General features: G+C 45.7%; 1 protein-coding gene across 5 annotated transcripts; it reads left to right on the top strand.

The window, feature by feature from the left end:
• The first annotated feature begins 62,167 nt into the window (after window positions 1-62,167).
• Window positions 62,168-129,760, top strand: LOC142578017 (uncharacterized). 5 transcript variants are annotated; one of them, XM_075687445.1, is made up of 7 exons: window positions 62,168-62,286; window positions 64,586-64,646; window positions 88,109-88,185; window positions 92,560-92,637; window positions 99,154-99,270; window positions 125,747-125,836; window positions 129,578-129,760. In XM_075687445.1, the coding sequence occupies exons 2-7, from the start codon at window positions 64,598-64,600 to the stop codon at window positions 129,671-129,673; spliced, it is 507 nt and encodes a 168-aa protein (XP_075543560.1). In that variant the 5' UTR covers window positions 62,168-62,286; window positions 64,586-64,597; the 3' UTR covers window positions 129,674-129,760. The 5 variants fall into 5 exon arrangements, 4 of the variants coding, with proteins under 4 accessions (XP_075543560.1, XP_075543559.1, XP_075543561.1 ...); XM_075687444.1 differs by having other exon boundaries at window positions 88,106-88,185; XR_012827130.1 differs by lacking the exon at window positions 92,560-92,637.
• Window positions 129,761-144,179: the final 14,419 nt, after the last annotated feature.

Raw genomic sequence — 144,179 nt, 5'->3', positions numbered from 1 at the left:
CGCGTCGAAACTCAGTAAGGGCTCTGGCGGAGTGGTCGAGCACACTCCTCGGTGATTATGCGATACTTTGCGACTGGTGTCTGTCGAATCCTCGATGACGTCGGGAAGCATCCTTTGTATCGTTAGAGCAGACTTCTGATCTGTTCTTGCTTAAACATGGGGAGACTCAGATTAATGTTGTTGTCTGGTTCGGGAACCATGATCGTCGGCGTAAATGCGGCGGAATCCGAGAGGACAAGCGCATTACTGGTTTCTAGAATTTCCTCGATATGCGCGATCGTCTTGCCCTTGTTGACGTGCTTGAACTCCTCGCTGAAGTTTGTCAGGAACACTTCAGTTTCCCGCCGTGCAGTCAAGCAACCTCTCTTGCGACGCAAATTTCACGATCGCGCATTAGACGATGGTCACCCTCGTTGACGCCTTCTACTTCGGCAGGTGTTTTGGTGCTGACGGAAACGACAATGCTGGAGCGAGGCGGGATGCTGTCTTGACTTTCGAGCATGCTTAAGGCATGGTGACTACGAGACCTCTCCGGTGGTATCACTCCATCTCCCACCAGCGTTATCGACTTCGATTTCAGGTCGATGATTGCGCCGTATTGGATCAGGAAGTCCATGCCGAGAATGACGTCTCGTGAGCACTGCTGGAGGATAACTAAGATGGCAGGGTAAGTCCGGTCATCAACGGAAATTCTTGCCGTGCAGATTCCAGTTGGCGTGATGAGGTGTCCTCCAGCGGTACGAATTTGAGGGCCTTCCCATGCAGTTTTTACTTCCTTCAACTGGGCGGCGATGTGTACACTTATGACGGAGTAATGAGCCCCTGTGTCGACTAAGGCCGTGACTGCGTGGCCGTCAAGAAGCGCATCGAGGTCGGTGGTTCTTTGTCTTGCATTACAGTACGGTCTTGGCGTGGGATCACGGCTGCGTCGCGCTGACCTGTGGCTGGTATGTGACGTCATCAGGTCGCCTTTCATCGTCGTATTCTTTGCTTCTACACTTCGTCGTGACGGCGACGTGTCGTTATGTCGTCGAGGTAGTTTCTTCGGCGTCTTCGCCGGTGGCGGAGGATCTTCGTCAGTTCGACGAACAGCAACCGCACCTCGATCGGTTGCTGCTTTTAGCTTCCCGGATACGGGCTCGCTGACGGGCCCCGGGCTGGGCCAGTGTATAGTCAGCGCTGCAGCGAAAAGTAGCGGCCTGGTGACGCCGAACGGGAAGGTTGTCTAGGGCTCCACTGAGTGGCGGTGAGGTAGTCGGCGATATCACGAGGTCGTTCGCCAAGTTGTGGTCGCGGCGCGGCGACGGCGAACCCTCGCAGTCCCATTTCCCGGTATGGGCATAGGCAGTACACATGGCTGGCTACTCCGTAGTGGTAGCAAAGCGGGCGGTGGTCAGGAGCGCCCCAAATGTCCGCTTCGTCGCGTAGTGGCTCTGGGTGACGGGCGGGCGTGCTGACGGCGGTGGTGGTGGACGACGTAATTGTGGCGTTAAAGGGCCCTGGCGCGGTCGTGCAGGTGGGCCTTGACGGCGGGCGACGGCCGCATAGGTCATCGCTTCCGGCTGGGCCTGTGGTGATTCTGGTTGCACCTCAGGAACTCCAAGCGATCGGTGCACTTTCCTTTCACGATGTCGGCGATCGAGGCCACTTGAGGCTGCGACGAAGGCAAGACCTTGCGCAATTCTTCGCGCACAATGGCCCTGATGGTCTCGCGCAGATCGTCCGTGGCCTGTGATTGACAACCAAATTTGATTGACGGTTTCATTACGCATTGCTCGTTTATGTGCTCAATGAAATGTTTGTTTCAGGAAATTTTAGAAAAAAAAAGGTTGCTTGTGGTAGCAAAGGTTGCAGCTTCCTGGCTGTAGTCACCTGTCACAATATGGGTAAGCGCAAACCCATGCAATAACAGCTGCTGGCGTGCGCTTCAAGAGAAGAAGTACGTCAACATAAGATATAATGAAGCATACTCGTAGGGAATCATGAGCGTCCCAGCTAGCATTGCAGGAGATGTGTTTAAAAGTACTTGAAGACATTCAGCAGTCGCGACAGCCGACGCAGCCTTTAGAAGGAGCGAGATTCCGCAAGTGCCTGTCGTCTGCGTAAAATGTCTCACGTTCTCAGCTAGCAGGCGTCGTAGCAGACAACACGCGCAGCATACATCTCAAAGGCACAACACTTAGCAACACAAAATTTTTATTGCCATATATACTGAACGAGTATTTTTATATAAGTACATGCCAGGACGTTGTTGCAAAATTGAATAAATAATTACTTACTGGCGCTAAATCGGGAACAGGATTGCAGAACTATCCGTAACCTGGTGTGGCCTGAGTGTAAACCGTGCTGTAATTTCAAGGTCTTGCAGCGTTTATGTGATGTATTGTGCATTATTTACGGCACAATAGATTACATTTCTGCAGTATGTATTATTACATACGGCAGAAATCCAGTTACATTGCATGTTAGAATATGTTAGTACAGGTGCGTTTACTGCGTTGCACACAAACGCCACTATTCTTAAAATTGAAGCCAATACGAAGCCTGTACTTCCCATAATTCCTTTATGTTGCATTCCGACCCCATCGAAATGCGCCCTCTGTGGCCAGGATTTTCTTTCTGTGACCCCGTACTTAGCAGCCCAACACCACAGCCACTAAGCAAGCACTGTGCGGGTATAGAGTTTACTTGAACCCTTATTAATGCCCGCTGAGACAAGAACTAATGACACTGGCTTTAGCGCTTTCTAAAAACGAAACCAACGCAAAAGGAAAATGTAGGAGTCATGTCACTCTGCGAATGCGGATGACCAGCTAAGGTGCAGAACATCCCACAGGATTAGGCAAGGGGACATGTATTTATTTCCTCGTTTGGCAATGGTAGTGACGATAGCTTTGAGATTGGTCTGGTCACAACCTTAGTTAGAATCTTGGAAAAAGTTGAATCTACAAGAAACCTTTGTTCCTTAGTTCAGTGACTTGGATTGGTGTGGTACTTCAAACCAAAATATTCTTGCACGAACTCAGTACACGATTTTTTTTTCTGGTTTCGAAATGCCCACATTGAAGTCTCCAATGGTGATCATAAGCGAAGTGTCATCACCGCTAGCCCATGCAAAGTGCCTGATGAACTTCTCGATATCACAATCGGATGTGACAGGATACATTTATAGACAATGTATATTATAATTCTGTCTTTCGTTTGTGTGGCACCGACATCCCCATAGTCGGTTGGCCTATCTTGGCTTCAAGGCTGTACGGTTGTACATACATTTCTTCCTCTGCATGCATGGCAATGCCTTCTCCACGTGAGTCCACGTGCTGTTCACGAACGATTCCAGCATAGCCATCGACTTGAAACGATGCATCTTGATTTATTTTATTTATCATTAATAAATTAATTAATAATACTTTAATATTATTAGGGGCGGAGCACTTGAAGCCTGCATCCGCCGCTTGACGGCCCTATATCGCACAACCTCTGGGATCGGCCCACATTTTTGCCCACGGACACGACAAATGCAGTGCGGGGCGGAAGCATATAGCTTGTGCGCCTGTGCGGTCAACACTGCCGCCCTATTTTTTGTCTCGATGGCACCATTACCTTCGGCACGGTCCCGCGATGAGCTGCTAAGCGGTTCGCCTTCGTCATCTGCCTTGCGTCGGTAACAGCTCACTCTTTTGAAGGTGTTGACAAACTAAATGTGCGCCATCATTGCGTCTTGCATCCCTTCAGCGACCAAGCAAGCTTTCAGCGGCAAACGTTTGTCTCTGTATTCACACTAAAACTGCAAACTGCTTGCCTCTGAAAAAACTACGTATATTTATATCCAAAGCAGACTAGGCGCAAGGAACAAGCTCACGGAGCGATGCCATTGATGACAATATCACAAAAAGCTAGGCGCGCTCAAGTCGCCCTTACAGACGTTGTTTTTCTGTGTCAGTTACGCTTTCAAAACGTTTATGTGCAAAACATTTGTTCGCGTGGCGCTTAGAGAAGCTTGTTTAGTGAAAATGTATACGCTCAGCTAAGTAATCTCCATAACTGCATCCACACTACTCATTTCCGTTATCTGGCTAAGACAAATTACTCAAAAGTTGATTATCGTAGCCTCGTTTCTTACGCAAACAACTGCTCAACTTCCTCCGCCTCTGGTGGTTACCATTTTGAACACTTGCGTGATAAAAATTTTGTAAAGAATATTTTCATTGGTGTATTTCTTAAAGGTTGCCGCCGTTAAAAGATAAATGCGGGCATATTCATGCTGCAGCACGCTTCTATTAAGGCAGGTACGAATGCTTGGAAGGGTTTTTTCGGCGCACTTTCAGTTCACAAACTTCAAGACATGCGTCCAATCGTACACTTCTGTCTTTACGATGCGCGCTCCTGCGTTATATATGAATATCCACAATGCTACGATACATCACACAAGGTGCGCGAGAATGTTGTAGTCGCTCCCGTTTAGATATCTGAGCATTGGTGGCATCAGGCTCGGTTGCATAGCATATTTAGGAATAAAGACAGCTGCCTAGCGGGAAGCAATGGCGAAATTTTCAGTGCATTGCATTAAATGAAGTGGTTTGGATGTGTGCATTACAATAAAAGTACTGAAGTATTGGGATGAGGGCTTCGTAGCATATATTTTGGATTTTAACTATCTATTCTTAACACATAAAGAAGAAAATACCGCGATTTTATTACAATAAATGCTGATATACGTATACAGTCAAGTGAAATAGCAGCTCAGGCCTAGTGCCCGTGATGGAAGGAGCCCCAACCGCACGGCTACATTGGCACACGAAATATTGGTTTATTAAGGCGAAAGCCTGAAGTGGATCGTTGCAATGGCTCATACCAGAAAAAAAAAATCCGCGTCTAGTCCAGTGATAGAAACAAAGTAGAAGAGTGGTAAAAAAGTAGACGAGTGGTACAAATGATATCAGCAGCAATCGCTCATACCGAAAAGAAAAGGTATCGGCTTCCTTACGGAGGCCCATACCTCCGTAAGGAAGCAAAAGCGCAATGGCTGAATATCAGTTAAAAACAAAAGAAAGAGCGAAGGAAAGAAAGACGGAACAAATCTGTTAATAAAGAAAGAACATAAATGAAATGAAGAGCGAAAGAAAGGACGAATGTGAGAAAACAAAAAAGAATGAAAGTATAAAATTGACAGAAAGAACAAAAAGAACATATAGATAGTGCATTAGGTGCTCGCATTTGTCGTTGAGGAAGTCAACGAACAGTGCAAAATGTTCACTTCACACTGTGGCTTGTTATGTCTTGCAAGAAGTCCGGCCCCTCTGATCGAATAACTGAACCCATTACAACGTGTACAGCAGGCTTTAGCCTTCACATGTTACAGGAGTGTATCACGCTGCCGATATTTTCCATTTACCAGCAATCGGAACGGCGTTCACCTCTCCAATTTTTGGTATGTTGGTGAATGTACTACATATCTTTAAATTTTTTCTGGTGACCTTTCTTGAGCGTCTGGCCTCTGTTAGAATGTTCTTGCTTTGTGCAAGACGTGCCTGCATGTATACGAAATTTCCATATTTATGACTCATATTTTCATGCGAAAAAGGGTTATCTACTAATAATGCGCGGCTGAAGCGAATAATTGCATACGTTCCCAATCAAACACGAGTCCCAGTGATTGCGCTGGAATTTACAGTGATTTATGTATGATTAAGCAATGCCTTGACCTGCAGAACAGATTATTGCGATGGGTGACAGTGCGCGCCACTATTTTTCTGCTTTCAGCATTACTTCCTTTCTAGGGTACGAGTGCGCGAAATATGGAGTTAGATTTGCGATTCACAATTGTGGAATTGCCTTCGTTCTTCATTTCCACTTCTGCGTGATACTAAAGACATGTTACATTTTCATTGATGGTAATACGGGTAAACGGACTGAGGACTATTACTCCGCTTGCGTTTACGCTTCTAACATAATATTTCATAGATGACAACCAAAATTTTCCTCTAACAGATTGCAAAATAGACAAACTTGGAAATTGGCAGGATGTCTTAAGAGAAAAGAAAATTTTATTGTTTAATATTCATGTTTTGCGGACGGCAGAAAATGGAAATTCAACAAAAGTATTGTTAACACATTTAAAAGTCTGTCCACTTCAAAACAACATAATTTGTTTTCTTTTTTTTTCGCACTTATACCCAGCTAGAGGAAAAAAAGGGAAAGTGAAAAAACAGGCAAGAAGAATAGCGAAGGGATAGCGAGAACGTGCACACTCCACGAGCAATGACCCCTAACAGCCGCAAGCGTTCGTACACCATCTGTTGTCACTTTCGAGAAGCCGAGGAGATCTTTCTGGCCTTGATAACCTGTTAGTAATTAGGACAAGTTCCCAAGACATTTTCCTCAGAGCGCAGTTTGGCATCAAAGTGGCTAATATTATGCTCCTGGAGCAGAGTGCGGTGCGTCAGGCGTACAGTTTCCGGCCTCCATAGATCTAACGAGACACGTCGGCCTAGAAACTACAGGATGGTTGCTAATGCATTGTGTCAGATTGGATATGTTTTTCACGAGACTCAAGACAGCACCCTGTCTTCTAATGTCTAACATTGCTGGCTTTCCCGTACAGTAAACTCACTCCTGAAGGGACGCGCACCTTAACATGCGGTGGAGTTGCTTGCGTTTAACGTATGTAAGGCGAGAAACGTTATTCCAAACTGCCTGTTTAGAATAGAGTATTGGAAAGCACATATTCTTATGCTACTTCGCATAGGTTGTGGGCAGCAATTACGTAATCAGAAGAGGTTAGCTTTCAGTTTGACATCACAACATTTTTCTGAACTTCTTCAGTGACCTTACAGATGTTGACTTGTTCGCAAATGTAAATCTACAACAAAATAAGTTTTTTCGTAGCGATGTGGTGAGCGCTAGTGTCACTACTGTCTGAAAATAGCCGCAGAAGTATGTGCCTGCAGAAAATGCCGCGTGCTGTTCATCAAGCAGGGGAAATGTGTTCGATAAGAAGTGCACGCTGTAAGCGTAAGCTTTTCGTCAGTAAAAATAAAACAAAACCTTGCAGTGATTGTGAAAGAGAGCACCAGCTGTTTGGCTTTACAGACTATTGCTCAGTACTGTTTGAACTTCGAGTGCTTTCTGGGAACAGAAATATTAAATTGTGTTTTTAGCAGAGCTATGCTCTTTTTGTCCAATAATTAAAAAAAGTCACGGGCTAGGATGCGCACAGCTTTACTTGTGATAATTTGGTGCAAATTTTATTTGTTTTAGCTATGAAGTTTATGTTCACAATTTTCTGTGAACTGCGATTAACGAGCTAGTGAATATATATATATATATATATATATATATATATATATATATATATATATATATATATATATATATATATATATATATATATATACGAAATTGCAGACGTACGAAAATTGGATTTTTAAGGTTTAGTGTTTCGGCCGTGGCACGGCCTTCGTAAGAATAAACGCCGATGCAAGTGCGCACCCGCTTTTATGGGCATGCGCACGTGGGCATAATCAGCAGTGCATGCACGTGTACGCTTGCAAATAATAAAATAAAAATTGCAGCAGTATGCATAACTGAAGCACGATAAATGATATATATGAAATGATATGTATGATAAATGATATGTATGGTATCGCAATGATTATGCATGAAGTTACAGAATGATATCAAATGCGACATGGCAAAACTAGCAACAAATTGATTTGGCATGATTTGTCAATGCTGTACAAGAACAAACATATCAAGATATGGCAGAAAGGCGCGACATTTTTCTTATGCTCTCGTTGGTACAAGATGAAACAGTGTTAAATTTATGAATGATAAAGTATTCTCGTACTTCTCGATCATTGTGTGATTTGAAACTTGATTGTATTACTGTTACTTTGATGTTGTCACACGTATGGCCTGGCAGACGAACATGTTTAGATAATGGAAGGTGCGGCAGGCTGATAATGTGTGCTTTCGGGTTGTTGAATCTGATAGGAAAAGATGTTTCGGTCTGACCGATATACTGCATCTGACATGCTGAACATTCAAGAAGCATCTATTCCTAACATGTTGCGCATTATTACGAAGCACTATAACTTACTGACACAGAGCGACCGTCTTAAAAACATTTTCACGGAATCACCAAGACTGAAGCGATTGCTCCTGCTGGTTTTCATCCCTGCAATAAGCCCCGTTGTAAACTTTGTACACATATGACCACGTCAAAGACTGCTAGAAACACAGCATCCAGTTTTTCTGTTAAAATCAACGGCGACTTCACTTGCCACAGTACTAACATCATCTACCTTCTTGAATGTTCAGTATGTCAGATGCATTATATCGTTCAGACCGAAACATCTCTCCGTATCAAAGTCAAGAACCACAAAGCACACGTTGACATCTTGCGGCACCTTTCATTATCTAAACATGTTCGACTGCCAGGCCATACGTTTGACAACATCAAAGTAAAAGTAATACAATCAAGTTTCAAATCACACAATGATCGAGAAGTACGATAATCCTTTCTCATTCATAAATTTCATAAAATCATGATAAATTCCATAAATTCATTAACTCATTGCATAAATCATCATAAAACAGTGATCAACCTCAGCCATGGGCACCTGCCAGCATGCAGCGCGAAGATCTAAGGAACAAAAAATACGGCTGCTTGTAAAATGTCAAGTGCGCCACCTATGTGCGGTAAACGGTAGAAGTCATTTCGTGTAACCTTATTCAAAGGACAATCATCCGCAAAGAATTCGATGGAATCATCGTTTTTCTTTCACTAAAACGATTGTGGTTGCCTCTCAACTACTTGATGCCTGTAAAACGCTGTGAGCGAGCATGCCAGTAACCTGCTCTTCGTTAACACGCCTCTCTGTGGCCGAAACCTCATAAGGACGCTGCCGCAGAGGAGCATGAGAGCCAGTGTCGGTGGTGTTGGAGAAAGCTGTCGCTCGACCAAAAGAAGTACTGTGGCAATCAAATAAAGAGCTGAATTGATAAAGACGGGGATGGTTGTTCCGCAGCGTCGGAGTAAGGTTACTATCGATGGTTGCGGCAATGGGGGTGCAGTGAAGGACTCGATGGTAGAATGTCTATAGCAGCGATGTAAGTGGGTCTTCGTGCGTGTTGAAAAGTAAGTTCACCGACTAAGCATGGCGGAAACACTTGTGGCGTAACACATGAAGCGAGAGTGACGTTGAGTTACAAACACTCATGGAAGTGACCATTCGGCGACGGGCGAACGGGTCAGACAGCCCAAAAAGCTCACTGCCGTTACACAGGGAGTCGCCGGACAAAGAGGCAGTCACAGACGACCATGAAGGTATGTCGATGTTTTCTCTGAGCAGAACTTACGCAGGAGGCTGCTCTTCAAGTGGCGTGTCACAAAGAGGAACGAACGCAACCTCGGCACGGGCGAAATCAGTAGCGGCATGATGGCTGGAAAGAAAATCCCATTCCGAGATGACGTCGTGAAAACGAAAAGGTCGCGGAAATTCCACCGTGTGGATGTGCGCTACCAGCGGAGCTGTAAAGAAGGAGAAGCACGTCATTGAGTACAATGGTTTACTTATTTTGGGGCTTTCCTCGGCGACGTCTGTAGAATCAAACTCCATTTCACAAGCTGGTTTGAGAACAGTTAATGCTACACGAATTCTTAGCCAATATGAAGGCCGAATACCCTTCGAGATGGGCGCATCCGCCCCGAGCTGTGCGCTCAGCATTTGCTTGCAATCATGTTATATGTTCCGTGATTGTCGCAAAAAATGTTTGGCGCCGTAACCATAGGCTCCGTTTACGTGCATGCAAGATCTCCATGCATGCAAGTACGTACAATATATTATAGTAAAAGCCAGTTTAACTTCCCAGCCTGAGTCCTCTCGGTGGTGTAACCTACCTTCGTGTAATTGTCGCATACTTGACTGTTACTAATACTGCTTCGCCTTTCCGGCGAAACTGTATTCTGTCTCTCTCGCGCTCTTTTCCTGTGAGTCCGAGTATAAGCGCTGCTGCGTATAACTGCTGTTGATTCTGATTTCGAGTGAATCAGGCTTGGCATCATTTTGTTTACAGAGAAAATTACAATATTCCCCCGCTCTCATGAACCAAAACATAAAAAAAGAGCATTTGCGTTACTCGAATAAAACCTAGTTCATATTCTTTCCACTGCAGTGGAGTAGCCGCCAGTACTTATTTTGTAAAAGATTTAATTCAGTAATTGCAATTAATTATGTAACTCTAGAAGCGCTGTGCCAATTTTCAAAGATTCAATGGGGCATAATTAGAAACCCCAAAATAACATCTAACTGCGGTGTTTTCAGCCACGTACTAATTGCGTTCAATTGTTTCCGGCTGGCAAAAAAAAAACTTCTCTAAGTATGAAAAATACTACGTGAGTGCGCTCCCACCCGCATCCACAAAGCAATGCCTTCAAATAAGCTGCTTGACAACAGCTTATTTTCCTGTCGCCAACCCGAAGAGACAGGGCATCACTTTGATAATTGTAGGGAAGGAGCGCGAACAGCAGGTTTCACAGTTTCGGAGTTATTCCTTCCTCTCATATCTACGTCACACCTATGGTCCGTCTCTCACGGCCCACTGATCACATTGATAACAAAAGCCCTTTGATAACGAAGGCGAAGCGCCGCTCTGACCACACCCGAAATGCCAAACGCAATGTAGTAAGCAGAGAATGTTTCAAAATCCCGGCTTTGCTTGTACCGCATCGAAAGAGTTCGCACGAAGCTATATTTCATGCCAAAAACATGCTTTGTACCAAAGCCAAATTAAAGTTACCGCTTTATTTTTCCTTAAAGTGTATACCGGCTTCAAAACGGTTTCGTGTCAAAAAATAAAAGCGAAATAAACAGATCGGCAAATTGACCAACGTGTAGGGGAAAGGCAAAACCGATCCGTTCAAGAAAGTAAATATACCCCTTATAAATGAGCCGAATCGCAATCCAGGATGTCTGCACAAAAACAAAAGCATGAGAAAGGCCCATAAGACTTTATTGTGTGCTTATTATCCATGAATTCGTAAGCTCCCTTGAACACCAGCCTAGAGGGCGTATTCGAATAGGTCTCCTTCTGCAGCTACGCAGTACTGCGTGTGTTTTATCACATCTTGAGGGGCTTTCTTCTTGACCGTGGTCGGAATTCTACGGCAGACATCCGCCATCCTTGCCTTGAACTAATCTGACGTCCGTCTCGATCATGCAAGCAGAATCTTTCACATAGTCCCAAAGAAAGAAATCCCGTGGAAAGAAGTCAGGTGGCCTAGCCGGCCAATTGTCAGACCCGTGCCTTCCAATCTATTTCGCATGAAATGTTGCATCCAGCCAGTTTCAGGCTCGGCTGCTGCTGTATGCGGGTGCCCCATCTTGCTTATAGCATAGAAGTGGAAGACGTAACAGTGGGACTTTGCTGAAAAACTCATTCACCATTCCTTCAAAGATTTCGTTCTCGCAACGCTGTCTAGTCAGCGTGTGATCGAGTTAGATCGGACCAACTATAGAATCGGCATAATTTCCCAAGCGCACATAGAGGGACCACTGGTACTGGTGCCTATTGCGCTTTAGCTAGTGTGGATTGAAGTCCCTGCAGTTTTGTGCCTTATACAAATTTACCTAGGCGTTCTTGCGAAAATTAGCTTCATCTATGAACATGATGTTGCTCAAAACTGCACTGACTCAGCGGCTTTTGTAAGGTCCTAGTTGGAGAAATCTAGACGATTCTACAGGTCTCTATTAATATTCCAAGCATTGGTGCTGGTTAAGATGGCACAGGTGAAATGCCGCCATTTAGAATCCTCCAAACTGGTGACTTAGAAATTGGTACCTGGGCGGACACGTCCGCACGCTAGAATGATGGTTTGAGGCCATAATTGCTACAACATCGGTGAGTAGGCTAGGACTCAAAGATGAAGTCCTCAGACGCTGTTTCTTGAAGCTGCCGGTTTGTCTCAGGTTTTCATAATTTTTAGGATAGTCGATGTGTTTGCTCGACCACCACACTTCCATGACTGATATATATATATTAGCGACCTTCTTCTAGTGTCACTTCCCGGCAGGGGCGTCTGCGTCAGCAGGCGTTTGGTGTGTTGCGACACCACGTACCCGTGCACACGAGGGTTGGACCCTCCCGCATTTAACCGTGCGCGGCTTAGCCGTGTCCGGGGAAAGGGGGATCCTGGGCGTTGAGCCGATGCCGGATGTTCGGATCTTTAAGGCCCCCCGGCGGAGGCAACACACCTCTTCGGCCTCTGTTTCACGTAGACGGCACCCCCGGACTGACCTACCCGGGGGAAATCGGTAGTTGCCTTTTCCTGTCTCTCGCTCTCCCTCCAACCTGCGTCTTTCTCGCACTTTCCATCTTTCCTGTCCTCTCCTCGCTTCTCTTTACTTCCAATTTGTCCAGGCAGCAAGGGTTAACCCTGTGTGAATAACCAACCTAGGTTATTTCATATTTGGTTATAGTGTTAATGTACAGCTGGCGTTTGCAGGCCGTGTTTCACAGGCCCTGCAGCGCCCCCTTGCAGGACTCCACGGTGGATAGCTGGCGTTACTGTCGAAATTACAATCTCCTATGGCTACTTTCTTTCCCCCACTACCAGATCGCTCCCTGAAGAAGGGGCGCACCGATGATGTCTTAGAATTTTTTGCCCGTCAAACAGAAACTTTTCCTCGCTTCCATGTAGACCGCTTCGAAACACCGAACAAACCCGTGCGAACAATCTCACCATTCCTCGTGTCGAAGTCTCTGACCCAAGTTTTTGGTACAGGTTACAAAGCATCCAGAATAGCAAGCGGTGATCTGCTCTTCCAGCTCCGCAACCTGAAGCAATATGAAAAGCTACCCAATGTAGTATCATTTGGCGACGCCAAAGTAACAGTAACTCCGCATCGCACTATGAATACAACCCGTGGCGTAGCCTCCGATGATGATCTCTTGGAGCTGACTGAGGCTGAGCTTTTGGAGGGCTTCATTGAGCAGAATGTAATCAACGTTAAGCGAATTAAGATGAGGCGTCATAATAAGGAAATACAGACCAAACACCTGATACCTAATTTTGGCACAAGTGTTCTGGCCGAGTCCATCGAGGCCGGGTATATCAAGCTCCGTGTTCGCCCATATGTTCCAAATCCCCTGCGTTGCTTCAAATGCCAGCGTTTCGGTCACAGTTCACAGAGCTGTCGAGGCCGCCAAACCTGCGCGATATGCAGTGCTCATGAGCACACCTCTGAATCTTGTGAAAACTCTCTGCATTGTGTAAACTGTGATGGGGAGCACGCTGCATACTAGCGGTCGTGCCCATCGTGGAAGAAAGAAAAGTAAATAGTTGCAATTAAAGTAAAAGAAAACATAAGTTTCAAAGAGGCACGCAGGCGGGTATCCTTCCTGCCAAAGAACACCTTTGCCGAAGTGGCGCGTCAGGGGGCAGCGCCACAACGGTCTCCGGTGGCTGTCCGACCCACACCCAGTGAGGCGGCAGTGACGCCTTCCGCCCCCCCCCCCCTCCTTTGGAGGATGCAGCTAGTGCTGCTACGCCAACCCAGCAGACGGGGCCGTCTATCTCCTGGCAGGTGGCCTCAAAGGCCTCTTCCAACGTGCTGCGGCCTTCACGCCAAACAAAGCGCTCGGAAGAGCGCGGTTACAGCGCCTCGCAAGAGGCGATGGACACAACCACCAGCAAGACGGCGCCATCAGCGCCTAAGGAGCGGCGAGGCACTCTCGATCGCTCCAAAAGAGACAGAACTCCCGTCACGGCGCCAGAAAAAGGCCCGTGAGCTAACCTCAGTCTCTTAAACACACAGCACCCAACACATATAGCATAATGGATACACAAATACTACAGTGGAATGTTAGAGAACTTCCCCATAACCTTGACGACATTAAAGAACTACTACACAAAGACAATCCCAAGTTGCTGTGTGTTCAAGAGACACATCTAAAACGCACACAAACAAACTTTCTTCGCCAATACACCATCTTCCGCAAGGACCGCGATGAGGCTAACACCTCGTCCAGCGGTGTAGCAATCCTTGCAGACAAGTCCGTAGCTTGCCGCCAGGTAGCATTACAGACACCCCTCTAGGCAGTGTCAATTAGAGGGATTATTTTCAAGAAGTTGGTAACCATCTTGTCCATTTATATACCTCCAAGCGATCATCTCCAAAAAACCGATTTCTATAACCTGATAAATCAGCTGCCGGAACCGTATACATACTTGTAGGTGATTTTAACGCCCACAACACGTTGTGGGGAGACGCGGGTTGCGACGCAAGAGGCCGACTTATTGAAAATTTTATTCTAACCTCTAATGCCTGCCTATTTAATAAGAAGGAACCAATGTATGACAACCTTCAACACTATTTATATTCATCCATAGACCTTGCAATAGGCTCTGCTTCTCTTCTGCCTCATCTTGAATGGAATGTGATCAAGAATCCTTTTGGAAGGGACCACTTTCCTATAACTTTAAGATCAATAACGCGACATGACAACCCTCCCCGGTTTCTCATGTGGACATCAGCATCGGCTGACTGGGAGCATTTTAAAGAATCTACTCATTTACCACTCGACTTTATAAACAATGTTAGTATAGATGAAGCTCTGGCATATTTTACCGCCTATATTATTGATGCCGCTGAAATGTTTATCCCGCAACAAATGGTGGTTCACCTAAAAGACTTGTTCCCTGGTGCAATGATGACTGTAGAGATGCCCGAAAGCGACAGAATAAGGCATGGGGAATATTGCGTAGGTCGCCGAATTCAGAAAATCTTATTGAATTTAAACACATAAAGTCACAGGGAAGGCGCATACGGCGTCAGGCGAAGAGAGAGAGCTGGGTGAGGTTCCTTTCAGGTATCAGTTCTTACACACAGGAGGCGAAAGTTTGGACTGGTGTAAAGAAGTTAAAAGGGCAGCAACTAAATCCATTGCCTTTGGTGAACGATCAAGTAAATAGCTTAGAAGAACAGGCAGACACTCTAGGGGAGCACTTTGAGCGTGTGTCGAGCTCAATCGACTATTCCCAATCCTTTCTAAAACATAGTGAAATAGAGGAACGAAAGCCAATCAAACGAAAATGCAGACAGAATGACCTGTAAAACCGTCCTTTTAGTATTGCCGAGCTGAGAGCCGCCTAGAAGACGTGCAAAAGCTCTGCACCGGGACCTGACAGGGTCATGTGTGACATGATAAGAAACTTACACACTGACACACAAGTCACACTACTCGCACTTTTTAACATTATTTGGGCTGCGGGATACCTGCCATCCACATGGAAGGAAGCGGTCGTAGTACCTGTTCTGAAGCTGGGAATAGACCCTTCCTTGGCGGCAAGTTATCGTCCGATAGCTCTAACAAATTGTCTGTGTAAGCTTTTTGAAAAAATGATAAATCGCAGACTCGTACATTTCCTTCAACTCGACAATATACTCGATCCCTATCAGTGTGGCTTCAGACAAGGGCGGTCAACGACCGATCATCTTGTGCGCATTGAAGGATATATTCGGGATGCCTTTATACACAAACAGTGTTTCCTCTCGATATTCCTCGACATGGAGAAAGCGTATGACACGGCATGGCGTTACGGGATCTTGCGAGACCTGTCGGAAATGGGCATACGTGAAAATATGCTGAAAATTATTGAAAGCTTTTTGTCAAATCGTATGTTCCGCGTGAAAATCGGCAACGTACGATCGCAACCTTTTATACAAGAAACAGGAGTACCCCAGGGAGGAGTACTCAGTTGCACTCTCTTTACCGTTAAGATGAACACACTTCGTTCTTCACTACCAGCAGCCAATTTTTATTATGACTACGTAGAGCATATACAGATAGGTTTCAAATCCTGCAACCTCACAGTGTGTGAAAGAAAGGTGCAGCAGGGCTTAAACAAGGTGTCCAAGTGGGCAGACCAAAACTGATTTAATATCAGCCCCTCAAAAAGTTCTTGTGTTCTCTTTACAAGAAAGAAAGGTCTCGCCCCAGATCCTTGCGTAGAACTGGGCGGACAACAAGTACCTGTGAGCAATGAACACAAATTCCTGCGTGTAGTACTTGACTCGAGGCTTACTTTCATCTCACATATAAGATGTCTTAAAGCAAAGTGTCTAAAAGCAATGAATTTACTTAAAATCCTATCCCACACAACATGGGGTAGCGACAGGAAGTGTTTACTGAATCTTTACAGGAGCCTAGTTCGATTAAGATTAGATTATGGTGCCGTTGTATATCACTCTGCTGCCCCGAGCCATTTCGTTATCCGCCTGGCCACTGACGCATTTAGAACAAGCCCTGTAGAAAGTCTATATGTCGAGTCAGATGAGTGGTCCCTCCATATTTACAGAACATACATCAACTTAACGTATTTTCTCAAGGTTCGCTCTAATAAGGAACATCCGTGTTTCACAACCGTTAACGACTTGACGTGTCAAGCACTTTTTCGGAATAGACACTCCATGAGACTTCCTTTATCACTGCGTGCAAGAGAACTTAGCACGGAAATGGATGTCCCAGCTCTCGAACATCGCCTAATGCCTCCAGCTAAGCTACTACCACCCTGGGAGTGGCAGGTGATAGACTGTGACATATCCTTTGTAGAGGTCACAAAGCATGCTCCTGACCTCGAAATCGCTATGCACATCCATGAACTCCAATCAAAGTACTCCTTTTGCGAATTCTACACAGACCCGTCAAAATCAAATGGTGGCGTATCTTACGCTGCTCTTGGTCCCTCTTTTTCTGAACGTGACATGTTAAACCCCCAAACAAGTATCTTCACTGCAGAAGCGTATGCAGTAAGCTTCTGCAGTAAAACACATAACACATGTCTGCGGTAAAACACATAAACTAAAACTTGACAGAGCAATCATATTCACAGACTCGTTAACTCTTGTAAAAGCACTCATTTCTTTACAAGAACATACATACCCTGTCTTCAATGAACTCTACACACTTATGTATCACGTACTTATCACATGGACATATAGTATTATGTTGGGTTCCTGGCCATAGCGGAATCGAGGGAAATGTGCTTGCTGACGAGATGGCCAAATCAATGGCATCGCAGGGTATTCGTTCTGCTGCAGTACCTGCCACAGGCATGAAGCCCTTCCTCAGAGAGAAACCGCGAAGCCACTGGCAACGCTTGTGGAACGCAGAAACGAGTAATAAGCTTCACGTAATTAAGCTTAAGTTAGGTTTCTGGCACCCAACAACGAAAACACGAAGAACAGATGCCCTGTTCACTAGACTAAGAATAGGACACACATTCGGCACTCATAACTTTCTCCTGACCGGTAACGAGCCACCAACCTGTGGTGGATACGGCGACAGGCTTTCCATCCTCCACGTCTTCCTGGGGTGCTGGGAAGCCGAAAGAGACAGTAGGAAACATTTTCCTTTTGCATACAGCCATCACGTCCCTCTGCATCCGGTCATGTTTCTTGGTGTAGAACCGCTTTTTAAGACCAAAGCAGTCCTCGCTTTCCTAAAAGATGTTGTGCTACATGTTACAAGCCCATTCATTTCGTAGCGCATCCTCTATCCAGAGGATATCGCTAGGATAGATTCACCGTATAGCACATGCCTCTAGGCCCTTGAGTTTCAAGGGCCCCAGTGAGGCAGTAGTGCTCTAGGCAGTTTTATACATCTAGACAATGACATTTTTTATATATTGCATCATTCTTTCTCAATGCATTTTAATGTTCATAGTACACGCCAATAGTCATTCCCATAATTTTAATACTCCAACATTTTATGGAATTTACATCAACTCTTTTAGGTTCCTTTACAGCCACGGCACATTAAGATCATAGAACCCATCAGGCACTGCGAACTCATCAACATTAGCATGGCGCTCTTTGGCCACATCTGGCCCTTGCGCCATTAAACATCAAATATTCATTCATTCGTTGTCATTTGCAGATCCCAAGGCAGGGATCACGTTTACCTTCTGCTCATTAGATAAAGTCATGGCGAATGGGACAAAACAAAACGCACCATTAAACCTTTGCACTGACGCTCTCGATTCGCTTCGGTGGGGATAGGTTTTGTGGCAAAAAAAAAACATCCGTGCACTTTATCTATGGTAAGACAACAGCAATCACAGCGCGTTTCCAACTAACACGAAGCGCGACGTGTTACTTCGGCCGGGGCGCGGCACATAAGGCACTAGCTCAATCATTATGCTTTTCTTTGTTTGTCTTATTTCGTTCTGAATAATTCTTCCAGTGCTTTATGATCCGGATGGGAGCTAAGTCACCTGGTATACTGCATGTATTCTGCACGTGGTATTCTGCATATTACGCGGGATTTATCAGTCGGGAAAAAATTGTATGCAATTAGGATGTCGCTGAAGATAACGCAGTTAGATGTCCTTTGGCTGCGCCTTCAAATGCTTCACTGACACTTTGATAATTAAGATAGTACTTCTCGAGTAGATAATTACCTACACTTAGCGAATTAAGTCTTAGTAAGCAAAAAATTACTGGTAGCTATTCCACTGCACTGGAAACCATAAGCAATAGGTTGTCTTCTAGTAACTCATTGCTCTTCATCTAAATGTTGCTGCATGGTAGTTAATTGGGACACCCATATATATTTATGACTTTTGCATGCAACTAGCGATATTTCCGTCTCTAATAAATGCTGTAAATTATTAGAAATATTTTTTTCATGAGCCGCTAGCATTGATTATTGGAAAGAGAAGCAATACTGAGACACACAACATTCATGTGCATTTCACACGGCATTAATAAAAGAGTCTGCTGAAGGGGTCACTGAAGTATATTGGTTTTTCTTGTGGTCAAAAAAGGTGCAGAGCCATTTGAAGCGTGGTGAACGTACAGCAACATGTTCATACTCTAAGAATGGGCTATCCATACCTTTAAAAATAATTTTTAACTGGCTACCCCTATCTCTTGAAGAATATAGTAAACTTCGTCCTGTGTGTATGTTTAAATATATTGTGTATGTGATGTGCATCGTGTTTACTGTGGAAATTTAAAACAATGTTGAAATGAGGAAATTCGGATGAGGCAGCCGCCGCTGGTGCTTCCAATGCGCGTGTCCTTCTATTGTCAGGATTTGCAGAAATAAAGCGAAAGTATGAATTAGAAGCCCTGCACACTCGCTCGAGGAATGATGCAGTAAGCTAATAGCCCCAGTAAAATTCCTAGGGTAAAGGTCGGGGAAAGTAAAAAGAAACCTCTAATGATGTGTCAGACAAAGCTCCGGTAATGGCGATTTAGGCGTGTGTGAGGGGGGGGGGGGCGGCTACGTGGCCCGAGACCCCCCCCCGCCCCCTCCTTCGGGCGATGCCGAAGTCGGCGCCTTTGGATGCTGTGACCAACTAGGCTTTTATAGTGTACCGCATCGTCAACCCATTACCAATGCTAATGCTGTGACGCCATCTGATAACTTAAACCAACTTTCCGGCCCGGTGACGTGTCTGTATTCCTGGCAGAGGAAAGAAAAACCAGCCATCTCAAGAATTAGGACAAAACCTACGTAAAATTTCACCTAAACTTGAGGTGAGACTTACGGATGACAGATTTTGCCGCTTGTTTTTTGCTGGCACGGTGGAGAGCCAGTAACAAGCGCGAATTCGGATCAAAGTGGGTGGTCGGCACCGTATCGGCCCGCAGGCACTAGCGCCCGAGTTCCCTCTAGTAATTATTGCATGAAACTATGTATTGGGTTGATTCATAGCTTTCCTCTTGCTACGACAGTTGTCATTACATGCCTTACTGATTTGATTTGCATCCTCATAGAGGGCGAGGGTGCTTTCAGACACGGGCATTGAAGAATGTACGGGAGCGTGGACACAGACAGTCCTGCTGTAGAATGTATGGGAGGCGTTAGATAGGGATCCTTAATAAGCATTGGTTAAGCTGTCCGAACGCAATCGCTCGTCGTAGTATTTCAATTACGGTGTGCAGGCGCACTTCGACCATGCACCGGACCCGCCAGACAAGTTGGCTATCCCGCCCTCAGGTGCCGCGTGTGGTGCGTTTTTTTCCGCAGTGTGGTGCTTTTTTCTCGCCAGTGTGCGACGCTTCTAGAAAGTGCAACTGCAGGCAAGCAAGGTTCGAGGTAGTTGGCCCTAGTCCCTAGAAAAGCTGCGACGTAGCACTGGGACGTCGTTCAAGGACGACCAGTTCCCTCCTGCTGAGCGCCCACTGTGGGAGGAGGCAATGCCCCGTGGCGGCAGCCATCGCAGAATGGAGCCAATTGAGTGTCACCGTTGGCCGAACATGACGCCACTTGCACGGACCCTACGATTCGACGAAAATGACGACATATGTACGGGCTTGCCGACTGGATGACAATGACGTGACTCCGACGGACTGAAGTGGTTACAAGCCCGGAAACCATACGAGCTAAAGAGACGTTCTTCTTGCCATGTGCCAAAGCGGCAGACCTTCATTTCCTTCATTTCCTAAGTCCTTAACATCGGTGAGACCGCGCACGCAACGGAACGATCAAATAGATGGTAGATATATGGAGCTCCGCCGTAAAATGCAACAACCTAAGATCCTGCTCAATAAAGACTCCGGCTGACGACACGATTACCATTGACAAACAGGCGAAAGGAGCCGTAAAATAGATTATTGGTGCCTATCGCATTAATAAGGGTGGGAATGGCCGTGTGACCCAGCCGTCTATTCGGCTTTCAAACTCCAGGTTGTTCGTTTTGACAGAAAATGAGAGGGGCCTTATTTCTTAGATTTAAGGTGCTTGTAGACGTGCCTTGGTTGTGATGGCAGACACTCATGCTTGTTCTTCATATCTCGTGTTGAATTCTAGTTTTCAATGATAGTGGCTTCGTGATGACGTACTATTGTGAGCAATATCAGCGGGAACACAGAAGCGCTCTCAGAGAGCCTCGAACCTTGGTATGGGCGATACGTGGCAGCCGCGTGTAAAACGAAGTCATAAAAAGGACGCTTCTATAATAACTGTTGGCACTCTCACCAAGCGTATCTTTGCACAAAGCGCGCAACTTCTAATTGCCAGGGCGCACTGATAAAGCTGCTGGTACTGTGGTTACTGATAACTTCGTGCCCCGAAGCGTGCCCAATAGCAGCACTCTTTTGAAGGGTAAACATTCGAGAGCAATTTCTCTGCAAAATCTGTCCGCCTGTCTGGAACGCGTGACACGATACGCTCCATAAAACATGGATAAGATGGTATGGCGGTATTTATGAACAAACCTTACGCTAAATGCAGGAACGGACGCCTAAGAGTGTCGCTCTCAAAAAACTGCAAAAATAAATAAAAAAGAAATGGCTCGTTTTAAGTTACTGTGCACGTAACCATCTTAACAGCTATCGGCGGCCAATGAAATGCTGTAAGCTACCGTTTTCAACAAATGCAGGCACGGTGGGAGTGTCAATGGTTAGCGGAAGAGCGTCCCCCTTTCCCCTCCGTTTTCGACAGCGCCATCCGCGTTTCGCTCTAACTTAGTTTCTAGGCTATTTCCCATGAGTTCGCAGAATAAATTTGTTCAGTCGCTAGTAGCACTTTGCCCTGCGTTCTTGCTGATTCTCTCTTTTAGTAGCGCCTTCTCCATCATGAGGTTCGTATACATGGTTCCCAATGCGCCATTGTATAGTAACCTTGAATATTGTGGCGATTCATGGCGCACTATTACTGAGTCCTGACTAGGAAGTTCTTGCACCATGTAATGACAAGGCAAGCCTACCTTTAAGGCACTTAGCCTGCCAACACCCCCAACACATGCACAACTATGGTACGGGTAGAATAGTCAATAGGTATGTAATTATATCACCGTTAATTTACAAGTCTCCGCGCATTATCCTTTTCTTAACCCTGAATCTCTAATTATATGACTGAGTCAATTTCAGTTCATGACGAGTGTTGCTGAGTACGCATGGCTCGGATTCGTATAAATATCAAGGCCAGTCTGGGTCCTGTTTTCGTATGAGCCAAAGTGGAGGACAGACGAGTCTGGTCAAGGTGAGCCTGAATCGACGAGCCGCTCGCTAGATCTGATGTTTGATGAACCTGAAATAGAGTGAGATGGGTTCGGAGTGGCCTAAGTGCATCTGACGACTGCTTAGCTGAAACATATAATACTATTACGACGCAAAAAAAACAGGACGAAGGACCAGGAGGCGAGAAACAAAAACCGGCTCTGTATTCAAAGATCACAAGAGCCGACGCGCCAACTTCGTCTTCTTTCAAAGGGAGCCTGGTCGCTGTTCGTGCCGAACAATTTGTTTTCTTCTCTTCTCGGGCTATCTTTTAGTCGTGGCATTAGCCTCTCTTCCTAGGGGGAAGAAGAAGAAGGCGCCGACTAGTGCGGACGTGGAAAGATCGGCTTTCGCTTACGTAAATATTTTTGGTCTGCTATTTGTGTCACCTACCGCTCAAATGCACGCCATTCGACACGGTTTCCTCTGAGGACTTCCTTCAGTGAGTGGCCCTCGCGCGGAAATTGTGGAACTTTTTGTGTCGACCACGCCGCGGCGACGCTAGGCGCGGGTAGGCTTAGGCCTAACCCGACGAAGAGGAGCATTATGCCCGAAGTAGAAATGGTGGTAGGAGAGGAAATCTCCTCCGAAGAAGCCAACAGCCCAGGCTGGACGACAGCGTTGGGCAAGAACAAGAAAGCTCGGCAAGAAACACCAGTTTCAACGAGCAAGAAAACCCATGTGGGCGCGAAGGGTGGCTGCCGCACAGCGGCCCCGCAAGGCGTGCTGCAACGCCTCGCCGCCTCGTCGAGGATCCCCAGACTACCTAGGGAGCACATACGAATTATTGTCCGCCCAAGGGGCGGGCTGAACGTCAAGAAGATAAGCCAAATCAAGCTGGCTCAAGCCTTGGCCATGGAGGCTGCACTAGCCCACACAGAAACAGAGGGCGACGTAATCTGCCTTAATTTCACTCAGAACGTTCTCGTCGTCTCCACCCTGGAGAATAAGAACGCACCGCTTATGCAGGGATCTAGCAAATCCGCATAAGCGATGGACTATACAAAGTGGCGGCATACATCGCGGCCCCAGACAACACCTGCAAAGGGGTCATACGAGGTGTCGACGCGGACATCAGCGAGGCCCAACTCCAGCGCATGATCGTCAACCATCGTAACCCGAAGACTCTGGAAGTCAAAAGAATTAAGAACACCCCCGCAGTGGTAGTCCTTTTCGACGGCATGAAAGTGCCTATTTCATGTGCAGCGTAGCCTTGTGCACTGCATGCTCTACAAACGCCAAACTGAGGTGTGCTACGCGTGTGGCGGCTTGGGACATCGTGCGGACGTCTGCCCCAACCCCAACAATGAGAATTGCCGGGACTGCGGACTAACCTCCCCGCCCCATGGCCACCAGTGTTCGCCGAAGTGCGCCCTTTGCGGAGGCCCGCATCTTACGGCAGACAAAACGTATAAGCAGCGCTTTCAAGTTCCATACGTCGTACGCAGACGCCGACGGCGCCGTAAGCGCGCCAAGAACAAGCACCAGCAGCAACAGCTGGCCAAGGAGAACCCACCACGTGGCTCCTGCGCGGCGAGAGCACCCAGCTGGGAACGCTCCGTCACGCCCTCTGGTCGACAACGCAGCCTCTCCAGAGGGCGCTCTCGTTCCCGAGGGCGCTCTACCTCCCGGGTTCGGATCCAGAAAACGCCAACCTAGGCCGATATTGTCAAGCTGAAGCAGACGACGCCGGCTTAAAAGGTAACACAGGCAGCATTGCCGGAGCATAAAGTTGATCCCATAGTCGCTCAACTCATGCAAGAGAACGCTCGACTCAAAGCAGGAATGCAGCAGATGAGGGCCGACTTTGAGTCGATCCGTAAGTCGTACCCCTCGCAAGTCGTGAAGCAACAGGTGCCCCCCTCAGGGGAGCCACAGGCGCGCTCAGGTAAACGTAGGGCCGCGCCGCCAGAGGGGGACGCTGACTCTATGGAGACCGAGTCCAATAACAAATACTTAGAAAGCATGCAACGGGCAGTTCAGCAGCTCGCTGAAAGCGTGACTGTCCTCCTCAAAAGGATGGCGTCTCTGGAAAGTGCACAGGCCGCGTTAGCTACAGCTAGACAGCCTTCGAGGGAGCCCCGTCGGGCACCTTTACCCTCAAGCGCCGTACCCGTCAACGAGACGGTGGAATGGCCAATCCAACGCAATCACAATGGCGATTGGTTGTGTGGCAGCGGAACTGTGTCAGTTTCCAACGGCGCCAAGCTCCGCTGCAGGAATTCATTTCGGCACAGGCTGTTAAACCGCACGTAATTCTATTACAAGAAACTCTCGATGACGCGCCCACCTTCCCGGGATACCGGGTTGTATCGATACGGGAGGAAAGAAAGCGGGTTTTAGCAACCTTGGTCGCACGGAAGTGCTCCTTTCAAGTACACAAATTACCAATTGGCAAAACTAGGGCGCAGATCGTTATGGGCGAAATGATCCCTAACAATTGGCTTAAGAGCAGTTTCTTCGTTTTGAACATATACAGCTCGCCGTCTGATCAACGGCAGGCATTCGCCGCAATCATGACAAAGGCGGTGGCCCTGAGCAAGGGAGCCCCCATAATGATAGCGGGTGACTTCAATGCACCCCACAATGCCTGGGGATACCCCCGCCAATCCACCAAGGGCAATCTCCTTGTCCAGGCAGTTGCTGACTGCTCATGGAATTGATTTCGGATCCTCAATACCCGACGCGAACCGGCACGTCGGTAGTCCGAGTCACCACTCCGGTTCTGGCGTTCCTCAAGAACGCACCCGGGGCAGGATGCCAAAATTTGCAAGAGAACCTGTGTAGCGACCACTTCATTGCGGAGATTACCCTAACAGTTAGCACAGCCCCTACCAGGGAATTTAAAGTGACGGACTGATATGCCTTCCGGAAAAGGCGGAAGGCGGACCAGACCGACCACGATAATCTCGATAGTCTGTTCACAAGACTACCGAAGGACGTACAAGCTGCGACCAAGGTGGTTAAGACCGACCTAAAAGTAGATCGGATGCACGCGCGCCTTGCGCACCTCCTAGAAGCCAAGAACTCCATCCTGCGACGCTGGAGAACGCACAGAATGCACCGCCGACTTCGCGAGAAAATTGCGGAGCTCAATCGTACAATAGAAACTCATTCCATCGAACTGTCCAAACAACAATGGAATAAAGTGTGTTCCTCGGTTGATGGGCAGATGAGAACGGGGGGCAAATGGAACCTGCTCAAACACTTACTCGACGATTCGCAAAGCAAAAACAACCAGAAACTAGCCATCGATCGCATAGTATAGAATCGAAAGGCGGCGGCTGTATCTGAGCACGTCCTCCTTCAAGAGTCAGCCGAAAAGTATCTCCCGCTAGGCCCCTCTAATGACGGGGATGATCATCGTTACCGGGGTGGAGCGGTGGGGGACCTCGACGCCCCCTTCACGGAATCCGAAATCTGGGAGGTGCTCCAAACGCTCGACGGTCGCTCTGCACCGGGCCCGGATGGCATCGCCAATAAGCTCCTCCGCAACTTGGACGAACAATCAATTCCGCTTCTCACCGGGGAGGACAATAAAACTTGGGAAACGGGCCTCGTCCCCGACTCCTGGAAGACCGCCTAGTGGTGCTCATCCCGAATCCAGGCAAACCTCTTGCGCCGAAGAACATGCGACCCATCTCGCTTACGTCCTGCATGGGTAAGGAGGCCGAACATGCCATTCACGACCGTATATCTAGGCACTAATGAGTTATTCCCTCACAACATGGTTGGCTTTCGGCCGGCACTCTCCACACAGGACGTCATGTTACTTATAAAGAGGCAAATCATTGATTGCGATACTAGAGACACTCTGGGCATTTTCGCTCTAGACTTGTCCAAGGCTTTTGATAACATCTCGCACCGGTTCGTGCTATACGCGATCTCGGACGTGGGCCTGGGGCCACGATTCCATGCGTACGTTAGCTCCTTTCTGAGGAATCGAAAGGCCACTGTCAAAATCATCATCATCATCATCATCATCATCATCATCATCAGCCTGGTTACGCCTACTGCAGGGAAAAGGCCTCCCCTATACTTCTCCAACTGCCCCGGTCATCTACTGATTGTCGCCATGTTGTCCCTGCAAACTTCTTATTCTCATCCGCCCACCTAACTTTCTGCCGCCCTCTGCTAAGCTTCCCTTCCCTTGGAATCCATTCCGTAACTCGTAATGGCCATCGGTTATCTTCCCTCCTCATTACGTGTCCAGCCCATGCCCCATTTATTTTTCTTGATTTCAACTAAGATATTATTAACTCGCGTTTGTTCCCTCATCCAATGAGCTCTTTTCTTATCCCTTAACGTTACACCAATCATTCTTCTTTCCATATCTCGTTGCGTAGTCCCCAATTTAAGTAGAACCGTTCTCGCAAGCCTCCAGCTTTCTGCCCCGTACGTGAGTACTGGTAAGACACAGCTGTTACAAACTTTTCTCTTAAGGGATAATGGCAACGTGCCGTTCATGATCTGAGAATGCCTGCCAAACGCACGCCAGCCCATTCTAATTCTTCTGATTATTTCAGTCTCATGATCCGGATCCGCAGTCACTACCTGTCCTAAGTAGATGTATTCCCTTACCACTTCCAGTGCCTCACCACCTATCGCAAATTGCTGTTCTCTTCCGAGACAGTTGAAGATTACTTTAGTTTTCTGCAAATTAATTTTTAGACCCACCCTTCGGCTTTGCCTCTCCAGGTCCGTGAGCATGCATTCAGCTAGCCCCCTGAGTTACTAAGCTAGGCAATATCATCAGCGAATCGCAAGTTACTAAGGTATTCTCCGTAACTCTTATCTCCAATTCTTCCCAATGCAGGTCTCCGAATACCTCCTGTAAACACGCTATGAATAGCATTGGAGAGATCGTATCTCCCTGCCGGACGCCTTTCTATATTGGAATTTTGTTGCTTTCATTATAGAGGACTACGGTGGCTGTGGAACCGCTATAGATATCTTTCAGTATTTTTACATACGGCTCGTCTACACCCGGACTCCGCAATGCCTCCATGACTGCTGAGGTTTCGACTGAATCAAACGCTTTCTTGTAATCAATAGGGCAAAAAATAGGGCAAATTAAGTCCAATGAATTTACATTGGGAGCGAGAGGCACCCCGCAAGGGGCGGTCATCTCTCCCCTACTGTTTAACATCGCCATGAAGGGCCTCTCGGACAGATTGGCCACAGTAAGAGGAACGGGTCACGCCCGCTACGCGGATGATATTACCGGGTGGTGCATGGGAGGGTCTGAGGCTGCAGTTGAGAGTGCGCTCCAAGAGGCGCTCGACATCACAGAACACTTCCTACTAGACACGGGCCTGAGTCAGTCACCAACCAAGTCCGAACTTCTATTGTATAGGCCCATACGACGGGGGGTTAGGTGCTCCACACCCTTAGATCAAGTTCCCATAGCCCTTTATACGAGGGACGGACAACAAATCCACAGAGTGGATACCATCAGGGTCCTCGGACTCTTGCTGGAATCTCGTGGGGGCAACTCACAGACTATAGCCCGCATTACCTCGAAGACGGAGAATATGCTTTGGCTTATCCTCGGGATCTCGAACCGCAGAGGGGGTTTAAGCTAGAGCAAGCTCCTCAGGCTCTACCACGCGTTTCTGATGAGCCACGTTAACTATGTAGCCTCCGCGTTACGCTGGTATAAACGGGATGAGGCCAAAATCGACGCCCTCATGCGCAAAAGCATCAAGCGCATGCTGGGTTTACTACTCTCTACCAGCGCCGCGCGTCTCATGCAACTGGACATGCACAACACCCTATCAGTGCTGATCGAGGCTAAACGAGTGGCCCAAATAATATGGCTCTCATCATCGCGAGCGGGGAGGCGCATCCTCGAATCCGTTGGATGCGGTCACCAGGAAATCACGGAGCGCAACGTGACCCTATCACCCGTGGTCAGAGATTCGTTCATGGTAGATCCCATGCCACGTAACGTCCACCCTCAATACAATGTAGGACGCCGGGTAGCCAGGGCTCGTTCCCTGTTAAAAGCGGCTGCGGCCACTCCGAATCTGGCATGTTTTGTTGACGCCGCCCAGTACGAGTGCTCTGATCACTATGCCGTAAATTCGGTTGACTCCAACGGCACTCTCATTAACTCAGCATCTGTGTGGAAGGTTTCTGCAACAGTAGCCGAGCAGGTTGCTATAGCTACAGCAATGAAAGACCCTCTAAGTCTCAATATCTTTACAGACTCCAGGTCTGCAGCCAGAGTTTTCGCCTCCGGCTCAATCTCAAAGGAGGCGGCGGCCATCCACGGCAGCGAGGGGGCTAATGGTTTTCATAGCATCAAATGGTTCCCGGCCCATATGGGAATCAATGTGCACTCTGAAGTTGTTAACGCCAATGAGTTGCCCCATGACTGTGCCCGAGGTCTTACACACCGCAGTGGTTCAGGTGGACTCACGGGCGGCGACTTAGGACTGTACAGGGATTCACTGCTCACCTTCCATGAAATCTTGGCACATTATCAACTCGCTCGATGGGCCTTTCCGCTACCACACCCTAACTTAATAGACCACAATCTTCGGTATTTCGCATGCTACAAACGGGGTCGTTCCCCTCCAGGGCAGGGGCTGATTCAGTCACTTCATGCCTAATGTAGAACCCCACTGTCCAGACTGTGGGGAGGCGTACTGCTTCTTATCCCATATGCTCTGGCAATGCCCTGCGTTACGCAGGTGATCCCTAACCACTCCAACCGACTGGGAGGCAGCCCTTAAAAGTGGCGACCTCTCTCAGCAACTACGGGCTGTCCAGAGGGCCTGCGACAGGGTGGAGGACCACGATCTTCCTACCCCGACGTGGGTGCGGCCCGCGACGGCTACGGGGACTCCCTGAAAAGCGAAGTACACTAACGCTGTTCCTCAGGACCATTAGTAAAGTTCTTTGTCTCTCTGTCTGTCTGTCTGTCTGTCTGTCTGTCTCTTCCTAGAAAGCATCTTCCCGATGGATTAAAGTCATGCCAGCAGGACCAGGACAATGCTGCGGTGCAGTGAATGCCCTCGGGCAAACATGGCTCTATCCGGGCCACTTGCACAACATCCGGTAGGTGCCGTCGATGTGTTGAGTATTGCGGACACGCTGGATCAACATCATTATTTACAAGAGCGAACCGCCTAAGAGCTTTATGCGGCCGCGACGGCGAATGGAAGTCCAAACCCAAACTGTCTTTGGGGGCTCGTAGGAGACCGGTCGGTTACCGCGAGCAAGTTGGGCTTCTTCACCACGCTGAGTGAAGTCTTCAGTATCCGTTTCGATGCCATCGTATTCGTGTGGCAGCATTGCATCTAGCATACCAGTGACTTCACGACCGCGTCGGAGACGGAACGTCATTCGTGTTGTCTATTGCTGAGCCGTGTTGTATGCAAAGGTAACGTACTGCAAACTTTCATCAGAGTCCTTGTTCTCCACATCCACGTACATATCCGCGGGCATCTTATTCAGGCATTCTGTCAGTCCTTTCGTTTGCGAATGCTGCGCCGTTGTTCGTTGGTGAGCTGTTCCACTAAGTTTTAATACTGTGTCCAATAGCACGGCTGTAAAGACAGTTCCTCTATCAGTTAATACTACTGCTCGAGCGCCGCGCCTGAGCACGACATTCCCTATAAAAATTGGGCCTGCTTCACTTGCCGTGTTGCGCTCCAGAGTTTTGGTATCGGCGTAGGTAGTGAGGTAGTCGGTGGCTACGATAATCCATCTGTGACCAGCAGCGGAAGTTGGGAATGGGCCTAGAAGATCTATTCCGACTTGAGCAAATGGAGATTCGGGAACTTCAACAGGATGGATGATGCGTGCTTGTTTGACTGCTGGCACTTTTCGCCACTGGTATTCCAGGCATATCCAGACATAATGTTGAACAGTCGCCATGAGTCTTGACCAATAGTATTTTTCCTCACTCTGCATAGCGTTCGTGTGCAGCCCAAATGACCTGATGTTGCTTCATCATGGCTTTCCTATAGTACTTCACTCTTGAGAGGTGTTGGGGCGACGAATAAGCAGGTGTTTCTGTTCGGAGAGAAGTTCGCCTGATACAGGACATCGTTACACAATTAAAAGAAAATTACGGTTCGTCGCGTTACTGCTGTGGGATTGTAGCTGTGTTGACAGCTCCGACAAAGGCTGCATTGTCGTCATCTTCTCTATTCGCAGGTTCGAATGGAGCGCAAGAAGGGCAATCGACATCTATATGCAGCTTGCTCGATTTATAGACAATAACCATGTCAAATTCTTCAAGCTGAAGGCTGCAGCGCGCAAACCGTCCTGCTGCATCTTTTCTTCATCAGCCAAAACAGGGAGTGGTGGTTACTGACAGTACTAAAGGACGCACACTAAAGGACCCACATTAAAGGGCCCACACTACCGCAAGGCACTCTTTTTTCCTGGTCGAATAATTCGCTTGCGTACGGGAAAAAGTTCTGCTTGCATAAGCTATTACGTGTTCAGCGCCATCTTGCCACTGCACGAGTGTCGCTCCTAAGCCGAAATTGCTGGCGTCGGTGTAAACCGCTGTCATGTCATGGCGTCTTCGTCGAAGTGTCCGAGGACTGCGGGCTTTTGGAGGCGTTGCCGCAGCTCGTTGAACGCTTGTTGCTGTTCTTCACCCCATACGAATGCGACGTCTTCCCTGGTGAGGCATGCGAATGGTCACACAATTCGTGAAAAGTTCTGAATAAAGCGTCGGTAATAGGCGCACCATCCTAAAAATTGTCTAACAGCTTTTTTGCCTGATGGAGCTGGAAAATTTGCAACGGCAGCTATTTTGTCACATCAGGTCGTACACCTTTATTGCTGACCCCATGACAGAGGAAGAGAAGCTCTTCCAAGCCAAAGTGACAATATTTGGGCTTCGTCATGGGACGGGCCGATTGGATGTCTTGAAAAACCGTATGTAGTCGCCTCAGCTGCTCGTCAAAAGTTGCTGAAAATATAATTACATCGTCTAAGCATACCAAATACTATTGCCATTTGAGGCCTGATAGTGCTGTGTTCATTAGCCGCTGAAATGTGTCCGCGCGGAGCACGAGCCGCAGGGAAGTATCTTAAGTTAATATAGGCAAGAGTATTTAGTAGTCACTCAATAATCGCAATCACATTGTAAGGTGTCACGAATGCAGTTTTCTCTCTCTCTCTCTCTCTCTATTTCTCTGTCATCATTTTCTATTTGCCAGTTCCCGCTCCTAATTCCATCGACGAGAAATAACTTGCGTGTCGCATTCTTTCGAGGAAATCGCCTATACGAGATAGGGGGTAAACGTCTTGTTCAGCTGATTGAGCTTTCGGTAATCGACGCAGAGACGTAAGCTGCCATCCTTTTTTTTTTACTAAAGACACTGCGACGACCAAGGACTCTGTCGTCTGAATAACGTCATCTTCAAGCATTCTTTTTAGCTGGCTTTCTATGGCATCGCGTTTCCGTGGGACTACTCGATAAGGGTACTGACAAATTGGCCTGCCTTTATCATAAGTGAAAATTCTATGTTTGGTCAACGCCGTTTGACCAACTCTCGATGTCGACGAGAAGCAGGCCTGAAATTGATGTGCAAGCTCCAGGAGGATTTGTTTCCGCGCTGGCAGCAAGCTTGGGCCACCATCATTGGGTAGATTTCGAGGCACGGGAGGAAGGCTGGTAAAACCACCTTGCTCTACAGTGAAGAAGTCTATGACCTGAGTGAACTATTCGACGTGCGCGACTGTCATACCTCTGATAAGATGCCAGCGTTCATGGCTTAAGTTTGTTACGAGAACTTCTGCGTGTCCACAGTTATTGTTGACGACGCCTCTTGCAATGAATAGGCCATGACTGAATAGCAGCGTCTGAATTTGCTCGGCGACAGCGGCGGAGTTGCTCAATAGTCACAAGTCACCGACAACAGGGAGCAAGAACGCGGTGGGATGGTCGCGTCATCATCGGCGGCGCGTAAAGGTCAACATCGCTGCTCTGTACTGAGTACAACTGAAATTTGGCCCATGTTAAACGTAATCGACCTGTCCGGAATGTTTATAAGGGCACCATATTCATGCAGAAAATCCATTCTCAAGATCAGGTCTTCACAGCATTCCGGCAAAACGAGAAAAGTAGCAATGAAGGCCGAGGCACCGATATTAATTCTAGCTGTAAGTTTGCCTGTGGACGTTGTCAACTAGCATCCTGCAGTTCCTAAAGGGGGGTCCGTCCATGAAGTCTCGAACTGAATGCGATCTGCGAGTTTTGGCTTATTATAGAGAAGTCCGGGCCAGTATCTCCTAGCGCTGTCACTGGGCGTTCGTCTATGTAAATGGCGAGGTCAGCGCTAAGAATCTGCATTGGAGTCAGCGTTGTTGTATCGTCCGGTCGTACTGTTGGCGTTGGGGGTGTTGCAGAATCTCGACGGGCGGCAACGTTCCCCCTAGGAGACGCCGCTTTTAGTTTCCCCGACGAGGACTAGGAGACCTGCGCCGGACTACATCGGCGTAAGTGCGATGGTGCGTTTAAGTGCTCGATGCAGGGGACAGAGAGCGGGGTCGACGATACGGTGGAGCCAATGGTTGGGGTGGCGTGGATACGCTGGTGTCGCATCGGTTGTCACAACGAATGCGAGGGAAGGTGGTTGCAAAGGTCTGGTATCCATGGTCTTGATACGGGCAAAAACGGTAAATATGGCTGGCTTCTCCGCAATGGAAGCAAAGTGGACGTCGGTCGGTGGAGAGCCATAAGTCCGTCTTGCGAACAAGTGGTCTAATGATGGACGGCCTTTGCGACCAAGTTTGAGTAGTCGGTGGTGGTGGTAGGACGGTGTTTCAACGAGCACAATAAGCGGCGTGGTCGGCGACGGCGGCGCTTGGTACGCAGGGATTTAAAACTCATTGTAAAGATGATTACATGGATGACGGCCTATGTAACTCTGTGGCTGGAGGACGAAAGGCCGATGCGTAGTTCATACAGCGCTGGTCTGGTAGCAATTCGGGCAAATAAAACGCTTGCCAGATTTCTTGCCGTACAACCTCTGCAAGAGAAGTCACGACAGGCTCTTGCGGAGTCACCACAATGTTGTGAAGCTCTTCCCGAACGACCCCGTGGATGAGCTCACGCAGGGAACACTTACTGCCCGCAGTCAGTGCAGAGGCGCTGATCGAGGCGCTGCTCGGCCGTTCATACTAGCGGCACCATTGTTGAATCACCCGCTCCATCGTAGTAGCCTCCTCGATGAACTCTGCAACAGTTGTCGGAGGGTTGCGAAGCAGACCAGCGAACAGTTGCTCCTTGAAGCCTGGTATCAAATGTCGCATTTTTTTTGTAACAGTAATCGCGTGTCAGGTCGCTAAAAGAGGCGCGTCACATCCTCCGCAAGCATGGGGACGCTCGCATTCGGTTATAAAGCGCAGCTTTTTTTAACTCTTCCTTTCACTTACCCACTGCTGCTCTGCTGCTACCGCTGCAGTGACTGCTGCTATCAGGCACACCGCGCCGGAGTGTGGCTGAGAGCGTGTGTAAAGATGAGGGGACCAGAGACGAAAGGCGACACGAAAAATTCATTTGGAGTGCACCATGTCGAATGTGCATAATATCCTCTAAAGTTACCTGGGCATCGCCAGATCAGCCTCTTGGCAGCTGTAATTACACGTAACCACTCGCAAAAGTATTGCGGAGAATGGGTAGAACCGACACAGCTACGAACCGAGGGAATGACAGCCTTGGCACTGTTAGCTCGCAACTCTCATACATGGGTGGTGGTGCTGGAAATATGCAACGTCAACAACGTTTTGGTACAGTGGGGCCACGCTGCCCTCTGACGCGCCCTCAGGGACGCCACAACGCATTCTCAGGCTACTTGGGGAACGCTACAATACCCTCTGAACGCTGCATTTAGGCGTGGTCCTCCACAAAAGCATTGAAGGGGCTACCGCGCTTGTCTCCTTGCTCACGTGCAGCAGCAGCGATATTCCAGGGTTGGGAGAATGCACCAATCAGTCAGCTGTCTGAGTAGGCCGCACAGTCTGTACTGCAAGCCAGGTTCGCCAGCAAAGGCCAGTGCCGAGTCGCACACGATACGCTTATTGAGCCCGTCCGCTGGACGGATCCAAGCCTACTACTACAGGTCGATACAACTAAGGATGAACTGAGGAAGTGTAAATGTAAGCACGCGGTAATACCGTGAGCAACAACGCTTCAAACCAGAATGGCGCCAAAGCGTTTGCTCAATGCCGAGGAGACAGTGGCTCGCAAGAAGCGTCGATTGGAGCACGAACGATTTGGATGCGCAGCGAACGATGGGTTGGAACGCAAGCGCATGCTGGCTCGTAAGCGTCAAGCGGAGCAGCGTCGAGTGTCGGCGATGAGGACCGAGGACCGCTGTGAAAACTTTGCCGAGAATCGCCAAGCAGAGCAGCATTGAGAGACGGCAATGAGTAGCGAGGATCACGATGAGCACTTTGCCGAGAAACGCCAAGCCCAGAAGCATCGAATGGCGGCGATGAGCAACGAGGACCGTGATGCACACTTTGCCAAGAAACGCCAAGTGGTGCAGAATCGAGTGGCAGCGATGAGCAGCGAGGACCGCGATGAACACTTCGCCGAGAAACGCCAAGCGGACCACAATTGAGTCACTCACTGACTCACAATCACTAACTGAGAACAGCGCTCTATCATACTCGAACTGATCCATCGTTCAATGAGGCCCGAAGCCGAACCGCGGCGAGTGTTCCTCACCGGTCCTGCTCGAAGTGGCAAAACATTTACAATGACCCTACTAAAGGATACTTACAACCATGGAGGCAGGATTTAATAGGCGGGAGCGTGCCGCAACGAGATTGAATCCATTGTCGCGGCCCAACATGTGACAGAAACGTCAGAGCACACGGTAGGCCTTAGTACTCCCGGTTGTTGTTTTTTATGGACATTCGAAACCATTCGAAGCTCTTAAATAAACAAAATAATTGGCAGTGGCTTAGCTCTGCTATACTAGGGTATACGTAGCAAAAGCTAAAGCATAGCATGGTTAGCTTTGGTTAATCTTGATTGCATGTTCAGATTAGTGTGGTTGTCTAGCTATCTTGCGGCGTTTAGCCAGTCGTTCAGCGCGCGATTCGTCTGTTTCCAGGCCGATTCGTTTCCGCTTCATCTTGTTACGATATTGATTCCAGGCCTCCTGCTGCTTATCAGAAATGTCGCCGTCCATACTGCCGCCTCAACGGTGGTTGCGGCGCACGCGAGCTCTCCTTTTCAATCCTCCGACATGTTATCAGACATGTGACGCAGCTGGCGAAGCGAGCGCAAGCGAGCGTAACGACGAGGAACATGGTGTGACGTAACACCAAACGGCGGAAGCGGTAAAGCGCGGCGCTGCGCAGCGGCGGAACACCTGTGCCTCGGTGTTACTAGTGGCGCATGCGCAGTAGTGACTAGGGAGCGATATAGAGAGAGCAATATCCACGCTGAGGCGCGCGTTGTAACGTCATGTGCCTCCTCGGAGCACCGCCGCGGTGAAATCGCAAGTTCGCGGCCAGTAAAGCTTTCGCTTTAAAACATGGCTACCACCTCGGCAGTTTAGTTTTATGCCGCGCTCAAATTTCTGCATTGTGGCGTCGAACCGCAGTGTTGCGCTATGCGACTCCGTTCGGCGAGCCGCATCAGAGAGAATGCCTCTCAAGCGTGTAGGAAGTTGACGAAAGCAAATGCAGCAAGCCTCTCCGAAAGGTGCGAGGTGTTGATGCACTGCTGACTGCTTTTGCGGTAAGTGTGCGCTGCGGTTCGTGTCGCAGCAAATTGCATAGTGATGTCTGTTGTCAGCTGAGGAGCTAAGCACGCATATCCTTCAATTGTAAAGGGAGGCTGGAAATTGTATTGTAAACTGGTCAGTTCTCGTGTGAGGGATAAAGCAAAGCTTAGTTTACGAGTTGATGTGCATCCACCTTTTTCTTTCGCAGATACACGTTATGTTTTACCCACCATTGTCGCTTAGTGGCTATGGTGCTGGGCTGCTAAGCACTACATCGCGAGATCAAGCCCCGAGCGCGGAGGCACATTTCAAGTGACGAAATGCGAAAACACCTGCTTACTTAGAATTAGATGCACGTTAAAGAACTCCGTGTGGGCCCAATTATTCCGGAGTCCTCCACTACGTCGTGCGCCAAATTGAGATCGTGGTTCTGGCACGTAAAACCTCATAATTTTTTGTAATAAGATGCTATGCATCCAATGACCTACTACTTGTTCGTGTTCGTGGTGTTTGAAGCAGGGCCAGTGCTTGGGAACATCGTGCAAACCGCATGACTCGGCCATAAATATGGGTTTCAAACTCCAAAAGGTGGAACAAGCGCTGTTTGTGGTTGCTGCTGCTTTTCTCGGTAGCAGAGAAATTGACAACGCACCGCGTTCCACGAGAACACAGTATCACTTGCATTACACTTCAGAACTAAAGCAGGTTCAGAACTAAAGCAAGACGTCAGCGAGAATCTTTCAGCAGCTTAATTTGAGCATCGCTTACACTAAGGGTCGTGCGTAAACAAAGAAAACAAAGTTTCGTGTACGTCACTAACTTCTAAGGCGCCTGCCTAAACACTTTCGAGTATAATCCGTTGTTTGAAGCCTGCGTGTAATTAAACACACATGCATGTATAAAAAATTGATAGTCGACTCCCTGGGGAGAAACGAGTTGCCGCGAGTTAAGCGCTTCGCACAAACCGCTATTGTGTCACTCACTTTTTCCCCATGCGCAAAGTTCTATTCCATGTCACTCTCCGAAGCGCGCCGTTTGTTTATTTCGCGAAACGATGAAATGATCCGTTGCTGTCGTTCCAGCGCGATGACACGCATTGCGGTACACAACGAAAGTCATTCGACATAATATTATTTTCTTTTCGGGTTTTCGCGCAACGGCATAGCAAAAATTTTATAAGTATACGGAACTATGTTCATTTCAAGACAGAACAGTAGGCGCGTCCGCTAGATGGCGAGCGCTATGCGGAAGAGCGAATTTTAACTAACGAAATTAACAGGCGAAACGGGCGCAGCAGCAACGTACGTGTGGCTTATGTGGATGTAAGCAAAGCTCTGATAAAGTGGCTCTGCACTGGCTACATCATGAAAGGCTGCGTTTCGGAATGCAGGATTCATAGTGACATGGTTGGTTAGTCTGTTTCATTTCATCGGTCAGTAGGTTATGGCTTAATGTTATGGCTTATGGCTTTAGTCAGCGGCAAATTCGTTCCCGGAGCTAATCATTTCATGCCTTTCGGCAGGTGCTGCATGCGGTCGTCGGACGCTTCACTGAGACACGGGCAGTGCAGCCGCTGGCAACAGTGAGCCTGGATCTGCGCAGAGTCTGCGCAGACAGTGTGTTTCCGTCTGCAATTTTCGTCCGCAAGCTGTAATCTTCTCGTCTGGACATCACCTATCCTGCACCCCAGACGCTTGGGAATGCCTACTTAAGGAACAGCATCGCTCGGCTTCTTTGCAGTCAGCGGCGAATACGTTTACGGAGCTAATCATTTCATGCCTTTCGGCAGGTGAGCCTTTTGCTCTTACTTATTTTATCATTGTAATTTTTTTGCCGCTGACTGCACAGAAATGCCTTCTGATTGTGCTGCTTGCTCTAAGCCGTTACCTTTGGATGCGAAATTTTTAACATGCTCGGCTTTCCAAGAAGGTTTCCACCTTGGAAAACGATGCTCTACAGTAGTTGAAAACAGCTACGCAAAAATGAGTACTGTTAAACGTGAAACCTGGCTGTGCCAAACATGTCGACCGGAAGAAAGCACACAAGGTGACTTGACACCAACAGGAAAAGAAGAATCGTTTGCACAGCAATTTATTGCTGTAAATGAAAAACTAGACCGACTTGCATCTAGCGTAGAAATACTCCCCACGAAAGCACAGGAACTTCTTACATTTAAGGACTCGGTTGGAAAGATCGAGAACGAGATACAGGTAGTGCTGACTTCAACAGAATTTCTTTCCACAAAATATGACTTGGTATTGGAGACAGTCAACAAAAATCAGACGGAGGAGGCGGAATTACGTTCCAAGGTTGACTCGCCGTCTTCTACCGTCGAGTTCCAGTCAGACTTAATCGACAAAATAATAATATAATATTTGGGGTTTTTACGTGCCAAAACCACTTTCTGATTATGAGGCACGCCGTAGTGGAGGACTCCGGAAATTTCGACCGCCTGGGGTTCTTTAAATTGCACCTAAATCTAAGCACACGGGTGTTTTCGCATTTCGCCCCCATCGAAATGCGGCCGCCGTGGCCGGGATTTGATCCCGCGACCTCGTGCTCAGCAGCCTAACACCATAGCCACTGAGCAAGCACGGCGGGTTCGACAAAATAAGTGAGCAAATGAACGAAATGGAGCAGTATAGTAGGAGAAAGAATTTCGAGATCCACGGGTTTCCCAGCAAGCCAAAGGAGAACTTGCAATCCTTCCTCAGTGATCTTGCGCAACAACTTCAGGTACCTAACTTTGCGGCAACTCAAGCGTCTGCGATCCACCGTCTACCCAGTAGGGACAATACTGCACCAGCTATTCTTGTCCAGATGTGCTCTGTTGAAACGAAGGCAAAATTGCTTCGATCACGTAAAAACTTGCCAGGATTACTTCAGAATAATTTTCCACGGTTGTATTTCAATGACAACCTCACACGGGTTGGTCGTGAACTATTCTGGCTAGCTCGCACTAAAGCAAAGGAAATGTTCCTCAAATACATCTGGACAAGAAGTGGCAAGTTGTTTTTAAAGGGAAGCATACGGCGCTCCACTCGTTCGAATTAATAGAAAATTGGACATTGAGAGGCTTATGTAGTCATGGGTAGTACTTTCAAGGTTTGCAATGACCTTTTAGAAGTTTCGCGGTTTTTTTGTTGTCCAGGTAACGACGCTTTCCATGTTACTCACGTAAATATCAGAAGCAACGGGGGGGGGGGGGGGGAGGGGCGGAGCTTCAGCGCAATTTTAACCGACGATTACGTCGCTCCTAATTGAAAAAACAAAACCCAAATTTTACCTACATGATTTATAAGGTTGCCGCATCCGCATATGAGCGTCTTATTGAATTCGACAGACTCTTCAGCTTCTCTTTAAGATATATATGTGCCAGAAACAAGGTGATTGCATTGATCAGACTTGCGAAGCGCGTTTATTTGAGAAAGAAATTTCAAGAAGCTCGATCTGACAAAAGAAAACATGGTCCCTAATCAATAATCTTAGAGGCGGCAACATTTCAATGCCTAAACGGCGCCTTTCATCTTATTTTTCTGCAGACGACGAAACTGTGGCAAACTTATTTAATCAGTTCTTTTAATAATAATATTTGGGGTTTTACGTGCCAAAACCACTTTCTGATTATGAGGCACGCCGCAGTGGAGGACTCCGGAAATTTCGACCACCTGGGGTTCTTTAACGTGCACCTAAATCTAAGTCAGTTCTTTTCAAGTGTCTCGGGATCAAGGACACGGCGACCATCGGTGTGTACTTGAACAGATAGCTTGCTAGATTCCGCATATCTTCCTTTACTATCGCTTGAAGAGTTAAGGTCCCTTGTCTTCAATCTTAATACGAACAAATCACCTGGCTTCCACAAAATTTCTGTCAGTGAACTTCAGAGAAATTTTGACGCAATTAAACATGTATTGCTATCCCTTTTAAGCTTTGTTTTGGATGGTGGTGTGATTCCAGATGAAAACCGCAATAATAATTCCGCTTCACAAGCAAGGTGCACCCAATAGTATTGAAAGTTACAGACCTATTTCGATAATTCCCTGTATACATCGAATATTCGAAAAACATGTGGCTCTTACGGTAACACAGTTTCTAGATAAGCATAGTGTATTATCACCACATCAGTAAGGATTTGTACAGGGGCAGGGCACACAAACTCTGTTAGAAGCTTTCTCTGATCTTTTAAACGTGACACTATACCGTAACCGGGTAGCATGTGCCCTCTTCATGGATGCCTCTAAGGCATTTTACAGTGTTTGTCATGAGACTTTGTTGCAGAAACTGTCTCTCCTAGGCCTTCGTGGGTTATTCTTGAATTTATTAACTAACTTTCTGCAGGATAGACGACAGTGTGTAAATGTGGGAAATAGTTTAAGTGTTTTTGCCATTATTCATTCTGGAGTCCCTCAGGGCTCAATATTAAAGGGAAGCTGAAACGGTTTTCAATTTCCATGAATTGCTGGGATTGGGAAGAACCGACCTATTAATTTACGGTTCCGAATTTTTTTCTTCGTTTTGTTAATATAAGGGGCGGAAATCGCTTTCTAAATCACCCCCACGGACACGCCCCCATCGCTTCCCGGAGCGCCGGGTGAGGTGGTTGCCAGAGGAGAGAACCGGCGAGAGTGACGTCATTCGCGGTGACCGAGCTGCGGGACCGGCGTGCTGGCATGTACTGGCATGCCTCTTTCCGTCCTGCGCTTTACTGAACGACGCTACGAGAGATCTGCCACCGCCGCCGCTCACGTTTGTTTTCTTTTGCGATTTTCGTAAAATGTTCTTTCGAGAAGCTGCCCGTCGCGGCAGGTTCACGTGCATGCTCGCGCGAGCAAACGCCGCTGGCACGCTGCGAAGCATAGACGGAAACGCGCGCAGTAATAAATTTTGGTGACCGGACTTCGTGCGTAGCTTCCACAGCGTTACACCTGAGGTATGAAATGGAGTATAGGCTTGGCTAGTGACATTCGGCGTACGGTTGCAGTTATAGTGTTTACCACGCGGCGGTGCTAAAACTGCCTAATATCTTTATGTCAACACTAGCATGGAGCACGCATACCGATTCTTGATCGAGCCACAATCGCAAAGTCGTCGAACCATAGTATGAATATTGCACATATAATACCTCTGGCCATCTCTGGATATGTATGATAAGCAACTTCCGTGACTGTACCTCGCAGCACTGCATGTGCGCGGTTTGAAACGCGGCACTTATGTTCGCGATCGTGTATCAACACTCAAAAAACCACGGGACTTTAGACAAGCAGCAGCAAGGTGCTTGACATCCCGGAATTGCACCCGTGTTTACAATCTAATGAGAAGTTAGTGCTTCGGCATTCTTCCAGCAGCAAGTTCCCAGTGACATTTTAGCGCATTTTTTCTCCTGTCATTGGAACGTGCAGCTACATGAAAAAAAAAACATACGTACCAGCTAAGATTTTCAACGCGCGAGAAGGTGCACAAATAGCTCTCGCTGTTGGCAACCTCAACAGCGTCGTTGCCGCCGTTACCGCCATTGCCGCCATCGTTTTCCGTATCGGCTGTCGGTTTGAACATGTACGGCGAAAATACAAGCTGTCCGAGACAGCGAGAACGTTCCATATTGCTTACAACTCAGCTATGAAGCCAGAACAGAACAGCGTGCTACGCTCTGAAACGGCGGCGCGGACCGGCGACTGCCGCGAATGACGTCACAGCGGCCCCGACCAATCACGGGCAACAGCGGCGTTCGCGCGATGCCCTGAGGCGCTGGTGCGCGTTCTCTTGAAAAAACAGCCGCTTGCGTTTGTTTCCGCCCTTTTTGATCGAGATATTCGTGTTCAGGGGACTCAAAACTGTAGAATGCCGCAGAGAACTCATTTTTTTCGAAAAGTGTTTCAGCTTTCCTTTAAGCCCCCTGCTTTTTAACATTTATGTGAATGATTTGTCCAATATAATAGGTATATATATATATATATATCAATATGCCGATGATACTGTTCTTGTATCCTGTGCAAATGATTACTCTGATGCAATCAGCTCCTTACAGAATGAGGCAACTAAAGCTATGGGCTGGTTTGCGGCTAATTTAATAAGCATCAACCCATCTAAAACGCGACTTGTCTGTTTCCATATCGCAATGAAAAAAATCCTGCCTACGACATCATTATTCTTACACACATTGGACTGTTATGAATCTACATGTCAACCTGTTAAATATGCATCTTCTGTTAAGTATCTTGGGTTGCTTAAGTATCAGTTTCGTAAGTATCAGTATCAATGTTAAGTATCAGGCTGCGCGCTGTCTCCTGTGTATTATACGATATGCGATGTCTTATGCCAATCTCCGTTCTAAAAATTATTGTACATGCTTTAGTCTACAGTGTGCTACGTTATGGCTTGACTGTGTATGGCGATTGTAACTTAGGTGGAGCTCAAGAATTAATTCAATTTTACGTTCAAGTCTGTCAACAGTGGCTTACGATTTGTCCAAAGCAAGATGCAGACGTCTTTAGGTTGTTGAATTTGCCAAACTTCACTCCTCTGATTATCGAAAGTGTTGTAATTAAGCACTTCTGGAATAATAATTTTAAAACACGATATACGCCTGTCCGCTCCTTAAAGCCGAAGGAACCCTACGTCATCCCCAAGACTGCGACAAAGTACGGAAGGAGAACGCGGCAATACTATGTTCCAGCCATATTGAATAAATTGCCAACGCCTGCGTTAGAAGCAAACACAAGACTTGGGATTAAGAAACTACTTAGAATTGTCGATGTTTGATGTAACATCTTGTATAACTAATGAACATCTTGCTCCGACCCGCTAATAGCTAACTCCGCTATTAACCCTGTGCAATTTTCTGTAACTTGACTGTTAGGCACTGCCAGTCAGGTCACAGAAAGTAGTAGGCTTTGGTAGGCCTGCTATATGTAGTTTGTTTTCTTTATGCACAATAAAGATTGTATTGTTTTGTATTGTATTAAAAGCACTTGCCATCCATGAGGGGCGGCAAGCATGCCATTTGTTGTTGACCTGGGCTCGTTGTGCATGCCGATCAACTGTAAATTTTTGAAGTATTGCATTACTCTTGCTGTCCGCTTTGAGGTTTCCGAAGAATGCTCGCCTGAGGGAACTTTCGATTAAGGCACTAGGTCGTCCGAACGTCCGGTGTACGTCCATATAGAGTGTCATCTGTTGCCTGCACATTACTCCTGGGGGATTCAGGGAAACGAAAGCAGGGATACGGAAGCTTGCCATACATGTCATGCCAAGACTGTCTGACAGCGAGGTATGTTAACTACATATATATGATTTCTTTTACGCTCTAGTCAAAACTTTGTGTTGCTGCCACTGTATTTGATGAATGTCAGTCAAGAGAACGATTTAAAAGTGCAATGTCTGATAAGCTTGCAGCCTATGTGTGTGCATGCGTGTATGCATAAATGTTGAATGCCAGATTATTACCAAATGTATGTAACGTCAGAAATGCAAAATGCATGCGCCTTTCTGCAGTTACATACAGGCGCTCAATTATTCTTAAGCAGACACAGAAACAAATTACGAGAGGAAATTTGACATATTATTAATTTAGAATACAAACAAATTGGAAGCTTACGAAATGAGAAATAAGAAGTTATTTCTTTATGCATTTTCATTTATATATTTTTATAGCACAAACCTTCTCAAGTACAATGTAAGAAACATCCCATTGATGACCATAGTCCAGCTAATGCAAGTAAAAAAGCATGCATGCTGCGCGTTATGTTCAAAAACAATGCAGAAAGAAGTGCAGGGTAGTCTAAGGGCATGGGTGTTGACGCCCTCGTCTCCTTTTCTCGTTTAGGGTTAGGCCAAAGGATGTATGGTGTATGTCCCCTATTCACCTCTAGTTCCATGCTCGTGCTTTTGGCACTGCTATTCCCTAGCACACTGAACCTTACTGACCTTTCGTGCACTGATAAAAATTTAGCTCTCTGATAACTGTGCGATAACCTACTCTGTTTAAAGAATTTCATGCTGTGCATCTGTGTGGTACATGTGTGTATTATTTTTAGATTTATTTATTTCCTTCTATATTCACTGAACCCATAAAACAATTATTTGGTAACAGGTTTAGCTCTGGGGCCTTTTTTCGTTGATCTCTCCAAGGTTTTTGATGTACTCAATCACATCATTCTTTTTTTTTCTAAACTGGAATTTTTAGGCCTACGCAGGTCAGCCTGGACCTTATGCATAGTTATTTAACAAAGCGTTCTCAGGGTGGTAAACCTAAGAATTTGTCCTTTGAGCCCATAACGACTTACCAGGGCATTCGGCAGGGTTCCATTTCGGGCCCACATCTTTTTGCTTCCCAATTGACCTGCCAGTTGCTCTTAACAATGCTAATTGTATTCTATGTGCCTACTTAACTATGTGCCTACTACTTAGTGTCTACTTAAGAAACAAGATAGATGAAGACATTGGAACTGTTGTTATCTGCTGCGATAATAACCTACTAATAGTGAACCCCCTGCATAACCAACTTCCGCTCTATTTCATTCCACCCGAAGGAAAGCCACTGTCTTGGTGATCAGTTCATTCATCAAGTACTGCCACTTCTCTTGGTGGTACACGTTAACCTGAATCAAAGTTTCATATGCTTGTGAAATATATTATAGTAGCTTTCAGAGTACGCACGGTCATAAGGACCTGTAAATTCTTTCTTCATATTCCGAGACTACATTCTCATGCCTTCATTTATTGTCGTCTCACATATTGCACACCGTACTTGGGAAAGACTTATATCACACACTTGTCAGGGCTTTTTCATGTACAAAATCGGGCTGTTCGAATATTCACAATTACCCACATTGTGTATGTGCTCTTCCTTTATACCGCGATTTGAATTCCCTCATTTTTTGTGTTACCATATAGATCTGGCCAGATCCTTCCTCGCAACCGTCGTATTAAACCTCACATAACTTATTTTCCTTTTCACAGCTGGTCATCAAGCGTTCTATTCGTGTTTCTCATCAAAATAAACTTTTGCTGACAAAGGCAATTACTAAATATTGGTACTGAGAGCCTCCTATACAGTAATTTTGAAATTATTCACCTCCAGCAATAACAACGGCTACTTCACAATAATGTTTCAACAAAATGCCGAGGGACTGCCTTCTCTCAGCTGTCCGTACTTGATTGCTTCCAATTTCAGATACCGTTACCGTACTCACACACTTTATGTTCTTAACTTTTGTTTGCACTTAAGTTTTGAAATATTGTTGCAATGAATATTCTATTGCTAATTTCTGAATTGTCATCTTTCAGATTATGCTGCTGAGCTTGTTTTTTAATCAGCTTTTGTTCAGGTTTAGATTCATCTTTCTATATCCATTTCGCATTTGTATTTTGTACCATGTTTCTTTGTAATCGTTTTCTTGAGTTAGTGCGTTCAAAAATATTCTGCAATGCTTCTGCAGAATTACCTTTAAAATGTCAAATTACTTGGGCATGTTTCTTTGTGTTTCTTTATTTATTAAAATTGTTTATTATGTGCCTGTTCTGTCTGATACTTTGCACGTGTGTATTTACGCTATCTTTAATACATATATAACACTGTTCCTTCTTTGGTTATCAAATCTTGCTAGCTTGCTTTACGACTTGTTTATTGGGAGGTCTCCCTAACAGTTTCACTATAGGACTTCCTTGTGTACTTACATCATGTGTTCACAAATAATATTTTGCACCACTAGGCTTAAATAATTTTAAACTTCTACTTTATATCTACTTAATTGTCACTGTGTCGCTGCTGTACTTCGCATGGAAATCCTTTCTCAAGCTACATTTGTGCTTTACCCTTATGCAACCGCTTGAAGTAATGGAGCCCATGGTTTCAAGATATCTATGAATATTTATTGCACTTCTGCATTTTTATTGCATCATTTGATTGATTAGTAAGCTAACTGAGTAGGCACTTAACACAGTGCCGAAGAAAGAAAGGACTGCTTGTAGCAGGTGACTGTCACGAACTGTTGTCAGGGGTATAACCTTCACACAATGAATGCCTAAGGTAGAGTACTCATCAAAGCCTTGTCATAGCTTAGTTAATTGCTCGCATTTGCCACATCTTTCAGTTATAGAGACAGAATCGGGAAAAAGCGGGTGATGCAGCTGACTCTTTTGATGTTGATGCCACAAGTGCCACTTCTTCAGCAAATGAACAGTTCATGCCTCGCCAGCTTACAGCGCCACTGGATGCAGAAATGGAAGAGACCTTACTAAATGTACAGGGTCCCTGTAGAGATGCTGAAGGTCCCTTCAGAGGTCTAAACGAAGCAGAAAAAGACAGTTTTGCCCCTGCTGTGACTAATCTTTTCTTAAATGCAGCTCAACATAGAAATAGTTTAAAATTTAGCAAAATAATTTCATGCAGGCTTCACAATGTGATATACACAATCAAAGAACTTCGCCACCCAAGCAATCGATAAAATTAGGGCGCATTTCAATATCAAGCTTCCTGCGCAGTTTCTTTAGGTAAACGACATTGACTCTTACCTTCGCCTGCTTGATCTGGGCCCTCTTTAGCACAGCAATAATATAGAAAATGGTCTTATTGGCACAGTTTATATTCAATTGGAACAGTTCTCTTTGGAATATGGAAGCAGTGCTATTCTTCATTCACGAGTGTCGTGTACCAGCCAGCCCGAAACTGAAAATTCTGAGCAATTGTTCCCACACACCTTAAAAACTCCGCAGAGAAGCAGCATGACTACTGTAAGTGTATGGGAGTAACTGCACTTGTACTAGATATTTCAAAATACTGCCGTTCATAAAGCTTTTATGTAGATTTGAAGTATGTCATAACTTCTTGTGTAGCTACTATATTTTTTTAGTTACATAGTACACAAATACTAAATATACATGTTAGGAGGCACTTACTTGTGCCTAAGATTTCCACAGAAAGCATCGCGCTGTAGGTTATTTTGCTCGTTGTAGACTGGAAAGTGTCGATATCTATCGAAACAGCATGTACACTTACTGGAATTATCCAAAAAGAAGTCAGGAGAGAGAGAGAGATAACTTTATTTCTTCGCCTGCAGAACAACACCATGACTAAATGGCGCCGTGACGAGGGCATTTTTGCAAAGTTCTTTCCTAATGCCACGAAATATAACCTTGTACTTTCGCAACTATTGTTTAGAGATATTGCAATTTCACGTAGGTATAAGCATTCTACATCTCTTGAAGAGTACGCGCACCTAATGTCGTTAGTATACGACATACTAAGTGCACGAGGTAATTCTCATGGGATTGTGAAAAAAAAAGTGACGTGTAATAACTTTTTCCTTCATAGTTCCACTAATTATACGTGCAGTTTGGATATTTCTAGGCACTTTGCAGTCAACAAAGAGCTAAATAAGCTAGAGCATGATGCTTTTGTCGAAAATTTGTTAACCAAGGAAGTACCTCCAAATATCACTATATTTTGCAGTTGTGCATGATATGACCCAGAAAATATAGCTTCTGCACAAACACTAATTGCACTTGGAATCTACGTAAAGAACGTGATGAACGACAACATTTTGGAACCTCCAATAGAAGTAATAAAGTTTTTTTCTGGCATCATCTCCTTTTAATAAGCTACCTGAGTTGCAGTGTCATTTAACAGACATCACAAGAGTGTAGGATAAACACAGGCCATTTGCACTGCGTTCATTTATTAGGTGTTTGTGCAATGAGCAAATGAACAGCAAAATGACACTTGTGAGTGACAAAGCAGTTTCATGTGCTTTGTGAAATACTTGTAAATGACATGACAGTTTCATGTGCTCTACGAAAGACCTGTATCTAGTATGACAATATACTTCAAGAGCTGCGCATAACTATTACCCAGCACATTGGAGAGATAGCTCTAGCCAATTTCCGCTGACGACTTAACACTACGCAGCAGCATTCTGAGCAGACATGTCTTCAAGGTGGTGGTAGACATTTTCACTATCTTCTGTAGTGCAAGTGCAGTGGTATAAGTAAAACTTCAAACTTTAGAAACTCTTCTGTCACTTTTTGGACACACAGTATACATACACCGAATGCTATTGCTGTTTCAAAAATAGCATCCTGTGCTGTTGACATTAATAAGTGATGATGTGTTGGTGTTAACACGCAAGCTGCTCGAGGGTTTCATCTTATGGTACTTCACTTTCCTTCACATGACACTCTAGAAGAAGTACTTGTACTTAGCGCATATGCTCTGGCAGTGCGCCGCGTTACCTAACGGCCCTCTATCCAGCGAAGCCGAATGGGAAGAGGCACTCCGGAGCCCATTGCTCCAGATACAACTAGATACAATCCAGAGGGCCCAAGAAAGGGCCCTCTGGTATTCCTGCGCCGAGTTGCACGCGGCCAGCGGCTTCTGCGGGTCCCCGAAAGGGGCTTCCGCTGAAGCTCCTCAGGATCAAATAAAGTTCATTGCCTGTCTGTCTGTCTGTACGTCACGAGGCGAGCTTGTACACCACCATCACCAGTGCAAGCAAGAAAATGATTAGACATCTGCAGCAATCTCAATGTCGCGTAAAGCGCAAGGGGGCCAGACTTAAAAACGTAATTCAAGACCTTTCAAAATACCGCATTCTTTGTGTCGAAAACTTAGAAGCATTGACAAATTTTGGTGGCTGTAGAGAAGATTTGTTAAAACGACAGCTGGCTCAAATACCTGGCACATCCCTTGCAAAGGTCTATTCCCCGGAGCTCAGAGCATTTGCTCTAACGTTACGTTTCTATTCACCGAGGGCATACAAGTATGTCCGGAAAGTGTTTGACATTTGCTTGCCGCAACATAAGACATTGTCAAAATGGTACCAGTATGTTAATGAGGCCCCTGGGTTTTCTGAGGAGGCAGTAACAGCTCTAGGACTTAAAATGCAGGAAAATGGAAAGGCTGGCCACCTTACACTTTGCTCATGGGTAGTTGATGAGATGGCGATCCGAAGACTTGTAGAATGGGATGAAAACAGGTTTCATGGTTATGTTAACAAGGGAACAGCCACTAATGACGGTAGCCTCCCAGTTGCGAAAGATACCTTTGCGGTCATGTAGATGGCAGTTAATGTTCGATGGAAATTGCCGATCGCATATTTTCTTGTTCATGGAATTTGCGGAGAGCAACGGTCCAATATAGTATTGCAAACAGCTCATATTGGCATAAAAGAATCCATCTTTGTGCTACTTGATGCATGCCTCATGTTGAAACGTATAAACAACACTTTATGTGACAAGAAGGTTCTCTTAAATGGTGAGGGAGACGAAATAATATGGCAGCACATTAAAGAACTTCATGAAGTACAATTCAGGGAGGGTTTGCATGTCGCTAATAAGCGGAGGCAGCCACACATAAATCGAAAAGCCGAGTCAATGAAAATGTCCTTGGCAGCCCAGCTATTTAGCACATCCGTTGCAGATGCCCTGACAGAATGCAGAGCCCATAAGGTTTCTAAGCTGCTGTATTCTTCAGCCATAAAAGAATATATACGATATGTAAATAATGTTTTCGACATTCTAAACTCCCGCAGTTTTAAACAGAAAGGGTGGAAAAAACCACTGTGCCCTTCAAATGCAGATGCAGTGACTTTGTATCTGCAGGAAGCCAAACAGTACTTTTCCTCATTAACAGAGTGTGCACTTAAAACACTGCTGACACAAACCATAAAACTGGCTTCATTGGTTTCTTAGTTTGTATGCAGAGTGTAACCTCACCTTAAAGCCATCTAATTCATGATAAGCAGGTGCTGGCATATCTTCCAACATCAAAATTAGGTCAAGACCACCTCGAGTGGTTTTTTTCAGCAGTTTGATCATTTGGCCGCTGTAATGATTATACTACAGCAAGACAGTTCACTGCTGCATTTAAGAGTCTTGTTGTTCAAAACGAAGAGCAAGATGTGACTAGTATAAACTGCCTTGCGCTGGACCGCATCAAAGTTTGTGTGCCAGTCCATTTGTGAGGCCATCGTCTACAAGCATAATAAATGCTACAACAGCAGGAAGGCTGCTTTTAAACGATCAGACATTACATCAAGGTGCGCAGACTTTTGATGAGGAACATGCATACTGCTCAGATCCAGGCAAAATATAACAAATTGTAAACGTTATAATTGCTTACATTGGTTGTATTGTGGTCTTACATTTACAGCGGAATGAATGCCGTTCTGCACTTACTTCATCTACACATAGTGACAAGGCATACTCTCTTATTAGAAGTTTAAAATCATGAAAGGGGCTGACAGATTGAATAGCACACTGTGGCATAAAGTTTGTAAACAGGGATCAGGTGCCTAAGAAAGGCTGGCCAACGTTTCGATAGCAGGACCTATCTTCGTCAAAAGTGGCCTCGTCATCCCCGGCATGTTAGCTTTAAAGGGTTAGTGCAGTGACGTCACGTGCGGGTGTTGTCGCTGGCGGCTGGTTTTAAAGGGAGAAATTTCAGAGGTAACGAGCGCTGTCGTCCGACGCCTGTGAGCTTCGTTCACAAGACGAGGGTACATGAGCGGGAGAGTGGAAACGCGGGCAGAAAATAAAAGAAAGAAAAGCTGGAAGAAAGAACAAGAGAAAAAAATAAGAAAGGCGGGGGCCAGGGGGCGCGTTGGGGAGGTGACAGGTTAGGAAGCATTCAGGGGTGTCTTTGGCGGCATGTTATTGTGGGATTAGAAGATCCGGTCTGGCGGTCATTGCGCGAGTAACACCAAAGACAAAGAAAAACATGAGTTGAAAGAGTGACTTGTGTAGCATAGCAGCAATACATCGAGTAATTTCGAAGCAGTCAAGATGGCGACGAGGAGTCTGCGGTGCTATGTATGCGATGACTTAAAGGCAGCGGCATGGTTCTTAAAGGGACATTGCCCCAGTCGCTCAACGTAGGTGTCGTTACGGCGGCATCCAGAAATGGCGGTCGCCTGGGTTGAGGCGCTGAAAAACGCATATTGACTTCAGAACGTGTTTGTGAGGGTGTTTCAAAAAAATATTTAAAAATGGAAAAGAGAGAAAGGGGAACCGAAACCGGAATAACAAATAGGAGAGTGACGTGCGTAGAAGCGGGCGAAGGCAAGTGTACATGGGAAAAGGCTGTCGTATCGTTGATATAAACGTAAAAACTGAAAGAGTATAATAAATTGAGCAGTAGGCAGGAAAAATTTTTCGAAATGGAAGAGTAGGTGAAGGTAAGAATGAAGGTTAGCTAGTGGCATAATATGTTTTGTGTCTTGCTTGATGATATGAGAATTTCAGATTTAAGTTACCGGTTTTAAACATTCTAAGTTGCCACCTGCCAAATATTTCCCGTCAGGTATAAGCAATTAAACTTGTCTATGAGGTATGATTCCGTAATTTCCTTTCGCGAGGGGAACGAAAATTTGTTTGTAGTATATAGAGCCTCGATTTGTGAAATATTTGGCCATGTTCATTAAAGTGGCTGGCTGCGGCTTTAGGTAAATTGTCTTTTGTGTCTGCGCTGTGACCGTTGAGTCTTGTATATGAAGTTGTTGTCCAGTCTCACCTATGTATTGTTTTCTACAAGTGGTGCATTCTAGACAGCAGGCTACGTTGCATGATGTGCAGGTTAAAGTCGAAGTTACCTTGTGTGCGTAATTCGGCGCTGTACTTTTTACTTTAGTAGTAGATTGAATATGTTTGCATGTAGAGCACCTGGGGCGGCCACAGGGACTGCTTCCCAACTTCCTCTTTGTCTTTAGTTGGGCGTGCACAAGAACATTTTTAAATTAGTGTTGCGTCTGTAGGCTACGTTGGGAGGACGGGGAAAATCTAATTAAGATTCTGATTGCTGGTGTGAATTGGGTAGTATTTACTGAGGATGATATTCACGTTTGGGGGTGCGTTTGAGTGTTTAGTAGTAAGAAGTGCAAGATGTGGCCCTGTGGCCGCCCCAGGTGCTCTACATGCAAACATATTCAGTCTACTACTACAGTAAAAAGTACAGCGCCGAATAACGCACACACGCTAACTGCGGCTTTAACCTGCACATCAAGCAACGCAGTCTACTGTATAGGATGTGCCGCTTGTAGCAAACAATACAAAGGTGAGATTGGACAGCACATTCATGCAAGACTCAAAGGTCACCGCGCGGACACAAAAGACAATTTAGCTAAAGCAGTAGCCAGCCACTTTAATAAACATGGTCATATATTTGACAAAGCGAGGCTCTATATACTACAAACAAATTTCCGTTCCCCTCGCGAAAGGAAATATACGCAATCATACCTGATACACAAGTTTAATTGCCTTCACCTGACCGGAAATAATTTGGCACGTGGCAACTTAGAATCTTTAAAACCGGTAATTTAAATATGAAATTCTCATGTCAACAACCAAGACACAAAACACATTAGGCCACCAGCTAACCTTAATTCTTAACCTCACCTACTCTTCCATTACGAAAATTTTTTTCCTTCCTACTACTCAATTTAATATACTCTTTCTAGTTTTTGCTTTTATATCAAATGTACGACCCCCTTCTCCCATGTACACTTGCCCCCGTACGCTTCTACGCACGTCACCCTCCTATTTGTCATTCCGGTTTAGGTATCCCTCCTCTCATTTCCCTTTTTTCCTATATCTTTTGAAACACCCACACCAACACATTCCGAAGTCAATATGCCTTTTGCGGCACTTCAACCCAGAGTATCGACATTTCGGGATGTCACCGTAACGACACCTAATTCGAGCGACTGGAGTAATGCCGCTTGAAAGACCATTCCGCTGCCTTTAAGTCACCCCATACATAGCACCGCAGACTCCACGTCGCCATCTTAACTGCTTCAAGATTGTTCGACGTATTGCTTCTATACTACTCAAGTCACTCTTTCAACTCATGTTTTTGTGTCTTTGGTTTTACTTGCGCACTGACCGCCTGACCGGCTCTTCTAATCACACAAGAACATGCCGCCAACGACACCCCTGAATGCTTCCTAACCTCTCGCCTCCCCAACGCGCTCCCTGACCCCCGCCATTCTTAAAAATGTTTTTTCTCTTGGTCTTTTTTTTCTGCTTTTCTAACTGTTCTTTTCTACCCGCGTTCCCACTCTCCCGCTCTTGTCTCCTCGTCTTGTGAACGAAGCTCACAGACGTCGGACGACAGCGCTCGTTACCTCTGAAGTCTCTTCCTTTAAAACCATCCGCCAGCGACAACACTCACACGTGACGTCACTGCACTAACCCTTTAAAGCTAACATGCCGAGGATGACGAGGCCGCCTTTGGCGAAGATAGGTCCTCCTATTGAAACGTTGGCCAGCCTTTCTGAGGCACCTTATCCCTGTTTACAAACTTTATACCACAGTCTCTTATTAGAAGGAAGTCACATGGTGCATTGGTTTATCCTTCTAAAGATATCCTCACATTATGTCAGCACTCTGAGAAAGAACTTGGAGACGCTCTCATTTGCTACCAATTGTAGTCTCGCATTGTTGTAGCCAAAGTTGCAGTGGCCACGATGGCCGCTCTTGTAGGGAGGATCTGTTGGCAGATTTGAGTGAACACGGCCTTGATAACTCTCCACTGGAAAGTCATGTGCAACATTCGCGAAGAGAACTTGTAGGTTAATATTTGGAAGTCAGGATTCATCACATCGCCGGAACGTTTTTCACCAAGAAAGGGTGCGACAAAAGAATACTAAACTGACGCAATTCCAAGATCAGTGATTGTATGTTTGTGTGTGTAACAACTCTATAACTACAACCTCCTACGAGCATCTTGTAACCTATGCAACAATTTTTCTACTTTTACACACAGAGCAGTGACATACTAGCTCAACCTTTGTTTATGCATATGTTTGTTCACGTTGTTATCTGTTACTATTGGTGTTTGCACAGAACAGCTTAGAAAACATCCTCGAATATGACAAAGTTGCACTTCTCTAGTCTACAGATTGGTTGGCAAATTACATTCAAATACAGTCAGGCATGTTTACATCATTTGGTGCTCAGTAATTTACCTGGACCCCAAATTTTGTCTTTGGGTCCTGTTATCGAAACTAACAGTGGTTGTTACTGTCTACGATGTCATCCTTTTGGTACTTGACTTTGTCCTAGCCTCATTGTATCTTAGTGCTTAATCATGTTTTGCCAAGTATGTGATAGCTAGATTTGTTTTTATTTGCCATGATCTTTTGGCCAAATTGTAAAAAATAAAATATTGTGCTTTTTGATGTTCTGTATGCTGTGTAATTTTTTTATTGCTGTCTACATGGCACTCTATTGCTTAAATGTGCACCTGCTATCTTATCGCTCCGTTAGGTTGAGTTATACTTCAGTTAAAAAGTAAGCATATTATTCAAGCAATATCCGCACAAGCTGCCCCACTTGCTACCCGAGAGAGAAATCGCGCAACATGCATGTGCATACCGCAAGGCTGAAATATATGCAGTGTGAAGGCTCAAGAGTTGGCTAAGCAAAGCCTCGACTCAATTGACTTGAATACGGTGAAACGAGTTACACACAAGAGGCTTACCGAGTCAAGAAAAAGCAGGTGAGATTGTCACGTGGGCAACGCTTCTTTATGTGTGCGTGTCTTTGAGCAGTGAACATGTTTGTTGGCAGTTCAGTTCTTACCTGACCAAGAAATGCGTCCTGCCCAGCACAACCTTAGAAGAAAGTGTTCCTATACACCCACAATCATCATGTATGCAGCCTGAGGTGGCATTCCCGATCACGAGCTTGCACTGTACGCATTGGAGAAATATGCCACCAACTGAGAGACAGAAAAAAAAATTTCTTCAGCACAGGCCACAGTCCGGTCTCGAGGCAACCAAAAGCTCAGCTAAAAAGTGTAAAATGTGATGCTCCTGCTCTTCTGCGCCTTGTTTTCATTGTAAACTTAGATATAAACTAAAGAAAATTTAACAGTATATACGCAGAACGTACACAGCAAATGCAACTTACCTTCACATTTGAAAACGGAAAAAAAGAACCGGAGCACTAACACAGGAATGTTGGCGCGACAGATGCAGAATGTACTCTATTTTGCACACACATCTTTCTTTCTTTCGATTTTTGTATGTCTCGCATATGGTCATTGCCCTCTCACACCTTTATCTCGCCCATCCTCTCCTCGCGGCCCACCTGCCGCCACTATGCCACCCTCTCTCTCAGTGTCGGACATTCGGGGTTCCCGGCAGGGTCGCTCGTACACGGGATGACGACTTGGTGGCACTCGGCACAGCATCCCGCCGTTTCTTGCGGGAGTCATTGTCACCTGAGACAAATACATCCCATCGCATTCGGCCTGCAAGGATGACTATGCTACCGCAATACGATGCATTGCAGGCAAGGTTCTGACTGGTGTTCTGTATTCGTCGCGACGATAGATCGCATTTTTTCAAGCACTTCTCCACGAGCGCACATGTAACCGGCAAACGGAGGCCTCAGGAAAGCACATGAGGTTATAATAGAGCAGGTGCCGCAGCCTCTCCAGGGCACCTAAGGTCTAGTGCAGAAATCAAAGCTGGATGCAGGGCCGCCCGTGTGTTGGGGCCGCGGTGGCCGAAGCGTGGCAGGGGGTGTTCGCACCAAAAATTGTCTGTCGGACTGCCGATCTGATAAACCACTGGCACGCGCCGGCCTCGGCGAGCCCCTACCCACGGACCAGTCCTGGTTTTAGCTTTAGTGTCCCCATTGCCGCTTTGGTGTCCTAGAGGGGCCGCCAATAATTCAAAATAATGAGACGTTGTGACAATTAGTAAAAACCACGATTGAGTAAATTTAATTACGTCCAGCCGCCAACTTGTCATGCTAAGTACAGCACTACCGCGCCCCGTGACTTCTGCAACACCAGTCAGAACTTTGCCTAATCACGTGCATGCAAACCCTCTGCGCAAGGTCTCACTGATCCAGCAACAATGCAAATCAATATAGCTCGGATAACCGGGCAAAGTACACACGGGCAAGACCTCGGTCAAAAATGTGAAAAATACATACCGTATATTATCGCCCACAATGGTCTGCTTAATTCGGCCGGAGTACACCTGTAGTCTAAATGCGCTGACGTTGTGAATTTCTCGGAACTTGCCCAGAGTGCAGAACACATGCCTTGCAGGAAAAGACCGAGTCTGCAAAAGCATTCACAGACAACTGTGGCCAGAGATACAGGCAGAGGAGCTGAGCAGCCACGGGAGGGTCCATGTGAGCAGCTAGCAGCTGCCGGCTGATCGCGCACCGAATAAAAACTACCGGTAAAAATGACGTCTCGGCAAGTCTCGAATTTCCTCCGGGATCTCGACGCGAGAGGTGACGTGTTGGGCCGCCACTGCGGCTTCGAAGAGCGTTCTCTTGCGAAGGCTGGCTGCGTGACGTAATGCTCCCTCTGATCTTTTTCCTTCCTCCATGCTTACAACCGTCTTCACTCGATGGCCGCAAGCGAAACGAATGCGTACGTCGCCACCGCTACAACAGGAAAGGCGGTGACTGCTATTGGAGGCCTCACTGAGCATTGAGCCTTTAAGATGACTATGAAAGAGGACGTAGCGCTACGCTACCTTGACTTAAACACATACCGCTGTGCCTTCAATAACGTCAAATCCTTAATTGTGGAAGATATAAGTGTGATGGGCCTGAGGTGCTCGTTAAGGCGGACGACAGAATGCGACAGATTGTGCAATGCTTTGACACTCCTTTTGCAGGACTCGACGCCTACATGGCTGCAGGTTTGTGCCAACTTCCCCCCGTACAAGCAAATGAGGTATACCGAAAGAGCAACCGGCAAGTCAGGCTCCGCATGGACAACCCGTGGACAAACGTACAGTATCATCCTTTTGTTCACGTGGTTCGTCAAAAGGACAAAACCTTCTCGTCGTTTGTAACGGCCTCGGAGACGGCGAAAAGCTAACAGAGGAAGACGTCGGATTCATCGAAAAAGGTTTCGGTACGCGAGAACAGGTGGCACGACATTGTCTGAAGGGCGTTCACTTTTTCTATAGCAATGAGGACGTTGACCGCTACAATAACTTCTGTCTGGCAAACGAGAGCGCCATGACGTCGTGCTTGGCCTTTGACGGGTACACTGGAACTAAAAACGAGACAATGAGACGTGACGCTGACGGAAAGGTGGCAAAAATGAAGGTTGCCCACTTCGGCGGAGTGCCAAGAAAACTGAAATTGAGCATTGGAATACCATACGTGATTACAGAGAACACAGGCTTGTCTGACGGCTTAGTCAACGGCGATGTCGGCTTATTGAGGCACATAGAAACGAACGAGAACGACGATCGACAACGTCTCCGGCTCGAGCTTCCCAATGCATCAGTGGGTATCGTCGCAAAGGCCAAGGCAAAACCAGGATGCACCACCCTGCAATACAATCCCAGCGGGCGCCCATAGAAAAGCGCAATGTAACCATAACGTTGTACAAATGCGATAACGTTACATGCAAGGGGGTGAACTTTCCTCTTGTGGAAGCCAATGCAATAACCATACAAAAGCCACATGGGGGGGGGCACGTATGCACATGTTGTGTACGACTACGATAAGAGGCACCTTTTGTGGCTTGTCTACGTCACTACAGCGCGTGCGACCTCTGTTCAAAGCTTGTACCTGACGCTTAGAAAAGATGAGTTCACATTTAAGCATCGCAGAGGTACCACGAATCGAACCCTGCGGGATGTGGTGGTTCTGCTTAAGGCAGAAATTAAGCGATTGTCTTGATCGCGCAATCGAGTCTGCAACAAGCCGCAAGAAACGGAGAAGTCTCAATCATGTCCTTCAATGTTCAAAGTCTACACGCCCACACCCCGGATATTGAAGCACATTGCGTAATGCTGAAAGCCAATATAATCGCCTTGTCGGAGACGTGGAGTGCTGACCAGCAACCGTTTGTCGATTTCCGACAAGCGTGCTACTGGAAGCGACAGTCTGTCAGGTGCGCTGGAGTGGTCATTTACACGAACGAAATGGACGCCCATCTAACCATTGGACCGGCAATGCTGTCCCTACTACCACATTGCGACGCCAGTTGCGCGCTGGTTGAGGGCATTGCTGATGCATGCGTTGTGCGATTCAAGTACGGAGGCGTTGACGTTCCACTGGCCGCTGTTTGTATCAGCCCCTCGGCGACGCAACAAGAAACACTCCCTTGTGTTCAGGTTCGCTCAGTATGCACCCGGAACACAATTCATGAATGTGACCGCAAATTTCAAATACAATGCGGTTGGTGTTCGCTGGGGACTTCAACGTCAATTCGAGGAAACCCGAAAATTACTGGCTACCAGCGTTTATGCTGGAGGGCTTCGGTGTGCGCCTTCTGGCCTTTGACTCCAGCATACCATTACCAACTTCAACTTGCAGAACTAGTGTTGCAATCGACCAGGTATTTGCAAGGGGAATTCGGACGGTCAACGTTGAGAACCATGTTTTGTACTTCTCCATTCACGCGCCCTTGCTTACCATTCTGCCGGCGTCGCAGCGCTGAGACGACTCTACGCAAGCGGCCGTTTAGCATATGAACGCTTCTGCCACAATGTGATGCGCCGTTTGAGCCAATGATAGGGCTAACCATTAAGCTGGCTACGAATAATGGCTCACAGCAACACCTCAAGGAAACATGTCTCTGTGTGTGCTCTGTGTACTACGTTGACAAAAATAGTGGCGCATGCAAGGTAACATTTCACATCATATCACGACTGTCATATGCCGTCAACGTCCCCGCCATATACCATCCATGAACGCAAATAGCCCAGAAAGGTTCGCTTACATCGATTCCCACAGTGCCTGGGATCTTCACGTGTTTTGTTTCCACGACTAGATGAGTTGCTGAGCCAAATCGCGACGATCGTTGTTAACAAAAGAATCCAAATGTTGGTCCTGAAATTCATTCCAGGAACACAGTCTGGCTTCATGGTTCCCATACCATGTGCGAGGGCTGTCCGCCAGGGTGAAGTACACGTGTGAAAGTTTCTGTTCCGAGGTCCAATGATACGCCTTCGCGACTCTCTTATTCTTGAAGCCAGTTTTCGATGTCCTCAAAAACATCACCGGGGTAGATCCTGGCAAATTTTTTAGACGGAAGACAGCTTGGTTGGCGGAGTTCGAAGGGAATTACCACGGCGATAAGACCTAGCTGTCGGCGACTGTAGCGGTGGACAGGAGTATCCATGGCCGGAATTGGTTGTGAGTTCGGACTTCAAGTACCTTTCCGCAGAGGATTCCCGAGTATCAGGTGCTGAAGTGCACTACCTCCACCGGTGTGGCACCATAAAAAAAACAGGACGCAGTACCAGGATGCGAGAAACCTGAACCAGCCGTGTATTCAGAAGCCACAAGAGCCCACGCGCCAACTTCTTTCATAGGGAGCGTGGTCACTGCTCGTGTCCCTCAATTCGTTTTCTTCTGTTCCCATGCTAGCATTTAGTCGTGACAATATTGCGAAGGTAATGTCGTATATATTGAGAAGCCATGCCAGAATATCGAAGAATATTTTTTTCACCTAGTAATAGCTAGAGGGGCAATCAGTATCACATCACTAAGGCCAATCAATACCAATCAAACGTTCAGATGTCTGCCCATGTTGTGTGGCCAGGATTTCCGCGGTTAAAGCACAAATAAATTGTATGTAATACTCATGAAGATACATACGAAAATTACATTCAACTGCAGCTTTCTTAATTTTACAGGTAAGGGAATTCGGGTATAAATGAAGAAAGTGCTAGTCAATGTCAATTACGTGATTGCATCATGAAATTCTTAGCCTACTTCGGCTGTATTCAGTTGTGAGACTGGATAGCTTTGAATATGTGTTTAAAAATGCGCCACAGCATAAGTGCCCCACCAGAGTGATAGTTGTCCCATATTGCCACGCAGCTTATCCTGCGTGCGTGCTTTTGTTTTAGGATAATTTCTTTCATTCTGTAAGGAGAGTACATGACACAAAAGATGGTACGCTGGCACGGAATGATATTATCTCAGTGTTGAACTTGCGCATTCGTACATAAGCCTGAAGGACAACTGGAAGGAAACTTTGGACTCTGTAAAAAGCCGAGTTTCCGATACGGCATAAATGCAGGCGCTTCCGGGAAAAATTTTGCACTTGAAATGTAGGCACAAGCGGCCCAGGGAACTTGCGAAAGTAGCCGTTCTTGATACCGAATCTGAAATAAAGACGTCGCCATTACGGCCAATCTAAATAATGCAGGACATAAAGCACGCCGCTTCTCGGCGTGAACATCAAATTAATATCACGTCGCTGGTTGTCGGAACGTCCGATGCCGCATTCTAGGGCTTACGTCATAGCGACAACCACCAAGTGAAAATGATGTCTGCTTAGGAGCTGCTTTAAGGCTGATAGAAAGAAAAGCTCCGGCGACATTACCAAGATTGCTTGAGTTGTATATTTTTCCATTCATTTGTAAAAAAAAATTTGTTGCGATTGGCTTGTAGGAGTGTTACAGGTAACGAGGAGCTTGCTTCTCGTTATTAAAATTTATCCCGGCTGTTTTATATTGCATAAAAAAACTTTACAATGAGTGTCGTGGACGCTGGGCGAATGAGGCCAGTTTCATACTCGTCTTGTACTACAAACATTATTTTAAATGCGAAGCATTCCTTGGCGAACATTTCGTACTTTGACAGTATCTATCTATCTATCTATCTATCTATCTATCTATCTATCTATCTATCTATCTATCTATCTATCTGTCTATCTATCTATCTATCTATCTATCTATCTATCTATCTATCTATCTATCTATCTATCTATCTATCTATCTATCTATCTATCTATCTCGCTATATTTCTGTCTGTCTGTCTGTCTGTCTGTCTGTCTGTCTGTCTGTCCGTCCGTCCGTCCGTCCGTCCGTCCGTCCGTCCGTCCGTCCGCCCGTCCATCCGTCCGTCCGTCCGTCCGTCCGCTTGCGTCCGTCTGGAAGCCTACGTCTTGGTGTTCTCATGGTCAGTTCATTAACTTTGTGTTTACCGAAATTGCATAATATGAGAAGAGTGTATGACGAACATAATAGGTCATGTACGTAAGAATTATGTCATGTACGTAACGAAATAACCACCTACGTGTTGGTGCTCTCATGGTCTTTTCAAAAACTTGGTACCTGCCAAAATTGACATGGTAAGACCATAGTGTATGACGAGCATAAATGATAGGTCATAACATGAATGTTATTGCATGCGTGCCATGTAGATCAGGAAACAGCTACCTACGTCTTCGTATGCACCAAAATTGCCATAGTATCAAAAGAGTGTATGATAAACATAAGTAATAGGGTCATGGCACGTGTGTCATGTAGGTTATGAAATGGATACCTGCGTGTTGGTGCTGCCGTGGTCGTTTCCTTAACGTGGTGGACTCCCCGCACACTGCTTCGCATAACATCGATTCCATCAGGGCGTGGGATCTGCCGGCATTTTTGTTTTTCAATTGAGGTTAGTTATATAATTGCAGACGTTTAATCATGCCAATTACTCAAGGTTCTTTTCAGGCGGCAATTCGCACATGAAAGTCTGTAGCGCATTAACGAATATCCAATGAAGTGTTTCCGAGAAGTTATCTTTTGGGGGCTTCCTTTCCCACGCTCTGAACAAAAGCACCCGTTATATTTAAAAAAACATGACCTCACTGCGGACTGACCGTCTGGTCGGCATCGCTCTCGATGTTGCTTCAAAATCAGGTAGGCCATATTACCATCCCAAAATAAAAGAAAGCTATCAACGATGACGACCAGCGGGCCTGTGCACCTACGTTACGGAGATCAAAATGCGCCACGCTGCCTTATCGTACGAGAAACGCCGATGGTAAAGTTGGTGCAAGCACTTTGATAACTTGTTTCTGTAAGCGGCATACCAGCTCGGTTTTTTTGTAAACATGTCAGCGTGACGGTTGGTCCAGATGCGAACGCACGCATACGCATCGTCATAGACATTTTACAGCCTTTCTACAGTGAGCTGAAAGAAAGAATTCGGGTATAGTCGGGCATGCATTGCAAAAGTTCGACTGTGGCGTCCACCGAAGAACGAATGTCAAGATATTGTACATAGAAATGTGACTAATTACATAACCGATCACACATACACATAATAAAAGCTTACCTTAGGATGACCATGAACGATGTACAAATGGTATGAGTTACATAAAGTATACTCTTATGTCTTTAAACTTAGCTTCAAATCAGGTCAAACACCCGGTATAGGCTAAATTAACGCAGTAATTGTCACAATGAAATTAAAAACATTTTAGTAAAAGATTCAGCGTGTCATATTTGTCGGAAACTTTCAGCAAACTGAAAATCTGACCCTCCCTTTACTGGTTGCTCTATTAAAACATTTTCTAGTTTTTTAGCTGAGAAACCTCCAATGTCTTTATTCATATGTCACCGCTCCAAAGTTTCACTGGTGTCCTTCCTAAATGAATGTAACGGGTAGACAAGAATGTCAATGCTGCTCTAGAAGTTCGCCTAGCGCTTTTCAATCTCCAGCCAGTTGGAATAAAAAACGCCCGCAGTTGCACTGTAAAGCACGTCTGCGCACATCACCACGTAGCGCTCGCATTTCATATTTCATTCTGACGCTTATACGTGGATCCTGATAAACTATTATCTGTGAGTAGGAACGATTATCAATAATAATAATATTTGGGGTTTTACGTGCCAAAACCACTTTCTGATTATGAGGCACGCCGTAGTGGAGGACTCCGGAAATTTTGACCACCTGGGGTTCTTTAACGTGCACCTAAATCTAAGCACACGGGTGTTTTCGCATTTCGCCCCCATCGAAATGCGGCCGCCGTGGCCGGGATTCGATCCCGCGACCTCGTGCTCAGCAGCCCAACACCATAGCCACTGAGCAACCACGGCGGGTAACGATTATCAAGGGTAGTTATATAGGAATTTTGTTTGCCTCAGTTTTTTTGCACGCTGATGCCAAGAAAGGTTTTCAACAGGAAATATTGACATACACTGAAGGGAACACACGCTGCACATGGCTGTGTGCAGTGCTGCTTTTTCCTTCTCTTTATGTGTTTATTTTCTGTAGCAATCTTTCATTGTAGCGGGCGAGATTACTGGCCAAATTCATAAATCCGACAGTTATTTGGGTACTTGTTTATAGAATACTTTAGCTCTGAAAGATATCAGAAAAATATGTATTGCCTTCCATTAAAAACCGTTGGAGTAGCCAGTTTGTTCTAGAAAGGATAGGGAATAACTAAACATTGACTTCGCTTTCTCAATTATAACAACAAAAGCCTTAGAATCAGCCCGGTACAAAAGTGGTGGCTGATGTAAATATGGAAGAGAGTGTACCGCTAACAAAAAAGCATAAGCAGGTCCAAAGCGTGTGCTACAAGTTGTTTGAAGGGAAGCATTAGTCAAGCAGGTCACTCTCTAGATCATATTCGATAACGTAATGCATTGGACGCAATTCTACTGATCACAATTCTTTGCAACATTTAAATTATTCATGTGTAACAGTTATGTTTATGCACCGCATTGCATATAGCCGCCGCATTATTGCCTTGCATAGCTTACGTTTCTGCACTACATTGCTCACAAGCCATGCCGAAATGAAAACAAGAAATTAGGTGGATGCAGAGTGTGGGGATCGTGACATTGATGGTACGTATACGAAAGCGATGCATGACGCTTTCGTATACGCTTTCGTGTGTAACGCTGATTAGAGGCTTACGCGTGTTGGCGCACGGGGTGCGTCTTAAATACATATACAACTAAAGTGCATGCCCAGCTGCCCAGCAATGACTGCCCAGCAATGCTGCCCAGCAATGAACCTACACCAAACTGGGCATACCCAATGCCCCTACAGTGGGGTAGCCCACGTATTGGTAACTTAAAATCAAGCGTGTAATTTTATTTGTTAGCTGTTGTACTGGGGATTAATATTTCTTTTAGAGATACCTGCACAGCGTCCGTGTATGCTCAACTCCTATGTCGTGATTTGTTGTTTTAAAGGGGCTAACAGAAGTGCGTTTGCTGGCAATACCTTGTTCGCCAAAATTTTATCTATATGAACAAGATGCCAGGGATTACACAGCAACATTAAACGAAACCCTGCTGCAGTGCGAGGAAAAGCGGGGATTTTTAAGACGCGGGAATTTCTTTCAATTGGCTACATTAGGTATAGCTCCACACCTCAGTAGGTGAAGAAGCGAGCAGCCTTACTTGCCTCTTGCTGTAGGCAAGGGTCTCACTTAGGAAGAGCCACTCGGTGAAGGTTAGGAAAAAGTTCCACAGCCTAGCTTGGGATTTGTTCTCTGTGCGAATAGTCGAAGGCACGATCATAACCGCTGCGGTGCCGTGGCTAGCTCAACGACCTCACGGGTATCGCAAGTGGATTATTAAAGAGCGTGAAAGTCTCGTGGAACATTTTTAAAAGAATAAAACAGACACGGCTCTTTGATTTATTGTTACTATAAGGTCACCACTGGCCTAGTTAGGGTTCGGCGACCTGTAAAGCCATCGCGGTCTGAACGTAGGCACGATGATCATTTCTGTGCGCAGACAGCGAACTGCCGTAAGTTCCCTGTGTGAGCCCCGACGAAAGCTAGCTTTTATTTTATTGCGGAAAGGGCAGAACTTGTTCATGTCAGTTGGGGCGCTGTTGCTGGCTCGCTCGTATAACAATTACGTGCCAGAAATTTTACACAGCAGTTTATTGAGCCAGCAAGCTCTTAACGCAAGTGTGCCCATTCTGATAGTGCGCAGGCGGCATAATGTCACGCTTTCACCGCATGCAGGCCCACGCAAAAGGGGTTGATGAGCTTCGGCAAGGGGCACCTGTAGATCTAGCTATGTATAAAGTCAGAGCTTCATCCGCTCTGACTTCAAAAAACACACGTTCTCAAAAAGTGTGCACTTGCCTGAGCGCCGATTGTTTTTTTTCCAGGGTACAGTCGAAATGGAATTATTACTCATTACTGCCATAATATTTCTGGGCACTTTGTGGGGTAAGCTGTTTCGTTGTATTTTTTACTCAGCTGCCATACAGTTAAAGGCGATTTGTCGTTTGTATTGTGCATTTAAGTGTTTGAAAATTCCGTGAGAGTCTCCGAACTATCTGGGACGGTTAACATCACTCGAAGCACACGCTAGCTACAAATTTAAAGTATCTAAATTTTTTTTAGCACGATATCACAGCTTAGAGTGCTTGACTACGGTTTGCCGTACAGGTGTGAGTTAGTCGCGGCGGTAAATCGCTGCGAATGATATTCTATCAACTTTAGTTTGAAATGTTTCTAGTAAAATTCCATTTCTCCCGTGTAAGTGGATTGATTATTTCTTCAATAATATATTCCGCAAGCTTCTTGCTTTTTTGGGTTTTATAGTGACACGCCTTCTTGTCGCAGTTTCACCAATCTCTTCGCATGTAGACTAAAGTATTTATGATTTCATCTGCTTGTTGCATATAGAAGTTAAAAGACTCGCTGGGATGTGTGCCTGCGAGCTGGTTCAGCGCAATTTTATGTGGTGAAGAATTATCACATTTGTTCTGCATCTACGAAAATCATCAGATTGGACGGTAGAAGTGATTTAGCCACATTATACTGCATATTCTAATAATTAAAGGTCGCATGCATTCTTTATTTTACTTTTTTCGATTGCCACTTACATCATTTCCTACAAGTTCTACTATAATAGTACTATTCGATATTTTTTTGTTGGTTTGCCTCAAAAAAAGCCCTCTCTGAATGGCTCAATTGCAAGTTGTGGTTACAATCTTAATATTTTCTCGATAAGCTGTATTAGTATCTGAGGTGGCCTACGAGTGGCTTAGAAAAACTAGTGGCTTAGAATTACTGGTTTTAACTTTCACCGCAGCCGCTGTACTGCGCAGACCAAATTGCAAAATTTTTCCCAGAGCGCAAGTCCACATGGAAGGTGTAGCATGCACCCTAACTTGATATGAAAAGGGGAAATGACGGTGGTAAAAAAATACGTCGTTTCAGAGAAAATATCTAGAAAGACATGGAGGATTTATTTGAAAGAAGGCAGAGAGGTCGGCCTGAACTAACTCGCTCTAGCCTACTGCTCTACACAAGGGGAGGAGCAACGGGGACATAAAGGTGCGCAATGTCTATACTCATGCGACATTACATTAGTTAAGAAAAAATAGCAGGGAAAAAGCGTACACATGATAACCGCATCAGTTTTTAAAAGAATCGGTGTGAAACGCCCAATGTTATCTTCGAGGTCTAAATGTTGTAACTAGTATTTTAAGCATATTGTGCACCGGCGTGGGTCACGAAATGACATTATTTAGGCGGGTTCCCTAGGACATCGGTACCTGGTAATAAAATTGTTACAGAACTAATAAGTGAACACTTGTGTAAAATATTTATGAACTAATGATGCGAGCAATGGTGTCGTTTGTTGCTCAGTAGCGTATTCTTTAAAACATGTAGATGTTTTGATGCCACTTAGCCCGTCGACACAGAAAATAGCATAATGACTTGTTATCATGGAAATTCAGGCATGTGATGTGAGTTAGCTTTTTTTCCAATTTCTACATCATGTTTTATTCATGATTGCAAAGACGGCTCCGAATAAAACAACACACGAAGAAGGGGGACACCAGACAGCACGTAGGCGCACTAAGAACTGAGTGTTTTATTTCTTGACATAATATTCTATAGCTGCTGTCAAGGATCAAGGATGACAGATTACATGAGCATGGATATAAGATGGAAAACCAGCTCTCCGGTCATATAAGTGCGCATTGTAGGGCTCATAAGTGCATCCCAGATTTTGATAGAACCAGTGTTCTGTACAGAGCTGATTATCAACTGACAAGGGAGATATTGGAAGCGCTTGAGATCGAAAAGCGTGGTGTTGATTGTATCAGTGAAGCCTCAGTTTCTCTTTCGACAAAGGACTGGCGTATCTTGAGAGCGACACTTAGAAGTTATTCTATATCTTGGCTTCCTTGTGCGATGCAGATGACTGCCCTGTTAATTCTTGTTGTTTTGTTCCTTGACAGCAGCTATATATTCCTATGTCAAGAAATAAAACACTCAGTTCTTAGTGCGCCTACGTGCTGTCTGGTGTCCCCCTTCTTGTGTGTGTTGTTTTATTCGGCGCCGTCTTTGTAATCATGCTTAAGCAACCAGCCCACCAACGCATGCTCAGCTATGTTTTATTCAACGAACACGTGAACAAGAAAATTTATTTCCTGTAATGGAGATAATGATCCATGAATGTTATTTTATACCACAAGATGCATATTAATCAATTAAGCGTAATGTACCTAGATAAACGGGAACAGCCATCACGGAATACCTATCAGGCAGTCTGCACCCAAAGGCAATGTCGTTGGACGATTACTATTGCCTAATAGGTATTTTGGCAGGGAATCACGCTCCTCGGCTGGACCCACAAAAGCACTGCATTTCAGCTATTCAAAGATTTGCTTTTTAAGTGAAAAAATAATTTTTTGTCTGTCATCGATAGTTAAAATGAATGGAAATACTACCTTAATATTGGCGGTAATTTTACATGGATCGTAACAATAAGAATTACTCGTTGGCCAGGAGGGTAACGCATTGAAAAGTGATATCGAGGTTTAGCGTTGGGCCGGAAAATGCTGGACGGTGTTATAGTTATACAAGGCTTCGACATGTTTATACTGGGCCAAACAACAACCCTTGACATTTGGAAATATAAAGACGGATGTCTTGAAATGCTGGTGTGATCAGAGTGGCCACCAGTCGCGTTGCAGCGATTGTACCTCGATGATGAATGACATAAGACTAAGAGGAAACAGTGGGAGTCAGTGGGCGCCCAGTGAAACCTTAACTTTAATGCTGCCATGGTGTAATGCGAGCACTGTGCCGGCGCAACCGCATATTCACGATTAAATACCGTTCCGCTCAGCGCAGTACCTGAACAGCCTAGCGGGAAGAGTCTGCTTTAGCGTTCCTTGTGTGCTTTAGCGTTCCTACGCTCAATTCTCATGGAAGCAGTGGAAGCAGCAGCGCCGGTCTAACACAGAGGTGACTGTGGAGAGCAAATCCAATTCCAGGTCTCGTGGATACCTAACCATCCGCGCGCATGCCCTGCAGGTGCCGACGAGAGCAATAAATTACATTATCTCTTATAAAGACAAGTCAGCCTGAAGAAGAACGTTCGAGTATTTCCAAGAAACAAGAAAATTTTGGTATTTGACTTTTCTCAGAGCAAATTCGCAATACTACTCTTTAGTTCGGGATCGTTATGCTAAGCCAAATATTGTCGACAATGTATGAACTCACGAAATAACCGTTATACTTATGAATTCTAAATATAGATCACTAAATGAACTGCAGAACAATTGAGACTAACCATTATGTCAATTGAGTTTAGAGAGAAGACCATTTTCCTGCTTCATTGCATAATGCCTTACTTCAAGGTAGCTCTCCTGACTGCTGTGCATTTGAAACATTGGTGTTCAACTGAAACACGACATAAATTCCCTTAAGCATTATTGTTTCATTCACCAAAAACTAACGCACGTAATTTCACGTTATTCACGCGCAATTTAGCTAAACGTGATGCACTTTCTGAACCCTACACAATACATCACGTATACCAGTTCATCACAATACAATTTTTCAGATGTGTTGCGGCCATATTTTTCACTGCACAAATCTGCATTTTGTTATTCAGTTCAACGTGTTTTAAAACGATGCAATTGTCATTTCTTCGACATTTTGTGAGACGTAGTGCACAGCGTACTTAAGTAAGAAGATTCGACTATTATCGATTGCATTGAAAGTTGAGCTTCTGTTACCTCTTTTATGCCCTTGAAATTTGCGCAAATGTCGTAACATATTTTCTGAAGGAATTCGAGGTTTTTTCTTTTGGATCACGAATTATACGCTTGCAATATCAGAGGGCGAAGAGTTCAGCAGTTTTGTTCGCATTTTTTGTTTTCCTATTGCAACCATTGTTTGAAATAACAAATTTAAGAAAGTATAAAAGCGGGATCTCAGTGGAACTGTTGCGAAGCCGAAGGCAGCTCTAGGGCTCCATAGAGCTAATTCTGGCAAAATATTCAGACACATCAATGATCTTTAAGCTGGCGTAAGACAATGTGTGCGAGCTGACGTTGTGAACGCTGTAACATTTGGTACGTTCATCCTTGCCTACATCATCATAATAAAAAGCTTACTTTTGGAAAGGAAATGGATTTAAAATGGAATTCCAGTTTCAGTGTGCGTGAGACAGCCTAGCCACGTGCACGTGTGGGGCAAATAAATCGAATGGTCCCGCTGAGGTATTTGCTGTGAATGTGCGTAGATGCCTCATAGACAGCTAAAACGTGCTATTGCTGCGCAATCTACCACGCACTCTTAAAACGGAGGTCCTTGAGCTTGGAAGTTTGGTACACGCCTTTCCCCCATTTGCATCTGTCTTTTTTTTTCTTTTTTGAACGAGATCAGTACGATTCATATTTGCTTTGCGTGGCTCCAGCCATACATTTCGTTACGCAATTGTTGTCGTGCCAAAGATGTTCGAAGAGCACAAAGATGTTCGAAGAGTGGCGGACTGACAGAAAAGCTGGATTGAGCCTGGTTGTGTTCAAGAGCATGCGGCCTACACCTACTCATCTTGTACTATTGTGCCCGGGAACATTCTGAAGTGGAAGTCGTCTAATCAATCCTAATGAAATGGAATTAAAATCAACGTAAATGCTACAGTAGCTAGTGCGTGAGCAAGCATCATGAGGCGTATTTTGACGCGTGATAGGACCTATATAGATAAGTAGGACTAATGGTGCCTAGCAATTTATGTAGTTTAAATTTGATCCATGTTTTCTTTTATCAAAACGATTTCACAAGAGCTCTATGGCGTAGTTGATTCCATCATCGTTGAGTGTGGACGTCGAAGCTAGCTTTATAGAGCACAGTCGAACAGAAGAGCCTCGTTGACGACGTTATGTATACCACCCTGGTAGAAACTGAAAGAGTGAATAACTACAGGAGAAAAAAAAAGAAGAGCTAGACGGCTTGCGGAGGTTATGCGCGAAGGAACATTTGAAGAAATGCGATCATGCTGATCCTAAACGAGCGCTTTCTGAAGTCGATATAGTACACACCGTGCTGTATAAAGACAATGTTTTTAAGTGATCTCAGAGTGCTGGCCAGAGTGACAGCAGTACAAGCTGAACTTGGCGCATAAAAGGTGCATGCTCCTTGAGGCTTGGTGGTGCATCGCCAGCTGCGAAGCATACCTATTTGCTGGTTATACAATACACGTAACAACGTGGCAGGATATTGCTTCTTTCAATGTGAAGCAAGTTTGACAGTATAAGTGATCGGCTTTAAGTGCGACAGCCCAACAACTGCTTATCAGTACTTGATCTCCATGGGCCATGTGCGCCTCAACTTTCTAATATTCTGTGCCATTGTGTTGTCCAGCTGAAATTTCACATCCTACAGAGCTTTCCCTAAAGCGTTTTCTCTACTGTCGAAATTGAGTACAGTTATCTAGATTGAAGATTCCGTATAGCGAAGAGCGGAGCAGCTCTATAACCCTGGGCGCACGCCTCTGCGTCAAGTCCACTGCAGCAGTTTCTTGGCAGAACGGCGAAGATTTGTAGTTACCAAATAAGCTGATGTACAGGGCAGTAGCTGCAGTATAGTCTAGGTCGGATTAAATGTAATTTCTTTTAATTAGAGGTCTAAATGCCATGTTCTACACACACATTGTTATATCATTATTTCGTTAGCAGTGATAATAAATACTCGAGGACTGCGCTTCTTTAGAGCCCTCCTTACATCACCTAATATGAAATGGACCGTGATTGATTTCACCTGAATTGCTACCATGCTTGCAGCCTACAAGACCAATAGCTGCCACAGCAAAGAGTACTGTTCAGTAAAGTACCAAATATGTGGCAACCTCTGAATGAAGAGATCGGGTAGTTTGGCTATATGCCTAAGCGACTTGTCTTCTTCATGGGATATAGCATAATATAGAGAATATTTTCCTCTATATAATACTTAGTATGATGTGTTCTGTATATATATATATATATATATATATATATAATTTTAAACTATATTGTCCATTGTACTAACTAAAAGAAAATTGGCTCGCCATCTTCTGTATTGAGTCACCAATACTGTATAGCTTTAGAATAATGGAAATAATAAGAGCGAAGATAATTTTTACAGCCTATCACCGTAGGTCATATTGCCGTTTCTTTTTCCCTTTGCCGCCACTCGTATCCATGCTACTCTTCTTGGAGCCCTGACAGTGTGTTGCCTGCCCATATCGGTGCTGCAACAACAATAAAAGCTGTCGCTAGGCTGGCTCTAATATATAGGAAAGGCTAGTAACGTCACTCCTCACGTCGCAAGCTGCCATCACCGCAGCAGCTTGCGCGGCAGTGGCGGCCGCTTCATTGCAATAGTAAGATTTACCGGCAAACATATGCGGTGAGCGCTACGTGCCTCGCATAATTAGGAGCGCCCTATAACAAATTATATTATTAGGTTGCTTGTTTTCTGTCGTTCTTTATTGAAAAGAATCCTGTTCTGTATATTGTGTGCGTAATTCCAATGAGTGTATCCAATTTTCGCTTTACTTTGCTGAGCGGCTGAAGCCTGTTTCATCTCCGTCGCGGGTCGGCCCGGTACTGCACAAACTCCGGGATCTGTCCACATTTTCGCCCATTAACGACGATACGAAAAATCCGGACCAACGAGAAGCTAACAGCTTCGTTGTAAAATTGGCCTCCACTGCACGCTGTGAAGGTGGTTGGACAGCGGAGATGTAAACAACAAGTAGAACGATTAGCCATTGCGGCATAGTTTCAAATTATTAACCTGGAGGCATTTGCACGCACTTCACGTTATGATTAGCCTAAGACGTTTCAATGCCCTGCGACTCGGCTTGCGCCGCTGATTTGTGCACCAACAAATAGTTTTCCAGTCAGAAGAGAAATGTCCTTAATGACGCTTTCGCCGTGCCTCTTGTGCACGCTGCTCTTCAGGTGTCTTCACTACACGCTGCCTTCACATAGCACTGTTGCAACACAAATCAGTTGCTATGCGGGTTCTTCTTTTACATGCGAACGCGTAGGTACGTCACTCCCTTCGTCGTATGCTACAGTGGCGCTTCCCCGCAACTGCAGCTTATGCAACCGTAATATTTACCGGCAAACGCTTGCAGCTAACCCTATGGGCGAAAGTTAGCATTTGGTTCGAAGTTTCTTCCCCCGCATGGCCGGCGCCACTGCTGCCGCGGATGCGTGGAGGTGAGGGCCATCTGCTCGTGCTGCAAGGAACCCTGAAACGCGCGTGCCGCTCGTCCCGAATTTCCTACCTGTACGACAGACCCATACAACATACATATATACAGTTTCATACAACAATTACTAGAGGAAACTCTGGCGCTGCAAGCGTTTCGCCGGCATGGGAATGACAGGAGGCACATCGATTTATCTGATGTTCGTACTTGTGGATCCAGGCATTCTTGTTGCTTTGTTTCTTGCGCTTTATCTCTCTTCATTGTCCTCGATTCCGAAGCGCCATTCACTCTTCTAAGTGCTGAATACTCTGCGAGCACGCAAATCGCTATTAAATACAGCGGCGAAACCTGTGGAGGTTGCTATATTAAAACGCGCAACGCATCTCAATATGCTGGCTTAGTTGCAAGAAAGTTATAAGGGTGTTCTATGGCCGTTTGTCGTACATGCGTGATGTTGTAATAGTTACAATATGGGGATTCTCTGGTATAGTTCCTGTATTCCAATCCTGCCATCAGACAATTTTAATACTGTTTACCTAATTGTTCATTGCGCAACACTTTGCTTAAAATGACGAAATTGCAAGGTCGCGGAGCGGTTTGAAGCCAGAAGGACGAAGCTTAGGCAAATTTATTTACTTCCACTAAATCTCATGCATGCAGTGTGATTGCAGAGGTCTTCGCGCTATAGAATCGCCTAGAGCATTCGAGGAAGCTTCGATTCATGAAATGGCATCTTGCGCACAGCGATAACTTTATGGGAATCCTTATTAAGTGATAAACGATCGCCGCGAAAAGATAAGCGAGTATCGGTGTCACTGTCCCATTCTTAAAAAAAGAACATTGTCCTAATGCTGCAAACAAAAAAGGGAAAAAATTGAACAGGTAAAAAGAAACCGGGCAAAGCAAGGAAAAAGTAAAGCTTTGGAGATGGTTATCTAAAGTGGAATGGCTGAAGATGAGCGATGAACGACTGAAAGTCATGCACAGCGCCAGTTTGATGGTTTACCGCTGCGGGAAACGACTTCATACTCCAGTGTAATAAGTCAGTGGAGTCTCGGGCACGACCCGAAATAGGATGTCGCTGACCATTTTCACTGGGTCCACGTCGGCGTATTCGTCTCCAAATTCAAACATACTGGCCGGAATGGTAACCAACGTAGCGTCGTCGAAAACTGTAGAGTCTTGTGTCGGTTCTCTGCTGCTTCTTGAAACGCACGTGGACGAGCTATTGGCGAATTTTGTTGTTTTACGAATAGTCGGCGACATGGGGGTTGCCTTTGTCGCTGACATATATTCGCATGGCGTCAAACGTCATTGCCGGGTTCCTTCAGCAAAACCGCTTGAATGACATCTATGGAATTGTTTCTTGCATCGGTGCGTTGTAGACAGTGGTTTTGCAGGGAGGGATGGCATCCCACGTTTTATGTTTGACATGAACATACGTCGTCGTCAGTGATGGTCTTGTTTAGGCGCTTTGTAAGACTATTCGTCTGTGGAAAGTAGGTGTTCATCCGGTGACTTCTCTGTCTGCATTGCGCAATCGCTTCAGTAAGCTTCACTGTAAAACTTTACAGTGACGTTTCACTTCGTGAACACGGGTGACGAGCATGCATATGAGTGCTATAGCTCACACGATGCCATCAGCCCTCAGTGCATCTAAACGCTTACAATGTCCGCATCGAAGATCTCATTGAAGACAGAGTTGGCATGGCCACGCCATAATGCAGCAGCCACCGGAGAAGAACGCCCCTTGTAAAGATTCGATTACTAACTTAGCTAGGCGTCGAACACTTCAAATTCGATGACCGCGGACACTCGCTAGGAAAACGATAGCGTGATCAATCGCGGCAGCAGCAGCGAGCGAAATTAAGCCTCAACGAAAACTGAGCAGTCAGAACAAAGCTCACGCAATGCTACGAACCATCGGCCCACCTAGAGTGCCCCCATAACACATCACTTTCAAGGTCAAGCCCGCGCGACCGCGCACGGCCGAACTACCACGCCCGCCTTTCTCCCATACTCCGTTGTCATGCGCGCGACGGAATAAGGCGTGCTTCCCCCTCCCGCCTTGCGCACCCGAGATTCAGCCGCCATCGTGGGCATACCGTCGCCCGCTTTCACTCAGACACACAGCGTAAGGCACGCGAGTATGACGTTTGCGAGTACGTCTGTATCGCAAACAATACCTGTAGCAACTGCAAGAAGAGGTGAACCCGGTGCTCCTCCGCCTGCCTTCGTCCTCCGGGACGCTTCGCCTCATTCGTCCTTCCCGCCGTCGCTGAACGTTACGTACACTTTCCTCTAGGTGGCGTTACTGTGCCGCCCGCTCTAAGAGGACATCTAAGCACATTAGGCAGTATAATAACAAGAGCTTGGTGGCGCAACCCACCGCCCCGTTCCAAAGGCGACGCTCATAACATCCATCCATCCATCCATCCTCTAAGACCCCTCAATCTCTAAAACTAGCGCCAACCACTTCTCTCCTCCTCCGCTCCACCCCCGTGCTCGGTGCGGCCTCGACAGTGGCGCCGCCTATGCTGGCCTTGCCGTAGCAGATTACAGTTAACGCGCTAACGGAGAAAATCCGCGGGACAGTTATTTCGAGCCCTGCAGAGCGGTTTTTGAGGCCAAGTTTTGCTTCGTCAGTCGGTAACTAGCCTTAATAACGTCGTGTTGTAATTGCGCAACAAGATAGACAAAAGGATGATTATTTAAGACGTAAAGCGCCCGCATGTTGCGAGTTCGTGTTGCTGAAACATGACGCATGCACAAGGTGTGCTCAAACACGCGCGTAATTACCGCAGTTTCAGGTTTTTCTTGCGTGAAAGTATGTGTACGTAATTTCGTAGGTTCATTTACGTACCTGCAGGATACTTTTCTTCGGCCGGCGCGTGAGAGATACCAACTGTCTGGGGCCAGCAATGCCAAGCAACAGGACCACTTCTGCTCCGCGCCTTTCACAGATTCGTGTAGCTCATGCACGGATTGCGGCGGCCATGAGAACCGTTGCCACACGTAGACAGTATTGACAAATTGAACAACGTACCAGTACATGGAATATTTTTTTATTTGTTTACTACAGTGCAAGCGGTTCGAATTTAATGGTAAGAACGAACTGATGGGACAACTGAACAGAGGTTCCGAAAATAATTACCCCACCTCTCTCATTATCACCAGTAACACTTTATTGAAGTGCTCATTTTATATCGGTATACTGCAAGTGTCTGTATTTGTTGGGTTTTAAGTTGTCGCAGGGAAGCAGCGTTGCTTTAACTGTAACACTCAGAGGACACAAGACAGAAAACAAATGATTGTTGGGTTTTACGCGCCAAATTCACGATATGATTATGGACACGCTGTAATCGGGTACTGCGAAATAATTTTTACTATCTGGGGTTCTTTAACGTGCCCCCAGTGGACGGAACGCGGGCGTATTTGCATATCGCCCCCATCGAAATGTGCGCCCATTTGCTCCCGCAACCTGCCGCGATCAATCCGTCTGCGCACACTTTCGTCGCACTGGGCCGTCAATGGCGGTCGGAGCGAGCTGGAAAAAGAATATACAAAAGTGCGACGCGTGCTTCGACGTGACGATTGAAAAATGGAGGAGCGGAAAGGCTGGGGTAACAGGAGGCTTGGAAGGGGAAACGCCGGGGAGAGCGGGGTGGTGGAAAGGTCTAAGAATGACGCTAGTTTTTTAAAGTAGATGGCTTTTAGCGCGGTCGCGCTTCTTCGTAGTTTCCCCGGCACGTGATTTTCTGCCCCTCCTGGCGCCTTCCTCGTTCGCTAGGTTCGCGGCTTCAGACAGACAGCGCCGATTTGAAGTGCTGGACTAGTTGGCTGGACAGTTACGCTTGTGCTTAAAAGCTGTTCATCTGTCTGTGAGGCCGACTTCATGGGCACCATGTCATAGCGGGATGTTCTCGATGAATAATTCCTCTACTTTGGCCGCACTACCCTTAGGAAAGGAAATTCTTCCGTTGTAGCGGGGTAGGTAGTCGGTAGCTATGACAATCCACTTATTCCCATATGCTGAGCCTTGAAAAGGCCCCAATATGTCCATCATGATCTGCTAAAACCGTCAGCAAGGAGGCTTAATTGGCTGCGGCGATTCCGCTGGCCTTGTGGATGGTGGCTTGTGCCGCTGGAAACCTCGGCATTTCTTGAGGTAACGGGCGATGTGTGCGTCCAGCCACGGCTTGCCATCCTCGCAAGCGTAGGGAAGAACGCGAGGTTCCCAGTCCTTCAGTTATCATGAAGGGTGTCCAAAAAATGGGGTTGCAGTGCAGAAGGCACCGAGAGAATGTAGTTGACAAGGACTCGCGAAAAGCGCTTCATTATGAGAACGTTCTTTTGAAATGAGAGCGAAGATAGTCCACTCTGAAACGCCCTATAAGAAAAGCCTGTCTTGGCCATCAAGAAGTATGCAATGCTTCTTAGCTCCCGATCGGCTTGTTGTCGTTCTGCAAAGTCGTCTTCTGTTATTACTCTACGGAAAATGTGCTCTTTTAGCTCACGTTGAGGCCACGGTGGTTCTATCAAAACACGAGACAGGAAGCCGACATAAGAGTGTTTGATGCCCTCACTTCTAGGTCATGGCGATGTTGAACCCTTGCATGCTGAAGGATATTTTAAGTTTGACAATCAACCCAAGACGTGGTGGTCCCTCAGTACTTTGAAGGGTTTGCCGTAATTCAATGTTCTAGAGGGCAGGTTCTAGGCCCCCGTTCCTGCGTCGAGCATTGGCGTCATACCTCGGCGGTGTAATCGCACGCATGAGCATAGCAAAAGATGGAAGAGAGCGCAGAGCTCAGTGGGAAAAAAAGAACGCGAGAGGTGCAAGGCGGTGGAGTGCACTACATTAAACGCATGAAGCGGAGTAGCACCGGAGGGGAGACGGCATGCGCACGCACTGAGTTGCCGGTGGCCACGGTTGCCACAGCCAAGTGGGTGATCTCACTTGCGCTTCCAAGGGGGGAGAGGGGGCAGGGCAGCTTGAGGTGGGGAGTGCTACGCTCGTCCGCGGCGTCGTCACTCCGCGGTTGCAGCGTGTGACGGCGATAACTTTTTAGCGCTGTAAATTTCCGAAACCTGAATTGCCACCTTTCCGGAGCCAGGGATTCTTAGCACCCTTGAAATATAAATCTGGCAACGTTTAACCCTAGAACGTTATATAGTGAGATGAATTTAGCAGTGCTATTGGAGGAATTAGAGGGCAGTAAAATGGATATAATAAGGCTCAGTGAAGTTAGCAGGCCAAAAGAAGCATATACACTGCTAAAAAGCGGGCACGTGCTGTGCTACCGGGGCTTAACGGAGAGACGAGAACTAAGAGTCGGATTCCTGATTAATAAGAATATAGGTGGCAACATACTGGAATTCTATAGCATTAACGAGAGGGTGACAGGTCTTGCTGTGAAACCCAATAAGAGGTACAAAATGAAGGTTGTACAGGTCTACGCCCCTACATCCAGTCATGATGACCAGGAAGTCGAAAGCTTCTATGAAGACGTGGAATCGGCCATGGGTAGAGTGAAAACAAACTACACTATACTGATGGGCGACATCAATGCCAAGGTAGGCAAGAAGCAGGCAGGCGACAAGGCAGTGGGGGAATGTGGCATAGGCTCTGGGAATGGCAGGGGAGAGTTATTAGTAGAGTTTGCGGAACAGAATAATATGCGGATAATAAATACCTTCGTCTGCAAGCGGGATAGCCGAAATTGGACGTGGAAGAGCCCGAACGGCGTGATTCGAAATGAAATAGACTTCATACTCTGCGCTAACCCTGGCATCATACATGTTGTGGACCTGCTCAGCATGGTGCGCTGCAGTGACGATAGGATGGTAACAACTCGAATTAGCCTAGACTTGAGGAGAGAACGGAAGAAACTGGTACATAAGAAGCCTATCACTGAGTTAGCGGTAAGAGGGAAAATAGAGAAATTCCAGATCAAGCTACAGAACGGGTATTCGGCTTTAACTCAGGAAGAGGACCTTAGTGTTGAAGCAATGAGCGAGAATCTTGTGGCCATCATTAAGGAGTGTGCAATAGAAGTCGGTGGTAACTCCGTTAGACAGGATACCAGTAAGCTATCGCAGGAGATGAAAGATCTGATCAAGAAACGCCAATGTATGAAAGCCTCTAACTCTACAGCTAGAATAGAACTGGCAGAACTTTCGAAGTTAATCAGCAAGCCTAAGACAGCTTACATAAGGAAGTATAATATCGACAGAATTGAACATGCTCTCAGGAACGGAGGAAGCCTAAAAGCAGTGTAGAAGAAAAAACCAGGAATTGGCAAGAATCAGATGTATGCGTTAAGAGACAAAGCCGGCAATATCATTACTAATATGTATGAGATAGTTCAAGTGGCTGAGGAGTTCTATTGAGATTTATACAGTACCAGTGGCACCCGCGATGATAATGGAAGAGAGAATAGTCTAGATGAATTCGAAACCCCACAGGTAACGCCGGAAGAAGTAAAGAAAGATTTGGGAGCTACGCAAAGGGGGAAGGCAGCTGGAGAGGATCAGGTAACAGCAGATTTGTTGAAGGATGGTCGGCAGATTGTTCTAGAGAAACTGACTACCCTGTATACGTAATGCCTAATGGCCTCGAGCGTGCCGAAATCTTGGAAGAACGCTAACATAATCCTAATCCATAAGAAAGGGGACACGAACAACTTGAAAAATTATAGACCGCTCAGCTTACTGTCAGAGACCTATAAACTATTTACTAAGGTAATCGCAAATAGAATCAGAAACACCTTAGACTTCTGTCAAGCAAAGGATCAGGCATTATTCCGTAAAAGCTACTCAACAATAGAACATATTCCCACTATCAATCAGGTGATAGAGAGATGTGCGGAATATAACCAACCCTTGCATATAGCTTTCTTTGGTTAGGATAAAGCGTTTGATTCTGTCGAAACCTCGATAATCATGGAGGTATTACGGAATCAGGGTGTAGACGAGCCGTATGTAAAAATACTGAAAGATATCTATAGCGGCACCACAGCCACCATAGTCATTCATAAAGGAAGCAGCAAAATCCCAATAAAGAAAGGCGTCAGGCAGGGAGATACGATCTCTCCAATGCTATTCACATCGTGTTTACAGGAGGTATTCAGAGACCTGGATTGGGAAGAATTATGGATAAAAGTTAATGGATAATACCTTAGTAACTTGCGAATCAGTGATCATATTGCCTTGCTTAATAACTCACTCCCTTAGGGTGTCAGTTATATAAATGACACCGTATAGTGTGTGAGTCATAGGCACATTTACAGCCTTGTTATCTTTTAAGGGTGTAAATTATTTTACAGTGTAGTGAACAATTCAATGTCATAGCTCAGCGAGCCAGCGTAGAAACTCCTGCGCATGTAGTACCGCGCATGCGCACTGGCGTCTACGCTGGCCCTCTTGGCTCACTAGCTCGCTGCCTCACTGAGATATAACACTCTGAAAGCGGTAGCGAGGTTACGGTAGACTCGATGTCTCCCAGAGAAACGGATGCAGTAGAAAGCACAGCGATAGCGATAGCATCACTACATGCACTACCAAAGCACTAGAAACCCACATTAGAGACTCGGAAGAGGCATGTAGACATTTCTAGAAGGGTAGCAAATCCAGAAAGACCTTCGGCCTACTGAAAAATAAGCATGCATCTCACCTAACAACCATATCGTTCGGGCGCCCGGGCACGTATCATTGGCGGTAATCATGTGTCTCACGTCGTCTTCGTCATTTAGTCGCCATCCACACATCGAAGTGAAACCATAATTATATTGTTTTTCTGCGTGGATTCCACATGTTCATCCACATGTTCATCCCGGTATCCAACTTATTCCTGTGCGTTTTGTTGCAGTGGTCCATGAAAGAGAACAGCGTTGTTCTCAAACACCAAATAAATCTACTGGTTTTAATCTCTCGATTTTTCTGTTTAAAAACTTATATCTACGTATTACCGCGGCGCGTGGGATCATCGACTTTCCGCGTCAGTGTTAAAGTGTCGATCATTGACGCACCATGCGTGCAACCTCACTCGGGGTGCTCCTCACCACGCCAGCGTAGAAGCATTCTAACACGCCCTGAAATTGCCAACGCTTAATCTTTTTTGTTGTAGAAGCTGTGTCTTAAAGTGCTGCGTCACACCACCATGACACCTACGTAAGAGGAACTGTCATGGAATATGCGGCCAGTAGGGGTCTCTCGTGCTCTCCGCTAAAGTCGGAGTTATTCGACTACAACCCAAATTCGCTCCGGTGCAATCGTAGCGGGGAATTTGACATTAAAGTAGAGGAGAAACCAGTCCCAAGGGTAAACCAAATCAGAATCTTAGGACTTTTCATACAGGAAAACGGATATAATGATGGGACAATCAAAAATCTAGAGGGATTTGCCACACAAGCACTGGGCATATTTAGAAGGGTCGCGCTGAAAGGACGAGGCCTGAAGGAAAGGAGCTTGCTTAAGCTAACCCAAGCATACGTAATAAGCCGTGTCTTCTATGCCACGCCTTTCTTAAACATCGGGTCAGAGGAGAGGAGGAAACTCGACTCGCTCATTCGACGGTGCATACAAAGGGCCTTAGGCTTACCAATTACCACTTCCACGGAGAAGCTCCTCTCTATGGGAGTGCACAATACCTGGGACGAAATAGCGGAGGCTGTCAGAATTTCGCAGCTCGAAAGATTAAGCCGAACGACCACGGGCAGAGCTATCCTCGAAATGGTAGGCCTGCAAACAGATAGGGGACTGCGAGGCAAGACAAACATCCTGCTGGACGGCCGAGAAAATATAATCATTCCCCCCCTCCCTCGTAACATGCATCCCATATTCAACACGGAGTGGAGGGAAAAGAGATCAGAAGCACTAATCAAGCGCTTTGATTCAATGGACAGCAAGTCGGTTGCGTACGTGGACGCGGCAAGTGGCAAGTCGGGTGCGGCGGTTGCCTCCGTGGTCGACGGCCGAGGTGCCCCCGTATCGGCCACCACCATCAAAAGCCGCAATTCGGAAACGGCTGAAGAAGTTGCGATAGCGCTCGCATGCGTGGGAACGGAAGCAAATTTCATAATTAGCGATAGCAAAACGGCAATCTGGAATTTTGGAAAGGGCAGGATCTCGCCGGAAGCGGCAAGGGTTCTGGCCAGTAGATGGCTGAACAGAAAAATTAGCCTAATTTGGACCCCTGCACACACGTCCCTTCCTGGCAACGAGGCGGCGCACGAGTTAGCCCGAGCTCTCTACTTCCGGATGGCTGTGGAACCAGCCGACTGCCAGAACATGGACGAGCGTCTGCAAAATTATACGGAGATTGTCGAAAATTATCGGCTACGCAGGAGACTGGTGCCACCACCGGGTAAAAGTCTAAACAACAGAGAGGCAGTCGCATGGCGGCGCCTGCAACCTGGGAACTTCGTAAACCCGGTCTGGACATACCATGTTATGCATGATAGAGAAAACGATGAGTGCAAACACTGTGGGGCGAGAGGGACCCTCGATCACATAATCTGGGAATGCGCTAGCTCACCAGGCGCTAAAGCGAACATAAATTGTAGAGAGGCCTGGGAAGCCCTGCTGCGGAGCGAGGACCCTACTCCACAGCAACACGCCATCCGCCTGGCGGAAGAAGCCGCGAAGAGTCAAGGCCTCTTTGCTTGCTTCTAATCGCGGAGGTTCCGTCCCCCGTCCCCAAGGCCTGTGTGCCGGGGACGGGGAGTAGGGTCCTCCTTATCCGGCGGGTAAAATAAAGTTGCTATCATCATCATCATCATCATCATCATGAATTTGTTTTCTTTTTCTTTTCAAGTAAGAGCGCAGGTTCTCAATTAATGTATAATTATGGTCTACTATCAGTGCGGTAGTGCTTCGTGATGCTTTTAAATATCTATTATCAGTTTACCAGTGTATGTATAGTCTTCTGGGCCTCGTCAAGCTGTTTTCTTGCAGCTTGTAGCCCAGGAGTCCAGCCAGGATGTTTCTTGGTAGATAAAGAGAATTGGATTGAGTGACCCCTGTAAACACCAGGTTGTTTTACAGAAGAAAAAGTATGCTTTGTCATCACAGACCGACCAGCCTTGAGAGAGAGACGTGATGCGTCGGCTCGTATTCCGATTTTTTTTTCCTTTCAAGCTCATTGATTGTATTTCTCGTGCCACGAGTGCTCAGTAGCACCCCTTCTCGTTCGCTTCCATGCGCCACTCTGTGTAGAAGACGAAGCTATCACAATAGTTAACACACGAGTTTTACCACTCTCGGTGCCGTATGTGCTAGGGGTATATTTCTAGATGGTACAAACGCTCCGTCAGTTGCACACTATGTGGTCATTCAAAAACCTCAACTGACAGCCACTTACCACCCCGCCTGCACCAGGAAGAATGTCCGTCACTCTTCGCACTTTCCAGGGAACGCTTGGCACATCTCATGCTGTAGAATAACCACATAATTTGTCATTATTTTTGTTATAGCACTAGCGTATCTATTAATGCGTGTTTCTGAGAAAAACCAGTATCCTTTATACCACCACACCCAGAAATTTTTATTCCACTTCTTTCCAATAAATCCACGCTTCAAGCAGCACCGTATGCATCGTGTGTTTAATCTCTGGAGTTTTCCAGTTGAGAGGGACAGTGCACTTGCGACCATACAAGACATTAGCGGGAGTTAACACTTCCGGTTGCCCCGGTGCAGTATACAGATAGATATATGGACGACTCCTTATGGTGGCTTCGAGTTCCGTTGAAATAGCGGCTACTTGTTAAGAAAAGATGAACGATTTTAAGAGCATTTCTGAGACTGTCCTTGACAGAGCGGGCCATACGTTCCCAGAAGACATGCCAGCAAAGATCGCGTTCTTGCAAAAATATCCTCGATCGGCAATTTCCTATCAGAGTTCATATAACACACAAAGCTGTCTTAAAGCCGGCTTAGAAAATAATGCTTTGTCAGAGTAAACAACATGTGGGCAGCCACGGCGAGTGGTGAATTCGTGCAATGCTCCTAGAAAGCATTGGGGGTTAGCACGAGCAGCATGCTCACGATGAATGACTTGTACTAAGGCACACGGATAGATGGTAACCTGGGTTTTAAGAACAGGTTCACCTTTCACAGGTATCGAGCCTGCAACATCCACTACTACTGTGTTAAAAGGCTGGGCCATTTGTAGGTGCTCTTCAGACAGTGCTGTCATTGGGACAAAGGCGAATTTCGCCTGATAACAAGCACACCATCAAGAGTTCGCGATCACTTTCTTCACGCACTGCCTAGCGGCCACAATCCAGAATCTTTCTTGCAGCTGTGTCACTGCAACTGTAATTCCAGCGAGAAAGATACGCTTGCGAACACTGTGGGCGATCAGCTGCGCATTCGATGATTTCTAGGAATAAGTAGTAGGCTTTTTACTCTAGGCAGGGTAACTGCGTTCTCTAGCCGCATTTTGTGCGTAAGTACGTCGTTCTCTATAATATATGGGCGCAGAAATTTTATCCGCGACGATGTTTTGATGTTGCAGCCAGCTTTCAGTTGCAGTATTTCGGCTGGGAGAGCCTATATTTTGGTGCGGGATAGCCAGCAAACTTCCGCACGGGAATTTTCTGTATAGGACAGTCTGTTTGGGACATGCTAGTCATCTGGAGTCATTAATCAACCTTAGGATCGTGAGAGTCACTCAAGGCACGCGAGTGCAGGCGCTATATCTGCTCAAGCCGAAGTGAGCGGGGCGGGGCTCTGTTCACTCATGGAGTATGATGGTACCGGATGCACACGGTTCCTTCACAATTAGTGTACAGGTCTCTACAGTAGTAGCTGGAAGTCATTCGGTCCGTGTTCCCAAACGCGCTGACAGTCCCCTGGAAAGCAAGTCTGCCGTGTTGTCTCTTCCACAGGAATAGTTTTACTGAGAATGGTCTGTTAGTGTTTGTATAGTGAAGATTCTATTATCGATTAACGGATTTCGCTTCATGGCGGACGCTTTGACCCAACTTAGCGCCACCATGGAGTCCATTGAGCAAAAATACTGCAGGGAGAGAAGATTTAATGTACTGAACCATTAAAGCCTTATCCCGACGAAATCTGCAGTGAGCTCGAGCCTAGGCAGTGAATGTTCTTTAAGGGGAGCAACTAGGGGAAAACAACCAGTTGTTTTCAAGTTCTGCGTCAAGCGCCTTATACGGGAGGCTTACATCTAGTGAAGGTCGTGCACCATAGCGTTGTTGTTAATTTTTTTCACAACCATATTATCATGTTCACCTTCATTTGGCTGATAGGTTCCACTCATATTTTCAGTTGTCAGACTTTCTACAGGGATGCGGACACATCTTAAAACATGCGACAAGAATTGGAAACATAAACGTTAGTCTGCGTACGTCGATTGAGGCTTCTCACATGGCTTTTTGGGCCTTGCAGTGCTAATCAAGGTGCCGAGCTCCTAGCGATCAGTTTGTTCGTGGCCTTAACCGATCTCACCTGTTTTCTGATAATCTTACAATTTGATCAGCTCCGATTAGCAAGCTTATTTCTGGTTCCTGCAGTGTTCCAGAAAAAGCAACAGCGTCAGCGAGGGGTTACAACAATTCTCTATTGTCATAACGAAATCGATCTTATGTGGAATGTCCACAATATTCTCGAAATGTATGGGATTCCAAGAGCCTCAATTTTCACAAGAATATCGTCAAACCTACTCAACAGCGAAAGTTTGGTCACGATTCGTCGTGCAGTGCGGCTGGGGCTGCGAATACTGAATACGCTAATGGTTAAATAAACTTCATTTGTGGCTTAGAGTTTCAGTTTCAGCGATGGTTGATGGCTAACAAACGTGCGTTGTCTGCTGCTATTAAGGATGGCTCGAACGTAACAGCAAAGATCGCGGCCGCTCATTCATGCTGTGAAAGTCCGAAGTAGAATAGCAGTGTCAACTCTGCAACGGTTCTTGCTGATTCCGTGAGTAGCATGCATCCACGCACTGCTGAGATTGAGATTGATGTGTAATGAACTGCGGCCTATTCTTATAACACATCGATGAAGAACGCCTGCCTCTGCAGTGATGCAATTGACTTTGCGATGGCAGTCGTGGGCCCCAATGTCACTGAGTAGTGCACCGTTAACAGCTGCAGCTTGCCGTCATCATACGCTTTTTCTCCTTATGGCCCAAGGAGGAGTCGCACTATGAGGTTGCAAAGTGCTTCTCGCAAAGGCGCACGCTGTAGTGACATTATTCTTCAGCACAGGAGACGATGAAGGTGGTGGCGACTGGATGAGGGCAGCAGGTATTTTACTCTGAACGCCAATAATGTACCATGTGCTGGTCGTTACCTGTAATCAACGTCGATGTGAAACTACTGTGTGAGACCTTGGAGGTCTCCCTACGCTTTTTGTCATCGGTTACGATTGCTATTTGCAGTGAGGTTTCTGTGTCTATGATAATTTACCCTGACTTCTTGAGTGATGGCTTTCGTCAGCAGTTCTCAGATTCTTGCTTCCTATGACGATGCAGGAACTCTGACACCTCTCAGTCTTCTGATATTCATCTGTAGAAAATCGTACAGGTTCCACATTTCCATGACTTGGATCGAAGAGCTCACAGGTCAGAGGTTACGCAGGTTTTCAATGTGCTTTTCCTCGATGACCTTGTAGTTTGCGAACCATTCTGTGAGAAAGTTGATGGAACCGGTATAGCTGTTCTCGGTTCACATTGCGGAGGGGCACTCACTTGGGCAGTGGTCTCAGCAAACGGCATCTCGCTGGTAGGCTGTATCGGCGATGGCTCAAAGTGAAGACCTGTACCGGCACTCGGAGAATTAGACTTCTCCAAAATATGGCGTAGCAGCATTTTCAGGGCGCCTCCGGCCTGGCCTTCACATTTCAGTGTGGAATCGTAGTCAGCTGCGACGTCATCGTCGGACTTCGCGGCATGAGTGTCACCGTTGATCTTCGTGAGCTTTCTTTTTGCGATGCGCTGAATGACAGTCCGGAGCGACGAAAGGTTAAATTCGTTAACTTCAATGACGTCCCTGCTTTTTTTTTACAAGGCGCGTCTGCTGGACTCTTCCAGCTGCAAGCATATTCCTGAAGCGCTCGATGCCTGTCCAAGTGAAAGTCCTGTTTGCGTGTTGCAGCTCCGAATGTAGAGGAGAGTGCCTCTTCGGTAGAATGAGCAGGCTTTGTTGTGGCAGACGGACAAGCGTTGAGACAGACACACAATGCGTCAGCTCATCTTCAGATTTTATCCTTTCTCGAGTCACTGCATTCCACGTTGCACGCGCGCTCCTTGGAAGGTCTTTCTCGTTCGCTTCCATGCGCCGTCCCGTGTAGCCGACAACGGCACCACATTGCATAATACCGGCGTTTCAGCAACACAATCGGTAAAACTGCCTTTTTTTTTAGAATGTGCACATGCCTGTGGAAGACATCATTGTAAATCAAAGTGGATAACAAGTGTAGCCTAACTCTGCTTAAAATTACGGTAACAATTTTATTGCGAAGTATTCTTTGCCACATTTCAGGCACTGGACAGAATGCCGGTAGGTTAGGTCTCTGTCAGACTTGCTTTTCACCATCCGTCATAAAATAAAATAAACGACCGTCATTCAAATCGAGCGTCTACCTTCGAACAGATAACGTGATGCTAGAACCATAGGGCTACGGTCACATTCATCCTCCTCTTGTGAACTTAATATTTCCATGTGCACCTTGATCTCGCCCATCGAACTTCACGCATGCAGCGTAGGAACTTTGACTTAGTACGCCTGCAAGGTGATACTGGCGCATTTAACTAATCAGTTATTCCACCTGCTATCTCTTTGTGGAAGGACCTAGCGGATAACTGCATCAGGGGGACATCACATAATCTTAAAAAAAATTTCTGCGCTTTAAAATCTGATGTTTTAAATCTTCCTCTTTCACCATTCCCCTGGCCCATAGTACTGGTGCCGGCCATTTCTTTTCTTCCTTTTTTTTCTTTTTTTTACGTGAAAGCGATCGTTTCTCAGTTTTCTTTATTTTCCGTAGCACTTCGTGGTGTAGTTAATATTACATTTTTGTTAGCTGTGTTTAATTTTTGTTTTTTGAACTTTCTATCCTATTGTTACTTGCTTCCTTTTTTAGTGTATCTTGTTAGCTTCTTCGGTTAATTCGCACATTTCTGTCCTAATCAATGTTTCGCTTTGTTGAGGCTTCATTGTAATTCAATCCCTATGTATGTATTTACTCTAATGCCGCCCTTACGCAATGCCTGACTATGGCTAAGTAAGGTACGGAAAAGTAAGTAAATAAACAAATAAATAAGAACTACGGAACTTTTTGAGGAGTTTGGCGCGTGTGTAACGTGCGAGTATCTTGTCTTCAGGGCTCGTGACAGCTCGTACTTTGATACGTTGCGTTAGACAGCCCCGTCTCAGGCCCACATTCATCAGGCCCACATTCCGCAGTATTTTCGTCAAACCAGGTAACGCTATGCAGAATTTTGATATGTTGCACCGCCTTCATCACCGATCAAGGCTGAAGCCGTCTTAACATCCCATTTTTGTTTTAGTATAGACTAGATGACTTACTCATAAGTACTTACGGTTTTATAACACTTAGTCGCAGATCACAACTCAGTCTATGGGTCTCTTGCTTACGCCTTTTAAATAATTCTCCAAAAGCGAACAATCAGCCTGTAGCGTAAGTTGAACTCGAACGGCCACTGAAGTGATCATGCCATGTCAGTGATACTGCCATAGTTAGAGTAATCATCATTTTTTTGTGGTCGTCGCAAACACCGGCGCTCGCGTCACGCACAACTGTTTAATTCATACAACACACTAGACTACATGGTAACCCTTTGAGGAACCCCATTATGTGCAAGATGGTCAGCTTTCCGAAGGGTGTTTCGCATAACATTGATTCGAACAGCGCATGTTGTCTCAACAGTGGTTTATTATTTCAGTCATAAAAACTTATAGTTTAGTCTTGATATATTTGACCTTGCAAGACTGTACCGCATATATTTGCGGCCTCCACAAATAAAATGTATAACATGTAAACTAGAAAAGTATTACACCCAATATCACCAGATAATGTTGGTATGTATATACTTCATTAAAGATTTTTTTTTAGTTGCAAGGATGTCTTGTTACTTCAAAATATTTACGCATGATCTTCAAATGCGTGTGATCTTGTCTTTTGAAAGCAGGTGATAATGCGGCGACTACAGATACTCTATGCACATTGCCTCTAATTGCCCGATCTGCGAAGACTGCCGGATATTCAGTAAGTTCCTAAACCATACCACTAAAATTTAGCTGCTGTTATGGATCTCTGTTAAAAGCCATGCTGTGTGAAATGCTATTTTTTTTTAAATAATAAGGAACACCAAGTGCGAACAACGTTAAAGGGGCTCTCAGGTGCTCCTTTATCGGTTATTTTCTCCGCGTCATGTTTCTGTCAACATTCTTCCTGGCATCAGTCTCGTGAAGAGCATATTTCACTATTTCACCACATTTAAATAAGTTAGGCTTCTAGGGCTGGATACGAGACTGTCATTATATATAAAACGATTAGTTTACTGTACCACAAGTTGCTTTCTTTTTCTTTAAATATTAAGAAAAAGAATGCAACAAGCAAGATTGATATTTAGTATTTGGCTTGGAGGGTAGACATTAAAGTTTTCTTTCTAAAAGTAGTAATGCAAAAAACTATACGAAATTTTTATAGGGGCCGATGTCCTTAATATTCTTCAATTAAAAATATAATTTCTCACTCAATGACACTTTTGTACTAGTCTTGGGTACATGCAAAGGAAGCCCAGATGGTTAAACTTGTTATCTTCTTTTGAGTACAGCATCTGGCATAATCCGTTGTTGCAATTTCGGGACATTATCCACTTCAGTCATGAATTACGAACGACTGCGGATGAATGCGTGAAATTCACATAACTTCATGCCAAGGTGCTGGAGACTCCACAGTAAGCAAGTCAATGAGGGACAGTGGCTCTGTGCATTTTATATAGTTATGCATAATCTATGCACAGTAAATAAATGTTCATTTATTGTAAAGTCGTTCATGCTACGCTTTTCATATTCGCTAATATTGAATATTGAATACTAAATATTCAATCACTCACTGGAATTAGATGCACACGTTCATTATTGGGTGCAAGCATTTAAACAAGGAAAAATTATCTTGCTGAACTACTACCTAAAAACCCCACGGCATACATCCCTTCGGAAACGGCAATGTCGTCACCGAGCGGTCGCTTCATGGGATACATTCCATTAAGAAGAGAAATGTGTGTTCAAGGAAAACAGATTGTTCAGTTTACTCAAATGTTAATGTTCCTTTTCTGTTTCTTGCAACCACTCCACAGAAATGGCATAAGTAAACAATAAATAATCTTTGATAGAATATACAAAAATCGGAACTTAATATCCTCAAGATATATGCACTTCTCTACTAAAACGGAACTTTACCAAAGGAACTGGTCGCAATGGCGCAGTTATCATAGACTGCTTTCTCGGCCCTTTGGGACAAATAAATTGGTGACCTAGCGAAAAAAATCTCCACTTTCACTCGAGCACAATTAAAGCTACAACCTATTCTATCAACTTCCTGCGCGACCAATGGTATAGTACTGAAACAGGACTTTTGGTGACGTAAAAATCAATTTTCTTTTATGCTCTCATGCAGTCACTGAATTTGAGCTCGTTTGCTCCCATTCACAATTCCAGAACATGTAACAAGATTGTAATCATAAATCACGGTCGACAGGTCGGTTCATTTTTTTTGAAATTCAAGTTTATTTGAAAAAGCCATAGGCCATAGAAGTCATATATGTCTCCTTCATATATCCGCTTAGTTGGTGCTACATATATAGCGACCCCTTGGTAATGGCGAATACCCCGACAGTGGCAAAACTGCCATTCATAAATGTAACTCTTGATGTGGCGAATTTGTGTCCAGAATACTATGTAGCTGTCAAATCGCCACAATAGTGGATAGCACAGTCATCGGCGGCGAACTCTGATCGCGCGAGTCAAATGCATCTGCTATTTATAATTGTACCACCGTACATAACAGACTGTTTTCTGGTGCATGCGCCCATTCAGAAATCTGCAGAACCATTCCGATTATGAATGCACGCGTATTAAACAACACTCTTTTTGTACATAATTCAAGGCAAAACTAAGTAATCCTCCAACATGAAATCTGCGTGCTGCGTCTAGTTCCCGCGAAAAGTTACGCGAAAAGTTCTCCCTGTCTAGAAGCAATACGCAAACGCGTACGTATGATAACAGATTTGGAGCTGTGTGAGTTTACTGAGAAGAGCTTTACTTAGGCAGCACTTACGCCAAGCTTTCCTAATATTTTGCAATGCCAAGATAACTCTATACAATCATTTCTTTATGGAGAAATCTCTCAATGTCTCTTTAAGTCAGCTATAAATGTTATTTTAGTTATTTCGATGCCTGAAGGCGTTCTATTTTTGTAGGGGCCTTGTAACGTAAAACAATTCCAATATGTCCTTATTCCAATGTCCTGACGTCAAATTTGCCTAACCCCCGACGCAAGCACCAGGCGGTGACCCGCAGGGTTGTATCAACAGACCAACCAAACGCTCTCCCCGTTTATAGGCGGTTACTTTTGTTTGCTTTAAAAACGAATAACATTGCCTACAGTGGGCGGCTTGTCTTATCTAATCAGCTGTCATGGGGCGAGGAGCACGCTCAAGTGGAGAGGGATTCGATAGGGCCGAGCCAGCGCACGAAAATCGAAAAGCAGATGAAAAGGGTGGTGCTGGAGTCTGCGATTGGTCCGCTTGCCCTTATGTAGCTTGAGGCAGCTGGTCGGATATGGGGCGACATGCAACGGACGCTTAAGAATGCCACTAAAACAAATCCTCAGCAATGAAGAGTTGGCAGGGCGAGGTCGTAAATGGGCCGAAAGCGCTAGAAAACGTTACACAACGACGCAGAAAGCTTTATTGTACGCAAATAAACCCACGCTTTCCGACATGTGCGAGTACTTAGTGCCTGAGCGATCGGCGGCAGCCATATTTTATTCCTCTCGGAACGGGGAGACTGCGGATTCAGAAAAAAAAAAAAGTTTTGTTCGGCATAATAATGCATCTTTAATGCGTACACGTCTATTTGACGCAGTGAGTTTTCACGGTTTTGTGACGTCGCGTGACAGGCAGGTGAAGTGGGTGCAGCCCAGAAACATTTGACTAATAGCCGAGGACTCATGGCGAAAAGGCGTCGAATAAGAAATAACTATTTTTTTTTTCGTTAGGCCCAATGATGCATAATCAGTGTAACACGTCATATCAGATGGGGAGCCATCGCGGTGTTCGTGACATCGTGTGACATGCAGGCCAACTCGGGGCTTTTCAAAAATTTTTCGTGAATCAAAAAAATCACTGAAGCGGCACAGAAAGTGACTTGTGGCCATTAGAATTACCTCTACAACTGTCCGTAACCTCTAGGATAAATCCTCTGGGTGTCCCTAACTCGCACCGTCAGTTGAGGCTGGACATGTCACTGCTAAATGTTCTTATACTAGTATATTAAAAAATTGGAGGACGCTTAAGCTTCTCCTTTAAGAATGTAACGCGATAGCATTCAAATTTCCCTGACTGCTTCTCACGCTTGCCGGCAACTGGATCGTATGTAACCGTAATGTTTACCAGCAAAGGCTGGCCGCGAACGCTATGCTTGTCCTGTGTCGTCCTGTGGCGCTTGTCCTGTGTCATTCTCCCTCTCGTGGTCATCTTAGTTGGCGCTGTTCCTTCCTAATTAAAGTATGCACCATCTAGCCCAAATGACTTGTTTTCAGCTATGCAAGAAGGCGGGCTTTGTGGTACAAACACGGCCTCTTGCGGGGGCCACGATGCGGCGGAAGCAAGCGCCAGATATTGCAAAGAACGGGGCGCACCTCTCCGTGGCCCCCAAGACACCCAAGCACAGGCGCGCGCAAATGACGGACACCGCGGCTGGCCTGTGAATTAAAGAAATCCTTTCTATAATGTTTCTACAATTTTTCGCGTAACAGAATTAAGTTTCATCGCGCGCAAATGACGGACACCGCGGCTGGCCTGTGAATTAAAGAAATCCTTTTTATAATGTTTCTACAAGTTTTCGCGTAACAGAATTAAGTTTCATCGTAGAGACAAATTACAATCCGCAAGCTATCATGTCAGTAGGCTGTGTTATATCGGAGCTTGCGATTTTTTCATGTAGTTTAGCTTGAGAAATTCCTTTAGTTCAGGAAATTCCTTGCGTCACATGGAGGACCTGAGTATGGGTGGTTCGAAAATATTTTTGCTGAAGCGACGTCAGGAGGCAACACTGAATTTTCTGCATAGCGGGCTTCTTAACGCTATCGCGGTATTACGACAGTGTATTTGACACTAGATATGCTCTAGCCGCGGCAAATGGACATTGTGTATTCACCATGCGTGTTTAAAGAAGTCTCCTTTTTTCAAGCACGTGTCACACTTATTTAAGGCTCTGAGCAAAATTCAGTATCAAAGGGTTATCCTCCTCAGACATATAAATAAGATAGTAATTGGGGATTGATATGTGTATTATAGTACCAGATTTCGCAGTAGTTGTAGAGCAGCAAAACATAACTGTTTAATTTTCGCAGGCACTCTATGTACCAAATTGCTCAGCACAACTACCTGGAGGCACGCCTTGCATCTACCCTAATGGGACTCGCTGTCCGGTTTGTGCCCTTTTGCCACTACTGCTTAGGAAACATTTACCTTGAAAAACACATTATTACGTGACCTGCATGATCAAGGCTCTTTTTATTGCGAGGACTGGCCCCTGAAAAAAGCATATGTATCAGCTAAGTCTGCGAATAAAAAAACAGATTGCCCGATCCTCTCATCAACAGTGGCGAGCAGAAATCACTCGTCTTTCACCGAGTATTCCAGTTGAGACTACTCAAAATATATTCACACTTGCCGAACTTGTTTCCAAACCACCACTTTGCCATCGCAGCACTTAGTGGCCATTAAAATTTCTTCCAGCTTTGGTCTCGCGCCGTCCCCTAGCGTGATGCTTATCGAATGAGCGGTGTAATTGGCATAGGGTGCACCGTCTGGTTTAAGACCAATGCAGTACACGCCTTTCAGGGTACCTTGAACGAAGAACAAAAACATGGGCAGAATGTTTGCATATCATGCTGAAGGCGACCTCGTCCACATGTTTTGCTATACTTAAGACTTCTATTGAAGGTAAGCCAAGAATGGCATTAATCGCTAAAGCCCAGAATGGAAATATTTCATTTAATCAAAAAACGTTTTGACAGATTGTCAGCTGTGAACTTTCCATCCAGGGGTAGCAGTTCATAGTCTGGTTATTTCAAGCATTTGTGAGAAAGTTGCAGTTTATTTAGTAACCGAATTCAATTGAATTCTAGTATTTTGCGTGCCAAAACCACGATTTGATTATGAGGGGCGCATTAGTAGGCGACTCCGAATAAAATTTGAATAACAAAGAAAACGATACTGAAACTACGTTTACCTCTGCTAATACATTAACATATACACCCACGGTAAAAATAATAACAATTTCATGAAAAGGAGCCTGTCCAAACCTACCAGCTTAATTGCTAAGAGAATAACTCTCGCAGTTCCTTTCTAATAGTTCACACTCAGTTTGGGTTCTGTGATAACTGCAGACGCCCTGGCTTTACATTCGTATTTCTGAGGTTGTGATCCAGTGAGCCGAAGGCGTCGGAGTGTATGCGGCGTTAGAAATTCCAAGAGTGTTCCTCCGGCTCGGCTCGATAGTCGCTATAGCCCCTATCGCAAGCGAGCTAGTTATGAATGTCTTTGCTGCCCGCGGGTCTTCCGGAAGTTTATGGATTCACGTACGCCAACTAAAAAGCGTCGGTCTCAGTGCTCGGTTGTTCAACCTGCACTTGATGGCCCGAACTTAAGCGAAATTGCTGCTCTTTCCCTTCCACCAATTGACTTAGGATTGCCATGGAAAGTGCGCTTTTCAGAGTGAATATAGCATTCTTTTCAGCAGCCTCACCCCAAATGCTATCACACAATGCCAGCTGCAAACAATTGACACTTATGAGCGCTTTCGTCTCTCTTTGCGTAGTACCAGCTGTCTACCAACGTATGTAGCGCCCTTACGTAATGATCAACAGCTTCTCCTGGTTTTTGATAATGCCGATGAACGCGTACACTTTTCTAGGCCAATGTGCATGTGGCGACAAAGTATGTTTCTGTCCAGCTTCTGCAAACTTCGCAGGTGATCGGAGTTTGCTTCTAGTAAGTCGAATGTCTTAAATATTGTAGATGGGAAGGTCGCAGATGAGAAGCTATACGCTACCTTCTTGCCACGCGCATAACACGCCAATTACCGGCCACGTGCATAGCAAGCAGAAACTCTGCACATTATTAAAAGAAAGGCGCAGCGCCAGCGCGAAAATTTTGTCGTCTTCTCAAACGCAAATAGCCTCTTATTGTTCAATTGCACTTGCTCACGGAGCAATGAAAAATGGGGGTAGAAAGCTTGAGCCTCTTTACTTGAATCGTCGCTTACTTACTCGATCGTCGCTGGTGTCACTTGGCGCAGCACGTGGTAGGGGTCGGTGTAAACAAAGGACATCCTTCGAAAGTGTCACGCGACGGGAATGTGAGCTGTAGCGTACCATGCAGAAATATGCGTCACGAAACCGAATAATAAGAGACGCTGGCACATGACTTATGATGCCTTCAGTCGCGTATGGCCAAGTTTGCACGCGTGGTGGCCCAGACCAATGGCGTCACGTGCGTACTCTCTTAGTCCATATGTCTGCCAGAGGCGGAAGGTAGAAAAGTGTCGTGTTCAAGGCTGTTCAAATTCAATAGATAGAAGGTAGAACATCCGCCATATCGTTGCAATATAAATTCCACGCAATGAGAAGCGTCGGTCTTCAGCTCGAAGGGCAACTTGAAGTTTGGAAGCGTCAGAATTTGGTCAAACGATATGACGCTCACAAGGCTTTGATAAATTGAAGCCACGGCATTGCACCAGTTATGATCGTGCTTCAAAATGTACAGGTTCATCCACTCTTAGTACGAACACAGCACAGCGTGGCCGCGCTTCGCGGAGCGCTGCCACGCATCGCCATGTTTGTACTAAGAATGGATGACCCTGTACATGGCTAAATAACTGTCAAGACACTTTGCAGGAACGAACAACCAAAATTTCCACTACTTTTTTGTCGTTCCGCAAGACCATTGCCCTAAGCATGGTAGCATGTGGCAAACTTCAGTTTGGTGCGTCGTGATCACAGGAGGTCGGCTACAAGTTTGAACAAGAACTTACGACCACAGTAAAGAACTGCAGCGCGCCCATTTCGTGACCGGCGAGACCCGCTCCACCTTCTCTCGAGCATGTAGCTGCAGACAGCACTCGATTATTGCAGCTCATATTGAACGCCACAGTATGTCACGTATGGTACTGTTGACGTCTGCACGTTGCTGGACAGCGCCTTCATCGTGTCGTCTTGGTGACCATGAGGGTTGCGAAGAAGTCTTGCAGCTTTGGTTGCAAAGTATCCTAACTGAGGAGCTTTTCTTTCTGTTTCTGAAACAACACCCTAGGCGATACACCGAAGTAGAAGAATAAGCTTGCAAGAGTGACGATAGGCTTCCACAGTTCAGTGATGTTGATGCGTTCCTACAGGTTGATCCAGTGGTTGACGTCTTTCACCTCCATCGCTGAAGAAGACACCATGGGGAGCGGGAGAGGAGAGAGCGATGCTGGTCCTGGCAGTGGAAGCAGATGTTGGAGCCAGTGTGGGAGACATGCTTTCCCCTGTATTCATGATGGAAGCTAGAGGTGGCACCCGCAGCGAAGCTGCGTGTTATGAACTAAGAACGCTCGCATCGACTAAACATTTTACGCGGAAAGGCACAGAGAAGAAGCTACATACTATTACAGCTACCAGCCAACAAAGGCTTTAATTAAAGGCAAGAGCACTTGCAGAGCACTTGCGCAAGGGTGTTCGCCATCTCAGAAACCAGTAGTTTCATTGTCTTCAGTGTAACTGCGAGTAGTAATCTGTTGCGTACCAATCATCCCATTGTATATAGGAGCGTACGGACCTGACTTTCAGCGATTTGCTCATTAGGACCGGAGGACAATCGAAATTTATCCAAGTTTTCCACTTGTACAGGCCACTCAAGCGTCTTGTTGAAGGTGAAGATTGTTGCAGGCTGCAGCAGAAAAAGCTCGGAGCTTTTTCTGCTGCAGCCTGCAGCACGGAGCTTCATGAGCAATCAGTAAAAAATAAGGGAAGTAATATTGAACGCAGAGTGAGGAGTAATTTTTAATATCAATTCTTTAAATTGGTACGTTACGAGGTTGTATATTGTGCCACACTGATAAAAAAAGAAACAGCAAGAAAGTATCACTCTCGGCTGTTTGCGGACCCACCGGTCAGTGGCGGCACAGTTGTCTGACGGAACGCGTCGTTTTTACTGGTACTGGTCAAGTCTTGTTCTTTTGTCTTGGCTGGCGATCATCATTCTCGTTATTTAGGTGGCAATAAATTACTTTACTTGCACTTAAGTTGATTTTAAATGCTGTTTCTAAGCACAATTTTTTGTGCACGCATTTTTGTGTTAACCAGTATATATTTGGCCTTCTGACTCCCGATCGTCATCAGCACAAATTTACAAGAACGCTTTTCTTTCTCCTGTAACAGCGCGTTGCGAAAATGACACCCTGCGTGCCGAAGTACAATTGCTCAAGTACACATTAGGTTGCCCGTGTGACAGGAATATTACAAGGTCGCTTCCCTCATCATTTCGTGTTTTCCCGAACAACACCGCATTGAATGCTCGTGCCGAAGCCCCGCCAAACGCAAACATCTTCCTTGATTTAAACTTGGCAAGTGTGCGTGCCCGTACGTACCAGCAGCGAATCAGTACGCGTACATCCCGCATCTGACGTACACACATTATCAGAGCACTCTAGTACTCACTTGTGTGCCTGTGCCCTTGTGCACCTGTGACCTGTGACACCTGTGAGTGCACCTGTGACACGCGGTGCACTCCCAAATAACGACACACAGAAACATTTCGCTCATATTTCTATTACTAATATCCTTATTATTAGAATTCTGCATTTCAAGCACGTGCTTCTCATTTAACGCTCAGTTCTATAAACTGACTAATAAACGTCCTATATGGGTGCCGCAATCTTCACTACAGTCGCCGCACTCACCAAGAGGGCCTGGAATAGCGGCCCCTTGTCACTTTCATTTAAGGCAAAAAAAAAGAAATATTTCTCTGCTACGTGGACGATTGTTCCTCCCTAGTCAAGAGATCCCAGGTGAACAACTTACTCGCGCACTTAAATTACATATTGCCTGCTATGTAGTTTACGGTGAAATGCGAAAACTGCTTTTGGTCCCCTTTTGCGATGTCCTTGTGAAAAGAGAGTGACCGAACTTATCATTTTATACAGTCAGAAAACCGACACATGGAGCACGATATCTGCACTTTATTATTGCGACAGCAATTATATAAACACTCCAGGCGCCTTTCTACCGTCTGCGTAGCTGGCATGCTTTGTATTTAAAGCAATTGCGATACCAAAGTTGCGGCGCGCCGTAGGCTGTCTATGCACTGAAAGTGTGCTTCATTGAGCCGAGCATGTTGGTTCGATCTCACGCGCGAAAGCGGTATCCATGTCGCGCATTCACAAGTTACACGACGGGGCTCTCGTGCAACAGAAGCTTGATGTTGGTGACTTGATGTAACATACTTGAAGAAAAGCAGCGCTACAAAGAGCCGGACTAAAAGAAGAACATGTTGCCTGCTGTTCACAAGTTGTGCCTCTCGTGCACACAGCCAAGGGCTCTGGGAACGCCTCAACTTTGCCTCTCTTCTTTCATTATCATATCGCCCCTCCCTTTCCCCAGGGCACTCAGTAGTGGTCCTCAAAAATGTTGCAGAAGATAGGGCCTTTTACTTCTGACAATCACTCGCTCCTTTGCGCGCGCAAGGAAGGAGGACGGAGAGGAAGTGCGCCGTCTTTCATGGCGCGCAAGGCATCTGGGTAAGATGGCCCAAACGAGAATCAGATGAAGGCTGCTGCTGTCTGCTCACTGCAGCAGTGACACCATGTCTTGGTACTACACGGTGTAGGTGCGAGTAAGATATTCGCTTGTAGACTTCGAAGAGTACGGATTGACGTCACTCACGAGCCTTTTATTATTGTCGGAACCCCGGCCTCAGGTTCGAAAGTTCCTTCTCCTGTCCAAAAAATGTTGGGAATTGTGCACATATTACTTGTGCCAAATGACTGGCCTGAGTCATGTACTTGCCAGAATAATATCCCTGTAAGAACTCGTCAACGCAATAATGTGCTTCGCCGGATGAATCGAGAACGCCAGTGCTACGACAGGAAACTGCGAGCTTTTTGACAACTATACTTATATGCGCCGGCGTCATGGTCGCGTTTAAGAGAAAAAAGATGAATGGCGGCTTTTTTAAAGTCCTGTCACACCGAAAAAGTTTCGCAAAACATCAATCCTTCATCAGGGTCATTCACTACCGCCTCTTTCCATGGACTGCGCAAAGTCTCATGCTTCATGTCATCTCACCCGTGACGAAAGAGCCGGTCACGCTCCTAAACATTTGGGGTTTTGAAATGAGGTTTGTTTGTATTTTTTATATTGTCCTACCTGGCTATTCGAGGCATTTAAGGCTTTGCGCTAAATACTGTGGGATTTGTGGGGCACGTAGTTGTCGTTAACTCTCTCGTGACACTTCAAAAGGATTATAGTTGAAGCGGCGTTGATGGTTAGAGCGTTGCACGGAATACTAGTGCTTATCCTGCTTGACATCTTCCATACACCTACCTAGAAGCACTGATAAGCTTTCAGTTGAAACGCAGACTTTGGTAACCTGTTACAGAGGGTTGTCGTGAAGTCTCATTAGAGAAATAGAATCTGTGCATCCGCCGCGAAGCCTTAGCGGCTATAGTGTTGCGCTGCTAACGAGGTTGCGATATCAAATCTGGGCGAAATGCAAAGACGCCCGCGGTCCTGTGTATTGGGGGTATGTTAAATATTTCCCAGTGATCAACATTATTCTGGAAGTTCCCGCTAATCAGGGCTTCATTATGAATTCGTGGTTTTGGCACTTGAAACCCCAGAATTCACTCAATATAATCTGTACTACAATTTTGAGAATGTTTTGTTGCCCATTGATCATTTCAGACAACGGAGCCGGGTTATTCAAATGAATCCACAGTGAAGATAGGAGTATGCACAAATGGTTTGTGTACATTGCCTTCCATTTCCGAAGGTTGCTGGAGAAGTCCCTTAAGAGAGACAGTATGTACAATTTTGAAAGCATTTCATTCAACATATGTCTGTAGATTTCGCTACAAGTGGAAAACACACACACACTCAAGTAGAAGTGAGCCTGTTGTTTGACTATCCCTTCTTCCTTATGGAAGCTAGTCGTAGAGCAAATATTTTGGCCCAGCACGTGCTTTAGTAAATTGCCTAAATTTCTTTCGCCAAACCGTTATAACAGAGCGTGTGTGATATTTTCGAAAACCATTCTTTCCTAACTTCACTTCTTCACCGAATAGCTTCGTTAGGGCGTTTCTGGTTTGTGTTATTGTTGTATTTTCATCGTATTCCCAACAACAAGCAACCAGAAATCATATTACTACATGCGATTGCTCTTGATTTTTAAATATTCTTGTAAAGTTGCACCTAGTCCGTGATCGAGTGTTGTTTTTGTCGACTTTGTACTGAGGTAGTTGTATTTGTGGTGACTGTAAGCCCTATATTACTTGCCGTCGCTGTCCTAGCTAACACCTCTGTCTATGGCAGAGCACTCTTCCGTTGTGCATTGAGTAGATGATGGTCTTGACGACAAATGCGAAGTGGAAGCTGATTGTTCAAGGTTTCGCCTCTTTAAACATCTTTCATTAGATCTTGAGAGTCACCGCAGTAGCTCTATGGCAATGTAGAATTTTGGAGCAGAAGCTTGTGGGTTCAATACCCGATTGCGGCGACCGCAATCTGATGTCGCCAATATGCAAAAAGGCTCATTGACCGTGCGCTGAGAGTAGGTTAAATAACCACAAGTAGTTCAAGTTCATTAGGAGCCCTGTATAACGGCGTTTGTCAAATCCACTGTACAGTTCCGGCACGTTGAACTCCAATTTTAGTTCGGGGTTGTGAAAAAGTAGTAATTAAAGGACTGTATACTGCACATCTCTGTGCATATGTCTATGTATACCGGGCGATCTTTCGCAATGAACATACTGAGAATAGCAGCGGTGACGCAGTGACTCTGTGAATGAAGTTGCCGCCCATGGGAACTGTGCACCCACCAATGGAGGCCTGTTATTCTTTGCTTGCTAGTTTCTGGATAATTTGTGTTCTACATTTTTACATGAGTGTTGATGCTGCTGTGGTCAGGACGCTCTCCCAAACCTGCGTGTCTAAACGAAGTTCCCCAAGCCTCACCATGATTTCGTGCTCACGCAGCATTTGTGGTATTTCTACCTTACAAGAACAGCACTTCTTTATATAAAACAAGCATAAGCATTGCTGAAAGTGCAAAGAAAAAAAGAAAGGAGGGTTGGTGGTACGTAATAATATGGTTTAACCGTAATGGAGGACACGGAATCATGAAACTGCATTAGAAACCTAGAGGGTTACGAAAACCGCTGTAACGTGAAGCAGGCACGCCGAATCAGCGTATTGTTACGAGTACCAAGAGATCTCGTTTGCACGACGCGAGACAGAAGCTACTGACAGAGAGTTTCAACATGTCCGGTGTTTCCGCAAACGCGGGTGGTTCTGGCGGATTGCCGGGTGAGCGGCCGCGTAAACGTAGGCGGCTGGAGTGGTGACGCCACATGCATAATTCGGCAATCGGCCGCAACCACCCGAGTTAACGAATACCAGACACGCTAAACTTTTGTAGTAAATCCAATCCCGTAGAGGCCTAGCAGGCATGTTTCACACAGGCGTCTCATCTAGGCTTTCTGATAAACTTTTCATCAACATCATCATCCGCCTGTTCTATGTCGACTGCAGTACGAAGGCCTCTCCCTGCGATATTCAAATACCCCTGTCTTGTGCCAACCCATTCGAACTAAAGCACGCGAATTTCCCATTTTCATAGCTTGACCTAGCCAGCTGTTGTCCTCTATTGCATTTCCCTTCTCTCGGCACCAATTCTGTAAGTCTAATGGTCCAACGGTTATCTAACCTGCGCATTGCATGACCTGTCCAGCTCCATTCTTTTCTCTTGACGTCAATTAGAATATCGTCTATACCCTTTTGCTCTCTTATCCAAACTGCTCGCTTTCTGTAGCTTAACGTTATGCCTAGCAATCTTCGTTCCATGGCTGTTTGCGCAGTCATTAACTTGTTCTCAAGCTTCTTTGTCAGGCTCCAAATCTCTGCCCCATATGTCAGCACTGGTAAAATGCACTGATTGTGCATCTTCCATTTAAATGATAATGGTAAGCTTCCAGTGAGAAGCTGGCAATGTCTGCCGTATGCTATCCACCCCATTTTTATTCTTCTATGAATTTTCTTATGCTGATCAGGGTTCCCTGTGATTAACTGGTCTCGGTAAACCTTCTCCTTCACAGACTCTAGAGGCCAACTGGCGCTCCTGAACTCTTGTTTCTTAGCCTGGCTATTTATCACTGCCTTTGTCTTCTGCATATTTATCTTCAATCCGACTCTTACACCCTATCTGTGAAGGTGCTCAATGATTTGTTGTAACTCGTCTGCATTGTTGCCAAATAGAACAATGCCTTCGGCAAACAGAAGGTTGCTGAGGTATTCGCCATCGATCTTTACTCTTAGGCCTCCCAAGTTTATTATCTTGAGCACTTCCAAGCGCGCTGTGAATATCATTGGAGACATTGTCTTCTTGTCTGACCCCTTTCCTTATAGATATCTTCCTGCTTTTCTTGTGTAGAATTAAGGTAGCTCTGGAACTTCTGTAGATATTTTCCAAGGTATTTACGTAAGCGGTCTGCACTCCTTGATCACGTAAAGCCTCTATTCCTGCTTGTATGTCTACTGAATCAAATGCCTTCTGGTTATCTATAAAAGCCATATAGAGAGGCTTACTATACTCCGCGAATTTCTCGATAACCTGAATAATGACAAGGATGCGATGCATTGTAGAGTATGCCTTCTTGAAGCCAGCCTGTTACCTTGGTTGACTGGAGTCCAGTGTTGCCATTATTATATTGGAGAATATTTTGCTAAATACTGGGAGTGAGATGATGGGCCAATAATTTTTCGTTTCTTTAACGTCTCCCTTTTTGTGCGTTAGTATAATGTTTGCATTCTTCCAGTTTCCTAGGACTCTAGCAGCCGATATACAGTTCTTATAAAGAGCCGCCACTTTTACAAGCATTATGTCTCCTCCATCTTAGATTAAATCAACTGTTATTCCATCTTCGCCTACCGCTCTTACTCGTTTCATATCTTGCAAGGCCCTTCTGACCTCATCGCTAGTTATAGGAGGAGTTTTTGTATCCTGTTCATTGCTGTTTCTAATTGAGGTATCCTGACTCCTCTGGATAGTGTACAGGTCAGTACAGAGTTCTTCCGCTGCTTTTACTACATCTTCGAGATTGATGATGCTATTACCATCCTATCTTTTAGTACATACATCTTGGTTTGTCCTATGCCATGTTTTTTGTCAATGATTTCAAGCTACATCCATTATTTATGGCTTCTTCAGTCTTTCTCACGTTATAGTTGCGAATATAACTATCAGTTATTTTCGCCTTGTTGATCAGTTTTGACAGTTTCACGAATTCTATCTTATCTCTTCCGTTGGACACTTTAATTCTTGGTCGTTTTTTTATTAGGTCCTTTGTTACTTGGGAGAGCTTGCCTACTGGTTATCTTGTGGCCTTACCTCCCACTTCAGTTGCTGCCTCTGAAGCCGACCTAGTTACGGTTTCATTCATTAGCTCTATGTCATCGTCATCTGTCTGTTCTAACGCCACATATTTGTTTGCAAGTACCAGCCTGAATTTTCGTGCTTTTACCCTTACTGCCTCAAGGTTGACCTGTTTCTTCTTTACCCAATTTTGCTCTTTATTTCTTCAAATTGAGATGAATCCGAGCCCTCGCTAACCTATGATCACTGCAATTTACCCTACCTATCACTTCTACATCCGGCACTATGCTCGGATCAGCAGAAAGTATGAAGTCAATTTCATTTCTAGTTTCACCATTAGGGCGTTTCTAGGTCCGCTTTCTGTTGCTACGCTTCTTTAAAAACCTTTGCATTGAAGTCGCCCATTGGTACGGTGTACAGAGTTTGCACTTTTCTCATCTCTAATTTCTGGAAACAAATTGATCTAGTTCCTCATTATCGTGAGTGCATGTTGTAGCGTAGGCTTGTACTATCTTTAATCTATACCTTTTATTAAGGTTGATTACAACTACAGCTACCCTCTGATGCGTCAATGTTGCCCTTTATGTCCTTATGAATTAGGAATCTGACCCCGTATTGTTTCTTATCTAGGAGAACACAATAGCAGAGGACATATTCGTTATTCAATAATGTATAAGCCTCACCAGTTCTTCTAATCTCACTAAGGCCGATGATATCCCAAACAATGTCTGATAATTCCTCAAAGATTCCTGCTACTCTAGCCTCACTGGAGAGCGTTCGGATGTTAAACGTTGCAAGGGTCAGTTTCCATTGCCGGCCTGTCCAGACCCAGAGATTCTGAGCACCCTCTGCTGCGTTACAGGTCTGACCGCCGCCTCGGTCAGGTGCTCCGCGGCTGCTGGGGACTGAGGGCCATTGGGCAATTGAGTGAGCCATGTGAATTCCTGTTCGGGTAAGGGAGTGTCTTGTTGAAGTTGAGTGGGCCTTCCTGATTTGTTTGTAGCTGGATTAGTATCGCTCACTCGTTCTCGACATATTTTGCCGGTTACAGGAGTCACTCCAAACATGCAGATGCTGCGCACTGGAGGAGGTGAATTTCAAGCTTACCGTCGTAGTAAAAAACAAAAAAGCTCTTATAGCGGGATTCGAACTTCCGACTATGGCATCCGAGCATTCAACATAGCTCAGTCAGATAATTCCACATGTGGCAAGGCTACCTTATCGCCGAAAACTACAGCCCCGAGGGCTCTACGTGCCTACATATCTCCTTGATTTGTCCGCGATAGACGCCTTTAACTGATCGCGATGGATAACTCAATATAGAACGATTTCTAAACGGTTCTGGCCTCGTAGTTCCGGAATCACATGTGCGTAGCAGGCCGAGAACCCGGCCTTTGACAGCCCTTAGAACGTGCAGAGCTAGGATAATGGTGGAAAACTGGTCGTTTCTCTCACAGGAAAGGGGACTAGACACGGGAAACTTCCATCTTGTGCTCCTTTGAAGGCCGAGCCGAGGAAAATGGATAAGCAGCTCAGTAGTATGCACATTTCAACGTTTAGCTGTGTCTAATAAGACACTCCTTGTATTTCAAATGCTTGATGTTGCCGTTAAAACGTTTACTGTTCTAATTGGAAACTACAAACTAAGGTATACGGGGAGACAAAAGAACTTTGAAAAAACACCCCGTTATGGGTGCCGGAACGGGAAGCCATTCTAAGGTGTGGAGCGTCATTATTTATGCAACCATGCCAATGTTGCCGTGTCGAGCGTCAATGACACGAAAAGATAAGAAGTGCTTTCTCGATGGCCAAATAATAAATATTCATGGGGGAAATAACCTTCAATTTCCTACACATTCCCTCCTCAAAGACTCTGAAGAAATGTTTAATAGACTGAATATCGTAGGAGCGGAATATTACTGCTCGCATTGTCGACATCCACGGACAGTTGTTAAGCCATGTACTTTTGCTCAAACTGCGGCGTCGTCTGGCCACTAGGGCTGTACACGCTGCTACCGATCAAGGTCCCATAACAAATACGGTTCTCCTACATCGCGTACTACTGGCACTGCTGCCTACTAATATTCCTTAAGATATGGTTCTCCTGTATGAGGGTGTGCTGAAGCTGCTGCATATCAATATAATGTAAGTAATTTCGTTTTCCAATACGGTTTACAAGAGCTGATGTTTTACATCCTTTGTCTTCGTCATGACATTGGCTGCATCGTCCCCTACACACACAATCAAACCATGCGTGGGAGCCTAGAAATGGCAGAAACCTTTGTTCATTTTTTCCTTGTCAAAAGAAAGTAGACACACCGCATAAATATATTAAATCTTACTAAAAATTCAAAAAGCGCGCGCATTTTCATTCATACCTACCAAAAGTACAGGCTTTCTTTAGGTTTTATCCGGACTTCTATGCCTAAAACAACAAAGAAATTATCGACAATAAGAAGATCTGTGTTCCTAATGTAACTGAGGTCATCCCTGATTCTCACTGATGAAAGCTTTCGCATACTTCGTACAAAGTTGGAGCATAGAGTGCTTCAGAAGCTATTGATTCGCGCTGTACCACGTCGTAAAGCTTTGTGGTTTTATACATTTTAAAATTGAAATCGTTTCCTTCAGTGTATAAGGTACGGAATAAAAGAGTGACAAAAGACTTGCGCTATCTTTCAGAATGATATCCTGCTTTCCAGCGAAGTCGCTTCAAGTAGTTAAGTACATGAAGAGCCTAATGAGCCTTGCTGCAAGCATATGATCGCCCGTTTAAAAGCTTGGCTGCATATAACGTTCTGTAGCACCTGCTCAATAATTCATTCGCACAAGCTCTATTTGCTCGAGTGTTATCTAACTTCTGGTGCTAAATTTTTTGAGAGATTTTCCACAATTTCGCAAAACTTGATTCTGCTGTCGCTTAGATTGCTGCCTTGGTAGCAGTCTAAATATTGTGCCATGCTTCAAATACCATGCTTCAAAGCCTCAACATAAGCAAAAAAAAGGCAAAGATCCTATTAAACAGCTACACTTTAAATGGTGCGTAAACCACCCATAATGACCCCTTATTTCAATAAACTATATTAGGAAATTTTTAAGATACTGAAAACATGCATTGTGGACTTTTTGTAAAGGAATGAAATTGTGGAAGGACAAGGATTGACTAATTATTTGCAATGCACCTATTTAGGCTAGACGAACTAAATTTTCTGACACTTTTCAATCTAGGTGACTCCTAGTTTTCCCAAGCCTAGCCTCGGTCGCACGTAAAAAACAATAGCACCAAAGTAATTGCGGGTTCCTGTCGCTGCATTGAAGCGCCAGATTACATGCAGGCATACGATTGGAAATTTCCCGGTGAATACAAAGTACAGCAGACGACCGCGCTAAACTCCTGAGATACTAAAATAAACACGCTAGAAGCAATGTTTGCGGGTACTACAGACAACATACTCGCAATTTATAATGAAAAAAAACTCAGTGGCCTTCGACTCTGTGAAGACGGATGACCAACGAAACTGTGTATCTCGGTCCCCTAATGAGGAAATGGACCTCCGCCGCGGGTCAACCCGTCATTTCACTATCTTTTGGATGAGGTCCACGTATGGGGAATGTTCAACGCTTGCTTCAACTCCGCCGTGATCTTCGGGGTTTTTTTTCACGCGCGGACACAATAGTGGGGAAAATGGCCTTGAACAGATTCACTGTAAAAAAACGACAACAAGCCTCAACATTGAGTGCTTCGGCAACCTGAAAAAGAGAATTAGCGACAGACACGGCCAAATTTCTAAAGCCATTGATGGGGTTGTAATTTGCAACAACTAGCGTATGAACATTGCAAAGGAACCGCAGGTAAGCGTACAGGGTGCTCACAAAACAACTTAGTAAAGTAATAAAGGGGGCTAGTTGGTTGATATCTATGATTATATTGCGCTTAGTGTTACACTGACGATTTAATTGAAGCACAGTATTAAACAGAATTCAGGATACAGAACAGTATTAAACAATTCGTAGTTCGCGCCCTGTACGTCCGCGTCCTGTCCTTCACTTAAATCATAAGTATAACACTAAGCACAATATAATCTTGATCACAAAAATATTATGAAATGCACTTCAAATGTCAATTCAGATGCATAGCATATGCTGCTGTATCATATAAACCACAAACCCGATGTGAAAAGTTCATTTAAATGAGCTGGAATGTCGAAGCACACGCTTGCCACTGTCATTATCCCATAGCTTCTACGCTGTCATTATGTTTTCGTGATCTGCACTCGGTCGTCCTCTTGCAGCAGCTGTAATTCCGTCGTTGTCATTATTTGATCGTGATACCGCGGTCTTACCGCCGTAATACTGCAGGTTAAATTTCATCATCATGCCTTGCTTCTCATATCACATCAGTCTCATTGCTTAGTCGTCATGCCATCGTCATCACGTCCTCGTCTTCTTTGCAGTGTCGTTGACCCTTTGACGGCAAAATTTCATCATTATTCATTTCAAGTTTATTACGTACATTAGAAATGATATATATTTGCGCATACACCGAAGGAAGTCCCAAGGTTTAATCAATGCTGGTGGGACCTCCTGTGCAAGGAAAATAAGTAAAACTGCAAAGTAAAAATACAAAGATAACAAGAGAGAGGATATATGTTACAAAAAAAATACATATGTAAGTTCCTCAATCACATTCCTTTGTAGATGGATCATTTAAAGTTTAAAAGTAGAAATTGTTTCAGGGTTTTCTTAAACGTGAGCAATAATGATATATATTTCATATGAGTGTGTAAACTACTCCAAATTGTTATTGAAAAGAAAAGCACAGTGGTGTTACAATAATTAGTACGGATACTGCGCAACATCAAGTGAAGATGGAACCAGAGAGCCACTGTTGCCCGGTTCGACAAATATATTAGCCGAGCCCGCTCAATAAGGCGCCAGCCTGATTCCACCTATATCAGTGCTCGCGCACCGTCAGCATGCTGGGCGTGTCGTCGTAGGCTTTTGTAACCGGACATTGTGGCCCGTAGTAGTGCGCTACACATACAAGGTTCACTCTAAGAACAGTTTACACCCTTTGCCGTGCCCCTTCTGCCACACAACGATAATCGTCATCTGCCTTGATGCGTTTCCTTTCTGTAACGCTGCGAGCCCGGAACTTTCCAGTAACGAACGGCACGCGCGTTATCAGCATAGAACAGTTTACACCCTTTGGAGTGCCCCGTCTAATAACGCGCGTGCCGTTCGTAACTGGAAAGTTCCGGGCTCGTAGCGATAAAGAAAGGAAACGCATCAACGCAGATGACGATTATTGTTGTGTGGCAGAAGGGGCACGTCAAAGGGTGTAAACTGTTCTTAGAGTGTTTATTGAAGCTTTAGCTTAGTCATCATCAGTCCGAGCCAACATGTCGTTGAATTCGCCTTAAGCATGCGGCTCCTTTTGGGCGGGATTTCAGCCAGGCCTCATCCACCATTTTCTCGATTAAGTTTAACAGGCAGCCACGCAGAAGCAGCGAATATTTCAAAGAAAAAGAGCAGGCACACACGTACGCTTATGCTTGTAAAAAACAATTGTGCAGAACCCGTGTCGCGATACTGTCGATGGTGATGCGTTAGCATTGAATCAATATAGCCACGCAAGCTGCTGCTATTATCGAAACGAGTTATGTATGAGGCTTGCACGGTCGCGGGACTTTTCTTTCGCGATTCCTTAATAAAACTGGGCGCCATCCAGCGCCGCCACGGCAAAGCCTGGAGTGGCATCCGAAATGCGCACTGGTGCGTTCAAACGCTGAGAAATCCGTCATGTGGCAACCCTCTCTCGCCCTTATTTAGGGACACGCTGCACTGCCGAGAAGTTCGCGCGTGGCATCCAAAACGAGAAGTGTGGCACGACTGTGCCTCCGAACGCGACAATTGTCCCCTCGCTTGACGCTCACACAGTGGCACATACTCGGGGAACGAAGTTGTTGAGACGTTCGTCGAAGAGCGGCACATACCTAGCGCATTCATAGCACAGCTACACGCGGCATGTGCGCAGTGTATTTGTGGCACAGCTTGCTCATGCGTCAGGCTGCTGTTATTGACAAGCGTATGTGACGTGGCTTTGACTCCACTCAGCACTCAGATCCACGTTAACATGAAAGGGGTTCACTGAAGGCAAGCATAGACAAGGGAGCACATGCCTACAGCTCCTAGTCTGCATCAAAATGTTGATTCACGCTGTCGTACCTACCCGGTGCTGTATCTACTATGATGCTTGTCGGCTTGAAATCAGTTAGACAAAAGCAGATATATATATATATATATATATATATATATATATATATATATATATATATATATATATATATATATATATATATATATCCTCCGGAAAATGCGTTAAGTATCCTGTGAGTACTCAGGCTCAAAAAAGGAGCACGCAGGTTCCGCGCAATGTTGGAGTCGAACTAGCGTGAAACTTGTTCGAGTTTCAGATATGGCAGCTCTAGATAGCGACACCCTGTGACACACAACTAGTTGCTCAGAAGCACTGCTGGAATTGTCGATTTATACATATACGCGGTGGTTCAAGGTGCCTACTGGACCAGACAGCATCCAGCTGGTGATGTTATCTTTATGTACCCGTAATCATTTCGGCGAGTAACCTGTGACTAACGCCAATACATCGTTTTAAACTGGCGACCGATGTAAAGGGTGAATGTAACGTAGCACTTAAGCCATCTGGCACAGTCACGCTCATTTGCTTGTCAAGTTGCTGGTTTGCGTTATCATAGGCATTGAGCGATCCTTTCATCTGCTTGTCTTATTGCTTTATTCGTTCAGAGATCGCTGTACCATCTGCGTGTGTCTGGCCTTTTTCTATGTGGTGTCTTTTTTGTTGTGTTTTAGGATAAACACTCTATTTTGTGAGCTACTCTTCGCAATTGAGTTACACTTTATTTTCAAGCACTTTTGTGGCTTCCATGAAAGTGCATTTGAAGTGAACCGCTTCCAGGTGGTGAGCCTTTGCTTTTTTGAGGAGCGCTTCTGAAAAACAGAGCGTCGAGCAGGGATTTTACATGTTGCAACCCAAAACAAAAATGGGCAAAGTAAATGAACACAGAAAGTCGATAACTAGTCCGTGTTGTTAGATAGTCGCCATTGTGACAGTTGTGATGTTCTTTACCAGTTGCTTGTGTTCAGTTGTGATGTTCTTTACCAGTTGCTTGTGCTCAGTTCGTGTTTCTGTATTCGTGATCACAACTAATGAACGGGGCTTTACGCACCAATCATTTGATGGCGAACTTACGGCAGAAACGGAGAGTACATTAATGTTTTCAGGCACGTTCTTTCCCGCTCTTCCCTCTATTTATTCTTCACTACCGGCTTAAGCGCAGAACTGTATGGTTTCGGTCACAGCCTGTTGCCGATTGACATTTGTGTCTTGTCTCACATTGGACGGTTTTCCTGTTGTTGCTTGAGTGTTTTGCCATGTCTGGTCACCGTATGAAGTACATTTGTTTATCAGGCCTGCCAACGCAATCGCCACTTCTAGTTTTCTTTTTGGCTGCTGTGTAAATGTGTCGGATGCTGAAAATAAATTTCTCTGTGCCGTTTTTCTACTGCTTCATCCCTTCAAAGGAGTTTTGACACACTAGTGCCAGCTTGAAAAAGAGAATCTTTTCGTCACAGTTTTATCAGCATCTTCTGGCACCCGTGAGGCTTCAGTGCGAATCCATTTTGTTTTAGATGTTTAACAGTAATGTTCTAAATTTCAAATCCGACACTTTGGGTGAATACTCTGTGTGAAGTTGCTTGTTCCGTACATCATGTGTTATCGCGAGGTCTGTCGTGTTTATGGGTGTAAACATAATATTGCTTAACCAATTTACGTCGAATCGTGAAAGCGAAAACTATTTTGATGCTCTAGAGATCAGAACTTGGTCGCGGGATGCGTCCCACGATTTCTTTCCACTTGGTGGTATAGTTAATTAGCATAGTGATTTTGCCTTGCGATACGAATCTAATAGGGGGCGCGTCCGCAAGGATTAGTTTCTCTTCAACAAGATGATGCAAAAATAATACATGGTTTTAGATTTTGTGCACTTGGGGCGCAATAATGAGAATGACCACTTCTGTAATGAACGACTGCATAACTTGAACCTATGTTCTCAACAATATGAGCTCAATCTTGCAGCACCGGTATTTTTCATGCGTATTGTTATTAGAGAAAGTTAACACAGTCAGGAATTGACTTTTCATTCATGATAGGTCTTGTTAGTCGCTCATGTACTGCTTTGTGAATGTTCACTAGCTTTCGGTGTCTAGCAAAAAACAGACATAGGTGTGTCCGCATTTTCCAAAAGACACTACTACCGTCCTCCTGAAGTGTCACCATGAGCGCAGACGTACTGATCGCTGGCATGGCCATCAGAGTGCACGTTTAGGTTGCTCTTTTCTGTCAGTGTAGCGGGTAGTTAGGTATATTGTATGAGCTAAAAACGTGGCACTCTGAGCACTGTTCATACTATATTCTTGTTGTCTCGGCATGTACTAATAAGGCGCCCTTCTCACGCATAAAATGATACTGAATATCGCATAACATTTGACGTTTCTCATTTTGTTGGGATGACGTTGCGACAGTTTCGTAGTAGGGGTTGAAGGACAGTTCAGGTGGTTCCCACACTTCGGACAGTACAATATGTAGATTCCCGTGCAGCCAGGACAAAAAGCAGTATTTTCAAATTATCATCAATATCTTGAACATAGCAGCATAGACGAAAGGGTACGCCCATGAAGACGGGACACGGCAGTGTGCGAATGCACCGCATCCTTTTGGAAAAAGAAAAGGAAATTCAACCAGGAGACATCTCCCACACATATTGAACTGAAATGGACTTACATTCATGGTCGTCGTCTCCCCGAAATGGTCACTGCATTCACTATCAGAAATAATTGCTCGCCATAAAAGCGTTAAGCAGCCATTTCACTTGTGAGAAGAAAAAAAAAACATGTACACGTTGTTGCATTTCCGCAACATAGCAACATTCCGTCGCCCGGAACAAATTATTCCGAGATAACAACGTGTTTTATCTAATCTACAGAGACAAGAGGATGTGTAGATTAGCGTAAGATTTTTTGCGGGCTTTGTCTTATGGCGAAATATATATACAATTGGCAAAAGTCACCTGTACCACTGACTGCTCGCGGGCGCGCGCAGCTTCCACCACGTCTGTTTTGGCAGAAGATGCAAAGGATGAGCACAGACAGCAGCACATGGCGGCGCGTTTTTCAGATGAATGTTGCAAAAATGTAACAACATGTACAGGCAGCTCCAAATCAACTTTGCTTCTGTTTTTAACTTTGTTCATCCGAATGTTGTGTAAATGCAAGAAGGTACAGTAATCGGCTGAAGTGCACCGCCACTCTTCGACTCCTCTTGGCACTTTTCCGCGCCGCCCCCGCGCTTCAGCCGTCTGCACGGCTATATTGTTGGCCGCCTCCCTCCCTGCGGGAACCATCGCTACCTACTAATCTTCATTAAAAGCTCCACCGGATGACCTGAAGCGATGACCCTCCAGGACATAATGGCGGAGTCAATAGCTCGAGCACTCATCACACTCAGGGTTAGCCGCTACGATTTTCCTTCCGTCATTACGACAGACTGTGGTCATTAATTTGACTCAACATTGTTCCCCAACTTATTTCGGCTACTCGGCGTCAATCACATGAAGACTACTTCTGGGTACCCGATATGCAATGGCATCATCGAACGATCTTACCACCAAGTGAAGGCTTCACACATCGCTTCAACTTTTCCTTCATCATGGATCGAGCACCTTCCTTTCAGTATGTTTAGCATCCGCACCGCTCTCTGACTGGTTGTCACCCCACTAGGAGTCCCTGGTGAATGTTTCGACGACTCGCCCACTGTACCAGCTGATGTTTCTGACTACGCCTACCGTCTACGCAGCGCTATGCGTGCTGATGTTGCTCGGCGACAATGACGGTCTTCCCAGCGTATATACATTAACTCTGGCATTAAGAACTGCAAGCACGTCTTTGCGCGCCACCACAATGTGCGTCCTTCCTCCCGGCCCCGTATAATGGTCCGTTCAATGTACTGAGGCGTGCACTTAAAATTTGCTACCTTAACAACTGCCGGGAAGATAAAGTCTCTGTCACCTCCTGAAGCCTGCCTACTTCTACTCTAACGCTTCAGCCACTTCTGCTTTCACATTCCCTCCCGGCCATGCCTGTCCTACTCGACGCGTGCGTTTCGCACCAGAGCAATCCGCGCTTCGCTATTCGTCCAGCTCACGGCTTCCTCCTTTGGTGGCGAAGCCCTGTAGCGCAATAATACGTGCCATAACGGTCCGGTGACAAAAGATGACGACTACATGCCCAGCAGGCTGATGGTGTGCAAAAAGCAGTGCAATCGGCCGAATCCAGCTTCCGCGTTTTTAAGCGGCTTCCGTTAAAATATTGTTACGATATTATCGGGACATAATCAAGATACGAGCCGCCGCGAGAACGACGACGAAGTTGGTCTGTGCCTTGGCATGGGCGAGTGTCGGCCTGGCTGTCTGCCTCCAGTGTAAATAGCCTGTATATAGCCTCTTTCATGTATGTCTTTCTACACGTAACGTTCTGGCGGAGGTTAGCGATCCTCGGCCTCACCACGGAACTCCGGAGTGGTCGGTACATCGAGCTTGTCACCATGCATCCCGGTGACGAGACCGCCTCTGCAACGGCTTCGGCTTGTCCAACTGCTCCAGTCGTCACGGTTGCCCAACATCGCGACCCTGGTGTGTTTTCCGGCCTGGAGGGACAGTTGTTGATGACTGGATTAAGCTCTATGAACACGCGGGTGGTAATAACACGTGGCACCCAACGATTATGCTCGCCAATGTCATCTTTTTTTCTCCGTGGCACCCCACGCGTGTGGCACCAAACGCATGACGACGAGATAACCAGTTGGACAGTTTCAAAGGAAAGCCACGGGAACTGTTCGGCGACCCTTTAGGCCGCAAGGTTGCCGTCATAAGCACTATTGCGTCTCGTGTTCAGACATCTACAGAGCTATACGTTTCATACATCTTCGACGTCTTGGCTCTATGCCGCGAAGCTGACGATGCTATGTCTGAAGCAGATAAAGTGGCACATGTTCTAAAAGGCATCGCCGACGACGCTTTTAATTTTTCGGCAGCGTCTCGACTATCGACGCCATCATAAAAGAATGCAGTTGCCTTGAACAAGCTAAAAACCGCCGTATCACACACCACATAACGCTTGTACCCAACAGTGCTGCTACGTCGACGTGTGAGGGTCGACCGTGTCAGGCCACCGCCTGTGACGACGTAACCCGTATTGTTCGTGGCGAGCTCGAGGCCGCCTGTTCGCGCGTTTTCTCCTCAACACCTCCCGATCCGCCAGCAACCACGATTGCGATGATTCAGGCCATAGTCAGACCGGAATTTGAGAACATGGATCTGAAGTCCGTGTGTTCCACGTCTCAACCCTGCGTTCCCCAGTTCTCTACCGAACCTCCTCGTCCCCGGCAGTCCTTTTCTGCCACATCTGGCCGCAACCCGTCCGAATGGCGCACCCCTTATGACAGTCCGATCTACTTCCACTGCTGTCGCATCGGCCACGTCACTCGTCACTGCCGCAACCGATGGCCACCACCTCCTCAGACATACGCCGCCACTTATACCTGCACCTTCGGACCTTCCGTTCCCTATGCCACCCGCCATGAACCCACTGCCGCTTATGCCCCTGCTCCGAACCTTCGCTACAGCCGCTCACCCTCACCTCGACGCCATCAGTCTCGTTTGCCCCAACCCTTCGCCGCCTATCGCCTCCCGGACCCAGCCGGAAAACTAGGCACTGCAGCTTCTGGAGGTGAAGCTGCATTGTCGACCCCGCCCTTGAATCTTCTGCTCACGTTACGTACGAGCCAAAACCTTATTGACGTTGACGGCTATCCTGGTGCACTCATCGATAAAGGCGTACATCTTTCTATCATGAGTGCTATCTTCCGTCGATGACTCAAAAAGCTCCTCGCCCTCGCGTCGGCACGTGTCGTGCGCGTTGCGAATGGCGGTACTGTGCCTATCAACGGCATGTGTACGGCACGTGTCAGCATCGCCGGCCGCCAAACTCCTGTCTTCTTCACCGTTATTACTCATTGCCCCCACGACCTAATTCTTGGCCTCGACTTTCTCTCCGCGCATTCTGCTCTTATTGACTGCTCTGCCTGTACCCTTCGCCTTGAGTTGCCGATTCTCGCAGAACCTTCTGACGCACCCCAGTGCCACTTACGCGCCACGAGCTTTATTCGCTAGCCGCCAAAGTCAATAGCCTTTATTGAACTGTTGTCTTCCCCGCCAGCTCCTGAAGGCGAGTACCTCGTCCCTCCTCTGCCCGACATTCCACTACAGTATGATGTTACCGTGGCTCACAGTTAACTTACGATTACTGCAAACCACACTCACATCCCTGTCTTTAACTTTGGATTGGCAAAGCAAATTCTACCGCAAGGTATTTGCCTTGCCAACGTTGCTTGTCTCGGGGACCCTCACGTGGCAGCTTTATCAACCGATGGTTCTTGCGAGCTTAGCAGGCCCCTCGAGCCAGCCCTGGCACCGATTTCAACATAAAGAAAACAGTTTCGACGGACCTGTCCTCTACGCAGGCTGAAGACCATTTCCAAGTGTTATCGTCCGACCGAGGTATTTTCGACTTCGACGACCGCCCTTTAGGCCGGACGCTCGCGGTCAAGCATCGGATTCTTACTGGCGATAGTACGCCTATTCACCGACGACCGTATCGCGTTTCAGCTTCGGAACGCCGAGTAATTCAAAGTGAAGTGAAGAAAATGCTAGCCTTCTTCGAGTCCCTGGGCGTCACCTGTGGTGTTAGTTCAGAAGACGGACGGCACAAGGCGCTTCTGTGTAGACTACCGTCATCTGAACATCACTAAGAAGGATGTCTACCCGCTCTCTCGCATAGACGACTGCCTTGACTGCCTCCACGGTTCCAGCTATTTCTCTTCTATTGATCTATGTTCTGGATACTGGCAGATTGCTGTTGACGATATGGACAGAGAAAATCCGCGTTCATCACAACTTATGGCCTACACTAAATTCAAGTAATTCAGTCTGGATTATGCAAGGCCCCTGCCAACTTTGAGCGTATGATGGACTCCTTGCTCCAAGGTTTTAAATGGTGCACGTGCCTCTGCTACCTCAACGACCTCAGCGTCTTCACGCCAAAGTTCTTCACTCACCTTGAGCGTCTATCAACTATAATTGATGTATATTGAAAGGCGAAGCCACAACTTAACTCGTTAAAATGTGGTTTTCGCCACCGTCAAATTACTGTTCTGGGCCATCTGGTTGAAGTTTCCGGAGTACAGCCTGACGCCGACAAAACTCGCCCTGTTCGAGACTTTCTTGTTCCGAAGACAGCAGCAGGCGTTCGAATTTTTCTAGGGCTATGCTCGTTCTTTTGACGTTTCGTTCCAGATTTTGCGACAATTGCTAGACCCCTCACTAATCTTTTAAAGAAAGACGTACAATTCTTGTGGGTTACTACAGAAGCCACCGCCTTCTCTCACCTCGTCACTATTGTAACCTCACCACTCATTCTCGCCCACTTCGACCCTAATTCCCTTACAGAATTGCGTACAGATGCCAGCGGTCATGGCGTAGGTGCCGTCTTAGCCCAGTGTCAGCGTCGACAGGAACGCGTTATTGCTTATGCGAGCCGCCTCCAAGCGCCATCAGAGCGCAACTATTCCATTACGGAACAAGAATGCTTTGCTGTTGTCTGCTCCGTGGCGAAGTTCTGTCATTACCTTTACGGTCGCCCTTTTTCCATAGCCACTGGCCATCATGCTCTCTGCTGGCTCTCATCGCTAAAGGATCCTACAGGCAGGCTTGGTGCATGGGCTTTGAGGCTACAAGAATTGTCATATTCCGTCGTGTACAAGCCGGGCTGCCTACACTGCCAAGCTTGTACAACGCCGTGACGCCTACATCAGAACACTCATCGACCATTTTGAACACTCTGCGGCCGATGCTGCTTTACGCCTCTTCATCCTCCGCGACGGTACTCTGTACCGTCCTAACCTTCATCCGGACGGATCTGAGTTCCTACTTGTACTACCTAAACACCTACGCTCCACCGTTCTAGAAGAGCTTCACGACGCAGCAACGGCAGGCCACCTCGGCATATCTCGAAGCTATGACCGTTTGCGTCGCCGTTTTTTCCGGCCGGGCCTTGCCCGTTCCGTCCGACGTTACGTTGCTGCTTGCGAACTTTGCCAACGACGCAAGAAGCCTTCCCAGCTCTCTGCTGGTTACCTGCAACCACTCGACATCCCTCCCGAGCCCTTCCAACGTGTTGGATTAGACCTTCTCGGCCCATTTCCGGAATCTACATCACGAAACAAGCGGGTTGCAGTCGCGCCGGACTACGCGAGCCACTACGCCGTAACCTGCGCTAATCCGACCACTTGCACAACTGATGTGGTGGACTTCTTTCTACATGATATCATTTTGATGCATGGTGTTCCGCCTCAATTGCTAACAGATCGTGGCCGTACATTTTTGGCCAAAGTCATTGACGACATCATGCGTGCCTGTTCAATACTGCATAAATTTACCACCGCCTACCACCCTCAAACGAACGACCTCACTGAACGTTTGAACCACACCGTTACAGACGTGCTATCGAAATATGTTTCAGACGATCACCATGACTGGGACCTGGCTCTATCTTACATTACCTTTGCGTACAACTCTTCCCGTCTCTAAAATGCTGGCTTTTCCCCGTTTTACCTCTTGTATGGCCGAGAACCGACGCTACAACTAGACACTTTGCTTCCGTCCTCCACAGCTTCAGCTAGCGCTTATGCCCGTGATGAAATCACCCGTGCTGACCATGCTCGCCAACTTGTGCGCGCTCGTCTACAAGGGCCTCAAGACAAACAGAAGCAACGCTACGACCTCTGTCACTCCATCACCGTGATGTGCATTTTCTGCCCGGCAACCGCGTGTTGCTTTGGCCACTATTGCGTAAAGTTGGCCTTTGAATGAAACTGCTTTCCTGTTCCACATGCCCGCATCGCGTGCTCCGCCAAGTGACCAATGGCACCTATGAAATCGTTCTAGCCACGTTCACTACGTCCTCTGCTGTCACAACCAGTCCACGTCACCCTTCTCAAGCCCTACAACTCTCCACGCCCCTTGGATATTCAACAGTACCGTGAGGGCGCTTTTGCCGCCGGAGGGAGGGGTGTGTTAATATTACAATATTATCGGGAGATACTCAAGAGACGAGCCGCAGTGAGAATGATGATGAAGTTGGTCTACGCCTTGGCGCGGGCGAGTGTCGGCCTGGTGGTCTGCCTCCAGTGTAAATCGCTTGTAAATAGCCTCCATCCTCTGTGTCTTTCTGCATGTAACAATATAATTTGCGCACTTCACGTACTTGCGTCTGTCTGGTTTTACTTCACCCACATATGTCTGATCAGTCAGCTAACAGTAATGAAACTGGGTAATCAGGACATCTTCACAGGGTCCGCAGTCAAGAATGCTCCCCTGCATGATTATAGCACACGGAGAATGTCGGATTCCAAAACTGAGGCGTACAGCACTTGTATCTGGATACGTCTCTCATGCTGCTGAAAGACGTGTCCACTGTTCAAAAGTGATCACGTGCCTGCGGTGGTTTTGTTGCAGCGGTACGTGTATTTGGAGCACTCCCAAAGCAAATGCTTGGTTTTATGAGGAATAATGAGGGAGTTACACGGTATGATCGCAGTCAGGGGACCTGCACTGATTTTATTCTCAACAGCTTAGACAACGTAAAACTAGGCTCGTGCAAAGACAGAACTGGGTACAAGGATATAAAGCGGTTCTAGAAAGCTACGCATTGCATAAAAGACCCATTACCATCGCTTGTATGAACAAGGATTGCCCGCCGAATAATCAGCCAAGTCTCCTCCTTCGGTTTGAACGACTTGAATCTATTATGAGCATGATATATTATATTACTCCTTCATCATCTTCGACTGTATATATTCATCATGGCCAGCGTCATCGTCTTCAGCGTGCGGCCAGCTAAATAAACCGACGAGGTTTAACAGCTATCTCGCATATACTCGTATCCCTTTGTCCTCTACGCCATCGAGTTTCCCTGGAGCTTCGCTCAGGTCGCCGCTTGCTCCGCATTTCCGCCACCATGCTCAAGAAGAGCCATCAGAAGCCTCCGACGTCACCGTCTCTACCCCACCAGCCGTTTCTTAATGGACCGTCAGCACGCAGCTTCGCGATCCCACCATGTTTGCAGGCCTTCGTAGTGACGACGTTGACAACTGGCTGGACAATTATGACCGCGTGAGTGAGTCTAACTGGTGAGATGATCTTCACAAGCTTCGCGACGTCACATTCTACCTCACTGACGTTGCCAGGACTTGGTTTCTTAAACACGAGGGCACCTTGCCTGGCTTGGAGGAATTCAAACACCAGCTTCAGAAGATTTTCAGCGCCACCAACGTACGCTCTCAGGCCGACAAGTAAAAGCTTGATGCACGCATGCAACTTGACGGGGAAACACGCACACCTTATATCGAGGAGGTCCTCGCCCATTGTCGCCGTGTTGACACCACCATGATGGAATTTGATCGTGTTCGTCATATCCTAAAGGCAGTGTCCACATCGCGTTCAACGCACTGCTGGTCGAGAATCCGAATACCGTTAACGATGTGATCGCAACTTATCAGCACCTGGACGCACTGCAGGCCTTCCGTTTACAACCTGTCGCCTGTGAGACGCCTCTTTCCTCGGATACGGACCTGCGTATGCTGATTCGCACTCTCATACACGAAGAGCTCCGAGGTTTGTGGCCTGCTCACGCCTGCCATTCTACAGCCTCAACCTTCGTTTCCTGGCCTGCGCGACATCAATAAAGAGCAGCTGTCGTCTATGACGTGCCCTGCAATATGTGCCCACCCTTTGCCGTCAACCTCGTATGCTCAGGTTGCGGCTATGCAACCAGCGTTTGATCAGACTGCGCCTCCTGCTACCGCTACTCCTCCCAACCATCTGGTGACTCTAGCACCCCGTCCACCTGCCACAGCAATTTAAACTACCCAGCTTGCGCCCCGTCCCATTTGTTATTATTGCGGTATTCGCGGGCACGTATCGCGTTTTTGCCGAAGGCGACAACGTACGAACGCTGTGGCTACCATATTTATGAGAGAGACCCGTTGCTTCCTGCGAGTCCTTACCAGCGCCGGCTTTCCCCACGCTCACGTTCGCCCCCTCTCGAAGCACCTCGCAACTACCGTTCAGGGCGCCGCCTCTCGCCCTCCCCTTTTTAACGCCCGACATCACTCCTGCAACCGGCCACGGGCAGTCCTGATTACCGATCGGAAAACTAGATGGTGCAGTTTTTGAAGGGAAATGGGCATGGCTCGCACGGACTACAATTCATCCAGCGTGCCCGGCCAATATTTTTTTCGTATGTGTAGAAGGTGTACCAGTTCAGGCATTGATTGATACGCGAGCAGCTATTTCCATTATTTATCCTGACTTGAGCTCTCGTCTACGCAAAATTACTACAACTTACGATGTAGCTCTTCTACGTGGTGCAAATAATGTTGTGAGCCGGCCACCAGCGCAATGCAACGTTCCAGTTTCGATTAACGAGATACACCACCACATCCAGTTCGCAATATTGACTTCCTGTGCTCACATGCTTATATTTGGGTGGTACGTTCTCTCTTCGGTGTCTGCTTTCATATTGTGCCATGAACGCCTCGTTAACTTGAGAGAGATCGGCAATTTCGATGATTTGTACGAACCGCGCCTTCACTTACAAACTGCTGATGATTGTACGGTACCCCTGGCCGCGAACAACTTCCTGTAGTCAACTCACATCACCAATGGTGAGGTTTTAGCGACACCCTGGGCCTGTCTCCTATTCATTTTGGCTGTACGCAACACTATCATGGAGCCAGTACTGCTTCCTAAAGGCGCTGTTAAGTATGAGAAGAAATGGGGTTGAACGAGGGGCCTATTTTTATTAGTCATATCATGAGAAGCCAACAAAAACTGACACCAAGGCCAACATAGGACAAAGAACTTGTGCTTAATAAATGGAATAAACGAAAAATAATGCAAATGGAAGTAGATGAAAGAAGAACTTGCTATTGTTTTTCATCCACTCTCACTTGCAAATGAAAGTGAATGAAATGAAATGGATTTCAAAGCGAAAGTTAAGTAAATGTGGATGAAAAATCTGTTTCATCCACTTTCATTTTCATTTATTTATTGTTTCTTTATTTCATTTATTACATTTACAAGTAATTTCTCCTATGTTTTCATTGGTGTCAGCCTTTGTTGACTTCTTACGATATGATTGTTGTCATGTGCGTTTTGGACTCTCAGCATGCCTCTGTGCTTGCCTCGACTACTGTTATTTAACAACCACCCACAGCTATAGGTGTGGTTTCTGCTTCTGTTCTCGCTCGCGCCTTCAGCACCAATCTAACGCCACAGCAGAAGGAGGAGTTATGGCATTGTTATCCATGCATAAATACTCCTTCGGCATACATTCGCCTCTTTGGGACAGGCTTCTGCGACGGCTCATCGCATACACATAGATTGTACTTCCGTCGTGCGCTGGCGACCATATCGTGTTTCTTTACTGAACGCCAGACCATCGATACCCTCGGTGCCGACATTTTATTTATTTATTTCAGAATACTGAAGGCCACTCCTTGGCCCAAGCAGGAGTGAATATACATTGTTACATAAACAAGAGAATAATATATATACAATATTACCAGCACACGGATACCAGCACACAGATACATGATGAAACAAAGCATAATCCACCCTTCCTCAAGCCCTTGGCGGTCACCTATCGTTGTGGTGCGTAATAAAGACGGCTCAGTACTATTTTGCGAAGACTACCGTGCCTTGAAGAAAATAACCCGCAAAGATGTATATCCACTGCCCCGCATCGATGATGCGTTAGATTCAGTACAAAGCACGGAGTATTTCTCCAGCATTGATCTATGCTTCGGGTAGTGGGAGATCCCCATGCACGAAGCACACAACGAAAAAACTGCATTTGACACAACGGACGGACTTTAGGAATTTAACGTAACGCCTTTCGGCCTTTGTAATGCTCCCGCCGCATTTGAGCAGATGATTGACACCGTACTATATACGGAGCCTAAAATGGAAGACTTGCTTATGCTATCGCGATGACATCGTCTTATTTTTGTCGCCCTTCCATCAGCACTTGCAGCGCCTCGACCAAGTCCTGACATGCCTCTCAGCTGCTGGCTTCAGCTCAATAACAAAAACTGCCACTTTGCAGCGAAATCATTAGAGTACTCGTACACCTTGTCAGCAAGGAGGGCATTCAACCAAACCTCGATTAGATTACCGCTGGCCTCCGCTTGCCCTGGCCTCAACGCGCTACATTTTTTCGTAGCTTCCTTGGCCTAGTATCGTATTTCCGGCGCTCCATACGTAACTTTGGCACCATTGCGGCGCCGCTCCAGCAACTCCTTTCTTCTTGAGCTCCCTACGTATGGTCGGGCGAATGCCAAACTCCTTTTGACGCCCTCAAGCGTGCCCTGACGTCCTAACCTGTGCTGTGTCATTTCGAAAACTCCACACTAATTCTTCTACGTACTGACGCAAGTGGCCACGGTATCAGCGCTGTTCATCTCCATCGTCAGCAAAATTCCGAAAAACGTGTGGCTGCATACGCAAGCCGCCCGCTAACAGCTGCAGAGAAAAATTATACGATAACCGAGCAAGGGTGTCTTGCGTTGTTTGGTCCGTTCAAAAATTTCTGCCTTATCTGCACGACTGAGGCTTTACGGTCGTTACTGATCACCACGCTTTGCACTGGTTGGTTACACTAAAGAATTGAACAGGACGTCTCAGCCGTTGGATGCTTCGTTTAAAAGAATACGACTTCGACGTCACCTACAAGTCTGGAAAGAGACAGCAGGATGCCGATGCTCTCTCTCGTTGCCACCTACCACCATCTTCAAACGCTGCTTGCTTACCACCTTCCATGAGCGAACTGCAAGACGCGCCTTCTGTATTTCCTTCGCTCGCACCTCTCGACCGGCTCCCATCCAGCCATTCTCACACGTTTGCATCTTCCCAGTGTAGTGACTCCTACTCCCACTCCGTTCTGGAACGTATTCGCGGATCATCTGGCACACCTTAACTCGGCTCCGTCGGCAGTTGAAGAACTTCAAGATTGAAAATTTGATGTTATACCGGTATGTGTTTCATCCCGAAGGATACCGTTGGGTTCCTATTGTTCCCCGTTAACTTCGGACCCAGATAGTAGAGACCTTTCACGACGACCCCACTGCCGGTCACTTTGCTTTCCATAAAACCTATGAGCGAATTCGCAGCCGCTTCTCTTCGCCTGGACTTGCAACCAGCGTAGCAAAATTTCCTGTTTCCTCTGCCAACACCGCAAACGACTGACCTCACCTCCGGCTGGACTGCTCCTACCTGTCCTGTGTCCGGAAGGTCCTTTCGCAGTCATTGGTATCGACCTCTATGGACCGCTACCCTTATCTGCTGGCGGTAAACGAGGAATTATCACAGCTGTAGACCACATGACACGGCACGCTGAAATAGCTGCACGATCTTCGGGAAGCGCAGCAGAGGTTGCAGCCTTTTTCTTGGAAGCCATCTTTTTACGGCACGAAACCCCACGTGTCCTTTTGAGTGACCGTGGAATGACCTTTCTGTCTAAACTTCTCCATGATGTTCTCCGTGCGTCCAATACCATCCATAAATTCACTTCCAGCTACCGTCCTCAAACTAATGGCCTCGCAGAGCGCTTTCATCGCACGCTGTCCGACAGGATATCAATGTAGATCAACCTTGACCACACCAACAGCCTTTTTCTTGGAAGCCATCTTTTTACGGCACGAAACCCCACGTGTCCTTTTGAGTGACCGTGGAATGACCTTTCTGTCTAAACTTCTCCATTATGTTCTCCGTGCGTCCAATACCATCCATAAATTCACTTCCAGCTACCGTCCTCAAACTAATGGCCTCGCAGAGCGCTTTCATCGCACGCTGTCCGACAGGATATCAATGTAGATCAACCTTGACCACACCAATTGGGATGTCATTCTACCTTTCGTCACTTTCACATACAACACGGCTGTCCGACCTACAACGGGGTACTCGCCCTTTTTCTTTGTGTATGGTCGTCAACCTATCACTATCCTCGACGTTTCTTTAGTTGATGTTCCCGTGCCCTCGTCCACATCAATGTGCGAGCAGCTCGTTTCGTGTATTGCCCAGTGTCACCAACGTGCACGCCTCAACACCGACGCCAGTCAACAAAACCGCAAAATCGCTATGATGCATCCCATCGTGTGGTTTCCTTCCACCCTGAAGACGAAGTGTTGCTGTGGTCCTCGGTTTGCGCTCCTGGCTTAGGCGAGAAATTCAGTTACGTTTTATCGGACCCTACAATGTTCGGAAACAGAGGCTTCGCCAGTCAACAATCATGTCACTCCCGTTGTTCTGCCTTTAGACGGCCGCTACCGTGCCACAGAGATTGTGCATGTTTCACGTTTAAAGCCTTTCATATAGCGCTCGCTGCCATAACCAGCGGCCAGGTTGGCCGCTTCCACGCGCGAGGGCTAATGTGTGAGCATAATATTACTCCTTCATTTTCTTCACCTGTATATATTCATCATCATGGCCAGCGTCATGGCCTTCAGCGCGCGGCCTGCTAAATAAACCGTGGAGATTTACAAGCTGTCTCTCACTGTTTTTTTAACCATGCACATCAAAATTTACAGCTTATGAAGAAGCCCGGTCATATGTTTTATAGCAAATTGATGTCACGATACATATCGTGACATGCTTTACTAAATAGACGTTCTAGTGCTTTTTGTATTTTATATAGTGTGAAAGGGCGAATTTTCGAAGGATGGGAATTTTGGCACTTTGTCAACAATAAAAGGTACGGAAGTTTCTTCCTCTCGCGCCGGATTGGACCACCATTACTTCGTCATTTTATGAAAGCGACAAGTTTTTTAATCAGCCGCTTCGATGGCCTGATTATGTTGTAATTCTTTAAGAGCGCTGTGCATTAGATATGGAAGTTCCTATACGAAACTGTTCCCAAAGTGGAGGGCACACGCAATGTTATGGGTCGCGGAAAGTCAAGAACAATTTCACCAGTAAGCAACGGAGTTGTCTAATTTTACCCTGATGCAGCCTATGGTATGGCCTGTTGCAGTGCAAAAGAACGGATTTCTTAGAGAGAGAAAGATAGGCAGACAAGGAAGAAAAGGCAACCAAGGTCTGCTTAGTAAATGACGTATGTAATCAGTAGCGCTCGTCTATTTTCGTTGTCTTCATGAAGTGAATCAGCACATCGGTGGCTTTTGACATACTAGAGTTCTGCAGCCAAGAAATAGCGCTGTTTCCAGTGTGATCAGTCGCCTGAAGAGCTAAGACATACACGCATAGCAAGTCGATTTGGAGTCGAATATTGCACAGTGGCACAGAATGTGCTCCATGGTTTCATCACATGCGCAAGAAAAACAACATAAGGGAGGTAGGCGAGATAAGAGCGACGAACAGCCATGCATCGTAGGGAGGGCTTTCTTTGTTGTGACGTTGTGAGACAACGGCGACGAAGCTGGAAACATAGTCAGCCCAGATGTAGAAATGGTCAGCCTTTTTCCTTCGAAAATGTCAGACTCGGCACGCTGTGTCGGCGTGTATGTGTTTGAGTCCCAGCTATGAAGCTAATAGCTGTTAAGTTGAAAGCCTCACGAATGCAACGATTATTGATGAATTTACTGTGTTCTTTCCCATTTTCTTTTTTTCCTGGCAGGTTCCGGGTAACGTATTTCCTGTCGGATGTGCTTTCACTTGCAACAAATCAAGAGAGTATGGATTCTACCCGAATGGTACTAAATGTCAGGTTAGTGAGATCAAATTTCGTGGATATTTCACTTTCAATGTGGCGCAGTAAACTCTAGGATACCAAGCACTAATGGACGTACAATGTAAGGACATCTGAAGAAAAAGTGGCCAGAGCTATATAAAGTCAGAACCCAAATACATTATGGATGTTGTGGACTACAAGAAATTGATCTAGCGACTGTCTTCTCTCCCCGTTTGGCACACATTCAACCTACAAATGTTAATCGTGATGTAACATTTGAAGGACAGCATGTACAAGCTAACCTATGGGAAACCTATGTTAGAATTGCATCATTCAATAAAACTTCGTTCATAATTGAGAGCCTCTCTAAAACAAGCAATAAATATTTGGAGGAAAATGCACTGCCTGCAAAAACTCAACGCAAATAGCGCGCTCAGAGTCATGATCTGTTGGCCACTCATTGTTATGCAGTCAGAACACATCGGCAGATATTCATGGTCATAACTTGCACTAATTAAGTCTACGTTTGTTGTTCACTGAAGAAATGGTAATGTTATTTAAGAGCTGCCACGATGGCATAAACACATTATTTGTGCAATATAAGCATTTTTTTGTAAATTTTAGGCTAAATTGCGAGAAGCTGTTCAGTGCTCACTTCATATTTCATTTATTCGGAAGTCTTACAGCGTAGAAATAAATTGCAATAACATAAGCTGAGTGGATGCATCACTTAATTTAGGTGTGTGCTAAGGAAACAGATTATGCGAAAACATGGCTAATATTACAGATGAGTAATTCCTTGTTATGTAATGGAATCTATCAACGTTCAGGAATCACAATGAGGTTAACTCTTGTACAACACAAAAACAAAACGTACCTTCAAAAGAATAATATAAAATGATTCAGTTAACTTGAAAATAAAGACAAGAGAATATATGCAGTGGCCATTATTTGCTTGCAAGACGAGCAGCCGTACTACCGACGTATGTGCTAAGTAAGGAAGTTCGGCCACTAATTTTACTAAGAAAATTGGAGGGTGGGTGAGTTGCCCAAGCTACTCTAATTAGCGGCTAGGGCTGACTGCGCTACACGATACGAAACGTACAGTGGTCTTTCTCCATGCACATATGTCCTCTAAGGGCGCATTCAACGGCCGTGCTCACGTCAGTGTGTCTGCCTCGGCCGCAGAAAGATGTGGATTCAAAACGAGCCTCCACTTGTTACCAACCCGTTATCCAAATGCGCTCAGGCGCCCTTCTGCCCGGGGCTCTAATTCCTGTTGGGGTTAACTGTATTGAGGAATGAGCCAGCTCTGTGAATATCCCGTCGAAGCCTCTAAGCCCAACAAATCCCTTTACGAGCATTACAAGTGGGTCTGCGCTGCGCCCATGGCGGCAGTTTTCTATGTGGCATCCCAAAGTGCCTGTTAGGTTGAGACCCTCTCGAATAAGGGAGAAACGCCCCTTTCGAAGCTTTGATGTTCTATAACGGCAGAATACCAAGCCGGAGGCTTTCCTACCCAAATAAATAATCGGTAAGTTTTACGTGTTTGCACGGTTCGAAAGAAGTTTCTGCATACGAGGCTAATGCTCTACCACTAAACCATCGATTCGGTAAAAGCCATAGTGCAAGCTTACTGAGGCTCTTCCGGAACCTTCCTCGAGAGCATCGACCACGTCCAGTGATCAAACAGTTTTGTTAACCCTATAAGCTTTTTAATAATTCTTTATACAAGTATAAAGAAGAAATGCATATATAAAAATAAATTAAGCATGCATAAAGAAGAAATAGATTGCCTAAACGGTTATCTCGTGCGTAGGCGTGCCCCTGGGCCTGATTGACAGGTGGCGCTACCATACCTGAGCATGCGCAGATACGTTTTGCGTCTACTTTCTTTTCCGTAACGTTAAGCTCTTCAGTTGATAGTCGGCGTTTGCATGGTCTGGTAATCTTGTGTGCCTGTATGCACGTTTTACGTTCCTTCACGATACACCACAATTTTAGGTAGCAAGGGAAGAGATTGCACATCGTTAAAATATTAAATAACGCAAATGAAATACTTAAGAAACATAAGGCTATTCACAGATATTTCCACAACAAACACACATGCAGAAATATATAACTTTACACAGAACTAAATATTGGCATTATAATAAAGATTTCAAAGCAAAACAATTTGTGCCAAGAAGGAAGCTAATTTGCGTACATTATTCGAGGCTTACACAAAGGAATTATATTCGGTAAGGAAAATCAAGTTACCTTTTGCATAGTAAGTAGTTACCCGTTAAAATCAGTAATGAAATGTATCAGCAAAATAATTACTAAACCGGCATTGTTATACTTCATTTAATTATTATGAACTGCAGGAATGTGAGGCTTTTGTGGTGGGGATAATATGCTATATTTGTGTGAACTGAAAGAATGGAATTAGCCTGCTGCTTGGCATATTGTGTTTTACGCTTTGGCACAACGCAGTATGTGAAATAATTTTAATGAATGCACAGTAAATATATTTATAGCGGAAATACGGACAATAATTTCTGAGTATGCGTATCATAGGCTGTTTTCACATTAGCGTGAGATAATGAGAATGCACCTCCCTTGAGAATCCAGCAAAACGCCAAAGATTGCTCAGTTTGAAAACGTGCTAATCAAACAAACAAAATAATAAGAAAGTCTTGACCTTCATTTGACTAGAGCGATATACCATCAATCCAGCTTTACTGGGGATAACTTCCAAACGCTTGCGACGCCACTAGAGAAAATTTTAAAACTGTGAAAGAAGTCTAGGAGCTGGGTTGTAATTTAAGATGTCAGCAGTGAGAGGCGTAGCAACATTCGCGTAAAATAAAAGATCCCACTACGAAATATCTCAGCTCATGTGTAGTTGTGAGACATAACATATGATGTACAGACCCTGTAGAGCGCTGTATTAATCCACTTGATATTTTAGAAGTGGCTAGATACCATGTATTTGCAGCCTCTATTCTTTAGTATGGCTAGTGGAAGTACTACCACGCCGGTAGCAGTTCATTAGGTAAGTAAAATAACCTGGAAAGGGAAATCGAAGGTTGAATACCTTGCACATAATTCAGACAATTTGTATATGTCTAGAGCGCTAATGACCGTGCCCATTAATGAATATAACGCTATATACACGAGAAAGGGGATCAACGATAATGTTGGCTGCATATTTTAGCTGAGCGGGCTGTATTTCTCAACTATTCTGAAGAAATTACATAAACAAAATGCATACCAACCGAGTTCTACTTAATTATGAAATCCGTAAAAGCAATAAGCATTCGGTTTAAAAACGTTCAAAGCACATTGCCTAAATTATCGCCGTGACGTGCCATGTTACTATTACCGAAGCACAGTATTTGGGGACTACAGCCATTGCCACATTGCCACATCAGGCACTGCAACTCCTTCGCAATTACTTCGTCACCGTACTGGCCGATCAGCTGGCTCAATGAACAGTGTTCAGTAGTTCTGGTCAAAATTATCCCACTGCATGTGGTAGTCTGTTGTCTTCTAATGTTATTAAGCAGTTTAGTTTGTATCCTTACAATGGGAGCGGGGCAATTGTGATGAAAAAGTTAATACAACAAAAAGCTTACGAGTTACCCCAATGCATATATATTATACATGGCGTCTTTAATAAATGTTTCCTCATTTTGGAAAAAAATGTATTTAGAACCGCAAATTTCGTGTTCTAACATTGGAGTTCATATATTGTGCTATTTTTGGTAAAACGTTTCTTTTTTTATTTTACAGCACGTCCTCCCTAATGGAAGTCGCGTTGCATTAACATGCCGTGTATGGCAAAATGGCACAATTTGCCGAACTAAAGATGAAATGGCTGATTGGTAACAAAAACTTTGTACTCTCAGGAAGAACATGTTCAGAAAACCCTAACCAAGTATTTAGAAAGTTAGACAAATAAACTATCGATTTAGAGAATGATTGGGTGCCTGGGCTGTCGTGTAGTTCTTTAAATGAAGTTTGCCCTTCTGCCCCCCACGAGACGCTTTAAGACTTCATCCTCGAATATCCATCTCACGATTGAAGGGTACCCTATACCTCACGTGAACTGAATAAGAGTCCTAGGATTAAACCTCCAACCTAAGCGAGCAAATCCGCATACCTTGCAAGCACTACAAACAACGGCAGATAATACGCTCCGCCGGATAGGAAGGATCTCCAACAAACACGGAAGGCTTCGACAAAAGGAAATAATTCAGCTTATCAAGGCTTTTGTCTTAAGCAAAATCACATTCGCACTACCATATATCTCGCTGTCTAGGTGGGAAGAGGATACTGTGAATTGCTTCATCCGCAATATACACAAAGTGGTTCTTGGTGTTCAAATTAGGGCATCCACACAAAGGGTGATGGCCACGGCCACGCTAAATACCCTTCAAGAATTAACCGAAGCACATCTATCATCGCTATACAATACACTCACCACCACTGAAGCTGGGCGTGAGATCCTGAGACAACTTCATCATGCTCCACCATTCAACGAGAGCAAGCGACACCAACTTCCTCCGAACATACATGGCCAATACCCCATCCAGCCCCTACCCAGAAACATGCACCCCGAATTTCACGTCAAACGCCGCAAACTTCGAGCCAAGGCGCTACAACACAGCTATCGACAGTCTGAAGAAGTCTACTACGTGGACGCTGCAGCCTACACTACTAGACATTGTTAGGCTCTAGCGGTCGTAGACAATCAAGGCAGCACTGTTTGTTCAGCAACAGTCAAGACCACGTCGGCGGGCGACGCGGAAGAGGCCGCCGTTGCACTCGCATCACAGTCACTCCTCAATTTAGGTAGAACACTTTTCGTAAGCCTCCAGGTTTTTGCCCCGTACGTGAGTACTGGTAAGACACAGCTGTTATATACTTTTCTCTTGAGGGATAATGGCAACCTGCTGGTCATGACGTGAGAATTGCTGCCAAAGGCACCCCAGCCTAATCTTATTCTTCTGATAATTTCAGTCTCTTGATCCGGATCAGCGGTGAATACCTGCCCTAAGTACATGTATTCCCTTACCACTTCCAGTGCCTCGCTACCTATCGTAAACTGCTGTTCTCTTCTAAGAATGTTAAACATTACTTTAGTTTTCTGCAGATTAATTTTAAGACCTACCTTTCTGCTTTGCCTCTCGAGGTCAGTGAGCATGCATTGCAATTCGTTCCCCTGAGGTACTATGCAAGGCAATATCATCAGTGAATCGCTAGTTACCAAGGTGCTCTCCATTAACGGCTATTCCCAATTCCTCCCAATCCAGGTCTCTGAATACCTCCTGTAAACACGCTCTAGATAGCATTGGAAAGATCGTATCTCCCTGCCTGATGCATTTCTTTATTGGGATTTTGTTGTTTTCTTTATGGAGGACTACGGTGGCTTTGGAGCCGCTATAGATATCTTTCAGTATTTATACACACGGCTCGTCTACACCCTGATTCCGCAATGGCTCCATGAATGCTTAGGTTTGGACTGAATCAAACGCTTTCTCGTAATATATGAAAGCTATATATAAGGGTCGGTTATGTTCCGCACATTTCTCTATCACCTGATGAATAGTGTGAATATGGCCTATTGTTGAGTAGCCTTTACGGAATCCTGCCTGGTCCTCTCTGGTACTGCGTCCTAAACAAGTTCCTGTGTAAAAAAAATTCTATCACCTTCGCACTCGGCTACAGTCTGTAAAAGTTATACATTGCTATCAATGGTTACGTTACACTTTGTATAACGCTTGCATAATCTTGTACTATTTAATATGTTGCCAGTTATGTACGGGTTTGTTCTTGTTATGGGTTATTGGTGTTGCATTGTTGTCATTCTGTCTCACAATTTAAGAAGCCTGTTCGCGATGTTACTTCTGGTTTTTCAACAATATTTTTGCATGTTCTAATGTGTAAAGCCATTGTTTTTTTATTTTTCTTTCTTTATATACTCACTGCTTCTTATAAAATGTATGGGTGTAGGGATCTTAGTCAGGCAGAGATCATCTGCCTTTAGTCCTTTCAACCCAGGCAATGTATGTCTAAATAAATTGAAACTTAAACACATGCTAAACCACGGATGGCAAATCTGCGCCCAGACGCTCGTAGAAAAGACGCAGATAATGGAGTAAAGATTGGCCTTTGGTTGGCATGTGACATTCATGTAGTCAGGCAATTTTCAACGAAGTTGCGTTAAGATAGTCGCCTTAGCTCTGTGCTAAATTTGCGTTCACGTGACACGTTCTGGTTAAAACCAAATTACAAGGCAAACTTAAGACATACCCTTTTATTTATTTTTTGTTGCTTCTGCTTGGTTTATTTTAATAGCGCACAACCTTAAGTTCACAGTACCATCAGCCCCTACATCCGCTAATTAAACACCCATTTACCAAACGAATTGTCTTTGAAATAACGTCAGCAATTTTTAAGGTTATCTCGCTATATTATGTTGGGCACCGCTTATCAATATATGGCACAACACGCAGCTGCGTACGGCAGGTAGGTATTTGCACGTTGTCCTAGTGAATGACAATGGAACATATGCCTGATTTACAGTTCTCCGAACCTATTACCCGGATCACAGTGAAGCCTAATCACAACACAGAAAGAAAAAAAATAAGCATGTCGCGCAAGGATTACGTGACTTTGAAATAATAGAAATTATGACTACACGGATGGAAAATATATTATCATAGGCGTTTCGCAAGGCATCTAGCAACACAAGGTTCCATAAAGCACTACGTTTGAACTAACTAAACACAGTGTATATAGATGTGAGGCGCCTGGGAGGGATAAAGTCTACATACAGCTATATGTCAGCAATATGCGTTGCTAGATGCAACTGAAAGGAAGTTTAGTAGGTCAAAGACAAAAAAAAAACTGATGCGTCAGCCCTCCGCTATAGCAATGCTTCAATACAAATTTAAGCTTCCTTTGCTTAAATTTGCTTAACATTACTCAACCTATCCAATGGCAGAGGGCTCGTTGGGTGCCGTGCCGGATGCTTCAGACTATTGCTTAACAAAGTACTGCCAGTAAGAGTACCTCTGTTCTAGCCAAACAACACATCACGACTTATGATCTCTGCATGTAATATACACCATAATTGGATACGCCATCTCTATCTAAAGAATAAACCAACTGAAATCTTAGTGGAATGGTGCCTAATATTGCGGTTCCTTTGAATTGCTGTAATTTCATATATTTGCGCTACTCAACTTTTGGGCCACTAAGTATTTTTTGTGTCCATTCTTCCCTACACTTTGCAAATGCTATATGCAAAAGTAACACAGGGGTTCGGGACCTTTATATATGTTGAGGTATGTATTGCACTTCTATTCGGATAAATCTCTCCTCACCATTATTCCTTCGACAAGCTTCAGAGATCACTTCATCCTCGCGACATCGCTGCGTTGGCTTTTCTCAGAGAGAATTCGCTTCAATCCATTCGGCTTAGCTTGTGACTTATGTATTGCATAAACGTAAGCATGGCATGTTAAAGCTGTGAACGATGAGACACGCAATGCTAAACATACCATGACGTTACACGTCGCACAGGATAAAAGCGAAGACAATGGCAGGCATCGCGTTCACATGATGACAATTTAGCTAACAGCTTGAGTAAAGCTTCATTTCCCATAGATTGCAGGTGCGTGGCGACTGCATGGTTTTTTATTAGTTCTGCGGCCGCTACCACAAAAATAAGGAGTACGGTGAGTACGGTAACGCCCAGATAATATAAGGAGATCCCACACCCGGTTTCATGAAGTCACCTAGTGGCAGTTATTTTGGTGTGCGCATGGAGAAGTTGCCATCCAGACGCGTCCGCTCCTGCCCTCCCTCATCACCTGCAGAGCTTCAAAGTCGCAATCGTAGAATTTGTTGAGGTTAACGCATAATGATCTTGCTCTGCCGCAAATGATTTATGTTTGTGATATGGAATCCAGTGTTCCGTCGACGTCACCACCATCCGCACGTATAGAACGTGCGGATCGATTAAGGGCACTGTGTTCGAGGGCAGTAAATTCATTCGAACGGGGACCTGAAGTTTGAAGTCGTAACAATAGCGACGAGAATGGGGTTAGCGCCACGCTACTGAGGAACATTCTCGGACTGAATTTGCTGAGTGTCGCTCTGATAGTAGTGACAGATGGCACTTGTTCATCTGCGGGAATTTCTAGCAGCGTTCCTGATACGCCTGGAGCCCTATTTCGTGGCAAAAGCTGTCACAAAGAACGGAAAGCGCTGAGCGCGGCTGGCACTCCCCGGGAGCTCTGTCCAAGTATTTCAAGGTCGTTGCTATCCAAATATTGCAAATCACCTGTCTTATACGGGCGTATTAAAGCTTGTGGAAACGTATTACACTCCCGAAGTTGACTAGACTACAGCAAGCTAAACTTTTTTTATTAGGACACAACTAGAAGGTGAGAGCGTTCGAAAATTGTGAGCCGTGATTTGGCGTCGTGCATACAACTGATATCTGGGTGCGATGCTAGAACGCATAATGGATCACATTGTGTGTAGTATGCGAAATGAAAGTGTCATGCTGCAGATAGCGGCGCGTCGGAAAATTACTTAAAAAGCGACCGAGGACTCCGTGTCTTCAGATGAGAGCGCCGTGGAAAACAGGCACTGAATGCGGAGCCTCGATCACCGATCACGGAGCTGCTTCGGCTCATCTCGTGAGGACAAATGCTGGTAACACCTCAAGTGAGCCAGGCTGCAGACGACATATTGTGGGCGTGGTGTGGCGGAAAGTCGTATCGAAGTGATGTCTTTTAACCTCGCTGGAACGTCTGTCATAGGTGTGGGACGCGAGCACAATTGTTTCAAATATGCAAATTTCAACACGAAAGTCGGACAAACTGGCAAAAAGCGTATGACTAGTCCGGATAAATCAAAGCAGACTCAGAGGAGGAGATTTCTTTACGCCATCATTGCGCATCAGGCTACGCGTGGTGCACACTGCAAACGTATAGCATGGGAGATGTCATCAAATTAAGTACCTCTAAGGTGGTTGCTAGACAAAAATTCAGTACTCACTGTGATGTGGAAAACGTTGTCCGAGAAAGATTGAGAAAGGTGGACACTTTTGCAGAAGATGAACGTGAGGACCGGTCAACTGCGGATGAATGCGGAGTTTATTGGGCGTGCAGGAAAAGAATATCTGGTCATCATTAACTGTCTGAGACCTATTCTATGAGCGTGGGACGCGATACAAGGTTTTAGCGCAGCTGCCGCATCGATAATTAAACCGAACGCTTTCGCGCACGTAGAAGCTGCGTCTAGTCATACCAGCCGACACATGGATCCGCTACTCGCCCGATTTAGCAGTGTATTTCCTTCGCTCCGTCCCGCTCACATGTCGTGCGCACCGGTGGCTGGATGAACTGCTTTGATATAGCGTCTTTATTAAGGCCGTCTCCCGCATGACAGCTGCGACGCACTCTCAGCTTGGCTCTAGAACGACAAAGAAACTGCGCAGACGCACCCTAACAGTCCGGTCAATGAGCTTCGTAAAGAAACGTGGGCAGCGTTCTACCAAGATCCTTCCAGAGCCTGATTGTAAGTTCGCTGTTGTTATGGGTGTTCTGCTTAGGTGCATTATCACTCCTACCAGGGTTCTATTCACAAGCTTTGAACAAATTGTTATGATACGCTTGTTTGAACGGAGTTGGCCATCAACGCTCTTTTAAACTGTCTATAATTATCCGAGTATCAAGACAGCAGTGCAGCCCGGCTCGGGTGTTGCCCGGGGCCAACAGTGCAGCTTCATTTAAAAGTGGGAGTTACATCTCGTCTTTGTAAAGCAAGCAGGGTGCATCACTTTCTGAGATTATTTCTAGCTGCCGTGTTCGATCGCCTTATAAGCGACGGAGAAGATAGCGACGTCGGAGTGGGCATCACCAATCCTTTCCGCAGTAAAGAAGAACAGGCAACTTCAATTGTGTGGTGACTTTCGACTTACCTTCAATGCCGCCACAACAATGCAACAGTGTCCGTTTCCCCTTGTTCAGGACATCTTTGCAAATCTAATCGGAGGAGAGCATACCTAAGCGGAGGACTACAAGTCTACTTAAACGATGTTGTTGCGCAGCAGGCAAATACTACATTGTGCTGAAAAAATTTCGCACTATCTATGAGAACACAGCTTCCGCAGGAACAGAAGGAAATGAAAATTTCGGCAAGACTAGGCCAATTTTGCGGCACATCGTATCAAAGCGAGATGACTTCTACCTGTGAGAGGCATCGCAGCGGTGCTCACAGGCCCCAGTAAGACTTCCGTGAAAGAACTGAAAGTGTTTATAGCTCTATTGAACTGATATGAAAAACGTATTGATCAAATGTCCACTTTCTTTGAATCCCGATCCGCACTGCTGACAATGACCGCCACTTGGGACGCCAAGAACTGCCCTCATCGAAGCAGAAATCCTTGTTCGTTTTGACCCCAACAAGCCACCGGGCCTAGAATGCAACCGTTCTCCGGCTAGCGACGGAGCGGTGTTGAAGCATCGAATTGGAGGCATCAACTACCCAATTGATTTCCTGTCGCGCTCCTATTGACCAAACCTGAGACGAACTAAAATTTCAAAAATAGGCGCTTCCCCTTGTGCTTGGCTTCACACTACTTCAGGCACTACTTTTACGGCAATGAATCTGTACTTGTGACTTATCACAAACCCTTCAGAGTGCTGTTCAGTCAAGATAAACCCTCATCAAAGACGGCCACAGCTCCCATCCAGCCATGGGTAATGACGCTCAGAGGCATCAATGCACCCTAGAAGATAGTAAGCGCTCAGTAAATGACAATGCAGACACGCTCAGTCATTTATTATTTCCAAACTTCAAAAGCGATGAAAAGCTTTTTTTTTCACGCTACTTTTACTTGCTGTTGAAGTTCGGCGAAAATATGTCGTGTGTCTGGCCACGTTCAAGGCTGCATGCGTACGGGAGACTCCGAAAGCACGATGTTAGAACCATTGAGAAATGCTATGTTGTGCCACCTCTTGCGATCAGCAAAACCCGTATATCGCGGATAATTCAAGCATGTTTACAGGCATTTGAGATAAACGAAATGGGCTTAGACTGACTGTACTGACCTACTTTGCACCGACTTTCTAGTGTGAAACCCCTCCCCCACCGCCCCCCCCCCGGTAAGAAAGAAAATCTCACATATAAGCCTTTACGGGAGAGATGCCACACATATTGTTGCCTTCTTGCTCTTTGCCTGCAGTGTACAATTTATTCTTTCAGCCCATTAGATTAATGTTTTATACATTGTTATTCTTTGGGTGAAGTGCAACATCCTGCAGCTAACTTCGGATAAAGAAATGCGACTCGGGAAACAGACGCTTAAATGTCCAAGATGCCGATGTCAATGGTACTTCGAAACATGCGAACTGTTTTAACTTCACTCTTATTCAATATAGTTTTTAGGTAGTCAGCACAAGTTCATCATAATCTGCGGCATGTCTAACTTACCAGGGGGCTGTTGTGTAAGCGTCCACGTAGTAGACATGTTCATATCGCCTGCTGCTGAAGTGCTGACTGGCTGGGGGCACCTGTCTCCTACTCACGCGTACCCCAGCTCAGCCAGTCTAACTCGAGCAGCATACGAAGTGGACGTGTTCACTACGTGGACATTTGCCGAATTGCCCCCCACCCTCTCAAAATTCATTTTGGTAAGACTTTCTGCCCCACAAAGGGTTCATCCTTTGTAGATTTGCTCAGTAAAAGTACATGACTTGATCTCAATACCGTCATTAGCTTAAGCTATGACAAAGTAACCTTTGCTTTACTTGAGTACAAACTATAGAAGAATTATATAGGTGTCTGTGCTAAATCGTGCTAAGAACGCAATGTTTGATCGTGGAAACACACTTGCTATGATGCATAGCAAACGGGAATAATAATCACATTATGCAGACGTACAGCAAGTGGGCGAGACCACGACAGTGACTCTCCCGAACAGGGCTAACTACAAGCTGATCTGATAGCGTTGGAGAAACCACAAGCGATGATGCCTATAGTCATATGCACAGCACAGCGACCACCGCGCCTAGTAGATAAGTGTCAATTTTCCGGCATTTAAGTCTGTCACGAACAAGGTAGTCTGTTTAAGTCTGTCACGAACAAGGTAGCACCTGCCGTCACTAGGAAAAGCACGAACTGCGATAAATATAGGGGCAGCTTGCACATTTTGCAGGGGATGTCCAACACAAATGCTCGCAAGAAGTGAAAATAAATAGTCGCTGTTAAAGTTTTCCCCTGAACTCATTTGTCATAATTAGCCTCGTAGGGCGCCCGACAATGCTTAGTGAGCCAAATGGTGCTTGATTCATCATATATACATCTCCATATGGAGTCATTTAAAAAAACAACAGCAAGTTTGAGCAATTGACTATGATATCAAAGCGCTTAAAGTACGCATTCTAACCAACTATGCAATTCATTTTGAACCACCAGCATGCTTTCTGCTTCTTATGGTATGTCCTTGCTGTAGCGTCTTGTATCATACAGTAGCTTGTAGGCGCCTTCTCTGACATGCATCAGTTCTAGATATTCCCGGAAAGCACTTCTATAATCTCATATCAACACGAGAACGCGTCTGCTTTAAATTGTTACCACTCTGAAATATAATTTGTTTTATGAGTATAAGAACAAAAATTTCGAAAGAAATTGGGTTTAGATTGCGCGATAGAATTATCAGATTGCACATCTTTCAAACTTAAAGCACACATTCTTGTGTTGCATTGCCGCTTTTTTTCTGCAGATGAACGGCGTGAGCCTCCAACAATCGGGACGCAGGTTAGTCAGGTTGCTTCTTTTTTACAGCTTTGTGAGTAAAACGGAACACAAAATGATAATACTTCGCTTATGTAGTGCTCCATTATAAGCTCAAGAAAATCCCTGCCCTCCCACTCTGTGAAGTAGGATGAGCAGCGAACTGCGAATGTTGTCCCCTTAATGGCGAACTGCATCTCCGCCGCAGGTCTGCCCGGCATTGCACTATCTTCGGCATCGGCCCACGTATGGGGAGTGCTTAACGCCTGCTTCAACTTCACCACGAGCCGGTCCAGCATTTCTCTATCTTCAGGATTGTCCCATGTATGGGGAGTGATTGAGTGATTAACGCCTATTTCCCTTCCGCCGCGGGTCGGCCCGGCATTGAACCATTTTCGGGATTTTGCCAAGTGTGGGAGTGCTTGACGCCTGGTTCACCCTCCACCACCGGTCAGCCCGGTATCGCTCTAATTTTGGAATCAGCCCACGTATGGGGAGTGCTTAACGCCTGCTTCTGCTCCACCGAGGTTCGGCCCGGCATTACACCATATCCGCCATCGGCCTACGAATGAAAAATAGTTGGTCTATGTCTCCGCAGAAGAGATCCGTCAGAACCGCGCCATAAACAGCTTCGCTCTAAACCGCAATGCTACATTTTTCATTTTAAACAAGAGACATTTGTAAAACACTTTCAACTCCTAATAATCATACACCCCGCTTATCAAGCGCAGCAGAAAATTTCTGCGATTACAAACACAGATCATCATGTTTATATTTCGTATCTAGTGTTCGTTTTCTATAAAGCCATTCTTGTAGCGCAACCTAGGTCAGGGAAGATCAGCAGTTAGGCCAATTAAATCCAGGTACGACGAATTTCAAAGAAACTGTTACTGAAAACTATAATCGCATATAGTGAACTATAAGCGCTGTTTAAGGTATACAATGTGCAGTTTCATCGGAAGCCGACGCATTCACCGACACAAATGCGCTCAATCTCATCATATGTGCTCATTCAAAATGGTGCGCAGTAGGAATCTGGGCCAGCACAACACATTTCACAACGTGCGCGATGCGAAACCCCGACAGCGGCGTGGCTGGCGTCGCACCTCGATTGTAGGTTACATGAGACCAACGCAAAACCATCGGCATTCGCAGCGCCCACTGAAAGGATCGGATGAAATTATGTTTACCCTTACTGTTCATTCAGCTCAAACATGTGAATGCACCAATGCGTGGCCTGCAGAGAATTCCACAGCGGGAGCTCCAACGTCTGGCTGCACAACACTGACGCAATCAACGCAAGCCAGAACACAACCACGGCTCGGTCAGAGTTGATGGAGTGGAGAGTGACAGTGGGTCCACATGGCATGTTTGTTTTTACAGCCAAGCGAGGAAAATGTGGTCCTGCTCTCTACGGGATCTGCAAACGTGGCGGTTGAGCTGCTTTTGGAATGATAGGTAATACGTGAAATAGCCTTAAATTCGTCCTTCTGGCTTCGTTCGCATTTGTGACTGTGCAAAGTCATCACTTGCAACAAACTACTACGTTATAAATATTTAAAACACCTTCAATAAAGTTGTCTAACGGCGGGATTCCAACACAGGGCTTCTAGTAGATGAGCGTGATATCGACAACATTACGCTACGGACGCATGCGTCGACAAGGACCGTATTGCAAACTTAAGAACTTCCCGCGAGCCGGCCAGCGTATTGAGACACTCGGTGCGCTTCGATTTGGCCACCTCAAGAGGCGGAACAGCTGGAAGCAGAAGCCAGTATGTGTATTCGCAGAATCGTGTCGCCTTTTACAGTTAAAATAGGGTAAAGTGTTTTGAAATTTAAGGCCGGGGATGCAGATCAAGAGTAGAACAAAGCCACAAGAGCGTCTGCATCTACAAGCGCGAAGGTAAGGCAAATACATGCACTAACCATAATTCCCATGGTAGCTGAAGTAGTGCAGCTTGAGAGTTCCTGCTAGAAATGAATGCGGCAAATCATGTGCATAGCGTCAGACTAATAAAGCAACTAGAGGCACCGGCACATTCTTTAGGCGATGTATTTTTATGTTGAATTCTAGCCAGAGGAAAATAAAGAAAAACGAAATAGCGGAGTGGCAAGTGCTGAAACTTCCGACTGGGAATCAGTAGGTCTGCAGTTCGAGTACAAAGAAAATGCAGGCGACGGACTGTTTTTTTTTGTTGTTGTGTTTATTTAACATACCAGAACTAAATTTAGACCTACGTCAGGGAGCATCCAAAATGGTAGTAGGGATAGAATATAACGCTGTGGAAAAGTGTAACGAGCATTCGTAATGTGTGCGGAACGCGTGCGATTCCAAACAATTATCGATTCGTGCGGGTGCATTTGTTGGCTCAAGCAACGTTCTATAAAGGTGCAAGTTATAGAAAACAAGAATGTCCTTAAAGATGCAGTTATGCTTAATGTGCCGTTGTTACCTCTACTGAAACAATTTCATTTTGAGACAACTGGGTTGAATATTTTCATTCTGGTTTTTAAGATGTCCCCAATTGAAATCACTGCTCCCGAGAATGATAAGTTGGCGGTGGGTAACCGCATCCACTAGTTAAATGAATCAGACAACGCCGCCCCCGCTCAGCCATTGTTATAATGGTGTTTGTAGTACAACTTTAAGTGCTGTGTTTTCTGCTTAATATTTATTTACCGTTAATAAATAGCAGTCATGGTACTATCTTCTTGGAAGTGGTAGGCGCCGCTTGTTTCTATCGCCGGATGAGTGCGAAAGACTGGGTTACAAGGCATTTTGTACGTCTGGGGTGTCAGTCATAAATAAATGTCGTACACCCTAGCAAGCATTCTAGTTGTCTAGTGTTTGTGGGCAATATAGTGCATAAGTTTGCACTGCAGGAACATGCCACTAAATTGAGATAGGACGTTTCTTACTCCACGTTCTTCTTTCTTCAGCGCTAGTGCGACAATATAGATGATGAGGCAATGAAAAATAACATTTCTCTATGTGCACATTCCGGTTTTTAAGTGGATTTTGATCACTTTGATAGGTGCATATCAATATCATTAGGGCGAATGCAGCGGTGTTCGTACAGCGATTGCACTGCAACGTGAAACACTAGCTTGGGAGTCGTGAACTTCATTCCTGTTTGGTGGGCGGTTCTTCTACTTGGTTTTTGGACTGTCAACATGTAATGATATTTATTCTTTTCGATGGTTCGCATAAAAGTTGTAATGAAATGCAGTAGCAACGAAAAGAAAACTAGCACAAGTTGCTGGCCACAGGGGCGGCAGAGGTAATGCGTGACGCGGCTCCGCAGGAATATGCTCAATGCGAATTAGTTTGCATATTCGTTATTTGCAACGCGCAAGGAGTTTAGCAATATGTCCAATATTGCGGTCGCCAACATCAACATTTTAATTCACGCACTTCCTCCATCACGTTCGTATGACCGCTAGCCGTCATTTTTTCCGACGGTCAATGACATACGGAAATACCCGAGAGGTTGAGAACTAGGAAGGACTAAGTACTATTGCCGTCAACGTACCAGCTACAGCGCCGCGTATTGCAATTTTGTGTCCACCAAATTCCGTGGGGAAATTTCGTGGATCATTACAAATAATCTCAATTAATCTTTGACTAAATTGTCTGCAACTGTGAAGTGCTTTCATTCGCTTCATCTTTTGTTCCATTGAATATTTACCCGAAACACAACCTCCGCGCAGCACCCGAAATTAAAATAAGAAAGGCCAGTGAGCAGAAAAAGCTAGCGAGGAAGGAAAACATGTGCCAGCTCCAAAAAGCATTGACGAATTAAACATGTGGCAATGGTTTCCTGTAAACCAAAGTTTATTCTTTGACGCCGGCGTTTCTCTGTGAAGGGTGGATCCAAAAGTTTTAGCTAAATTAGCTTGCTTTGGTGCTGTAAGCAGCATAGCTTTGCAACCGTGCATCCGTACTTCAAACAGAGGACCAGTGCGCTTTCGTGGCGACAGTATAAAACGACCATTCATTTTTGTATTAGGAAGCATTTACATATACAATTTGACTTTCTTCCTCATTTCGCAAAAACATTTTATATACGGAGTAATTATTTTGTTTCAAATATGTATTCGTTACTTGCTTGTTCGGTTATAATCAAACGGATATCAGCAAACATATAGGAAATCTTTCTGGGGCTATGATTGTCTCGGTGTAACTTTCGTGGCTTCATAAAAGGTTCCTTCCATTCAGCAAAATAGTGTTGCTAAGGTTGTACTATCTGTTTTGTGCTACCTGGCTATGAAGAATACCAACTGATGAACCGACATACATAAACTGTTCTAACCAATCAACCGCCATGGCACATACCTGAGAATGAGGGTAATTTTTTCGATGCCAAGAATGGAAAGATGGCCTCTTCAAAGCTTTCTTACAACAATATCATAGATTTAACAGGGTTATAGAGGTAATGAGATCTCAACAGAACGTATGTGGGCTAGAATGAAAGTACGAGAAGAAAAGGGGGTTAAACGAGGGGCCCGATTTCTATTAATCATATTATGACAAGCCACCAACCAAATACGCAAATTACAACATAGGAAAAATAACTTTTGCTTACTAATTGAATCAAAGAAATCAGAAATAAATGGCAATGACGGTGTATAAAAAAACTTCCCGCAGGTGGGGAACGATCCCATGCCTTCGCATTACGCATGCGATGCTCCAATCAACAGAGCTACCGCGGCGCCGTTTCCCCATCCACTTTCTTCTTTATTTATCTTTTACTACGACGCCTAACATTGGAAGTGTTAGCCAGTGCCACCACTCACAAATTATGGCCGCGGATGTGGAACATCCTATCTGCCGCAGTACGTCATCTGTCACGAGTACGTCATCTTCTTCGGTGAAGGAAAAACTATTCAATAAACCCCCTCATGCTACCTGAAGGCATCAATGTTGCCGGATTCGAGACCCTCGTTTTGCAATAAACGAGAAGAAGAAGGGGTTAACCGAGGGGCCCGATTTTTATTAATCACATAATGCGAAGCCAAAAACAAAGGCGCCAAGGACAACATTGGGAAAATTACTTGTACTTACTAATTGAATTATAGGAGTGATAAATTACTGGTAATGAAAGTGGATCAAAAATACAGCTTACCGTAGGTGGGGAACAATTACACGTCTTCGCACCATGCGTGCGATGCTCTAACAATTAGAACTAGCGAGGCGCCGTTTCCAGCTACAGAATGAAATTTTATGCTACGTAATGAAAGTAGTCGCATGAAAACTTAAATGAATTCACTGTTCTTTAAGGTAACGTAAAAACGTTACATACTGAAGTGATTTGAGACTCATCATTTACGGCGCAACTTCTGAGAAATGTCGCTGATTCATGTTAAATGAAACCTTTGACATGCACTAACTTAATACAAACGCACACCCGTCGTATGGCAAGCCGCACAGCGGCTTCTTTCTGTGATGGCAGAAGAACATATTAACTGGCGTTAATCGCATTAGTACAATCTGCTGCCTTGTAGGTTTGAGTGATATAAGGCGATATTCATGCACGTGAGATAAAACTTTAGCTGGGACGCAACTCCAATGCTG

This window comes from Dermacentor variabilis, chromosome 4, assembly GCF_050947875.1.
Source record: "Dermacentor variabilis isolate Ectoservices chromosome 4, ASM5094787v1, whole genome shotgun sequence".
Classification (NCBI taxonomy): domain Eukaryota; kingdom Metazoa; phylum Arthropoda; class Arachnida; order Ixodida; family Ixodidae; genus Dermacentor; species Dermacentor variabilis.
The sequence above is the reverse complement of the archived record's forward strand: the minus strand, read 5'-3'. Positions and strand labels throughout refer to the sequence as shown.

Coding starts and splice junctions, on each gene's coding strand:
- LOC142578017 (XM_075687444.1), top strand. CDS start 64,598: ATGGAATTATTACTCATTACTGCCATAATATTTCTGGGCACTTTGTGG. Junction 88,186..92,559: donor CGAAGACTGCCGGATATTCA/GTAAGTTCCTAA, acceptor TAATTTTCGCAG/GCACTCTATGTACCAAATTG. Junction 125,837..129,577: donor CGAATGGTACTAAATGTCAG/GTTAGTGAGATC, acceptor TTTATTTTACAG/CACGTCCTCCCTAATGGAAG.